Source organism: Tetrao urogallus (assembly GCF_951394365.1).
Source record: "Tetrao urogallus genome assembly, chromosome: 5".
Lineage (NCBI taxonomy): Eukaryota > Metazoa > Chordata > Aves > Galliformes > Phasianidae > Tetrao > Tetrao urogallus.
Genome location: NC_136818.1, coordinates 15,552,884 through 15,697,062, shown reverse-complemented (window position 1 = coordinate 15,697,062; position 144,179 = coordinate 15,552,884). Strand labels below are relative to the sequence as shown.

Here is a 144,179-nt window from a genome sequence, read left to right as displayed (position 1 = left end):
ATGCTTTATGTGATTACTGCATTGAGCTAGCTGGGCTGGGCATGGGCATCTTCAATCTGCAAACCCAAGGTACTTTATTCCCAGCTAGCTGTTTTGTATCACATGTTGACATAGCTTTATAGGAAGTTTATTTAAACCTCTAATAGATTATAAAGAGGAATTAGACTGAGAATATAGTTTTCAACCACACTGAAATACTTAACTGTGGTGAAGGCTGTCTTGTAGAATTAGTTATCTTCAGGCCAGTATTCGTGAACTCATGTTTTATGTCCTACTCTGGGAAGAAATGAACGCTAAGTTGTTCCTTATTTGACTAGCAGAACCAAAACTTACTCCCTCCCTGGATTATAGATACAGTAGCAGCTTGACTTGTTATGTCAGGCAAAAATTAGAACTATCACACTGTTAGATAGTAAGACACAGCCATGATATTCATGCTGTTGGCAGTAGTTGAAAAAATTTTATTTTATTTTATACTAAGCTTTCTAACATAGAATTTATAACTTGCTTTTATGTGTCTCAGAAGCATATTCCTGACTATGTAAAGGAGCTAACACACCTTGACAGACTGAGCATAAGAGAGCTTTTTAGCCGTATAAAATGAAGCAAATGCCATTCAGAAGCATATGACTCTGTGTGTGGAGTACCTGGATGCTGTCATCCATGGTATCATGGCAACAGTCTTATTTTTGTTCAAAAGACATGTCTTATCTAAAAAAAATGCTAGGCAAGAGCACTAGATGACATTTCAATAGAAACAGTTTGTATTTGCTGAGGCACTTGCAGATTGTTAATGTTTGGAAGTACTTCCAAACAGAATCAAGTTTAGTTTTTCAAAATCCAAGTGACTGTAGAGTCCTGTAAACACTGATTCTTGGTGCTAAGCCTTAGAATAAACAATTGCAAGGGCACTAGCAGAGACATTACAATCACGATGTTGACTCCTAGTAGTTACCTGCTCCTGAAGTTTTGCAAGGTACACTGTTCTCTCCTTTTTAAAGTCTTCAGACGATTTTTCTTCTGAAGAGTCATCACTGCTGCTGTCACTGGAATAAGCTTTTGTAATTTCTCTTGCATGCTGTGGCAGAAGAACACTTGTAGCTGGTTCATCAGGAATTTTGGCAAAGTGAGTCTCAAAAACATCCTAAAGGATTTTGTTTAGGAACAGCAAATAAACATCTCAGATTTCTCAAAGCATTGTGAAGCTCCTGTTTGTTTTCTAGAACTACACATCGGAGGAGCTGATCACTGCAGATGGTACATCAGGGCCTAAATGACCAAGAAAATCCTCAAGTCTTTTTCTATTTCAAATCTGACTTCAGTAATAACTCACCTGAAGTTTTTTTGCCATGGCAACCACTTCATGGTCTGGAGAATTACGTTTGTAGCAATTCATGAACATTAATCTAACATCTGTGGCAAATTCTTGTATATCTCTATATTCAAAATTATCCATTTTTTTCTAGGGGGAAAGAAAGTGAATAGAAGTTTAGGCATTAACTTTAAAAGTGGCTCCATAGCCTTGGTATAAATTGACTAACCAACTCAGTCCCAGAGTGATCTGCCTAGTATTTGTAGGCTACTGACCACCAGTATCCACCTGGAGGAGGGCTAATTTTCACAGAAAAAGTGAAAGGTGTCACAAATATCCAGTGCTTGAGGATTCTAGGCACTACAGGGGTTGAAGGGGTTTGGACAGAAGCAGAAGTAGGCAATATAAAACATTTTGTTTTGTATAACACTAGCAACAGCATCACACAGACTGAAAGAGACATAATATGCTTTACTAGCAGCCTGATTAAAAAGGTAATTCTCAGCACTACTGCTATTAGCTTGTTCAAGCTAATTCTCAGCACTACTGCTATTAGCTTGTGGATTAGCCTGTATGTACATAGTCACCACGAGGCTCTGAAGAACTTCAGTAAACAGTTGCTTTTTAGTGAGCAGAGCAGCTGTTCTCTCAAACTATTTCTTTCAAATGAAAAGCAGCTTTCCTGACTTTTTCAGCTAATGCTATTAAAATCCAACACGATTACACAAGTTATTTAAGTGAAGAAGTTGTCCAATCCCCTCTAAAACATACTTACTTTAATGGTTCCCAAATCTGCAGGACATTTGGTGATCCCTTTTTTCTCACCAAGTGAGAAGGATACAACATCTGCAGATTTTAAGAAAGGCCATGCATATGCTGAATGTTTCTTTGAGAACATTTCTTTAAGAATTTCATTACAATATTTTAGTTGTTTTGACAACTGAATCTTTTTAAGAACTCTAGGTGATTGCTGAGAATCTGGTAAGCCTTTCTTCAGAATCTTCTTTGGTATCATACATTCATTTTCATCTCTGCATGTTTTAACAGTTTTTCTTTCATTACATGTTGCAGAAGATTCACTGCTTGTTGTGAGTATTGAAGTAGTAGGAGTTGTAGTGTCGGCCTTCCTTTTCACACCTTTTTTTGTCTAGAAAAATGAAATCTTTAAGTTTAAAAGATGTACATCCAGAACAATGGGAGGTCAGCTTTGAAACCATACCAAAAAAAAAAAAAAAAAAAAAGAAAAAAAAAAGAAAAAAAAAAAGAAAAAAAAAAAGAAAAAAAAAAAAGCGTCAAGAATTCTACAAGTATCAAAACCAAAAGAACATAGTATTTCCCCAAGTTTAGACTGAGAATCTGCAAGACATTATGAGCCAACATCAAGCTTACTCTTAAGTTTAAAGGAAAGAATGGGAAGTAGGTTGTGGGTAGCTTTTAGCCAATTGAGAAGACTCAAAGAAACCAATAGGTTATGAAATACTCAAGTGACTACTATGGAAAGCAAAAAAAGTTACTGCAGTTTATGTTAAACCGGCAGAACGATTTATGTCAATAATTTTTTTAAACCCCAAGTGGTATTTGGTCTAGAGGAGGTGAACTTGCTTTGCTCGTTCGTGTTCAGATCTGTAGTAAATGTAAATATACACTGTAAGAGAACCTAGTACACGTGCCTTGTTGGAAACGGATAAAGAAAGCTAAGCCAATACAAGCCTGTTCATTTGATCAGAAGTGTCAGACATCCACATACAATTCATACAGCAATTAACAAATGCTTTTGTGAGCTATGAACACCTTTCCCAGCTAGTTAGTGTTTCAACTAATATGCTATTTTGGGAACTCAAGCACTTTAATTGAAAACATGAGAAGTTTTTGAATAGAACTTAGGAAAATCTTATTTCAATACTAAAACCTTTATCTGGATCACAAAGAAAGAATTCCTTCATCAAGGCAAAACTTGCAAAAGTGTGGAAATACACTTTGAGAATGAGCTTTTTAGTTTACTTTGAGGAAAAACAATCTTCAATTGATATTTGTAAAAAAATGAACATCTACCAAGCAGTCATTCCAATTTCTGCATGCTTTCTAGAAATAATAGTAGCCCAGTTATTTAACAGAGACCTAAAATATATATTAGATCTCTTGTTATCCTCTGTCACAATAGAAGTTTTGAAGAGATCCTGCAATAAACATGACTTTTTTGGTCTTGCTGTTCATGCCTGGAGCAGTGATTTCAATACCTTTCATTCCAAAAGTTATTTGAGGTAACTTACTTTTGTGATAGGGATGGCAGCTGGCATTAAAGTAGTCAGCTGAGCTGCAGACAAAGGAGGTGGTGTGGCGTTCTGCAGCTCTTGAGTTATTGCTGTAGGCTGCTCACCACTTTCAGGTTGTTTCTGCCTTGTTCTCTGTTTAGATGAAGTCCCACTGTTTGGCTGCTGAGGTTCTGGTTATTTTTAAAAAGTCTTAAGTTATGCCTTAAATAGTGCAGTTGATCATAGTGGACAGTTTTAAATAATACGTCTTCCACACACGAACTATATGAGTAACAAATACAAATAAAAGCTTTGATATATAGAGCAATGTTTTTTATCCTCTACTCAACTCCTCTATCTCAGCTAGAGCACTGTGTCAAGTTATGGATAGTTGGCATCAAGGAAACTGCGGATTAACCTCAGAGAAGTGATTTAATAGACAACATGCTAAGCCCCCTATATTGTAAGAAAAGAGAAGTACTTGCAGAGAAAATACTAAATCATTCTGCATACACGTGAAATTATAGTCTTTAAAACATTTCAAAATTCATACAAGTTGCATGTTTGTGTACGTAAAGGATATAAGTGGTCTTAAACAGCTTCAGTATGAGAAAGACTGACTTATGAGTGTATAATTGTCATAATTTAAGACCTGCTCAGTTTCCAATGCATTTCTCAAAATTTCTGGGAACTGCTTATACCTGTTCAACAAACACTTACTTCCTATTAAGGTACAACATCTTTTCATTAGAGCTAACATAGATCCAGCAACTGACATCAGTTCCAGGCCCACGTGGGAGACTACTTTGAAGGCCTCCAAATTCATCCATTGGGATGCATGTACAATTCAACACACTAAATAGTCCACTTCTATTAATAAATATATTTGTCTGGCAGTGTTGAAAGAAGAATTTTGTTCAAATGAAACATTTTTCAAGGTAATGAAGCAGGTTACAAGAGCAATTAAGACAACACAGGAGGTCAAAGATGAGTAATGAGTTGAAGCTAAACTCCTGGACCATTTTAATTAGGCTTCCCAATGTAATTTGTAGTATCTACTACGTAATTTCCTCATTAGTTTGAGATGTCTTGTCCGCAAGACATATGATTCAGTCAAGAGCACTGTTTCATATATAAAACTATGCTATTGCACTACTGATGGTGTTGTCAGTTCTCATTCTGGTGAGTTTTTTTCCCTCGTCTTAAATACATTTCATCAGTAGAAAGTTCCTTTACAACATTACAGCTGCACTGAATCTGCCAAAGCTTTGCAGTAGTGTTACTGGTCCAGTATATTCTGGGAAAGATAGAGAGCATCCCAACTACTCCTGTGCTGAGTTGTGACAAGTTACAGAAGATTCTCTGTTCCCAGCTTTTATTTAATGTTAACAATTCAGCACAAAGCCATTACCTTCTGTCAGCTTTTCTTTTCTTTTTCTTTTGTTGGGCATCAGTATTTCTTCTGGTGGCATTTGTGCTATTTTCTGCATGAACACTTTTTCTAGTTCTTGGGCCATAAACACAATGTCATCACCTGGCTGCAAAATATAGTTGATAGCATTCAGAGTGCAGGAGAAAAAGCTGCAGTAATAAAGTGCTACTTTTTCAACTAACCGTAGTCTACATTGAACAGATAGCAACACGTTGCCTGTATCAGAGAGACACTAGTCATCCCTGTTCCCTATCTAATAGCCCCTTTCCCCCACCCTGCCCTGTCCTATTTGCTCGTACAATCACATGCTTCCCATAGCAAAGGGAAAAGGGAGCGGGGCTGCAATTCCTTTATTCATTCCTATGATCTGAAGAAAGCTTAAAGATACTTAAGCATTGCCAAAGCTCAAGGAGATAGTCACACTTCAGCTTAAGTTAGTTTGTCTTAAGCTTAATGAAGGAGAGAAGCATGCCTCAGAGTAACTAACCTTGGACTTGTCTGGCTGTTACACTGTGTTGTAAGCTGTGCAAAATAAACCTTGAAGTTTCGCCAGAAGAACCCTCATGTTATGATAACTATGCATTCAGATGTTAGCAGCAAGTTAAGCCTCACCTCTGTCTTCAGTTAAACCTAGCAGCAAAGCTCTCTCCCATTTCAAATGGAACTAGCTTCAAGAAATGTTGAAAACATTGACAAGTTCTATAGGTAGATAGAAGTATCCACTAATTTAGACTTGTTGGCGTTCATTACAATTGATTACCAATAAGAGGTGTTAGTTTCACTTACCTTGTTATATATGTAGCAGTTCAGGAACATAGTTTTGAAGTCGTCAATGCATTCTGCAGCTTTTGTGTAGTAATTATGTTCCAGACGCTTTTTAATTGTGCTCAGGTCCATAGGTTTCTTTATAATACTGTAGTAATCCTGTGTTTTTCAAAGAATCACAGCAAATCTCTTGAATATTAGGACATGATGATTCTGTCACAATTACAAAAATTAGATTGCAAGAGAAAAAAACTGCATTATGTTTCATGGCACATTACGTACAATTAATCTCAGGCATGAGAGAAGTAAAAATACCTAGTTTGGAAAATAAAGAATTGGAGAAACCACGGTGTTAACACCTTTCTACTCATTTGCTAAAAGCAGTACCTTCCAGGTAATTTGAAATACTTGGAATGCTGTGTCAATTATTGATGTTTTCATTTGACTGAAAAAGCTGGGGTGATCCAGTATTTGAGCATAAAGATACCTAAATTAAGACTTCTTGTCACAAGACCTTGTGTTCAGTGCAGGAATGTGCTAGTGATTTTGTACATGGCAAAAATCACAATCATCAAATTGGATCCAGATTTGCCTATTTATTTTAGGATCAGATCTGCTTTTTCATCACAAAGTATTTAGAAAGAGGTTAGCAACTTCCCATTTAAAAAAATAGTCAAAAAGAAAAGAAAAAACACTATACCCAGTATTAAGAAACACAGTTCAATTAGTGGGGAATTAGAAGAAAGACAGCACAGATTACCAAAATCAGGAATCTCTATAAGGCCCATGTAAGCATTTTTATTCCTTGAAGAAATATTGATTTGCAACAGTCTCAGAAAGGAAAGTGAACAAAGATGCAGCACTCAGTATTACTCAGCAAGAGAAACCATAGTTTTCTTGTACTTGGAAATGATTAAAGCAGTTATCATGCTAAAGTAGATTTCTAATATTAATTCACAAATACTGCAATACTTCATGGGATAATACTCTATTTCTGAAACAGTCCTTACAGGAAGATTCAGTGCTGCTGCATCTACAGGTTGATGAAATGGCCAGGAAAAGTTGTGTCGCCACATGGCTTTCATGACCACTCTCTGTAAGTACTGAAGTTGGTTTGTTTGACACCCACTATTTTTGCTGTTTATGTATTCTGGTGGAGGAGGATTAGTAATAAGACAGTGACGCTGGCTTGGAAGAGACATCTTCAGCAAGAACATACATCCACTTGTTCCACGATCTTCATTACACATCTAACCTGAAGGGAGGAAAATTGCTATTCAGTAAAGACATCTAGATCCACTGCCACTTGGTGTGTTCGTATTCTGTTTGTGAGTTGTCAGCGATAGAGTTACAGACACACAGTTATGATTTAACAGAAACATACTTGTTTTACAGCATCCAGTTGGATGTGTTGAATTACCACGTTCAGTTCTTTAAGTTATGAATAGTTACATTTGAAAAGGATTAAAAAAGGCTTGCTGAGTTCTACAAGATTTCCCTGGGAATAAGCTGCCTCAGGGGTTCATCGATCAAAGTCTAGGAAGGCATTCTCTACATCCTCACCTCAACAGATGGAGTCTTACAGAAAAGGTTGACCTAAGAATCAGCTTTACAGAGTACACAAGTCTCATCTAGCACAAAGTAACACTTATGCATTACCTTCTTCATGCATCTCTGCCAAACTCACCTCAGAAAAGTCCTGTCACCACCAATAAAACATTTTATCTTAAAAGTACAGTCTGTAAAGTGTACATCTACACAAGCCTGAAAAGCAACTCTTTTTTTCTTTTTTTTATTCTTTTTTTTTTTGTTTGTTTTTGTTTTTGCCAGTGCGCATTGGCTTTATTGTATACAACAGGATTATGAAAGATTAACTTCCCCACCCTTCCTTTTATGTTATTAAAAAAAAAAAAAAAAAAAAAAAAAAGAGAAAACTGCAATAAGCAGCTATGGTAATTGTTACTATGCTGGAATATGGAGGTGCACAAGAAGGTGCACAAGAAGGACAGAGAGTCCGTGTTTTAGATTGGATAACACCAGTAGCAGGCTAAGCAAGACCTAGACATGATTACATGATTTCCTGTTCCTGTCTGTTCTCGTAGTCCATCACTGTGTTCCAGACACTAAGCTAAGAGTCTGGTTTCCCTCTCTGTATTAAGGCCACTTCTCATATTTTAAGATTAGCACTTGTTTTATCCAGGCAACAGTTGCTTTTTGTTCATTCATTAAATCAAGTGTTACTCTACTCTCTAGCTGTCCCTCTTTCTGCTAAAAAAAAAAAACAAAAAAAAACCAAAAAAAAACAAAAAAAAAAAAAACAAAAAAAACACGGAGTCTGATTTGATCATTGCGTGAAGTATTTCATGGAAGTTTTGAAGAAGTTAAGTAACTAAATAGCTACTGTAATCAGCACACTCCTAGGATATAGTCTTATGTTCCCCCCTTACAATTGTAACACTCTGTGAGACATTACATGTTACATACTTCCATCTTTGCTCTTATTTCTGCATTTAAAAGCAAGCCTTCAACAGCTCTTGAAGCTGAAGATCTGTTCTCATTTCTCCCCTATGTGTTCAGTCTCATCATTTACGGAATGCAGGTATCTTTCAATTAACAGCATTGGTATCAAAGTAAAAGGAAACCAAAGCATCAGGGCTTTGCATACATAATACATATAATGTCTTGGGCCCAGGTGCCTGGCTTTTTTCACCTTAATTTATAGTGCAGAATCTAACTTCTATCCCAACAGAAGAGCCAAGACTGGCTGTCGTCCTGGTGGATGACAGGTTGGCCATGAGCCAGCAGTGTGCCCTTGTAGCCAAGAGGGCCAATGGCATACTGGGGTGCATTAAAAAGAGCGTGTCCGGCAGGTCGAGGGAGGTGATCCTCCCCCTCTACTCTGCCCTGGTAAGACCTCATCTGGAGTACTGCGTCCAGTTCTGGGCTCCCCAGTACAAAAAAGACAGGGATCTCTTGGAAAGAGTCCAGCGGAGGGCCACAAAGATGGTGAAGGGCCTGGAGCATCTCTCCTATGAGGAAAGGCTGAGTGAACTGGGTCTGTTTAGCCTTGAGAAGAGAAGACTGAGAGGGGAACCTGATCCAGGTCTATAAATATCTAAGGTGTGGGGGGCAGAATGGCGAGGCCGGACTCTTTTCAGTGGTGAGTGGAAACAGGACAAGGGGAAACGGCTGGAAACTGCAGCATAGGAAGTTCCGCACAAACATGCACAAGAACTTCTTTACAGTGAGGTGACGGAGCACTGGAACAGGCTGCCCAGGGAGGTGGCGGAGTCTCCTTCTTTGGAGATGTTCAAGACCTGCCTGGATGCCTCCCTGTGCGACCAGGTGTAGGGAACCTGCTTTGGCAGGGGGGTTGGACTCGATGATCTCTGGAGGTCCCTTCCAACCCCTACAATTCTGTGATTCTGTGATTGCATTGTCTAAAGGAGAGACAAGGCTTTATACTTGAATCACCTCTTCCTGTATTCACCCCTCTTCACTTCGGTCACATAACACACTGGTTAAAAGTAAAATTCGAGTTTGTATTTTAAAGCAAGAGTGTGATGAGATTGTAGCCAGCTAGGTAGTTTGATTTCAAACTTCCCTTTCACAACCCTGTGCATTCTTGAGGTGCAAAGGCAGGCCCCAAAGTCAGCAATCTCTGAGAAAGCTTGCATATCTCTTTTAGGACTAATTTGAAGGGTTTTAGCCCTACAATACAGTTTAAGAGTAGAAAGCTTTTATGTATTATATCACTATGGAAATCAGTGTTTTTAGCAAGACACCATATCTTCTAAGAACCACGTTAGAAGTAAGCTAAACTTCAAGCTTCTTCTGAGTTTGTTGTTGTTTTTTTCTAAAGAAAATAATATTTGTTACCTCTGATAGATCTCTGAGAGAGAACATTAGCTAACTTGCTGGAAAAGAAAAAAAAAATGCTTTTCCCTTGCTTTAGTTCAATATTATGTCTATTGAAGTAGAACACATATCATCCTAGTCAGAAGCAGCAGCTCAGATAAGCATTAGCATCCTACCTACTGAATAATAACATTCCTCAAGGCTTTTCTAACAGCTTTTTGGTTAGCTAATAGTCAATTATCTCATCAAAATCACTATAAACAAGTATTGAAGAAAACCTCTTATTTTAACATACTATAGCCACATAGAACTAAGCATAGCCTCCTTACTCTAAGCAACAAAATTTGCCTTCAGGAAGACAACAATCCCCATATATCTATCAATAAAGCACCATTTTATTGGTTTTAGAGTCACAGAAACCACTGACTTATGTCTTCTGTCATAACCAGTCTATCTTATAGACCTCAGATCACTCAAAGCTGAATTGCTACCCTTAGAACAGACGATATCATTTTTACCTCAGTTTTAGGAAAGTCAGAACTTAGTGCCTCCCCATCAAAGGGAAGAAGGAAGAACAGAGCTTTAAAAGAAAGGACAGAAAAGTTTTTATAATCTACTCAGTCCTCTGGTTTAGTCAGCAACACAGCTACACACCTGTAACCCTAGTCTATGATCAATTCTATTTGGGAAGCTATTTGTATAAAACGAGAGCAGCTGTTAAGGCTTAAGACACCAGTTGTTTTTCTTTATACCATACTCACATACTAGATTATCAATAAAATAAGGTGGAGGGATATAAAAATATGGATGATTCTACTTAAGCTAGTTGTGGTTTGCAGACTAAAGCTTAAAAATAAGGTGTTTTATTGGTTATTCTGATTCACATAAGGCTATGGTAGAACAGGGATGCAGAAGTAACATATCTGTTTAAGTGCTCCATAATATTCATACCTTCCTGTGCTTTCCTGATTCTTTACTGACTTTTAAAAGTAAATGCGCTATATAAATGTTGCTATAGCAAACAGTGAGATGGAAAAGGTTCTGGTATACGTTCTAATAGTGGCAAAAGAAAAGAGAAGCTGCTGTTTCTTGAATGTACTTGTTTGTTGTCTTAGATTTTTCTCTTTAGTTTCCAATTTGCAATTGCTTAACTTTCTTTGAATCTGTCTTTGTTCTGTGAAGAACTTCATGAGTGTGGCAACACTGTGTTTGAAAACTATGTTAGTTTGGTTAGTAATCACTGAGAGATTTTCTTTAAAATTCAGTTTTTCTGTCTGGCACGTATCTGATGTTAAAATAAGCTGAGAAGAGAATGCATTGGGATATTTTTGTTTAATTTAAATATAATATTTTGAGAAACAAATAAAAGCAACCAAAAGACCTTGGAAAATATTGTAGTATTCTTCGCTGGTTCTGCAGTTGCAGTGCTTGCTACAAACTCTGGCTCTGTCTGGCTCTGGGTCACAGTGCATTCAGCATTTTCCCAAAGGGACAGAGGAGAAAAGGCCAATAAAAGAGTAGAAAGAAGAGGTTACCTTCATGCTTCTGTCCTCACCCGGTACCTATTTCCAAAACAGTCATAACATCATCCATTCAGGTGAGAAATTATGGTATCTGACCAGTTCCAGACTAACAGTTTTTATAGGGCTGATGGAATGGCTGAGATGGAGTAGCATTTCAGTGGAATGTAGCATGACAGTTTACCTTGTCATATGCACAATGCAGCTTTGCTGCTGAATGTGCAATTAATATGAAACTGGGGGGGTAAGATCCCTGACTGCAGGAGAGAAGAACAGGAAGAAGGTGTCAGGAAATCAGTCCTGTGGAGAAAGGCTAGTGATTATAGTGGTATGTGGATTTTTAATTAAAGAGACAGTCTGATTTAGAAGCATGGAGGCTATCATGCTTTTATCTAGTCCGCGGCAATGTTAAATAGCAATTTAAAACATCAGATCCTTTGTGATAAGGAAGGTAATACATCTGGGCCAGAATTAAGTTCTTAAAAATGGAACCTTATCTTTCCAGTAGCATGAAAGCACCAAGTGGAAAAAGAAAAAAGCTGTATTTTTGTCATTGCCTATGCTAAAAAGAATCCTCCTTTATCCCTGCATATGAAGTGAGATGATAGAGAAGTTAAGAAGCCAGCATCTGCCTATAGTCTTCCTATCTGTCATACATTTTCCTGTGTATGGAAAATTCTTCCCTGGAAGCAGTACACTGGAGGGAGCGCTTAAATAGTCGTTCCGTGGCAGATCTCTGCATTGTGACCACTAAATCTGTTCTGAATAGGGTTTCGTGAGCTACTGTTTTATTACTTCCTAATATTAGTTTGGAAACAACACTGGAGGTGCTGATGCACATATTAATGCATTGCAGGAATATTGTCTCTGGAACAGAACACAAACAAGGGCAAGCATTTGCAGAATTGTATGGGCTGTGGGGATGTATAAGACAAGATCATTTATGAATCAAATTTCCAACTGTTACTTTCTTCCCGTCCCTCTCTCCACATTGATATATACTTTGTGTTTCTGGCTGTTGCTCTGAGGCTGTTCAGTCAGCCTCGTAACATGCCAAATGCAAACAAAATTGAAACCTTGTGAATGAATACATTCATTATAACTGAATGGTATTTCCCTAAAGTGATCACTTACAGCATGTTCATTTTATTCTCCCAGTGAATATTTAAAGTACCCCTTCACAGTATGAATACTGCAACAGCACACATAACCACACAAGTATCAAATACTTCAGAAACACTGGGAAACAGGAAAGGGGACCAAAGCTCCCCACACACAGAAGATGATTATGGAAGTCAGCTCTTGATTACAGCAAGACAGAAAAACTGAAAATGATGACTAGTGTTTTAATTTATAGGTCAATTTCAGCTCTCAGATATCACTATTAATTTGGAATAACTTTACTACCTCAAAAGAGGCAGTATAGAATAGAATAAAATATTTCAATTGGAAGTGACATACAGACATCATAAAATCCAACTACCTAAGCACTTCATGCCTAACTAAAACTTGAAGAATCTTATTGAGAGCATTTGCCATATGCCTTTTGAACACTGACAGGCTTGTGGCAAAACCACCTCTCCAGGAAGCCTGTACCTTTGTTTGACCACCCCTATAGTAAAGCAGTTTTTCCTAATGTCCAGTCTGAGCCTCCCCTGGTGCAGTGTTGTGCCATTCCTTTGCATTCAGGGAGCAGAGCCTGACCTTTCCTGCTCCATTTCCCCTGCTCAGGAAGCCACAGAGTGCCATGAGGTCACCTCTCAGAATTCTCTTCTCGTAATTAGACAACCCAAGTATCCTCAGCTTCTCCCCACAGGATATGCTCTCCAACCCTTTTACCAGCTTTGTTACCATCCCCTGGACCTTAATACCCACTTTATATTACGGAGTCCAGAAATGCACACAACATTCAAAGCGAGGATGCACCAAAGATTATTCCCCTATGCTGTTTGTTTAACTCATTGAATCATTTTCACAGTTATGTGTAAGGCTACATTAGTATGAATTGCTATGCCAGAGTACTCACGTGTTGTGGTTTAACTCTGGCAGGCAGCTAGATATTGCACAGCTGCTTGCTCGCTCTTTCTAGATGGGATAGGGGAGAGAATCAGAAAGGTAAGAGTGTGAGAACTCGTTGGTTGAGGTAAAGACAGTATATGAAGCAAAGCAAAAGCTGCACAGACAAGCAAAGGAAAACAAGGAATTCACTTGCTACTTCCCATCAGCAGGCAGGTGTTCAGATACTTCCAGGAAAGCAGGGCTCATCACATGTAACAGTGTCTCGGGAAGATAAACGCCATCACTCCGAATGTCCTTCTCCTTCTTCTTTCACCTCAGCTTTTATTGCTGAGCACAGCATCATATGGTATCCCTTTGGCCAGTCTGGGGCAGCGATCCTGGTCCTGTCCCCTCCCAGTTACTTGTTCACCCCCAGCTCCTCGCTGGCAGGATAGCGTGAGAAGCTGAAAAGTCCTTGGCTTAATGTAAGCACTGCTCTACAACAGCTAAAAACATTGGTGTGTTATCACCATTATTCTCATCAAAATCCAAAACATGGCATCGTATGAGCCTTTACAAAGAAAATTAACTCCATCCCAGCCAAAAACATGACACTGGGAAAGTTATACACACGAAGGTATGGAAAACTTGTTAAGAAGAATTCGTCCATCCTAGAAATCAGTCTTGTTGCCCTTTATTGTTTCTTTCACCATTTAGAGTGGTGTCACTTGCTACAGACATCTCACACTTTGTTAACTCAGCCTTCAGCAAGTGTCCAACCAAGGCACTACTGCAGAATGATCTTGGTTTGGACCGTATGACATGTTATGAGATGATGGAGCTGGCAAACATATATTTCTCTGAAAATTAATTTCCAAACTCTTTTATTATGTCTGAGTAAATTATTTCTGGCAGTCAACCAGTGAGATATTCCTCTTACTTCTGCTGCTGCTGTCCTGGTCTCTGCTCATCTTGCTAATCTTTTTTGCCTTGAGATGTTTTCTGATACTTCATCTTACCCAAAACAATTGTGTCCAACTGGCTGCCTTGCTTCCTGCCTGGCCTCAGTGTTTGTTGGGCTCGTAAGGGACGTCTGCTTACCCCTTATCTTCCAAGTTCTTCCTTTGCCCTTACTCCCATGCCTGATTACAATTCCTCTTCACAGTCATTTCTGTCTGATCATACATTCATTTCGAATGGCCAGCTTGCTTCTCTTCTTCCAGCAGTGCTGGAAATCTGCACTGAGCCTGCATATGTGCTTGAAAGGGAGGGTATCTTGTGAAAACATTAGTTCCTCTTTAAACTGCTCAGGAAAATAAACCCTCAGGTAGCAGAAGGCTGTTGTGCATTCTTTCCTGAATAAGACTTTAACACATAATTTTGTACAAGTACACAACAGTTTTTTTCCCCATCCCATGGCCCTTAGGTATACTGAGAGAATGGAAAAATAATGCAAACTCTAGAAATTCCACTGACTTTGAAAAGGGAGCTCTTCTAATATGTAAAAATATTAGATCCAACTTTTCAGCATCCTTTTCAGAGCTAGTGATTTAAATGGATTGTCAAGGGAAAAGGATTGGGTTGTTCAGTATAGTCTTGCATTCCCCAAGATAATGATGCTCGATATTAGTGCTAAATATATGTGTGGTTTGGCTACCAGAACCAGCTGGGGTGCAAAGAACAGGAGAAACAAAACAGCATACTGAGTCCGAATTTCATCTTTTTTCCTTTGAATATATCAGAAAGGGACTTGTTTCTTTTCTACTAAGTTTTCTAATATTTGCGTAAAGCAGCAGCACGTGATAAAATTCTGAGTATTTGGTCATAAATTAGGGATCTAATTTGTTATTTAAAATGTTACATGTGGCACTGTTGCCATCATAAGGTTCCCTCCAAAGAATCTGAGTACCACTTTCATGTATATCAAAAGAGTTGGATGTTCCCCACTCTTCCAGTCTCTTTGTTATACTATGGAGAAATTGAGGTTGGAAAAGATGCATCTGCAGCTTCATCTGCATACTGAATTAAGAAGATTTTGTTGAAGGAGTGTTCTTGCACTGGTACAAGTCCCAGAGAGAACAATCTTTTTCTGATTTAGTAGTGGTTTATTTCAGCATGAATTGAATTTTAAACCCACTTCAGTTGTGTCTTTATGCAAACTGGGCTGACTCTGTGTTGCAGCTGGCTAGGAGGATGTGCGTGTTATTAATTACTGTGCCTCAGCTGAGACCTAGGATCTTTTTGAACTGCTCTAACACGATTGCAGGCTATTATGTGTTTATACCCCCTTGTGATCCAAGCTAATCCAAATCTGTTTAAAATGAATTTCAACAGTCTTCACATTAAGAAAATTCTGAGTTAAGCCTGAAATACAAAACTTGAAGAGTTACACTAGCAGCCATTTGCTTTGCCTGATCGGACTATACTTGGAACAAAACTGCATAAAATACATACTTTCTGGATCTCTTATCCTTTTCAACCCCAGAGCTTTTCATCAAGTACCACTTGGAGATCCTTCCTGAAATGGCTTGCTGTGCATTTCCCGATTCCTGCACTGTTGCAACATTCTACCAGTAGATGTCAGCTCACAACTGGAGAAAGGTTTTCCCGTTTGTTTCAAGGTAATTGGTATCAGTGGCTCACTGGCTTGAGCCTTGGCTTTTTGTATCACATTGTTGGTTTGACGTGCAAATAGGGACGTGATGTCCCTACTCAGAAATTCAACATATGATGAGGTGACATTGTGATATTTATAACAAGAGAGAGAATTCAGATAATATGAGATTGAAAAAAGAAGAAAGCCAGTTTTTCTACATGATAATAAACTTCAAGGAGAGATTTCAAAATGGTGTTCAAGTTCCAAGTCAGCACAGATGCAGTTAGGAAGCCACTGTGGTGCAGAAGAACAGGAACAATTTGTAGCAACCTTTCTGATACCAGAAGCAGAATTATTGTAGCATAAGAAGTAGTTTCTGCCCAAGTAAACTGGTCACCTATGTGAGAGAATGTGAAAGGAGGAAATGCTTGTTGTGTACATCTCTATTGTTTATTTTTTTTATCCTTAGAATTATAAAGCTATTTACAGCTTATATATGTTTCATCATCTGAGAGGGAAAAATTTGGCCATCTGTCTTTGGAGTAGTGTGGCACATGCATCTGTAAGTTGGTACAGGGTTAGGGTTAGGGTTATTTCTCTGCATAATGTGCAGACAGGTGCCATAGTGCTGTCTCTGTTTGCTTTATAGCAATGAGAAAACTCATGTAGCACTATGTTTTTAGGAGATCAAGTGCCTATTTGCTGAAAAATTGACACTTTTAAAGAATTCCATTTGAATACCAGCAAAATCAGGATCACCAGGTAGACTGGGGCTTGACAAATTGCTGCGCCTGTAGGCAGAAATATTTTCATACAGGATATTGCAAGGAGTCACGGTTTTTTAAGAGCAGAGATGAGCATTCATTAGTGGGGTGGGTATGAGAAGTAACAGTATGCAGGGTGAGAATTTCTGAGGGAGGCTGTCATGGTTTTAACAACTTTAATCAATTTGTAATTATATTTTCCTATTTGGACATCAGTTAATTTTTCACAGCCTTTATGGGATTATAGGTTTAAGTGAGATTTTTGTATGTTAAGTGACCATATGTCTTACAGGCTTAATATGGCTTTAGGTTTTGTGTGATTGCAATATTTAATGGGTATAATAAACCTTAGTGATCTGTTCGTTGGCTCTTTGCATGTGTGCAACTCTTGTAGCAACATATTTTAAAAACAAGCCGAGTTGTTAACTAACCAATAAAAGCCAAACTCCTTTAAGGTCACTAGCTGCGTGTTCGTATACTTACACAGTAAATTAAAACAATCTGTATGTTCGTGTGCTCAAAATATGTAACATTATTATAATGCTTGGATGAAAGGGCTTGGAGCCAAGTGTCCGGATGCTGGTGCTGATGCTGAAGCTGGAGAAGAAGCTGCCTCTCAAACTGCAAATGCAAGCCCTTGGCACTGGACTGCACAGTGATCTCATGAACATGAACTCCTTTTTCCAGGCCCCCATTCTCCAAGGACTCTGCCCTGCATTTTCAGCCTATGCCATGCCACATTCTGTATCCACTTTGATGCAAAACTTGTGCAAGGATTGCTTCTCCTTCCTCCTCTCTCTGTGCATTCCAACAGGAGCTCTTGCTAGCAGTGTCTGTAGGCACGTTATATTAACAGCAGTTTAAGAGCATTAAAATTTAGCCCGGCAGAGACTGTTAGCAGTGCTGGTTCATAGAGTTGTGGAATCTAACTGGTTCTAACTGTGCTTCTGTTAGAGGAAGTCTGGACAATGTAACCTTTTCTAAAATACCATAATGGAAAAAAGAATGAATAGTTGAGGCCTTCAGGAATATTCCACATCCCTCTGCCAAGGAGCCTGTGAAGTGAGAAGCGTATCAGCAAATGGAGAGGCTTCATAAGTGACCAGTACACTTGTCCTGAGTTGGCACTGTCCAGAAATCTCAGGCTGTTACCACTCTTCCTTTCATAGAGTACTTATTAGAGGAGAAATGATAACACAGTGCTTCCCTGGGATCAAATGCTTGCTGGTAGAACAATTGCTTATTCTCCTTCACTGTCATAGCTCAGCTCAGCAAATAAATGAGGATGGGTAAGCAGTGTAGACATACAGCTGTATGTAGCCCTGCAATCTGTGCTGTTAGGAGCATTCCTCAGCTGATCGGAAATGTGGTGAAATGTGACTTTAGCATTGGGTGAGGTGCTGTGATAACTAAAACTGTTCATACTGAGCAGGTAAGGAACCTTGTGCTTTCAGCAGGAGCCTTGTCACTGCCTCTCATGTGCCCAAATTTCTATGGTCAGCAGTGTCTGGAGCAGAGGCAGCGGCAGCTCTGAAGATGGCAATGGGGATCAGAGTACTTGGGTTGGGGCTGCAGCCTGCACACTGATAGTTCTGATCCAGCTCTAGGAGAGAGAATTCCCGTGGCAAGAAAGGGCAAGGAGTGTGTGGAGGTGTATTTCTAATGGTAAGAGGGGAAGATGTGGCTAGACCCTGGACTTTGGCATTCTTGGATGTTACGAGCAAAGAGAAGGGAGGAGGGCTTTGATACAACTGATGCTAAAGTAAATGTTTGCTCAGTAACATGATATAGCACTTAGAGAAATATGGGCGGACTACTCCAGAGAGCGTGTGCAGTGGCTTTTGTATCATTGTCCAAATCCTGCATGATCCTCCAGCATGGAAGTGCGCTGTGCACGTCTGATTTTCTTCATGGGGTGGTCAAAATGTGTTAATGTAATCTTTTAAAACAAAAAATAAAATGTTGAGGCTTTGTGAGGGAGAAAAAAGCTGGAGGCCAATTGTAGATCAGGAAACTGGCTTTTTTTTTTTTTTTTTTTTTTTTTTTTTTTTTTTTTTTGAGATGGATTTCTGCCTGGAGTCTGTGTTTGGCTTAAAGAAGGGTAATACAGTTTATGCAAGTCTGGGACCACGGAGTATATTTATCTAGCTTTTGTTTATTATTATCAATTTTTCTGAATTTCTAAATCTCTGTTTCAATATATTTAGAATTAAAAATTCACTTTTACAAGACATTACATTTTGTATTATGCCTTTGGATGCACTGCATGCACAGCAATCACAGAAAAGGCACTACATGTGCATTACTGCTGTACCTTTATATTTGTCTACATGCCAGGATTAATCCAAGATGTGGTAATGTTTTGCCTTAGAGCAGTTGTACCAATGAACCTTAACCCTGATCTTAAGAGACTTATTCTCTGTTCCTCTGACAGTTTGTTTATTCTTTACTTCAGGGCCTCTTCTGAGCTAAAACAGCCATTAAGAACAAATTGTTTTGGACAGATTTTCTGCCTCTGAGTAACAAAAACTGTAACTTATTTCCATTTCTTCCTATACCTTTCTCAGGTGATTCCTGCAGACATAAATCCACCTTAGTATCCATCCAGCATAGGAATATTCTAAACATGGAGAAATAATGCAACTTTTCAATGTGACTTTTCAATGTTTTCTAATTGTATGAATTGCTGCATGCAGGGGGACAAATCCTGCTGTATTCTGTGGAGGTGTAATTCTGAATGCAATGTGCACAGTGTCAGTATTGGAGGAAAAGCATACATCCTTGGGTACTTTGGATATTTTCAGTCATTTGCCGAGGTTCTCGTCCAGTGTGACTGATGGATGACATTCAAATTGTTCAGTGATGTAACGTGTTGACAGTTCAGTCTTAAGATATGTCTAAAACTCCATAAGTCAGTGGGGATTCTGAGAACTTACTTTCTTCAAGTGTTTGATTCATTCAGCTAATCAACTATTTAAAAATGATTGAAAAGAAAATCTCAGGCAGTGCCTGAGTGTATGTCCCCATATTGAGCATAATATTATTTTACTCATTTTTTTTAACCTTCATCATACATAATGAATGAAAAAAGGGTAAAAGAAGAGAAAGGAAAAAGGATTATCTGCCTGTAGTACATTGGAGATATCAAGAGAAAAATAAAGCCCCCTTCAGCTGCCCTTCTTAGGATCTGGATCAAACCTAGGATTTCTTGCATTCTTCGTGAGGCTCTTCTCTTTACCAATCAAGAAATAAAACTGAACAATTATTAACTATATGTACTCACTAAAAATGGAATAACTTCTGCGTAGATGCAACATGGTGAAACTTGCATAACTAAACCTTTTTTTAATTAACCAAATACCTTACATTATTTTGGGTTCCTTTATACTATTCCTTCCTGTAGAAATACTGAAATGGTGACAAAGATCTGTTTAGAAATGTAGAACTATTCTAGAATTTTATTTAAAATGATAACAGGCTAATCAGGGATGAATGCACCAGTCTTTATCAGACTATAATGCCAGGCTGTCAATAGGTTTATGGTAGCATAATAAATCATTTTCTGCTCTTTTAAAAATATTTTGTTTGCAACACAACTTAAAAAATTCTGGAAAGGAGATAAGTTACATAAATATATATTTTTTTCTTTCTATGTTTCTAGCATGGAACAGTGACAGAAGTTATTTTCATTGTATGGCAAGTAGCCTTGCTTTTCTTTGCATATTCCTAACATAATTGAGATATAGAACTGTTCAGAATGAAGAAACATATTGTACTGATTAATGTATGTATAATGGTTGCGTAATTACTGATCTTAATAGAAGTATTTGTATTGTAAACTGTAATTTAGGTCTCTATCTTTTCCTCTCTAATACTACTTATCATAAATTATGATCTAGGAAAAAATTGAACAAGTGAAAATCTGATTTGGTTTTTCAAATTGCATCTCATTAATTTTAAAGCATAGTTGTAAACTGTATTAAAATACAGCAGCGGTATTTCTGAACAAATTGTATGCACTTGAAAAAATGGAGGAGTCTAAGTGGAGTCTTACAGGATATTGGAGATATTCTGTGAACACTTGGTGCTACATCCATTAATTCTAAATTTTGGTAAGTGTTAGGTGTTGATGGATGCAGTGAACAGAACTGAGATGGGCTTCACTGCAGTTGCTGCAGCTGTTTGTAAGGATTAGAGTTATGACAGCCTATAGAAGCTGGAACCAAAGGAATTTTGCAGAATAAGCACCTGCTCATCAGCCATGCAACCGAGAAGAATGAAGGACTGAAAGAAGTCTCAGATTGGCTTCCGAGCAAAATCTGCTTCTGTTCAGGTAATGTCCTGTAGTGATGGTCTGAGGACTGAAGCAGATTTTACAGCCTGAATAAATCTTGTTTTGTCTGTGTGACTTTATAGAGGATATGTAAATTTCACAGGTGATGCTCATCTAGCTGTAGTTTTCAGCAAAATTATGTAGGAGCATAAATAATTCTAATATTTCATGAAATATGAATAAAAGTCTATTCAATACTTTATTTTTTGAGGCTCATGGGAAACTTAAATTGAATGGTGTTACTGAATCCCTTTTGAAGAGAGATCCTTTTAAATTTTTAATGTGCCATGTCCCTTTCCATTAGTTTAAAATAGTTTTCAGTACTCTCAGTGTTCCTTTATGATTAAAAATTATGTCAAATGCCATTCCTCTCATGTGTACAGTTTCAACAAGGGCTATTGGACTTGTCCTAAAATTATTAACCCCAGTGCTGGAAACATTTCAGTTCTCTGCATTGCTTCTTCTTGTGATTACAGAAGAATACAGTCCTCTGCAACTGTTTGGCAACTGTTTTGCCCTGAAGTAGAATTATAGAGATATTGCTGCTCGTCTGTTTGACATCTACAAACATAGAAAGCCCAGAGCTGCCTCTTGCCAGACATCCTCAATTCCCTGTGCGTCCACTCATGCAAGTGGCTTTCCTTGCACCACATCTTTGTGTACTGTGAAAATAACTGGAATGGAAAAGACAGACTATCTGTCACATCGGTCAGCAAAACTCCTGCTGTAACATCAACAAAAGCAGGCTACAGAAAGAGAAATTTGGTCAAAAAAGAAGTGGTAAAAACTTAGGAAAGCTTTCAGATTGAGAGAGGTGAAAAACTCTGATTAAGTTAAAGATATATCATAGATAAATGGAGCTGAGCTGTGATGTATCTATTGTTTTAAAAAATAATAGCAAATGTAGAGGAGTCAGTGGGAAGAGCTATTTGATTTTTCTTGCAAAATATGATGAAGATATTCATGAAATGTTTTGCATTCAAAATGAAAAGGAAGATTTTTTTTTTTTTTTTTTTTGATGCAGTGTATATTTTCCTTGGGGAAATCATTATTTCAGGATACTGTTTTATATCTAGAGCTTAGTGGAATCCAGAAAAGGAGTTGACAATGAAAAAAAAGAAACAAGAAAACAAGCTTAGTCAGATTTGACATACTGCTAAGTAAAGAATTAAGAGTTTCAGAAAAGACAGAAATTCATTTGCTTTTGACTCTTGGAGACCAGAAGAATCTTTAACTGAAACTGATGTGACCTAACTGCGGCTCACAAAAGTCCTTGAATTTCTTATGCAACAGCTATGGCCAAGGACAAAGCTCCACACCAGCTGAACCATGGTTCTGATCCAATACTACAGTTGCTCTTCCACTCCCACGGCAATAATTTCCCCATGATATTGAGCACAGTCCTCATGGTGCCTTGTCACCACTATATGGATCTGTAGATGGAGGTTTCCTATGTTGTACCAGGTAATAAATGTTGAGTTCAGCTGTCTATACTGCACTAGCTCATAAATGCATCAAGTGCTAAAAAATCCCTCTGAAGCTGTGAAACTTTAATGTAGCTTGAGTGCATCCAGGCTCTCCCACGTATCTCCCCATGTATAACTCCCACATGTATGGTAAGGAACAGGAGCTTCTATTCTCATATGTGAGAAGGTCTGTACTCATTCACAGTGGTTGAACTAGATGATCTTGCAGGTCGTTTCCAACCTTGCAATTCTATGATTCTATGATTCTGTGATAGTGTAGTGATACACCATGAGTAACTCACTTTTGTGTGTGAAAGAAAGATGTGACCTCCAGTGTGCTCTTGCTTTACATCAAACATACTGCTAGAGTTTTGTCTGGTAATTAAGAACTGGCATAAAGATCAAATGTTACCTTCATATTAAAAAAAATCCATTAAATGGCTGACATGAATAAAACTATCTGAAATTAAAGACTTGAAAGCATTTTCTGGTAAATGGGGTATTAGTATCCTAGTATTTGCTGCTAAAATATAATTAATTACATATTATACTATTTACTGTGAAAGTTGGATGCATTTAAACTCTCCAAGATATATATGAGCTGCTCAACTTGAACACATTTTCATTCTCTTTTTGGAAGTGATTTTACAAATTCTAAATGAAAACTCCCATCTTCTCTTATTACTACTGCATATTTGAACTTCAGTATCTCATAATATTGGGTATGGTTTTATTTGCTTTATCATTGGCATTTCCAGTAGTGCTGTGGTGGTGATTTGGATCCCAAATAATAGAGATAACTCATCTCTGAAGTATAATGGCAAAATTATAAGATTATCTGAGTGCAACACTGTAAAACTGGATACTTTTTAAGCCCTTCATCCCTCTCTTCCTCGAGGGCTGAAGTTGGCTGAAGCACAATTAGTTTAAATGAGAAGTTTGTTTACAGCTATATACATGAGAGTTTTATTCTATATATGTTAGAAACAATAGCTTTGGACTAATAAGAAGATCTTAGAATGTTTGACATCTGCAAGTCATTATTAGAAGTTGCATTCCTGCTCTAGGGATCTCTCCATTTTTCCCCTCCTTTCCTTCTCCAAGATGTCTTCTGGAAAAAAAAAAAAAAAAAAAGTCACCAGAAAACAGACCCTATGTATTTCTGTATCTCTTACAATAGCAGAGAGAATAATCCTCAGATGGTAGTCGAAATCCTGTCTCTCACCCTTCTATCAGCAGAGACTTAACTACATTACAACTGCTGCAATAAGAAGGGGGGAAGTAAAAAACAAAACCCACACCCTAACTTCTGGGAGAGAAAATTATCTGGTGAACATATATCTAAATGCTGAACTTCACAGGCTCTTAAATCTGAAGTGGCCTGGTTTGGCTATTTTCATGCATGTCAAGTAAAGTCCAACTTGTCCCAGTAAATAGAGCTAAAAGGACAGGAGTCCTTTTAGCTGACCCTCGGGGATCAGCTATGTAATGCGATATGCTACAAAGCAATGTGTACTTTTCACCTCTGCTGATTTTGGTTTGATTCTTATCTTTGTTTGAGGGTTGATCTTTGGCTAGTATTTGTTTGCTAGTACCAACAGGAGGTTTGTGGTCACGTAGCCTGAAACAGTGAGGGGCTTCAACTTGTATCTCTCCAGGTAAATGAGCTCATTAGGACTTTAGTCAACACAACTGAAGTCAAGACACACAAGCAACTTCATTAAATTGGAGTGGAACAACTTACTAACTTACTGGTGAACACATCAGTAGTCTATTGAACTGAGGCTTGATGAAGATGTGAGCTGTTGATAAAGTTCCCTGAAAATTTCACTGGCAGAGATGGGGAAGGTGATACCCTTAATCAAAGCATCACAATAATCTGCAGAACAAACACAAGTTAACACTGAAAGCAGCAAAATTAAATCCAAATTGTAACAGTTTGTTTGACATGCATGATGCAAAAAAAGGAGAGAAGAATATCATCAATACATTGCAATGAAAAAAACGTTTCGTGAAAGTTCTCAGATTAGCTGACAATTTTTTATAAACTGTCTTGTCAGACCCATAAGTAAGATGAAAATATTTTTTGCTAATTTTATTAAATTGAAGGGAAAATATTTAAGTTCAATCTGATCAGTTTTAGAGCAAGCAGAAAATGTGTGGTAAATGAATGTGAATGACCTGCCTGCAGACAAATTCTGTGCACAATTGACTGCATTTTTCTTTGTTCTTGCCAACATTAAAACCCAAGTGACAACGCATTTCTGCTTTACATAGCTGGTTAATATATGTATATATATATATTAAATAGCTTTACAAATGTTTGGAAGAATGAGCATTCTTTGGAAGCATTTCAAATGTTAACAGTAGAGCTGTAGGAGAGCAGAAAGAGACAAATAGAACAAAAGCATTGCTCAGATTTACATAACTAAATCTAACAGTGGCTTGTGTATCACTTTCCTTTCTATCTGTGATAAATTGCATGTGCAATATCTGCATTTGTTGGCAGATGAAAGATGGAAGCACAGGGATGTGTTTCTCATTAAATGGAGCTGCCCTTAACTTTTTTCTTCTAATTACCAAAAAACAAGGCATCATCTTACTGTACTTGGCTGTATGTGCTTTGTTATTTAAAATTTCCCTGAGTATATTAATAGTATAGCACAGCGTATTCAACTGATATAATTTGTGGTGGGTGTGGGAGGGAGTGAAGACCTCATACTCGGGTTTGGGAATATCTACCATGGGAAATCTCCTATGAAATAACTGTTACTTCATGCAGTGTGGTCCATGCCAGATGCTAACCATTTACTCTTCAGATATTTTTCATGAGCCTTGCAGATAAGATAGCTCATTGGGAATTGATTTAGCTGTGTTCAGAAAACTAAGACCTCACCAGAGATGGGGAAATCACCCCGCCTTTCTTTAATTTGGTGGTAGAGCATTAATGAAGGGAACGTTAGTCTCTGGAGCTTCCCCACCCTGTAACACATCAGATTCATATTAGCAATATTTACTTTCTGAAAGGGTGACACAATTTCAGCTGTTTTCAATTTTTGCTCATGGTACCCTAGAGAAAAATGTATATACGAGTAACAATTTACATTTTTATTTATATGTTTTATTGCAGTGGAGCTGATCACAATAGCATGGTAACAGTTGCTGGTTTTGACAGCATTTGATTCTTTGCCACAGTGGAGGTAGTTGGTGCTGTTAAGAACTGGTAAGCCTATAATTCTGAATAATTAACTGCTGTTATTTTGTAAGTGGAAGCTAAGCAGAAAACATTTGTCTTTGTTTGAAAAAAAAACCCCCACACAAATATTTACAAAATAAACAAACAAACAAACTAGAAGAAACAGTGTGTTATTTTGCTTTAGAACTTGCTTTATATACGTACGTGCATACTATATTCAAAAACATGTGCAATTGTGTAAAGACAATTTTACAACTTGTACAGCTGTTCACCACATGTGTGGATGCACAGGAAAAACAAATATGAGCTCAGAATGTTCCCCAGTTTATGCCCCTATGAGAAATGTATATGGTTACAGTAAGAAATGTACATATAGGCGTAGTTAATAATATGCTAATAGTTACCAAAGACTGTGTTTTCAGTAGTATTTCAAAAACTAGAATGAGAATTCTACTAAACTGCAGAATATGTTGGTTAGGACTTTTTTTTTCTTTTTTTCCTCTTTCTTTTTTTAGCCACAGAAGCAGAACGAGTACACAAAAACCAACAGAAGCTTTAATCTTACTACTTAGGCTGGAATTTTCTTTAAAACATTAGCTGTCTTTCTTTGATTGCAAGAGTGCTGCTCAGTCACATGTTTTGTCTGTCTTCTGTTAACTTGACCGAACAGATGCTAAGCTGGCCTTTCCATTGTAAGGGTGGTTTAGCATACTGCCTGTAGCAGAAATGCTGAGTCATGGCCTGAAGTAGTGATTGAGCACCTGGTGGGAAGGCAGAGCCAACCTAGGGGAGTTCAGGTGCAAGCAATGCCCTTGAGTGACCAGAAGGGGTGGAGCCAGGATCCCGCCCTTCCCAGACCTCATATAAGGGTTGCCAGTGGAGGTAAGGGTCTATCACTGGAGATCTGTGTGTGCCTGAGGTCTTCTGAGGGTAAGTAGCTGGTTTTTTTTTTTTTTTTTTTTTTTTTTTTTCCCCTTTGGTTCTGTGCCTATGGCTGTTGTGTTTAGCGAATTTTCTCTTGTTGTAGCCTGGGTTTTTGCCACTGTTGTTGTGCCTTCCCTCGCATTATAGTGTTACAAACTGCCATAGCACTTTTTTCAGTTAAAAAAAAAAAAAAAATCACAGAAACAGCTATTTTTCTTTGTTTAAAAAAAAAAAAAAAAAAAAAAAAGTATATTCATAGTTATACTGAATAAATCTATTTTATTATAAGTGGTTGTGGTATTTCTCCTGCAACTGTTAGGAAATTTCTCTTTAATGCAAAAGGGATTACAAAGATATTTGCTGCCTTTTATATTTCTAACTTCGTAGCTTTGGGCACAAAGAATTCTTCTGCTTTCTCTACAGGGATCAGAATTCCATTCCATACAATGAAATGTAACTGCAGTTGCTGTCTTTACTGTGGATAAAGTAAAGCCATTTTAGAAATGCATTGAAGTAGAAGATGTTATCTTCTCTGGCATGCATCCATCGCATCACAGACATGAGCGTGTAAGGTTCTAGGTGTACTGGAATCACCACTTACACCTTGTTGAAGAGAAGAAAAATGACTGGGGAGAAGGGATTCTACCATCTCTGGAAGTTCATGTTTGGTGGAGATCTCCCTAGCAGAAGGCCTGTACAATGCCTAGATAACACGTGGAGTCAAAACAGGAAGAGAGGGAGGCAGAGCAGTACATGAATGTTGCTTAACCCCTATGAAGCAGAGAGTAAAAATATTTTGTGGAGTTGAACTTGCACTGTGTGAGTGTCTTGGAACAGTGTCAGATGACTCTTTTTCAGGCAGAAATTGTTAGTGTTGTCAGTGCCCTGCAGTATCTTGTCTGTAAGCTTTTCTGACCTGTTTGGGTGACTATAGACCAGTTAGACTAAAATTGTGTCCTTTGAGCTGCAGGGGGTATGTCTATTTCAGCGTTTCATTTTGAATCAGGAGCAGGCCTTGGAAGCCAAGTTCCTGGCCATTCACCCCTGTGGCGTTTTGGTTTACATGATGAAACAAGTCTCAGAAGACAAATAGGATTCCTTCTGGGTGAAATTAAACTGTGGCCTGAAAGCGCACCTAACATGCTGCAGCGGATTTGCAGTCCATGCTGGAATTGGTTGGAAGTAATTCGCTCTATTATGAGGTGCTCAAGACGTAGCTTCTGTTCTGTTGACACCTTCCTCTTGTACTGCACTAATTGTTACTGGAGATAGGCATACAGTCTAATCACTTTTTTAAATGCATTTATTCAAATCTGTATATATCTTATCTTCCTTCTGGAATTAATTACTGCTTATTAACAAAGTGATTGGTGAGAAACAGGGTGAGGCAGATGGTGACCAGCCAGTATGCTGTAGCATGATGCCCTTCTCACCCTCAGTGACAGTACTGTGGCTCACTCGTTAGGAGCAATTTTCAGTGTAGTTAACTATTTTGTTTCTGTTGACTCTTGATGTAAAAATATATTGGAACCTAATGCCTGGGGGGGAAAAAAAAAAAAAACTGAGCAAAAATGTGGTAGTGTGACAAGGAGGTCTGTGGCTTGCAGATCTTCCTGTCTGTCTATAAATGGCTAAATCAGCATGTTTTCTAGAGGAGGTAAATTTATCTGTCAATGCCTTTTAAAAAAAAAAAAAGTACATTGCATTTCAATTTTTCTTTTTTTGTCTTTGTGGGTTTTTTGTTTTCTTTTTGGAAAGAGCAAATTTAAAAAAAAAAAAAGTATTGAAAAGAAAATACAAGCACACAGTGTCTCTTAGTAATCTTGGTCTCTTACACTTTGTGCCAGTTCAATACTTTAGATATGTTTTGGCTAGTTCAGGAAAACACAGATAGTTCAGAATGGGCTTAGAAGCCTCTTGCAGGTCCATATTGCAATGGACCCCATCTACCCTATCATTGTGTGAATACATCAGAAAAAGGTGTTGGTGCAGATGAAACTTCTGATTTTCAGGATAAAATATGAATAATAGGATAAAATATGTCCTTAAGACAACATTAAAAAAATGAAAGAGCTGAGTAGCAGTTTTATTGGCTATGTAAATTCGTGATCTCTGCTAAAAGTGTAACTTGCCCTTGATTTCCTTATTCTTTTTTCTTTTTGACTGTGGCTTTCAACAGCACTGAGTGTTTAATTTTATCTGTCTGATAAACTTCAGATGAATCAATAGATACAAACTAGATTGCTTACAGTCAGCTTGTACAGAAGGTTCTCAGTCCTGAGATAAAAGCAGGAACAAACCAGGCCCAGCTCTAAGTGATGTCCATATGTGATAACCTTGGCAAGATTTCTGAGACGATACTGGTTCTGAGATATTTAGTTTGTCCTTCAGCTTGTTGTCATCTTGACAGTAGTTGACACTAGCAGTTATGTGGAACAAATTCTTCAGACATACTTAAGGGTTGTCGACATTAAGTTGTGCGAGGGAGATGTAGGTGGATTACAGGATGCAGCTGTGAGAGTTACCAAAGCTTGCATTTGGCCCCTTAGTGTGGAGTATTCGTGGAACTACAGTTAGCTGGGGATACTTTGGACTACTTGTGAACAGATATTTTGCAAGTCTTTGAGCTCAGATCTGTTCTATGATTGGTATATTGGTCATCTATTTTGTGGTGCTTTCAGCTGCTTTCAACCTATCTATTGAAAGACTGTCTTTCTCCACAAGCCCACTGTCACTAGTACAGTCAAGAGATGTTTGAAGTGATACACATCCCCCTGAAACTGCCCTGGATGGCTGATTTCTCAAGTGAGTTCTCTTCTTTGGAACTCAGGCTTTCTCCCAGGTACAGAACCTGCCCTACTGTCTGCCTGATGTGGCTTTGCAAGCATCTGAATGTTGAGATAAGACCATCCTTTCCTCCAAGAGCTTGGTAAAGGTAGGCTGTAAGGAGATTGGGTTGTTTTTTTCTTCTGTTTTATCAAGATCTCAATCTTTTGTGTATGTGAGAAAGAAAAAGAAGACTGTATTTGGCTTTTTTATAATGTGTGAATGGGAACAAAGAGTGAATTTTGATAGCAGTTCACACACATCTGCTGTAAATAATTGATACTTCTTGAATCAATGCATGACATGAAAGTCTTCCAGCAGCAAATCACGTGTCAAATTTAAGTATAAACCCTTCAGGAATTATGTGTGCACTTGTCTTACATCTCGGACTCCAATGAAGGACAGTTAAGATGGATAGATCACATTCCCTGGCACATTTGTTGTTCTTCTTTCAAGCATGACAAGCTAACACATGGGAGAAAACAAACATATATCCAGCATAAGGCATTAATCAGTAGCAATCTAAGGTGAAGAAATTTGAACGTAATATACTACAGATCACATGGAGAGGAAAAAAGATGAGGCTCAATACTTGCAGAAAAGACTTAAATACTTATATTCTTTTGTCTTTAATATGTCCTCTGAAATAGCGAAAGCAGTACAGTATATGTGAAGGAAATGCTTTTACATTAATTCTGGAAAAGGAGTGTATTTTCTTTAGGTGCAGTTCTAACTCTAACCATAGAGTGGCACTGCAGAATTCCTTCCCTGAAGTTCTGGAGTTCAAATAAATAAGTTGCAGCCTATGCAATTCATTACTCAGATTGGCAAACCCAGAAATTTTGCCATAGGTTGATGTTGAGGCTCCTGCATGCAGTGTGTTTAACTAGGTGACTTTCCGCTGTGGGGGAATGGTTTTAGAAGCAGAGTATATACTTGTCTGATTTTTCCACTTAAAAATGTTGTTGCCTATTTTGGACTCCAAATATCTTACATGAATAACTTCATGATTTCTTCATCCTTAAGGCCCTTTGCAAGCAGAATGCTGACAAAATAAATAATAGCGTTATTTAATAAAACAATGACCTGCAACTTCTTAAAATTCACGTGGAATATTGTCTCATTTCTTTAGGATTTATACTTAGAATCTAAGCATCTACTTAATTTGTTTAAACTATAGTTCTGTCCTGAAACAGGTCTTATCTCAGGCATTTTTGCTGTACTGGATGAAATTTAACTTACCAAAAATGTCAGATAACTTCTTACATTGTTGTGCGTTCCTTTCTTTCACTTGCATTTGCTTATTTAAGTTGTTAACTCTCTAGAAAACAGGTTTGTCTTATTTGTTTTTCAATGAAACCTTTGACACCCTGTGTATATAACAAAGTAAAATATAATAAAGTAATTATGCCATTGTATACATGAGAAGATTTTAGCCTGTGATATTTACATCTTGGCTGTGAAGAATTCCATCCGTAATGTGGTGTTGAACCACAAGCATGTCTTATGCTTTTAAAGCTCAGAACTGAATATAGCAATCTGGGAACTCTGCAGACCACAGCTACAATTTTAGTCATGTGTACTTCTATAGCTTAGATATTTGCAGAGAGTGAATGTGCAGGCTTGAATCTGAAAGTTTGTGTGTATCTTATTTAGGATTTTTGATTTCTGTTAAATTCTAGGTGTTGTGTGATCTAGTCTAAAGAGAATTGTCTGAACTTGAAGAGGTTAAAATCACCTGTTGACTTCTGCCTATTTGATTGCTTTTTGGATGAGGCTCTGAACAGACAACATGCCATATGGGATCCAGCCAAAAAGAAGTAATTGAGCAGTACAGGTATGCTACTCTAACATTTTTCTTGTTTGTTTTTTTTCATACAGTTTCTCTTTCTTCCCTCTTCTGGTCTGTTGTGTTTGCACTTGTTATGCTGGTGGTCTGTAAACATGAGAAAAATGTTGGAAGGAGAATAAGGGGTGTATTAGAGTCAAAGAGGGGTGCTGGGTATGGGGGAGTCAGTGTGAGGTGAGCAGGTAAGAATAGGAGGCACAAAAAGGCTGGTTGGTCACACTGGAGGGTTTCTGTGTGTTTTTTTTTTTTTTCTTAATCTGAAACCTTCAGAAATGTTATTTAAGTTAGATTTGTAACTTCAATGTTGACCTCAAAACCCATGGTACTACCAGGTTTGGGTAGTGGGAGATGTGGTTTTTTTTTTTTTTTCTTTTGTTCTTGGAATTTTTCCAGATTTTCTGCAGCACTTGAAACTTATTCCCTGCCTTAATCCTAAGTAACTTTCAAGTACAGACAGGCCTAACAGTATAACACTAACATTTACTTAACTTTGGCAGAAGTTATAGGTGTTCAAGGAATGCAGGATTGTTTTGTAAGGAATATAGAATTTTAACCTCATTAGTTGATATTAGTGAGTTATTTCCTAAGAAGCTTTAGATGCCTTAATTTTGTTAATTGGACCTTCATGTGAAACATTGTATAGATAAAGTCATAAAATTACCCATAGGAAGAATTAGTTCTTACTAATGTCTGGGAATCATTTCTGTGATCTTGAAATAATTTGACAGGAAAGTATTTTCATACTAAGTTGCTTGTTTATTGAAATATCTGCTTTCAGAATTACAGTCTCCAAATCAATTTGAGAGTGGTTATTTCATAGAGCTGTTAAGCTGTTATAACCTCTTTTGGTGGGTGAAGTTCTCTAAATAGTGCTATAAATAGGCAAGATGCTCACATCCTGAAGTATCTGCTTCAAGTACACTTCTGCTTGTGGCAGTGGATTCATAATAAGAATATATTCATTAGCAGGAGGCACATTCAGTATTGATCATCATATTCAATGATCTAGTCCCTAGCTCAGAGTTTACTCTTAAAGCTCCAGTCCAGCATCGTTGCAGAAGTCAGAGATTATTCTGAGTTCCTAGAATTGTGGGAATTACCCAGACAGTGAAGGTTTTCAGTATGGCAACGTTTTAAGAACAAGCTAACTCCAATTCTATTGTTTAAACTCCATGAATTAAAAAAAAAAAAAAAGTTATCTTGTATGAAATTTGATTTCATAAGAAGTTGAACAATGTGGCTTCAGTTAAATAAGCACTGATTGGTAAGTGTACGCTCTTCAGCAGTGCCTGCCTAAAACTGCTGAAAGTCATTTGCTGAATCAGCGCTAAATGTGATAAGCATCTTGCACAGCTGAGCTCCTTGCTAGGTAGTCAGAGTGTTGGACACTCAGGAACCTGGCTGGTGGCAAGGCTTCTGTAAATGCTAAGTAATGTGGATGTCTCTTAGCAGTGAGATCTTTAGGTTTGAGTGACAAAGGCCAGCATGTACCTATGCAGCTTAGGAGTCTAAAAATCTGAACAAAATAATGTGGAGTTGAATCCACATCAATAAGGCCTGTCCTTAGAGAGGATTAGTTACTTAATAAGCATGTCATTTTAGGGTACTGATGCTGCTTCTGGTTTGTGTGATGTGAACTCATCTGACTCTTCAGAGTGGGTTAGAGTTTCATGACAGTAATGTGAGGTTTTAATTGATGGTGGCTTTATTTATTTATTTTTTTTTTGTGAGTAGCACATGAGTAATTGCTACTCATAGAAGTATATGTTCCTAATGAATTTTTAGTCTACATAGATAAGTCATTTACTAGCAATGACTCAGAATTGATGCTGTCTCAAAAATACAGACATTGAAACTGCAATTGTTAACTTGGGGCAGAGTCCTTAAGATAAGGATTGGCATTTACTTAGGCTGAATTCTGCAGCACTCTGTAAGCTTGCAAAAGTGATTTGCCACAGCTTTCATGTACCTTGCTGAGGATAATCCATTGCATTGTTGGATTTGGCCAGTGGCTGCTAAGTGAAATAATCCTGCCCTGGAAAAGAAGTGAACCACTAGAGCAGCAAATACTTAAAGCGTGGATTACATATACAGTTCTGCACAGCTTAACACTACAGTTAAGATGAGAGGAATTAACTTGATTTTAATAGGAAATTAGGTGTCTTCTCGTTGTTCTTTCATGAAGTATTATAAAAAAATATATTGCCAGAGCCAATCAATCATAATGTTCCTCTGCCAGCCAAACCTTACACCTGACTGTACTTGTATGCAGTAACTTCTTGTATCTTAAGCCACTGAACTTCATGCACATCAACTAATTACAGAAGAGTTTATAACTATAAAACAATGTTGAGCATGGCTTGGAAAGTCTCATCAGACATCAGAGAAGTGGTGTAAAGCCTCAACTTCTTGGATGCTTAGTACCTAACGAAGGTGGCTCTGAGGGCAGGAATCAGTTCTTTCCTAATACCAGTGCAAATGGTGATAACAATTTTTAGCTGCACACAGCAAATTTGGCTTTACCAAGATTTGTACACACTTTGTACACATTAACAGCTTTGGCCACTCATTTGGGTAAATGTTATCAAATTTAATCTGTGCAGGATTGAGACCTAAATGAGTATTTAAAATAAGTCATTGCTCTGCTTAAGTCTCAATCCCATTTTTGATCAGCACACTGGGATTTTGGGCAGCGGAAGTAAAGTAGACATAATATGCACTGAAATACATGTGTTGCTTTTCGTGCTGCAAAATATTAATTTCTTCTTTAGTTAAGGGACTTCCCCCCACCTCCACATCTCTTGTGCAGATTTTGTATCTGACATATAGACTTGGAGTAATAGGGGATTATATCATGCTCCAACACGCGCAACTTTTCAAACACTTAAAAATAAATCAAAAGTTGTGCAAGTGGATTTAGGCTGCCAGAAAGCAGCCTGAACTTGTATTTTGCTTGTTTCTTCAGGTTTTAGAAGGCTGCCTACTGAAGTTCTACAGGCAAACCAAATGCTTATTATAGCAACCTTTGGTTTACTTGCTTAAGGCCTCAGCTAATGCCAACATTTTGAGGTTTTGTCTCCATGAGGTGCTCAGCAGTGCTGCCCAGTGTGGGTGCCCAGGATTAAACTGCTCACAGGCCCCTGGCGTGCATTGTGGGGGCTCTGCAAGGTTCTTCCAAAGGGGAAAACAGCACTAAGTATAGGTGGTAGCAAGTTACTCTGGGCTGCTGGCATTTCAAGAGTGGGTAAGTTGTTTAAACTCTTGCAGCCTCTTAATGAGGCTACAAAGTATGGTAGCAATCATCTGACAGCACACTGGTGAACTAGTGAAATTTTAGTGAAGCGTTCTGAAACTCCTCTTTTATTCGCTGTGTTTCTGCCCGTTCTCGCCGTGACCTCCGTACGGGAGCTGCTCATTCGGATAAGCGGGTGGGGGCTCGGAACCGTCACGGAGCTTTCTGGTGTTGCCCTGCCCGCGCTGGCTGCGGCGCCCAGCGGAACCGGCACCGAGCAGCAGCGGTACCCCAGCCCAGTCAGTTCTAAGGAGCCGTCGGGCTTCAGAAGCCGGTTCTCCGCACCCCTTGCCGAAGGAGAGCGTTATGGTAGAGCTCGGCGATCGCAGTGAAGTGCAAAGTCCTCACCCGTGCTCTCTTCGCTCCAAAACTCAATGTACTGCTGAAACGGGAAATTTGACAAGCCGAAGAGCGGATTCAGTACAGAACCACCTCTGTTATATTCTGACACAAAGGCTCCTCTTGCGCACGCAGACCTCCGCCTGCACGTCACGCGGCTCCTTCCCCTGCCCCGGGTAGAGCCGCGGAGCGCAGGTGCAGCCGAACGGCGCTCAGGTGCGGCGCGGGACCGGCCGGCTCCGCGCGGCGAATGGGCCCCGGGGGCGGGGACGCTGTCGGTGCCGTCACGGCGCAATCCCCGCCCCGCGTCCAATGACGGCGCAGCCCCGCTCGGCTCGGCCCGCCCCGCCGTGTGCGCGGCGCTGCCGCCATGGGGTTACTCGCGGTCTGGGGGCCGGCCGGGCGGCTGCGCGCCTCCTCCTTCTCCTCCTCCTCGCCGCCTCCTCCCGCGAGCCGCGGGCCGGGCAGTAGCGGCCGGCGCTGGGTCGGCCTCGGCGAGGGTCCCGTTCGGTTCGGTTCCGTTCCCGGCCGGCGCTGCGCTGCCCATGGCGTAGCCCCGCAATCGCGCGCCTGCCCCGCGGGACGCGGCGTGGACGGAGCTCCTGCCAGGTATGTGCGGGCGGCCCGGACCGGGAGTGGGCGGCGGTCCGCGTCTCGCTCACGGGGCCGGGAACGGGACCGTGGTTGGGGCGGCCGATCCGTGGGACTGCGGGGGGCGAGGCGTGAGGGTGAGGCCGGGAGGCAGCGACCGGCAGCGGCGGGAGGAGGTGAGCAGCCGCGATCGGGTCTGGCGGTGCGCGTTACAGGTGTCACTTGAGTGGTGTGTGGGGCCGGTAGGGCGGCTCTCTGCGGGGTCGGTGCTGCCCCACCGATGGGCCACTGCCGCAGGAACGAGCTATGGAGCTGGCGCGGGCGTGGTGGTGACACGAGAGGCGTGAAGGCGGTGTGCGGGTTGGCGTGGTGCGGCTTCGCCGTGCTTTCGCTGGGAAGCTGCTGGCCTGTAGGACGTGCGTCCTGCTGCCACCTCTGAGCACCTCTGTGTGCCACACTCCCACCAGGTGTGCCCAGGCCACTTCTTCAGCTCCCCCAGTTTCACGAGCTCTTGCTGGTCCCAAATAATTGCTACTGGCATCATTGAAGATGACGCATTTTGTCCTTTTACCAATTTCACCAATTCCAGGTGTAGCTGCCTTCAGGGCTGCGCCTTCCTTAGGTGCTGGGGGTGCAACCAGATGCCAATGGGTTTCCCTCAGTTGTGTTACACTGTAGCTATTGTGACTTAGTTGCTGTCACAGAGTATTTTCTGCACATCTGACCATGTCCATGTCCCCATAGATGCCCCCCCCCCCCATCCCATAGCACAGATCAGTTTTAGTGGAAACTTAAAATTAGGTTCATAAGGTTTTGCAGTCAGTGTGAGAAGGAAGGCTCGGATGAAGGAACACTGTGATGTGGTTCTCCCACAGGCTCTTACCTGGTCTCCCTGCCTTTACACCAGGCCAAGCACTTCAGGGCTGTTGGGATGAGGTGTGCAGGCCAGTGCTGGTCTTGCAGGGAGGCTCCTGCAGCAGCGCAGCCCCTGTCCCAGAGCAGCGCGGGGACCGGCTGGGCACAGTGCTGTGACCCTGTGCTGCTGCTGGAGCCTTGCACAGGATAGACCTTGAGGCTGCTGTAAATACAACAAATTCCAAAGCGTAGATCTATTTGTTTACTGCTTCTTGCCAGGAATACTTTATTTCCCGTGCAGTCCACACTTTTTCCGTGGATCTTATGGGACAACATGAATTGGTAGCTGGGTTTTATTTAGCGCAGGTGTCCTGCCAAAGCATTTCTAACAACAGTGTTAGTGACAGATGCATGTTTGTGCGAAGAGCCCTGGTCATCCTATGGAAGCTGCTGGGGCTGCCGGCTGAGGAAGAGTGCGTCCTGCCAGGATTTGGCGCTGCGGTTGTGCGGGCAGCCATGGCTGCAGAGTCAGGGAGGGCCAGCTGCTTTGGGGCAGGCTGCTGGCTTCCTTCAGTGAAGAGCCCTTTGCTCTGCAGCTTGCTTCCCCCATTTGTTTGCTGAGTCCAACCTTGTTGAGCTTAAAGTGGCACTTCAAAATTTTTCCTCTTCTGCCCTCCTTTCTCCCTCTGGGGAGATCTTGTTTGGTTCTTGTGCACATTTCAGCTTTGGGTGTGTGTGCAGAGCTTTGTCTAGGCCATGTGTGAGTGATGCCTCCCAAAAGATGGGATTTCTTTCATGAAGTAAGTTCTGATTTTTATTTCTCCAGCATGCAGAATATCTCGTGGTACTGTAGCATCTTGGTGGCTACCTCTAGGAACAGTGCTCTGAAGTTAATTGCTAACCAGCAGGGGGAACACACAACACTGTCTCTGAAGTCAGTTTTCATACCACAGCTGCAGTTTGTTAAAACCTTGGGCCTATGCCTTTGATAGTATTTCTTTAAAAGATGAATATTGAGTTACTTGGAAAAAAGTAAACGTTAGAATAAATGCATGATTTTTGTATGCATGCCTATTAGTTTGCTCTGATAGACATCTCTCTCACTCTTCTGAGTGGAATTTTACTGTATTATTGAGAACTGAACTTGGTAAATTCTTTAAGTGGAACTTTTCTTTCAAGATGTTTGAAATGAGTTAAGTGAAAATGAGAAATGATATTGAGTAGTCCCCCAAAGCTTTGGACAGTGAGGTAGCTAGGATGTTTTGACAGCAGAACTGAAGTTGAGTGGCCAAAAAACTGTATTCTTACAGGAAACTATTCACAGTATTTATGGTTTCCATAAGAGAAAGTATTGTAGGTGATCTCCTAGGTTTTAGGAAGCCATGACTAGTTTGTTTTTGCAGAGGTCAACTGTTGCTCCCTGTATGAATCAGTAATGATTTTTCTTTTTCTTTGCTAAGGATGGGAACTTGGAGCAAGTTGCTGTTTCTTGATGGAAGCCAAAGAGCAGCCCTTACCCTGCAGTAAATGTGAGCTGCCTCGCTGCTTGCACTATGGGGTTAAACTGTCTTTGACTGATGGTAGGGTAAGAACATGCCTGGAAGCATCTGCCATGGAATAGCAGGTTTGCTCCAACACCACAGTGACTGGCAACAATTGCATATTCTCATAGCTTTAAGTCTTAAAGCAAATGGAGACAAAATGCAGACTCATTAGAGCGAATGGTCCCAAGTCACCTTTACAGAAAAACTTGAGTTCCTCTGGGGATGTGCTTACCTGGTTCTGGAATGACACTGACTGAACATGAGGCATCGTTGTTTTCTTTCTCAGTGTTTTAGCCACCAGGTATATAGGTTTTCCAGTGGCCTTGTTTTCTTCTCTGAGAGCAGTATCCTGTACTGCCGGATACTGAAGTTCTGTGTTAAGCTCCATTGGTGATCTGCATCTTTCATTATTTTTGCTTTGATTATAATTAATAGTGAATCACAAAACTTTCTCCCCTGTGCAGTTCTATGAGATGCTGAAATATGTAAAGTCACTGTGAGATTTATGCTTTTGTGTTATTTAAAGATAGCACTAAAGCTTTGCCAAATTTAAATTACAGTGCTTTTGTCTGATAGCTACAATAATATTCTGTTAGCATTTAAGGTAGGTGTTACTGAGTCAGAGGTGATTGATATCAGCAAATACTCTGTGGGACACAAATTGCAAATATCTTTGCAGTCACGTTACTTGCAGTCTAATTCCACAGAATATTTGTGTATTATAAATAAGCGTTACTTGTAGAGCAGCAATATTTGTGGTGGTGAACAGTGGTATGTGAGTTTCTAGCCATTTCATGAATAGAAGCATGTTTTGCCATAAAAATGTACTAGCAGAGAAGTAATGCAATTGGAACTGCTCTGTCCATAACTGCAGATTCTCATTTTCATGAGCTGGCAGTCATCCAGTAGAGCAGCTTTTCTTGTGCTAGGACAGCAACAATTAACTCTATGATAGCCAAAATGAAACAGATTTACACAGTTTGGGAAATCATTGAAAAAGGGACTTCAAAACTGCTGCTTAATCAGTGTATATCCCATGTCTTTCTATTTTCTTCCTGTCAAAGTAGATTTTTGGAAACGCATCCTTTGAGCTTAAATATCCAAGTGGTCGCTTTATCAAGTTCAGCAGAGGAAATTTGATATTTAGTTAGATTGTTGAATGTGTACAGCTTGCAAGAAACTGTCTGGCAAAATACACTAGTTTATGATGCGTTTGTGGTGAAATAATGAATTTATTGAGGAAGAACATGAAAGCTGTTCATTCATATTCATTCTTGAATTAGTTCCTCAACTTGAGTTATTGATGTTGGTTGTTAACAAATTGAATTGTGCTATATTTAACACTACTTTTCAGTAGTTTCTCTAATTTTAATAGTGACCAATTTCAGATTTATTTATTACGCTGTTGCAGACTATTGCAAAATTGTGAGAGGTCAGCTGGAAAGGTTCACTGTTTCAAATAAGCTTAGTTATAACCCTGCAAGAGACCTGTTTAGGTTCTGGGAGAATAGCTTATCTGTAGGTCACAGGTTTGAAACAAGTTAATTATATACCTGAATGTACGAGTCCCTCTGCATGGAAGGGACTGTAGTATAGAAGGTGATTGGAGGGGGGGGGAATTCACTTATACTCTGATTTTCTTAATAAGCATAGGCATTTCTGTTGGGAATTGCTGTAGTTTTGTTGTTTGAGTCAGGATGGTGAAAGTAAATAATAACAAAAAAATCTCAGACTATCAAGGGAACCAACTGCACAGTGTAGATCTGCTGGAAACATGCTTCTTTGTCAAGAAGCAGGAGGTGGATTGAAGAACTGCCTGTCTTGTCTTAGATTCATGGAAGTAATTCATTAGGCCATACCTGCATGTGACACAGTGTGAATGAGTAGTCTCATATCAGTGAGGCTGTACTTGTTTTCTTTTTCTTTCTGAGAGCCATTTGAGTGAAGCAAAATAGCATTCTGATCGACAAAACAGCTGCTGCAGGATTTGAAAAGCATGACTTTTTCTCATATTAAGGCTACTGAATTAGTGGACCAAGTCACTCCTCTTGTATGTGCAGCTTGTGCTACGCAGTGGGTGAGCTTCCCCTCCTCTCTTTAAAATGACCAGTTTTTCTGAGTTCTTTTGGGTCAGGGATTTGGTTCACTCTGGAGATGAGGTACCGTGATTTTCTTCTTGCACACACGGTGTGCAAATGATTTATTTATATGAATTTAGGAATGTGTTGTGGCCTTCCACATCTCAAACCTTCTGCTCAGAGCTTTTTGCAGTCCCTATGTGTAAATGTAATAAATAATGAAAGGCAGGAAATTCTGCATGGTAAAATTATGTAGGAGTATGTGTGCATTCTCAGTGGAATATGCCAGTGATACGGATCCTTGTTGAGACAAATCCTCCTCGCAGCACTCATAAATGATAGTTTTTATGGAAAAAGATTTTGCCTTAGCCTGAACGTGTTTCTCTGCCAAACAAATTAAATTACACATCTTTGGCAGACAATTAGTGAGAGGTTAGGTTACTCCTACATAAAGGGAAGCTCCTTTTGACTCATTCTTTTAACTGTGTAGAACTTTGTGGTCTTCCCTGTTTGTGTGGGAGAACTTTCCTATCTTACAGACTTGCATCTGCAAATCTAATGGCTGATGGTTAGCTTCTGACAAATGTGTTTAGCTTCTGTTGTTGTATAGCAGCCTGAAGAAATGCACTATTAATTTACCTGCTTTCTAATGTGCAGCTTGTTTTAGAGAGCAAATTTCAGAACACGCTTCTCTTGATTTATTGTTTTCCCTTCAAAAGGTGGTTTTGATGATGAATGTGGTTAGTTTCAACATACCCAGTAGTTAATAATTTAAGCTGCTCATTTACATCTTGTCACATCTTATGACCATGGTAGAGGGGAAGGCTGATTTGTGTCACCTCATCCCATTGCTCTGCATTGTTTTTCAGCATTTTTCAGTTTGCTGGTTACCGTTCTTTCCCCTAAGAACGACCTGCATTCTTATATAGAAAACTCATGCTTAGTGCCATATTCACGTTGTTTGCTGTCATCCCTTGTGATCTTCTCACAATTAGCCCAGATAATTTCTTCTATATTAATGTATTTAATGTAATTTAATGTAGGCCACCATTTGAAAACCACTTCTCTAAATGTACAGAGGCAATTTCAAGATTTGAAATCAATCAAAGATTGATTTAGCTTTGTTGCTGGTAGGGAGGCTGCATCTAGCACTAGTTCTAGATACAGTTCTAAAGTTTTGCAGATTAGGCTTGAAAAAATAACTGCATCAGGCATTTTCTTGAGAAACTCAGTGGCTGAAATCTCTTACCCTGAGCAGAAGCCCTGCTATGTTGAAAACTTTCAGTGTTTCCTTGCAGTGTTTTCTTTCCTTTCTGTGGCATAGCTGCAGGGAGATGATTCCCTAGCGGCATGTTGGCCTGGATAGGTGCATTAGAGCTGTTAACTTTTTAGTTTAGGTGTGCAATTAGAAACTGAGCCAAATAAAACTTAAGATTAATGAAATTTGTGTGAGGTTGTTGGCTGCTGCTGCATTGGTGAAGAGTAAGATAGTCCAGTGCCAGGAAACCCATTCTGTTTCAAATTAGAAATCATTAAAAAAAAAAAGTAGGCCAAAAAAATTTAACCATGAGAAGGGAAAATTGCAGAGAATTGCTGCATGCTGTTCATGATCTTCTTCATCCTGAAGACTCCTGTGCAGCAGCAGCAGCAATGTTTTTGCTTCAGAGTAAAATTTCCAGAAGCAACAAACTCCATTGGAAAAACAGAAGTCCGGTTGCTGTTAGCAGCAGTGAGATGTTGATGGTTTTGTTCCTAGGAACTTGTACTTTATTTCAGGTGCACACCTTCAGATTTCTTGGGCTGCCTTGGCAACTTGAATCCCATCTTATGTATATACAGTTTTGAGAAGCTTTTTCGCTGCTTCTGCTGCCTGAATGCTCATCAGGAAGACATAATATAATTTTACCTCTGCTGCTCCCTGGTAAGGACAGTGAGATCTTTTCCAGAAGACAGAAGCAGAACACCCTGAAATGGTGTTATCTTTCCAGGTAGATAATGGAGGGGTGCTGTGGCCATGCAGAGGTGCTGTTATGACTCATTTGCTTGTGAAAGATGAGGCTTTCTGTGAGTTGCATGGAAAATATGTGGCTGAAGCTGGTACTAGATTCCAGGTTGCTTGAGCCACTGTAGCCTAACAACTGCTCAGCCTCCAGATCTCTTGTTTTCTGTGCTCCTTTTAGAGACCCTCTGATGTAGGCTGTCCCTGAAGAGTGTGTGAAAGTAGAAAAGTTCTGATTCGCCGCTTGAGTTACGCATAGGATGTTTGCCTTGCTGTTAAGCTCTGTTCTCCTGTGCCATGTGTATTCCCTTCCTAGACTTTCAGTAATCTCTAGGAATTTCTGCTTTTGTTAAAAGGGAATCTGCACTGTAGTCTCTCCTTGAGGAAGAATCTTGTGTACTCCTTCCACTAAAAAAGACGCCTGAGTGCACTTCCTTCCCTTCCACCTATTGAAACCCTCCTACATCCTGATCCTGCAAGAGGCTATTCTCTTGTTTACACTTTAAGTACAGCCTTGCCCCTGAGCTCATAAAGACTCAGTTGCATACCTCACTGGGTCTGGGGGAAGGGAAGTCCTGGGAACATACAAACGATTGATTTTTACCCTGTTTCTGTAAACTGTCTCTTGCTTTTGTGCTATGCTATGCAGTGATTATGTAGCTCAAGCTTCCGTGATGTTTGGTTTCATGACTTTACTTTTCTGATCTAAACTCACAGCAATTAAAATCAGCTGGTTAAGAACGTGTTGGGAAGCTGAAGGGAAAATTAGTTATGAAATTATACTGAGAATAGCCACCATTATCTGAACTGGAGCCTCCTGGCAGCAGTGGGCAATATGTGTACCAGGTAGCAAAGTCAACTTAAGTAACGTGTTGCTAAAAGGTGAAATAAATTTCACATGTTGTATGGACTGATTTGTGTATATTTTGTGACAAGATACATTGTAATACGTTAATATGAAGATAAATAAATGAAATGTTAGAACAGAAGTCACTCAGAGTAGAGGGGCACAATTGCTAAATGGCATAAAATATCTTCCCTTGGCACTTGTCCAGTTCCCATAGCCTTTAACAGTGACTTGTTGAAATGTCCCATTACAAGCACAGCAGCATGTGAACTGCAGGACATCAGTTACTTTTTCCCTGGGCTTCTGATATGTCAGGATTTTTGGTTTTATTACTATTCATATATTCCCTGAAACTGAAACCGCTTTGATCTTTCTAAATCAGAATCTATCCCCTTAATAGTTTATGAGTGAGTTACTGTTTTCAGTTCTCAATGGTGGAACTTTGTATGCTTTGGACAGAGGCATTAAAAATACATAGAAACTTTCAATCCCACGTTAATACTTGCTAACCCTATTAGTCAGCTTTCCAACCTGTGCATGTACAAATTACACAGAATTGACAGAGGATAAATGTCATCTAATAAAAAAGGAATCTGCTAAAATGCATATTTAATAGGAATGGAGTTATAAATAAACTCTTCCAAAACTGCTCAGTGGCTAAGTTTGTAGAGCTGCTCGTGTAGTTACCTATCTGTGAAATTTTTGTTGAGGCATACTTGATTACAAATGATTGCCTTTTGTTACTTATGCATGGAGTGTACATATTTCTTGCACTCATGTGGTGAGCCAGCATGGGCAAGTGGGAGAAAAACTGGTTAAATAAATGAAATGGTTGCCATGCGTAAAACAAACAAACAAAAAGTGAAAAAACTTTGGCTGTGAAGGCCTTCTTGGATAGCCTAGAGACTTGGGTTTGTGTTGCTATAGCAAAACAACACAAAGGGACAGATCCTGCTGGCTTCACTCAAGCATCCCCATTCACTTCATTGGGACTTCTGACGTGGTTTAGAGAAAGATTTCTGGTTTGCTTTGCCGCAGAAGCATTTGTAGAGAGCTGTGTCACCTCTGGCATTGTGCACATAAAGAAGACAGAAATAGAAGAGTCCATGTGGATAAGGAGGAGAGGAAGTGGAAGTTATTCTTCAAGCAGTAAGGGAAAAGATTAGACAAGGAGGATGATAGAGTTAAGGCAAGGGAAGAACTATGGGGATGGTAGGCAGTGATTGGAGAAATGGTGACTATTAGGGAAAAGGCTTAAATGAGCAGAAATGAAAGGGGAAAAGCAAAGCAATAAGAACCCCATTTAGCAATGGCTATGGGGAACTCCTGCTTCACAAAGCCTTAGATTCTGTTATTTCCTGCCAGTGCTGGCTGGGAAATCCTTAGTAGAATGATGTTTTTAAGAGGATACAGTATGCTTTCAACTTCTGAATTCTTTGGTTATGCAGTAGCATTAAAGGTAAAGTTTCTAGTTCCAAGGATATCTTTAAAAAGTCCACAGAAGATTGGAATTCTGAGCAAAGCTGTATGCATCAAAATTCTGGTGGACAAACTAGAATGCTTCATATTTCCTTCTCTTCTTGTCCTTCCCTTCATGTGCTTCATCATATGTTTCACCCCCTCAATTTCCCCAGTCATCTTTAAAACCAAACAAAATCTTCCCTTAAGGTTTTTCCTGATGTTCTCAATAGCACTCATTCCTGATTGCCACTGCAAAATACTTTGCAGTGAAGCAGCTCATTCGTAGTGTTCAGGCCCTCATTTATATTAGGACTAGTGGCCTCTACCCCTGCAAAAAAGGTTCCTACCAGGCTATGCTTCTTTGACCGTGAGTCTTCGGTGACTCCAGATTCAGATGCCCTCTTTTGTCCACCTTTCTTATGGCCTGTAGTAGTTTAGAACATAGGGATGAAAATAGTATGTTTAGTAATCCAGAAGCCCTCATGTCATCTTCTTCCACTTCCTCATCAGGACTTTTTAATTATACTTTTAATATTCCCTTTCAGTGACCTCAGTTGCAAAAATAGCTACCCAGATATACCCCAAAGGAAAAGATGGTTCTCTTGGAAATTTCTTTTGAATCTCAAATTAACTAAGAGTTCTGTTTATTTCTTGGGTAAATAGTTTAGGCTCCCAATCCTTTTGCACATCTTTCTTCTCTTGTTTCAAAGAAAATATCCCACCATTCACTGGACTTCATCAACTTTTCCTCATTTTCAGGTTTTGTGTATTCTGTAACTACAGAAGTTTTCACACTGATGCAAAATGCGACATGTTTTGCAGTAGAGCACACTTTTTCTTTTTTTGTTTCTCTTTGGTACTGTCAGATGATACAGGTAAAACTTCATAGCTGACTTGTGAAAGATGGATATTGATCAAAACACCAGCATTGTATTGAGTATATGTTGCCAAATGGAGTCAGAGTGGATTGTGATAGTAGGAACCTAAGGGCCATCTGGTTCCATCACCTTGCCATGAGTGGAGACATCTTCCCAGGCTAGCCAGGGCCCCAACCAACCTGACCTTGAATGCTTCCAGTAATGGGGCCCTCACAGCTTCTCTGGGCAACCTGTGCCAGTGCCTCAACAAATTCATGGGAATTTCTTCAGAATATTTAATTTAAATCCACCCTCTTCTAGTTTGAAGGCATTATGCCTTGTCCTGTCACTATATGCCTTTGTAAGAAAGCCTTCTCCAGCTTTCCTGTAGGTCCCTTTTAGGTACTGAATGATGGCTTGCTGTAGGTTCTTTGTGGAGCCTTCTCCAGGCTCTCCCGGTTTGGCTTCACAAGGCAGGTGCTCCAGTCCTCTGAACATCTTTGTGACCCTTCTCTGGACCTGCTCCAGCAGCTTCATGACCTTCTTGTTCTGGGGATCCCAGAGCTGAACGCAGTCCTCCAGTTGTGTTGGAGTAGAGGACAAGGATCTCTTCTCTTGGCCTGCTGCTCAGGCTGCTTTTGATGTGGCACAGAATATGGTTGGCTTTGTGTGCTCACAGCCCTCATTCTTTCCAGTAAGAAACGACATAAAATGTGCAAGCCAAACCAGTGCCCCTTTTTCTTTTTCTTTTTCTTTTTTTCTTTTTTTTTTGCCTTTGGGTACCCTCTCTGAAACTGCTGAGCTAGCTGTTCAGGACCTGTGACTTAAAGTTGACAGATGATCAAGTTTTCCAAAATACTGACAAGTTGCGTGTTTGGTAAGTTTATTCTTAAGTTAATTATTAGTCAGATACTTGTCTGTGCTTGACTTAACTTGCTTTATTCCAGACATCTGTGTAGCTGGGAGTTCCTAAATTCATGAAAATTGCTGTCAGTTTGTCGCCTTTTCACATCGTCTCTCCAGGGGTGAAATTTTCCCTCCTTTTTAATTCTGTGAATGCTTATTTTCAAGAAAATGAACTCATTCTTCAGGAAGATCTTTATGAATTTCATTTAATTTTTATTATTTCAGCCTTTGACCTGGCAGAATTGAAGAGAAGGTTAGGGCTTTTGGTTTGTACGCTGTCAGCTCTGAGTTACAAATGTTTTGGTTGGTGGGTGGCAGGGATAAAATATCATTCTTTTCTTTTTCTCTTGAAAATGGATGTAGGTATGTATCCTCTCCCCGTTTTAAATAATCTGCCCCAAATCAATGCTGAATCTGAACTTGTCATTTTAGCGTACGTAGGTAGATGGTCACTGTAGAATGGGATGCTCAGCTGTTAGCAGCAAAGCTTGATCTCTACTTCTTTCTCTATACTCCTCATTTCTGCATAACTGTGTGAGTTATAAAAGTGTCACGGAAGAATGAGAGGTTTGTTCTGATGGCAGTTATCTGAGTAATATTGTATGCATTCCTACTTGGTGTGTTATTGAGTGAATGTGCTCAAGTTGTCTTTTTGTTTTCCCTTTTGTTCAGTGTTGAACTACTGATGTGTAACCACTTCATCAAGTTTCTGAATGCTCATTCATTGCCTATTTGCTCTTTCAGTGTGTTGTGGTGATCTTTTATAGAGTCACAGACTTTCCTGAGTTGGAGGAGACCTGCAAGTATCAGAGTTTACAAAAGGCAACGTGGCTAGAAGGCTTTCGATATGCTGTATTTATCGTTTGTTTTTATGGCAACATTTAAAAGTTGAATTAACAACCAAATACTCTGAGTATGTTAAGGTTTCTCTTCATCTAGAGAAGTAGCAACAAATGATTCCAGCTCATATTTAACTTCCCAAATGATGTTCAGTATCTGCCACAAATTCCTTTTGGCTTGCAATTTTGGCATTAAACTTGTTTGAGTTGGATCTTCATGTTCAAAGCTTCTGTGTTTAAAGGATTGTCCAACACTCCTGTCGACAATTCATTTCCCTTTAATGAAGGTTGGCCTTAATTTACCGCAAAGTTCAGTTTCCCTTTTGGTTTGATGAGTTTAGCTGTGTAACCTTACATTCTTGGTGTACGTGTTTGTGTGTAACAAGAGGTATCTGGGAACTCGCATATTGCTTCCAGTAGGCTCAGGATGAATTAGTTTTACAAGCCCCGCAAATTGTCCAGGGAAGCTGTGATTTTCTGAGGTTTTCCTGTTTTGAGCTGTTTTCAGTCTCTACTGTTGCTTGTGTCTGTTCATCCTTCTCCAGATTTTTTTTTTCCTTGAAGATACAGAGATCTTTTCATTGCGGAAGGGAATGAATGTCCCTCTTTAGAGTCTGCCCTAAACTTGTTTTCCCTAGAATGAGCTCAATTGTTAGAATTACAGGAGTTACCATTTCTTTAGGGGGCTTCCTTCCTTCGTTGCTATTATGCACTGGAAAGTATCAGTTCTAGAATTTCAACCAGAAATTCTGTGTGCTAAAAACTGTTAGGAAATGCAAGTCAGACTGCTTCTATGAGGGAACGCAGAGCTTGAGAGCCGGCCACGTGGAGCCCGTGTTGTAATGGATACCTGGCTCCTTCCTTGTCCTGTGTTTCCATCCTGCAAGAAGCATGTTACCCAGGGCACCTGTTAAAGATGCAAAGCATATGAGATTTTATTTGATTGGATGTGATATCAATGTTCTCATTCCCTACCTACTTGGCCCCTGGTCTCATTCTACACATTTAGATTGCTGGAGATAGATTTAAAAAATAAATAAATAAATAAATAAATAAATAAAAAATATATATATATTTATATATATATATATATATATATATATGTGGAATATGATGTTGTATGTATTACACTTATTTCCCCATAAAAATATGTGGTGTGCATTTGATCAGAAGTTTTTACAGTTTTCCAGTGTTTGCAAGTATCCACTGTGTTGTCACTTATTTGTCCAGAACATCCAAGATTTTTGTTTATTTTTAATGGCCTGGTACATCAAGTAATGAAATCTCTTTAAATATTAGGAAATGTTGTAGTCAAACGGTCTTGAGAAGATTTCAGAATATATTATGCTGAGAAATGAATCACATTTATCATGTTACCCATAAACCAGCTAATGCACACGTGAAACACGTGTTTCTTTTTGGTATAATAAAGGTAGCAACAGATAAATAAACGAATATTTAAGTGTCCTAGGGAGTTTGAATAGTTAACTTGCCTGAGACTGAATGCTGTTTCCAGGCTTCAGCAGTACAATTATTAATTGACAAAAGGAACTCTGGGTTTTCACTTCCAAGAAGATCACCACTTGCACAATGTGTGATACTGAAGAGCAGCGACTGCCAAGAAGTGCTCAAGTGCAGAGGGGAAAGAGTGCTAGGCTACCACTGCCCAGACTGTCTGGCAATATGAACTGCACTTCTCCAATACTCTCTTGAGGAAGGGAGTTCTATTTCTTTTGTTACAAGAGAGAGAATTTTCAATAGCTAGTAACATTTCTGTAAGTTGTATTTATATTGTGTTGTTCTTTTTTTTTACTTCTTACTGTAGGCGATTAGAAGTCTGGAAAATCTGATTTCAAAGCACACCACAATTTTCAAAGAAAGTAAATCTACATGAAGAGCTACGGAAAGAGCTGATTTAAGAAGATGATGTTTGCAACAATGTCTTCAAGTTGTGTGACTCCAGTGTTTGCTTTGATGATTTTGTGTTTTGCAGATGCAGGTAGGTGGTGTTATGTAAATCATTCATTCAGTGTAACTTATTGTATATACCTGGAATTAGTGATCAAAATTAGGGCTTCACACTGGAGATACATAGGCCAGCTAGTGTGACGGTGTGTGAAATGCTGTTTCTATAAGAGTTTTCATGCAGCTATCTTCCCAATTAAAACCATTCAAGAACTGCAGTAGTAACATACATACCAGTGTAGTGCTTCCTTCAAGGTCTCCAATCGATAATTACACTGTGACTGTTTAGTTTATAGAAAGGAATTAGACAAAAATTCCAGACCAGTAAGCCTGAAGGATATTGTAATAGAGCACTGAAAGTATCTATCTTCTCCTAGGGACAAGCTTCACCTATGTCATTTCTGACAGTTGTCTGGTCTGTTTCAAAATTAACTGTCAATGGTGACAATGAAGTCTTTTTTATTAAAAGTTGGTGTTATTGCAGGTCTCATGGGCTAGGAAGATGCATTGCCATTTATGGGGATTGTGCCTGCTGCGCATCTTGTCTTCAGCAGGGGTTTTTATAACTCTATGTTGCAATAACTTGTGACAAATAAATGAGAAAGATCCATAGACTTCAAGTACCAAGATTATATTCAAGTTTCTTCAAGTGCTGAAGTGATTCTTCTGAGTATGTTTGTTTGTCAAAGTTCTTCCTGTGGTTACAAGGGGAAGCCTCTTATGTGTCCAGTTTGATTACAGCATGGTTCGCTGGAGAAGCAGCCAAGTGAATATATAGTCAGTCAAAATGAGGTAGTGGGAAAAGTGGACAGTGGACAGAAGGCTTTCTTAAATCTGAGATGTCCTCATTGTGGAAAAGATGACCAGCTTTGGAAGAGATGTGGCTGAGCAATTAAATATGTTACAATTTGGCTTCCTTTCACCATCAGCATGGAAATTTATGTTGTTTCAAGCCCTCAAACCTTGTGGGACTTTCTCTGGGGCTGACCTCCTGAAGGCATCCATCCAGCATTAGTAACTTCGATTATTTAATAGTACAAGATGTTAACATTTTGCAATAGCTTCATTACAGATGAACTTTTAGCAATGCAGGGTGTGTCAGAGTGTCTGTGGCCTGAGCTGAGGGTATGGCTGATCTTGGCTCAGGAGGGATTACTTTATGTGACTCAGAGTCATTGTCAATTCATGAAAAATCTACTTTAAGGGAAAGTACTAGTGTAGAAAATAAAAACTACATTCTAGTTCATAGCAACCACGGTTACATTTTATTGTTGAGATTGCTTGATGCCAGCTTTAATTAAAAACACTACTTTAAAGGTGCTATCAAATACAGTGCTACTGTGAGAAAGTTATCCAGTGTACCTTAGCATCTCTCTCTTTTGCCATCTCTTCTGTTTCTTTTTGGTTTTACTTCCAAGTTCTGTGTTTTATTCCACTGACAGCTATTTCAAAATCAAAATTGCCATGGATCTGATTAAATGCTTATTCATGAAATGTTCATGGAATGCTCCTGGTTGTAAAGGATCTCTGCAAGCACAGTCCAGCCCCCTGCCCTGAGCAGGGCTAGCTTCCAAGTTGGTTCACTTCTGGAGATCCTTCCCGCTATCTGCGTGGGAATAAGAGAAGACAAGGAAGGAGTAGTGGGGTCAGTTGGTTCGGGAGAAGATAGAAGGGAGTCCTACTGTCACGGTTTCTGGCTGTGCCTGCTCAGTGGGTTTTGGTTTTGTTCTTTTTCATTTTGCAGTAAATTCTTAATGAGAAAGATGAGTTCATTTAAAATGTACCATGATTACAGTAATATACAAGCAGTAAGGAACTGATAGATTGTGCTGAAGGAGGGGTAGAGATTGAGATGAAGCAAATACTGTTACAACTGAGGAAGGACACCTCTGTGAAGGTTATTTAAAGAGAGCTTTTGCAATGTTTTTCTGGTAGTAGTCATGAAGTCCTGTTAATGTAAACAATTAAACTTTACAGTCACAGAAGTAAATGAGAGAGTTTATGGTTGTAAGTGAAACAGGGATGGGAGCAAGCAGTGTGTTTTCAGTGTGGAAAAAGCAGTGGCAAGTGACTGAGCTATTGTCAATGTGGTGGCCAGGGTACCACAGTCTTGGCTGTTAAACACCAGAGCACAGAACTCTCCCTTATCAAGCCTGAATAATTAACAAACTAGTACTTCCCATACTACAAATAAAACTAAGAAATATAAATAAAACTGAGAAGTATAAATAAAATCCCTGCATGCCTGTGGTGAGGCCTGGGGGAGGCAGGGGGCAGCATGCCACCTCCCTGGGGTGTTGATTTTTATATATTGAGCCTTTTTCCAGCCTCCTCTTTGTTTCTTAAGTAGCGAGGCTGATACTGGAGAGCAAACCTTTATTTTGTTAGCCTCCCACTGATATTGAAGATCTTGTTTCTCGTTTTCTTATATTTTCAGCTTTGTTATCTTTTCAGATACAGTGAATCTTCTAGGCAGAATCTCCGTTGCTTTTCATTTTGCTTTTTCAAGTAGTTGTGTGTTAAATGTATACATTAAAAAACAACAGCAACAACAAAAACTGAGTTAGATGTCATGATGCACAAAGACGCATATGCAAACCTGAGCTTAAAGGCTGCTATTCTTCATGCTAATCAACTAAGGAATACACTTCACTGATTTTTGCTTTGGAAATGGTTTTATATAAATATTCAAATAATGTTTTTTCTCTATTTCCTCTTATTTCTGAGATGTATGTATCTAACTGCTTACATGGATCTGTTCTGCTTCCACCCTGTGCACTGATTTCTTGTCCTCTCATATTTCTGCTGCTTCAGTTGTATAGAAAAATACTGCAAGGAAAACCTGGATTTCTCTGCGATTTTTCTTCTGAATGGAAGAGAATTGCTGGCAAGCTATCTGCTTGTCTGAAGGAGTCAGAGTTTTGAAGTGTGCTTGAACAAAGATCAGGCAACCTGCAGTAGGAACTTCACGTAGACTGTAAGAACTGCACATGCTGCAGCCATGCGTAACTTCATAAGCAAGTCTGGCTTTGTAGTCTCGAGGGTAAAAATATGTGGTCCTAATGTAGCTTAGATCAAAGACTGAAGCATTTACTTAATAGCAAATTTGTGCTGTTGGGTGCATGATGTCTTGATAAAAAGCCTTAGAGAAATTGAAATGTGTACCTATCCTAGAGCCTGAGGGCCTGATGTTCAACGATGCAGGTTTTACTGAGAGAGTGGGAAGCATTTTTTAAAATTTGGATCTCTTTTCTTTTTTCCATCTTGTTGCCTAGCTGTTTACAATGAAACAGAAGAGTGATGCAGACCGTGGGTGAGGTACATCTTTGGGTAGTACAAATTGTCCCTGCTATGGTCAAAGCAGTGCAACCATGGTGTCTGATATGACTAAAAGTTGCCCATGTGGCTGTGTTCTCATTCCTCTGACCCACCTAATATTTTGTGTTCCCTTGCTTACCTTGTAGATGTGTCTCATTGCGATGCTGTTGTGGTCAGGCCAGTGGAGACTGTAGTAGTTGAATTATAAGTGGATATATGTTGAGCAATTTATCCATCCTCTATTATATAAACTTATAAATTTTCCTTCTTTTGTTACATCTGCCTTTGTGATTTTCTTTCAACAGCCCCATTCCCTCCTTTTCTACTATATTGTTGCCCTCACTTTTTTTTTTTTTTCTGTCTCCGTATTTGTTCTTATGAGCAACCTTGTGTTCAGAGCATGTGCTTCGTTGTCGAAAATTTCAACATGCGATTTGCTTGTATGCTGAGCTCCTGAGTCTGGAGTGCCCCTAGGTATGGTGATGATGGGTGTCCTATTAGCAAGCATAACAGTAGGAAGAAACAGGCCCTGTCACGGCATCTTTTCTTTGTTTACTTTAAGAGGAATTTCCCTCAACCTTGAGCTGTGAAAGCAATATAGGAGTCTTCAAAGTGCAATAGAAAGTCCTTCCACTCTAAGGTGAAGGACGTGATTGAAACAAAATAGGAGTCACACAAATTTCCTTCCCTTTTGGACAATGTTTGTTGCATATTTCCCAGATGTAATGTACTGGCTTTATTTTCCCTAAAAATATTTGTTGTCAGAGGTGTGGGGTTTTTTGTTTAAACTGTGGTTGGAGGATGAGAACAGAGGTTTAATCTCAAATTACTAGAATTAGAGCAAAGCGCAGACTAGTTTTGACATCAAATGCATAAGGATTTTACTCTCTATCTTTCTCTTCCTTTAGTTCATTATTGCTATAACCAAACTCTACCTTGAAACACCGCCCAGTGATTTCTGCCTCTCAAGCATCTGGATGAGCGAGTCTGCTAGGGAAGTTGGACTCAAGAGTGTTTAAAGGCATGCATGCTCACAGAGGAGCTGAAGGAGCAGCAGGTGGTTTGTGTGCCACCTGGCTTGTGCTGTGCTGGTGCCACTGCCATGCTGTGCACCAGCAGGGCTGGAAGGGAGCAGCTGTGCTCCTTTAAGAAGGGCTCATCGCTCAGTTCTGAGAAATGCTAATTAGGAACCACTGACAGCTCTGCTGTTTGGTGATCTACTCCTGTGTACATTAGTTTCTTAATGTAATCGGTCTGTCTCTCAAGTGAATCAGATCTGGTGTCATTTCTCTGTGGCTTAGGCTTAAATAGTATTTTTATCTTCAGAAAAACACAAATTTCTGGAAAACTTGAAGTGCCTGGGTACAAAGAAAGGCTATATATTTCAGAAGAGAGTTGTATTGCAGCCTCAGAACTGCTGAAACTCAGCAGGCTGCATTTTTCCTTTATCAGCAAGACTCTGAAGCTATAAACAGTTGAATTTCTGAACACTGCACCCACATGGAGGGGTGGTAGGTCCCGATTCAGCAAAACAACTGAGCGTATGTCTAAGTGCTCTGCTGAAGCAGAACATTTATAAGTGAATTTGAAAGTCTCATTCTTTGGTTAAAACTGACTCTGGATGATGTCAAAGGAATTCTAAGAAATATGAAGCCCTTAGTGCAGTACTTGAATTGTATGGATGCAGGCAAATGGTAGCATTACTGAGCATCTCTGGGGGATAGCATTCAACTGATGAAAAACAGTTATACAGAAAATTTTAAGGTGTGGTATGTTGAATGACATTAATCCTTGTCTTTCCAAGCAGATTTATTATGTCTTATTTAACAGAAACTAGTCTTTAAGAAGTTACAAGCATCACATAATAATTTTATAAATACTACGCTAAAAATAGTTCTTCTGTTTTCTGAAGGGAATTGGGATTTAGGATTTTGCTTGTAGAGCTTTAAATATCCTTTCCTCTATTATAGGCCCTTGTTAATGCTGTTTTAGCTTCTCCATTTGCCATTTGTCTTAAAAATAACACAACCCCTTAATCTCGATGATAAAGTGAAAAGGGCTTATTAGTTAACTAAAAACATGAATACCAAAGAGAGATACAGAAGTTCCCTGATCCCGTCATATCTTTGATGAAGTAATAGGTACTCTGGAACATACCTCATTCCTTACCTTCTAACTAGTTTGTATTTATCCTTAAAACATTTTTATTTTCTTTCATATCTGTTTTAAAATTCTTCTCCCCTCAAAAGACCTCAGCTGGTCTTAACATTATTCACCCCAGAGTTCTCTTGAATCTGCTTACCTTCACTTTTTTTTGTGCTTGGTTTTTTCTTTTGCTGTGGAATAACATAACTTCTGTAATTTGGACTAAGCAGGGCATGTACAAACATCAAACAACAGACTTCTATCTGTTGACACAAGACAGGAAAAATCAGGCTTCAAGGACTGTAGTGCCTCCAAACCCAGCATTCCCCAGTGTGATCCTAGATGTCTCAACAAGAAAGGGAGGATATGCTGTTAGAAACACAGTTGTTGCTTTCACATGGAAAATTTGAGTTTCTAGAACACATTTTCTTTGATAAGCTTTTCCACTTAAATATATTTGCATGTGTCAACACAGTTGTTTCTATGCTGGTTTCCTATTGTATGAAGAGAATGTAAGGACCAGGTATGGTCCTTTTCACAGAAGAGAAATACATTTATTCTCTGGTGCTAATGATAATAAAAGGAACTGAAATTCCTCAGGCTATAAGTCAGAGGAGAGATGAATTTGGAGTAGAAAAAAAAAAATCAGCACAAAGGCTGTGCAGTGTTTCATTACCTGGAGGCATTGGGTTGGATTCCTCTTTTGTGTAAGCTTGTTCTCTGTCAATGGAATTTCACCAAGGATAAATTTTGACCCCAGGTGACAAAAGCAAGGGTTTTTAATAATTTTGTGAAGTGTAACTGTTTTAAGCACAGTGTGCTTTTCTTTATGTTTTCAAGTGTACTTTGTAAAAGATGGAGCTATTGTTCCCTTATTTGGCAACTGCAACACTGTGGGACTCACTAATAGGCATTTAATAAAAAAGGGATTTTAACTGTCAGAGATGGAACCTGAGAATATATTTATTCCTTCATTATTGGAAATAGCGCATAGAGGAGCACACAGAGCCATTCAGCAGTAAGCTGTGGAAACATCTTTGAGGTTTGTTGCTGTTTACGTTTTCAGCAAGTTTTACTTTACTCTGAAACACTCCTTGTTTGTTGTTCTGTTCCCCTCTTTTTCTCCCTGTGCATTTATTATTACTGTTTATTAATTTTTGTTTAACATGTGCTGCCACAAGCAGGTGAATAATTGATTTTTGTGCTTATCTTCACTTCTTCATGCCTGCTAGCATCTTGACTTGCACAAGCTGAGATGTTGCGTCCAGCTCCCCCAAAAGTTTGAAGTTAATTACAGGAGCTCTGCTTTGCTTTTAGTTACACTGACATGATTTTGAAACAGCTTTACTGTCTCCAAAGAAGCTGTGATTAAAGCAGCACAGTGCAGACAACTGCTCACTGAATATCTGGCTTCTGGGCAGCAGGCAGATGTGACTGAGGCTGTATGTGAGAAGATGCATGTGCCTTGCAGTGAGTTTTGGTAGGATCTCTTTATCTACTTCTCTGCTACAATACCCTGCAGTCTCAGCTGCCTTTCCATGCCCTTGTTGTGGCCCTGCTGTACGATGTCAGGTACTTTTGATGTGCAGGCTGCCTGCTTGCCCTCAGAGCTCAAATGAGTGAGGCTTGATGCAGTTTCTCATAGGATAGATAGCAAAAGACATCATGGTGTGGATGCTTTATGGCTCACTCCAGGCTTCTGTGGTGAAGCTCTTGGAACATGACCAGCCAGCAGAGATGTACCGGCACTTTTTGGGCTGCTTGGTGCCTTGGTTAGCGGCCCTACCTGGAATGGCTCAGGGCAGTGCCTGCCCAGGCCCTGGCTGAGGGCTGAGGTGGAGACTTCTGCCCTAGGGCTGACGTGTGCTTTTCATGTAGCCAACATGCAGCTGCCCTGTGTGATTTGGTGTACACGTGTTCCTCCTTCGTGGTGACTAAATGCAAATCCCTGTGTCTGCAGGACCCTTGAGAGAGGGCGGGGTGTGTACTGTAGGCGGTCAGTGCAATTCCCTCTGGCTGCAGGCTGTCCTTGGCCATGGGCAGGGTCTGAGTTTGATGGGCTGCTGGCTTATTACGTTTTTTGTGCAGCCCCTAGTTCTGGTGGCCACAGGTGGATTGAAGGCATAGGAGTCATCCACAAGCCCTGGCTCTTGACTGAAGATGAAAGGCTTATATTTGGATTAGTGACTTTCTCTGTGATCTTGCCATGAGTTATTTCATCTCCTGGTCTTAGTCTCTTGGTACTTAAAACAGATGTGTTCTGTCCTGTCTTCTTCCATGCAGGACTGTTTAAAGGACTAACATCATAGCTTTCAAGTGCTTGGATCACATTGGTCCCAACTGCAGTTATCTTATTAATTCTTCAAAACCTCCCCATGCCCTTTTTTGGAGCATGAAAATCACAAAGCCTTTATTTAAAGTTATGTCAAAATTTTTGCCTTTCTTGCTTGTGTTTAGACTAATGGATGCTGAACTGCAGAAGTTCTCTCTGATCTCAGATAAGGAGCAGGCTGGTTGAAGTTTTGGCAAGCCATAAATTAGTTATAATATTCTGAGGAGTGTCTTAACTGATTGAGCTGCTGCTTTTTTCTTTCTTCTTCTTCTGCCATTCCAACTCTTATTTAAAAAGACAATCAATCATTTTTATGGGAAGGAGAACAAGTCACACTTAAATCAAGAGGATGGGGGAAATGTGAGACCACTCTTACTTTGCTGAAGGGAAAAAGGTTTTCAGGTGAAATATGAGTCTTGCATCATTAGAGGAAAGATTGCAACAGCAGGTGGGACATCCATGTGTAGTTTGAGTTACGTGTTAGAAATTCAATATGTGGCTTCAGTTTCTTGTGTTAAGGCACTCTACCTCTTTGGAGGTGATTTGTTAGTTACATATTCTTTAAGAGGTTGCTAGTTTTCCACACTTCCTGCTTTGGAATGCTAGATCAGTAGCAAAATTTCCTTTCATAATACTAAGAATTCAAAGCTGCAATTATTTTTCTATGGGATATTTTCACCTTTAAGCTGAAAAAGTAACAAGTGTTTGATAAAAAAGGCAAGAAAGCTCTTTAGAGATTACTGTGGGTATTACTTGTCTCGGCTGCTTTCTGGAACTAGGCTAGTAGTAGCTGTTTTTCTTATTGAAGTAGTACTTTTCCTTCCCTCAGTGCTAATATTTGATCTTTCTGATAACATGTATCATCATGGGTGGAAGTAAGAGAGCTAAAATATGCATCACGAGAAGGACTCTCTGAAGAATTTTTTTTTTTTAAGAGAAGATTACAATTGCCTGAGCGATAATACCTGAGTAAATGCTTCACAAGTGACTCTTGTTAGAAGGCTAGCTAGATGACTTTAGTAATACTTTCTGTAACAGGCAAAAACACAACTGAAATAGCAAACAACAAAAAACTCAACCATATTACTGAATTACTCAGACTAAGGAATGTTTCATATCAGTAGCAGGAAAAAAAAAAACTGTTCAGAAAAATACCCTATTCTGTTGCTGGTAAATTTTCTAGAGGCTTTTTTTTTTTTTTTTTTTTAAATAAATTGACATTTAAGGCAGTCTGGGATGATGGATTTCAAGTAAAATCGTTCTAAAAATGAAAGTTACTGACATTTTGGTCTTCATTACATTTACAGCATATTAAAGCTACATTTGCAGCAAGAAGCTTGTAAGTCAGCACTATGACTACCAGGCTGAACTTTAATTTTATTAGTATGTTTCAGGAGAAAAGAATTCTAATGAAACTGTTCTGAGCATTGAGCTGCTTAATGGTGTTATTAAAATCTTCCTATATGCAGGGAAAAAACTTCTGAACAGCTAATTTTTCTGTTTGTTTCAACACCATAGAATAACTATATAAAAGTATTCAGCCAAAAGCTGTTTGAGATTTCAGATAAAGAGACGGCTAAGAAATCTTTTTTTTTTTTTTTTTTTTTTTTTTCCTGGCCTCAAGGAGTCCTAGAATGTAGTTTCCTTCTCTCTAGGGAAATAATAATGCACCTAAGATGTCTGTTTTAGGTCAAGTGCTTATGTATGTCTATGATTTGATGAGATTGCTCAGTGAAAAGGTAGAATGAAATCTGGGTTCATAAGGGAACATTTTTTTGAACAATGAATCAATGCTTTTTGGCCTAGCGGACTGGATTTGTCAGTGCAATAGATAAAACACTTTGTTTTGATGTAGTTGACTGAATTAACTCAGTCACTCAGCGTAGGTACAGTTCTGGTACCTACCTTCTCTCCATGTTCCAATTGCTTTCAATTATTTTTTGAAATTGGAGACATTCCAATCCACTAGAAGGGGTGCAATTGTTTTTCATCTTTTATTATTCTTCTATGCCAGCCTGTTACGTTGACATGCCTGTGCTCATTGGTGGGGTTCCTTGCTGGAATACTTCTCTGGGGATTCAGATTACTCCCTTATGGTCTATGAGCTACTGTGACAGGAAAGATTGCTTTCACATCATAGTTGCCTGCACAGTTGCTATATCTTCTGCCCTTTAATCTTGCTCTAAACCAGGCAGTAAGTTTCTGCTACAAATATGGTCATATGACATTATGACTCTAGGATAATGTTATATGCATAAATGGCATAAAATTTAGAGCAGTGTAGCACAGGTCATCTTTCTTCTTAATTCTAGAGTTTGTTTCCTGAGGCAGTATGAACACAGCTGTCCTAGTCAGAAGTCCTTTGATATTCTTCCTCTATTTGCAGTGCATAGGTCTGCTGGATTTTTCTCCTTATCGACTTCTAGTTACACTTTCTGTGCTGTACATCACTAGAAGAATTAGAGATTTAGTAGAAACCTGCAAGGGCTGCAAGTGCAAGGGCTGTTGTGCAAGTGAGGAGACGCGCGTAATTACTTCCTTTCAATGGGACTCTATGACTGCAATGGGTGCTATGCTTTGTTTCTCTCTTCCCTGGAGTATGTTCTTCCTCTTGTGTCTAATACCTGACTGTATCTGTCTGTATCTAAGACATCTGTTTTCTTATTTAGTGTGATCCCAACACTAATTAGTATTTGATGCCTTTGTAAAGCCCCTAATACATACATACAGCAACTGGTACAGGCTTCTTAAACAACAGTTTAGTTATGTGTTTGTGGATTATGTGTGGTCTCTCTTTGCATTTAAGGGTGCATGAAAACTGCAGTCAACTGTTTTAGGTGGTTAACTAAACTGTTACTGACTGTACAAGGGCTGCTCTGAAAGTAGTGCCTACCATTTTATGGTGTTAGCTCCCAGGGCCAGAGATGAACATTGGTGAGTAGTGGTTCAACCTTCCCACCGATATTTCATTACATTTTGTTGCCGTGTGACAGAGGGGCACTTTGTCAAATTGGTATCTGACATAGAAGTGTAGATGGAGTAAAGATGTGTCACTGGATTCCTCCCTCCATAAAATATGGCACCCACTGACATTCATTGCTGCTTGCTGAATGAGCCTGTTTATGAGTGCAGCCTGCAGACATTTGTTAATTGCTGGTGACGATGCATAACTAGTGGTAGTGGCTGTGTTGGGAAAGTGTTTTGTAGCTGAGAATTTGCTCTATCAAATATTGTTATTATGCTCTTTGTATTTGTTGTAGTTTCCGTGGGTACAAATAGGAGGCATTACTTTTGGAACTAAATGCAGTAAAATTACTGGTAAATGAGAATACAAGTCCATGCTTTATTTCTGAGTTTGTTTTGTTGCTGTAGCCTTATTATCCAAAAAGGTAATTTGTGCACGAGAAGAGCTTTGTTCTTTTCCAGCCAATCTTACGAGGCTGGTAGTAGGGCTGAGAGCACTGGGGCTATGGAACTGGACTGCCTTGTTTAACTCTTACTACGAGTTTGGTCTGTGTTGACCTTACTGAAATCACATACTGTGATGATTATTTCTTTGGTTGTTTGTATTTGAAGTCATTGGTGTCCCATTAGAAAATGTTGATACCACTCCTCAGTTGATTTGCAGGGATATATATTTTTTTCCAAGCAGTTATGCAGTCAAGCTTACACTTGACCAAGTAATTTCTCTTCCAGTGATATAATGTTAGGATTGCCTGTGGACTGTATGAGCAGAAAATCACTATGAATCTTACAAAATTTTCATAAAATAATGGGTCTTAACTTCATGGAAGTGGATATAAGTTTTACCACTGGACCTCTGATAGGAAGGACAAGTTTCAGCCTGGCTCCCATTGCTCGTGTGAGAGCTTTTGAAGCCCCAGAAGCGTTGTTTGTTTTCCCTGCACCATCATGATTGCCAGTGCAAACACAGGAGCACCCTTGACAGTGGGTGGCCAGAGCAGGGGGGGCCTCCCTGGGGCCTCCCTTTTCTTTAGCAGCCTATGTTTGTTCTAGATCAAAACTGAATTTCCTCTTACAGAAGTGTGGTATCAAAGTTTTGTCAAAGTCTTTTGAGTATCTGTTGATCTGTGGTTCACCTGGTGGCAGTTAGTCATCAACTCTTAAGTAAAGCATTCCCTGCCAAAAATGAAGCATGTGGCAAAAAAGAATGTAGCTGGCATAGCTACACCATTTACCCTAAAAGTACAAGTAGAAATGACAGATGCTTTTTAAAAATTCAATGACCAATGTAACTATGTCTGCAAGAAGGATTTGCCATCGTAATATAGTTTTCAACAGTGAAATTTGATGTATTATGGAAAGGAAATGTACCATTGTACCACCAATAGCATTGACATTTGCATGCTTTTCCTTTTGAAACTGAACCGTATGAGAAGACTTACAGTAACTTTACCAGATCCTGTGTAGGATCATTTATTTGCTTTTCTTTGTATTAAATTACCTTTTATATGATTTCCAACTTCTGTCAGGTTAGACAGATGGTCATGAGCTCTTGTTTGTTCGTCAAAATAAAAACTAATACTGCTTATGGATCCATTTAAATGGGTCATTTAAATGCTACTTTCTTCTACAAAAGTAATTGTAATAATTTAAAAATAATAATCTGGGTACATGAGATGCATAGCAAGGATCACCTTCAGACTCTGACCAATTCCAGCAAAACAAATTTCAAATTTCATGGTAGAAACTGCCACTACCACGCACTGACTCGGTGACAGTTTTTAAGTGTGTCTTGTCTGACGGGAAGATATATTAGTCATCTTGTTTAATAACCTTTCTTGGGGACTGTTTCAAAGCATACAAAGCATGCGTGAGGCCCCACAGCCTGCTGACTCCACTGCAAAGTTATTTTACATCTAGTAAGCTCCAGGATAGTGACTGTTTTCCAAATAATGCTGTACTTTACTGATTGTACTTGAAAACATGAGTTAGTGTCATGATGCCAAGTCACTTTGAAAGTTTCACTGTAAGATTTTTCTTTACTCGCACCATATGTAGGTCTGTTGTATGCCTTGTTGAAATGGAAAAGACTCACTGAGGTATCTAGTTCCAGGGAATTAATGTGGCAAGAAAGTTTCTCCTTTAGAGCTCACTGTTATCCTGTGGCCAGTGTGACAAAATGTAGTCTACCTGTGTTTTTGTCTTGTTTGGTTGTTCTGGAAGCATCTGGAGGTATTCCTGCTGGAGAAGATGACTGAGTTCACAACCCCCACCATGCCTGGGATCCCCTCTGTGCCCCCCCGCCACTGGCAGTGCCGAGGGAGCTCTGGGACTTCTTAAGGCAATGAAGGTGAGGCATGAAGTGAGGCATGTTGAACTCTTACCTTAGAGTGAGTTGGATTGTAGCATTCATGGGGTCAGAGGAAGGGAACCTGCTTTAGCAGGGGGTTGGACTAAGTGATCTCCAGAGGTCCTTTCCAACCTCTACTGATGTTTGACACAATTCTGTAACTGTTACTGAAACTTGAGCCTGCTCTGAGGTTCTGAGATTCTTTTTTCAGGCAGCAGTGACATTCCAACACGTGCCCTGTACAGGCTTTTAATGTTGGGCATCCTTTCTTCAATTTCTTTTTTCAAAGACAAACAAAGTAAAAGCCAGTAAGAGTTGGTGAGGTGAAGAGCCATTGTGATTTCATTCAGAGGCGGGCTCAGTTCTCCTTTTGTATCTGATGCTGGCCTGGCAGTATTTACTGTACTCGTGTCTTGGACTCGAATTATTTTCAACTTATTAATAGTTTCGCAAATGCATTTAACAGTGAACTGCGATGTGCATGCTCTTTTTGGTTACAGTTAACAAGCAGATGGTTGGTGCATTAACAAAATGTGAATGCCATTAACTCTTGCAGAACCACATCTCTGTGTTTCTCTAAATGTCCTTGTCAGAACTCTACAGAGCACAGAGCAGTGGACACGTGCTTAATAAAGGAAGGAATTATGAGAATGAAATAAAATCTTTTTGTATTTTGGAAGGAAAGAAAGAGGCTCTAAAAGCAAGACTTGACTTTTTCCTGGGTAGAAGACACTTGAGCGGGGGCATTTGGTACAAAACTCTTTAAACAGAACTTTACCACAAGGGAAAAAGAAAGAGACATTAGAGATTTGTTTGAGATATCTGACTCTCTTGTGAGAGATTTCTCAATTGAAGAAAATTTCCTGCTCATTGAGAACGACTTTGTTTTGCTGTAGGATTTATTTAATTCCTAGTGAAGGGCAGAGAAGATCAGGCAGGCCGATCAGTGTTTTGTTTTACAGTTGAACTTTTTTATGATTATTTTCATGGTTTTTGAAAATCTCAGCACTGGGAAAGTTCACTCACCCCATCAAAATTTACGTTTTAGATGATGAAAACCATGCTCATCCAGTGATGTTGCTTTTTCTCATCAACGAATGAGAGACGCAAATGTAGGATATATACAGCCAAACCTTTTGCATGTGGCTGCAATCTGCGTGAGCCAGATCACTCCCTATGAATCAGTTGTACAATATGTGTGCTCTCTGTTTTGTATAAAGGTCTGCTCCCAAGCTGTTTAGAGTCATCCTTTCTCACTCTCCATTTAATCTTTTCTCTGGCAAATCTCCCATAGACCTCATCTGGGTTCTTGCCTGATTAAGGACTAAAAGTTTGACCCTGTGAGATAATAAAAACCCCAGCATCCCCACAAGGACCTACAGATTTCAATGGGAGTTGAAGGCAGTATGTGCTGCTAAAGTGTTCAGCGTATATGCTGGGTTTAAGGTAATGATTTCAGCACTTGGCTAGGTTACAGTACACATACTTACTGGCCCTAACTTGATTAAACTGCAGGTATATTGCCATTATTTTAATCCTCTGTGGAAAGGAAAACATGTGGTCTTTCTGTGGATTTTGTGGCTTATTTAGAATGAATTTTCATTTTCTGATTGTGTATGTTGAGATGTTCCTCAGCAGAAAATTCCAGTTTATTGGTATAGTTCTCTTGGAGCTGTTTTCCTAAAAGCAGGATCCAAGAGAGCAGATTTCCTTTGTGAAGTTGAGGCCATTAAATTCTAAGATCTAGGAAGGGTTGTAACTTCAACTCTTACTGCACACAGCCTTCCAAAATGATTCACTGTTTCCTTAAAAGATTCCGGTATCTCCACGTTTTTGTGGAAAAACAAAGGAGCACAAAGCTAATTATCACATCCCGGAAGCAAACACATTACAGCAGTTAGGCTATATAATAAGATAATGAGCACAACTGGGTACTGACCTTCAGCTGTTTGTTCAACTTGATTTTGATAGTGTGTACTACCCCAAAAAAGGACTTCTCATTTAAAAAAGGAAAAAAAAAAAAATGAAAAAGAAAAACAAAAAGAAAAACAAAACCCCCAAGGAAAACAAAACCCCACAGTTCAGAACAGGGAAAGAAAATTTGAAATTTTCACACAATCTTAATTAGTGTTTAATTTTAAAAAAGTGTATGATGCAATTAACGTCACAGATAACTTGATGTAAGAAAAAATAGTTTTTAATATGGTAATACTGCTCGTAGCTTTCTGGGTTCTACTGGACTAGGCCTAACAAGAGGCCTGAAACTCAGTAGTAAGGTATTAAATCCTTAAAACAGAAGTTTCTTGAGTTGAGTACTACAGTAAAGCTTCAGGATGCTTTCTAAGCATTTTTTTTTTTTTTTTTTGTGTGTGCATATAATCACTTTTATTCTTTAAATCCTATAATTGGTTTCATATGATGTTCATACTGTTGGCTTATACTTTGGTTGGAAGCACTGTAGTCTCTGGTTGAACGAGATAACACTTGTCTGTTAAAACGCATCACACTTGTCTTCCTGCAGCATGGGCTTCTGTTGTGATGACCTGGTGATACATGATGTTTATGTAGATAGGAATAGCTGTGCTTGGATGCTCGCAGATCAAGAGGCAGAATGCCTATCTTTTTGCTGAGGTCCAAGTGATACTTGCCCCAAAGAGGTTATCATGAAAAAAGTAGAAAGCAAAGATTTCTAAAGGTGCTCTTGATTATGTAGCAGGGTGTAGCTGATGATATGAGCCAATAAATTTGCTTTTATCAAATTTTATTGTAGTAGCACAAGGAAGTAGATAGAGGATTTGAGTGGAAAGAAAAGAAGGGAGAAGCTTGGTGGAAGAGGAATGGCGAGCCTCTTTGTCCTTCTCTTGGTAAATGTTAAGGAATAACTTCCCAGTTCAGATTTTCCTTAAATCATACTGAGATTTTGATTTCAGTAGAGTCAATGAGTCTGTTGCTTCCCATTTGTTGGGGTTTTGTACTTTGTGGCTGCACTGCAATGTTCAAAGGAGTAGAAGACCAGGCAGGGTCTGTGACTTGCAAACTATTGCAGAACTCTGGCTGGGGATTGTATGGTTACATACTCCCATCTTCAGTTTCTCTTCCATGATGCCTGTTTTTTGGATGTGTGTGGGTTTTTTTGTTTTTTTTTTTTTTAAGTTTTGTTTCCTTTTGTTATGTGTGTGTGTGTGTGTTTTTGTTTTGTTTTGTTTTTTTTAGTAAGATGTGATTAACTCTTATGTGGTGTTTTTAACATAAAGCATTCAAAGAGAACATGCTGTGTTAGGTAAGTAGAGTTAGTTTGAGATTTCATTTAAAAGCCACTGAGTAATTTGCCTAAGGACAAACTCAATCTTTGAACTGCTAAATTTCTTTTGCCTTATAAATGAATGGTAGTAATGCTAACAGATTATAAAAGGGGAAAATATGGCCACTATGTCAAGCTAGTACATACTGTTTGTCTTACATGTGAAGCTGCTCTTCAAATGATAGTTATGTATTTAGAAAACCTGCATTTGTTTTGCCGGGATGAAACATTTCGAAAGTTTCAGATCCCTGAATCGCTGAAAGAAACCATTCTGAAAAAAAAAAAAAGCTTTTTGCGGTGTTATAGATTGACCTGGAATTTTTGGTTCAGAGCATCTTGTTTTATGGTAATTATGGCAATGCTGAATTCTGGTGAAATGGCTTGTGTGGACTAGAGGAGGGTTGGTTGTTTTTCACATTTGAGTATTAGGTTGGGAACTGTGTTTAATATGTAACATCACATTTTACACAGAGCCTGTTGTCAGAGTGTGGTGCAAACACTGAGCTTGTTAATGTTCAGGTATTACTGCTGTGGCTTCTGCCAACCCCTTCGTGTGGAGGATCAGAGGAGGGATTTCTAAGGCCACTTGACCTCTGTGCTTGTATTCCACTCATCCTGTTGAATCAGCCTTATTAGAGGACAAGGTTCAGCTTTTTCCTGTTCTGGAAGGAAAAAACAAAGACAGTTTCTACTTTACTTAGCTGTGATCCAAAAACAGTTGGCTTTAAGAGCAGAACTATTTATTTAATTATCTGAATATTGACAGTTTTATAGAGGCAGCAGAAGAATATCAGAAAAAAACCCATGCATTTAGATATTATACCAAGCAAACTGTATCAAATAATCTTGCACTGTAAAAATGAAGAGTGGAAATGGATGTGACTTCTGTCATTCTAATTCTGTGCTGATGATTGAGACTTTCTGGCCTGCGTATGCTGGCTCTGACTGACTGCCTCTGTGTGCTGCAGGCTGACTCACTTTAGCATGAGCCTACAGGCAGTCAGGCAGAAGGTGTGCAGACATTGAGATACAGGTGATGTGCTGATACAGAGACGTGCAGTAGTTTTAAAAATCTGTCATCTCAAAATCATGCATTTTGTCATATTAAAAACTGCTGTAACAATAGTGTGGTAATTATTAAAATGTGTGAACCAAACAGAGTTAACTTGCGTTCTGTGTAATCAGAACAGTGATTATAATGGTCTGATCCTCATTTTTAGCTTATTTTTAATAGCACCCACCCCCTTCCCGCCTCCCTGAAAGCTGCAGGTAGAATTAGCTTTGACTAGAGGCTGATGAGAAGGAGAGCTCTGACAGTGCCTTCAGTCTCCTCAAAAAATTATTGTCTGAATACAGTGTGTTAGGTTACTCCTACAAGAGTAAGTAATTTTATGGTATCAGAAGGGCTGTGCCATGGGATCCAAAATATCTGAGTGACTGAAGTTACAAAATATTCACTTACTAGAAGACTAAAACTTCAGTCTTCTCCCACATCTGATCTATTACTGCTACATCTACAATGATGTTCGCAGTGTAGTTTCAAGCTACTTTCAGGAGCTTAAAGCAGGAAATGAAGAGGAGAGGGACATGCTGAAAGGTGGTGTAGTTACCCCTGGACGGAGGCGGCAGCCCCAGCCTCACTGTCTGTCTGAGATGCTAACAGTGGGCTTGCAGGAAGGCTGGGGAGGGAAGCAGTAGCAGCCTTGGCTCATGACTACAGTGTCCTGCCATTGTAAGGGTGAGCTTAGTAATGGTGAAGAAAGTGCACAACATCGCTTCAGGAAAAGCTTTCATGCTCAAAACCAGAAGTCTCCTGTGTGTTTTTTAAAAGTGGAACAACATCAAATGACTTAAGTTTGACTGCTCTCATTTCCACTGTATTTTTATTCAAAATATATATTCTCCAAAGCTATCACACTGACATCATAAACCTTTGCAATCCTTTGCATGAATCCCGTTTAGTAATCAAGGCATGTGCTAAACTGTGGTTAATTGTATTCTCCATTGAAATGATTTAGTCAAAACTGCAAAGTGCAAACACATGGGGGCTTTTGACAGTAGTGTTGTGTGCTGATCGGGGACTGGAAGGAAAACGTATTTGCCCAGTCAGCAGGTCTTATAAACTCCTCTTCTTCTTTCTAGGAAGGTCTTTTTTGCATTCAGTCTGTGGTTTTGCATGTGCTTTCAAATGTACTGGCTTGGCTGCCTGCTGCCCAGGGAGAACAGGCCTTGCTACTTGTGACCCAGCGTTGTACACCAGCCTCCTGCCCTCAGAGGGAACTAGCCTATGTGCTCCTTGAGCCTTCCTCCCTGTCCTTCTGTGCACCAGAACCTAATGGAAGCCTGCTTAGTCCTTTCATTGCTAGGTTAGTTTCCTTTAATATTAGTGCATTGAATCAGCTCCTGTAGAAAGTGGGTCTGAGCATCAAAATGGGCTTAAGGTGCTGGAAGTGTTGGTGGGAAGAAGAGATGGAGGGAGTGAGACATGCTGGTTTTGGCTATGGTGAGATGTTGGATGATTCATCAGGTCTTGTAAACCTGTAGCTTTAAGTTTCAGTGGTTTTGTGTTCCTCTACCGGTAGCTATATATGTACAGATCTGTCAGATCTGCCATCATGAGTGACTTGCTCATTAGAGTCTGTCCCTCTCATCCCATGCAAATGGAGGAGCATCCTGTGTAGGTGAGGCACAGAGCCTTCCTCATTTATCTGCACCTGGATGCCAAGCCCAGCATTTGCCATCCACCAACCAGCTGTCCTGCATCAGGGCCTGGCATGGCTCAGCTCATACCTTTGCTCCAGCTCATGGTTCCCAGCTGCTGCATCCGCCTCTGACTTCACCCTGTTGTGCAGCCAAGCTGCTGTGCTTCTTCCCTCACCCGCCCATGGGATGTGTGGTGCAAGGGCTTCCATGTCCAGGGCACAAGCACACAAAGAAATATTGTGATTTCTGGATTTCTGCAGACAGTTGCTTTTTTTTTTTTTTTTTTTTTTTTCTCCTTAGTGTCTGTCTTCTGACTTTTCACCTCAAGGAGAAATAGATTAGATTTTCGAATATCAAGCACAAGTTAAGAGTAGTTATAAAAGATGACAATAACCGTACAGCACATGAAAGCACAGGCCCTATTTTTCGTTACTAAAACTGTGTGAGGGTCATCCTTTTAAGTGGATGTCTGGAGTTTGCTGTTTTATGTGCTTTTGAATATACTAAGCCAAATCCCTGCTGTTTGCTGTCTTGAAGAGTTTTCATGGTTTTGCTGATCTGTGTGGGCCATCATGGCTGCAACCAGCCAACAGTTTGTGCTCACCTAGTTAAAAAATGATGACTATAGGGATTAGGGCGCAATGGTAAGCAGCATGGATAAGAGCTATTGCCATGGTAACTTTAAGGTAGTTTGTGTCTCTGCTTTAATGGTGCTTCTGGTTTAAACAGAAAATGCAGCTGCAAGTTTCAGTAGACCTTCCTTTTTTGTTTTTGCAATGGTTTGCTTGTCTTGTTGAGGGTTAAAATCTTTCTGTATCTGACCTTGTCTCACAGCAGGAAATTGAATTTTGCTTTTGGTAGTAAGTATTGAAGTCCTATTTTAAAGATTCTAGCATGTGGACTTTGGAGAACAAGAGGAAAAAGAGCTTTCAAAGATGTTACCTGATACTGTTCTTTATAAGCATTGTCAGGTGCCCACAGAATTGTTTTAACATAGAACCTTCCTGTTTAGCTTAAGATAATTAGGTGTATGTGTGATTTATGGTATTATGTATGCATTTACAAAGAAGCTTGAAAGCTAAGGTAATGAGGGGTTTTTAATTATTTTAAACAAAAATGTCACTGTGGGAGAGATTTTTGAGGAAAAACTGACATGTGTGGAAACAGAAGATAAATGCTTCCAGTCACCCGAGTTAGATCTGTTGTTCACCATACTCTAGAGTGTGTCTGCATATATTTTTCTTTGCTCTAAGTTTTTCTTGTATTTTTGGAATTTCTAGTGATTCTTTTGAGCTGCTGGGGGGGAAAAAGAAAAAAAGAGGGTGAGGCATGTCAGGTATTCAACTCATAGAAAGACGACTTCATTGTCTGTATTTGGGCTATCTGTGGCCTGCTGCGCACTGTGCTATTTTGTGTCACATTCCTCAACACCGAATTTACCTAAAGGTCTCAAAATATCTGTGTATATATATCTATAAAACTTTGTTTTTTTTTATTGTTGATGCTGACTGAAAGCTGTTCTGATTGACTTCTGTTCATAAGTCTTCATGTTCTGCTTGTGAGTGTGAGGGGGGTTGTCTCTTGCAATAGTATCTGGGTGTATATCCCAGTTATATGATTTCCAAGATTTTTAGAGTGTGGAGAAGCCAACCCTCAGAATTTTGCATTACTTACCTTAGCTGTCAAATTTAATTAGAACTGGGATAAAGAAAATGTAGCTATCCAGACCACTTAGGAGCGTCTGAGCCATCAGAGACCTGTGGACCATGGCTGTAGGAGCGCTGCTCTGTTACATTTGTTGCCTTTGCTGGAGATTCAGCTGTGGTGTGAACCACCTCAACCAGCTTGAAACCTGGTCCAGCCACCTTGTCTGAGCGGTCTTGTGGAACTCACAGAAATGTTTGCCAGTATTTAGCTTTCTGGCATTTGTGTGGATGCTGTGTTCCCCTGCCAAGACGGTCCTGTCCTCAAGTTCAGGATAAAGCAAGGACGTTCCTTTATGGACATTCCTCAACGCTGTTGTATGCTCTCCTTTAGGCACTGACCCTTGAACAATTTTAAGTACAAAGCCCTTCCTAATTAAAAACAAGCTGGAAAATGAAATAAACTGCCTGAATCTGAAAAGTGTAGCAGGGCATATTCCATGACTGATTTATTTGCTGATCCTAACACAGAGGTTGAGCTGAGGAAGAGTACAGTTGCCTCTTGTGCTTTTTTTAGTCTTTCACCTCCAATAGGAGAAAGAAACTTTAACTATTTTGAGGAGGAGAGGATTTGTTTTCCTTGAGCTCATGACATGGATCAGTTTTCAAGGTTTGTGCAGTGAGACGTTTAGTGATACTGAACACATCCTTTAAGGGTCAGCTGTAGGAATTCAGCCTTCCACTGAACTCACAATCTTGTTATTTTTAATTAGAAAAGGGCTGGTGTTCTTAAAGCTATGGAGCAGTCTTCCCCCAAGCCTGTGTGGTTTTGGTTTTTTTCTTCCCTCTGGCTTTTGCTGTTTCTGAGGCCCTCCTTTAATCTTTCCTGATATTCTTGAGGTGGCTCTTGTCAGCCATTAGATAAAGCTTTGGACATAATAAACTCCTTTCACTGCATGGTATTGTCTCTTAGACAACCGATATAGGGCCACATATTTTTGAGCAAAAGAAGAGCTGTGTATGTAGTTCCAAATTGAAGCTGATAGGCATGAAGAGCGTGACTACTTGCGTTTAGGAAAAAGTGTCACAAGGTTTTTGAAGACATTCTGATCTGAATTTAAAGAAGAGAACAAAACAAAACAAAATCCTTCCTCACCTTCCCAGCAAGTGAATACATTCTATGATCTTACTATTGTTGTGTATTCTGATACCTTTGTCTTCGTACTTTGTGATACTCTCGATGCTACCTGCGATCAGATACCAAATTATATAGATGACTGGTTCATCACAGAAAGGTAATTCCTCTGCTCCTCCCATGGTGTAGTATCAAAGCAAGATCACACCCAGTGGTAATGACATGAATTTTATTGTCAGTTTCTTGCATAATTCAGCATTTGTCTTGCTTTGAAAGTCATTAGAACTTGTATCAGTGTTTTTTAAAAGCATACAGAGAACGGAAATATATATTTGCAATTTAAATATTGTATAAATATTGCCAAATTTGCAATTTGGCTGAGAAAGGGAGACTCAGAAGACTTGTTTTCTTGGATAAACAGAGAACACTAGGTCTGATCTAGGATTTCATGTGTGTTCGTGAATGGTATCTGATGATGCATGAATTCCTGTGTGGCTGATCATAAAAGTAAGATTCTTTTTCTTGAAACTGACTTTATAAAGTCTGGAATTCCCATCTCTGTTATGTTTAATTTACTCATTTTCAGGATTACGATAACAATAGCAATGTGAGTAGGATGGTTTGAGGAGTTTCTATACCGATTCATTAAAAATATAATGGTTTTGAAACTTGTTTTTGCTCTAAGCAGGCATTTAGTTTTATAGGTGTTTTCCTTTTGGCCCCAGTATGGAGCTCTAATGTAAACCAAGCCAAATGCTTCCTGTCGTTGTCTGATTTAAAAAAATAATAAAAAAAAAAAGCGTACTTCCATTCATTGTTTCCATGCAACTTCCTATCCTTTATACAGTAAGAAGGGATAAGTCTGTGACAATTTATGGGCTATCTCTGGGGAAAGAGACTTTCACAACAACAAAACCTTACATGTTGTTTGAAATAAAGAGCAAGGAATGCTAGAAATGGTTTTGTTTACTCATTTCTTCTTCATCTTTTTTTAATAATGATTCTGGAGACAACTTGATTATTTGATTAATTAAAATTGATGAAACTGAATGCTACATTTGATTTTTCCATTCAGCCTGTTGAGATGTAATATTTTCTTGCAGTTTAGGCTTTGTATCTTGATACAAGTATTGATGGAATTCATGCTTTTCTGAAATACAGATGTGTCTGGAGGGAAACCACACTTGATTAATTTTTGCAGCTTTTGGGAAAAGGACAGGGGCTCCATGGGACCTGAGGTTTGTGTAAAAGTATCACCTATATTTGTATTTTTCATTTGTATTTGTTTGCTGAAAACTTGTCTCTTTTCTGCTGCTCGAGGATAACTACAGGAAAAAGTCAGCAACCTTATCTGAAACAGTGGTGAACTATTTGGCACAGAAAACAGAAAATGTATTTCCAAGGTTTATTTAAACAAATATCGACACATCCATGCTGTTCTATTTATACAGATTAAAAGATGGTCTTATATTAGTGGTGTGTTTTCCAAATATTTGGGTGAAGGGATGAAAGAGAGGGAGAGCGTGTGTACAAGACTGCGTGTGCATTAAGTGTGGAAAAATACTTGAGAATGGATCCTATAAGCAGTGTTTTGTTGCAGATCTCAAGAGAAGTTAGGGCTCTGACAGTACTTTGGTCAGGAATAAGTGCAGTAGAAGTTACAGAAAATGCAGCTCATTGATTACAGTGATACTTTACGTGCTGCAGTACATCTGCTTTGAAAGACTTCTTTGTTTTTTAGGTACAGATGTTTGTTTTCGAAGATTATGTCTCATGCACTGGAATGTCTTAAAATTCTGCTCGGCAGATGTTAAACCAAATAGACTTTTCAATCTTTGCATTTTCTATTTAATTAGCTTAATATGTGTCTTATTTAGACACTTAGAGTTTTATTTAGTAAACAAGATACTGATGTATTGACATCAGCTACCCTCGCCTTGCTTGTGCAATTATCAAAATGAGTTTTGCTTTATAAATTTGAATGTCATTTACATTTTTCATAAAATGGATACTTTAATTATTTAGGTACAATTCTGCTTTCTTAAGTAGCAGCAGTACATTGCTACAGAAGTTGAGTTTGATTAAATAGTTAACTTCTCCAATTTAATGTGCATTAATTTTACATCCTTATAAGGACAAAATGTTGTTAGGTGCTTATGTTTGCAAGTAGAAGGAAGTATTTATTGCTTGCAAGATGCAATTTGAAATTTTACATCATGGGAAAAACATGAGATCCACGCATGTAACAAGTGAGGCTTGGTCACCCCTGCTGCGACAGGGAGATGAGCCTCATGCTTTTACCAGTACCTAGCAGCAACAAGAAAGGAGATTTTTTCATTACATTCTCTAGAGAGATGTAAAAGTAAAAAACAAACAAACAAACAAAAAAAAACAGCTGCTGGAGTGTATACCAAGCATAACTGCAACCCCAAAATGGTATGGGATCTGTCATCTGTAGATCTGAGTGACTCAGAATGGGCAAACAGAAGATGCTAGATAGACTTTGTTATGCATAACAGAAATGTCTAGAAAAACTGCAGGAAAATAAAGGATCAAAATACGTTGCAGGTGGAGAAATTCAGTATGTTGTTATATTGAAATGTTGGGCCCAAATGCAGAATGTGTCTGGAACAGAATTGCTGATAATGAAATGGCAATTAATTCTGGAGTAATAATTGTGAGTTAAGAACACATAGAGCAAAGTTCTGATTTCAATAGCTTTTGCATTAGAAGTCAGTGTTAAGTTGGAATGTTATCTTCCAGGAGATAGTTTTCTTTTCCTTTGGAGGAAGAGGGAAAGAGCAAGAGTGCATGAAATGGAGTTTCTGAAGATTAGCAGGCTTTGAGCTTTGGAACGGGGAACCTCTGTTTCTGCACATGTTTTTAATATTGTTTGTACATTTTTAACTCCATCTACAACGAAATGTTGCCATCTGTATTGAATATTTCTTAAGGATATACTTTTCTTCTCAGTTCAAGTTTTATAGCTCCCTAATTTAAGTAGATACATGTGGAGCCTGAGGTTTTTGAGACCCTTTACAAACCCATTTGCAGTTCTTTTTTCTTTTGATTTTTTTCTTTCAGAAATGGCCACAATTTGTCCATGAACCTTTCCATTGTAATTTTAAACCTTTTCCATTTGTCCTTGTAGTAATTCAATCAAAACTAGTTCCACCATCAAAAATGCCTTTTCTTTTTTTTTCTGACAAGAAGCCAATACTAGATATAGCAGTAAAACAAAACAAAACAAAAAAACTCCCTGAAAGCTAAGGATGTGAAAGGAGGCTTATCAAGCCTTATGTACTACAGCTATACTGTCTTTGTGTTTTCAGTACAATGCCTCTATCTTTATTTATTTATTATTTATTAACTCTTTGGGCAACTGAATGTCAAGGCTTTGTTGGCTATCTAGCAAATGAGATGGTGGCAACTGGGGCCACTTCCATGACCAGTAATTCTGTAGATCCTCAGAGAGATCTCATTTGTTGAGATGGGACTCTTATGGATATTTGTGTTGTGATTCTATTAAACTTGCCAGCAATTAATTGTTTTTCAGTGTTTTCGCCTAGCTCTAGTGGAAAGTTTTGGGATGAATGACAAGTCTTTCTAGTAGTTCCTCAGCCCTTAGCATGTATCTAATGGTGTCGAAACACAATGATGTTGGACTGAGTGGTAAAGATTTTAGGAAGAAATTATTACTAAGCGTGCTTAGGTGCTCTGCAATGAATTTTATGCTTTTCAGTTCTGGAGAAAATGACTTTTAGTCCTCTTGTTTTTCAGAACTTTGCTGTCTCTCAAAACTAGGTTTGAGGATCCTGTCTCTTCTTTCCTTCTTGTCCCAGTTGTCACTGTGACTAGTTAATATAAGAAAAGCTCTTAAATTAACCTTCTCCAAAAGAGCTTCTGCAGAAGTCTGGCATTTGGGCATACTGAAATCACTGCTCTGATAGCTAGCCTCCTCTAGGGCTTGCTTTTCAATGTTAAAGTGATGAATTCTAGCAAGATCTGCAGTCATTTATATTGCTTTGTACCTGACAGCACAGAAATCCCTGATGTTTCTCAAGTCTTGATTTGGATTTTTTGTCTTTATTTATAATGACTAGATGTGTGTCATTGCCACATTCAAAAATTAATTAGGTTAAATCTGTTGTTCTACTGAGGAGTGTTATATACCATTGGTGTGTCTTGTGTCCTCTTGTATGACATATGGGAGCCATGCTAATGTGCTTTTGAACCCACAGCAGAGATTCATGTAATTTTCAGGAGCTAATCACACTTTTCAGCAATATAGAAATCTCCATGGAAATACAACAGAAAGTACATTAGCATTTATTATTCGAATAAAATCCATCATAGCTCTTAGCTAGTCTTAGGTTGTATCATCCTACTTTGCTACTTACTGTGTACTCCCCTATGTCGTGTTTACTCCCTTTTCTGCTACTTTCTTAGAACACGTGTTACTCATTAATAACATGGATGATATGGGAAACAAGATTCTGAAATTGTATTGAATACATTCCAGATGTTCATACCAAATAAGGTTGGATCTGTGTTAAGATTTTCTTAAAGGTTTTCTTATTAATTGGAAGTGGAAGATAATTAAGCACTGAACAGTTCTTTAAAATTCTAAATTCACTAACGTTTGCCATCGTAAAGCACTTTCGCAGTAAAGTTGTTATAAAACTACCTAACCTGCTTTCCTTCTTCAAAAGACTTTGCAGGCATTACACAATTAAGATATAATTGTTATAAGAGTCAGGATTTGCTAACTGTAACTAAATTCAATGTATTCACTGAACGAATACATAGTCCAAATCAGTAATAGTGAAACAAAAGCCAAACAATGATCGTACGTTACACATTTATATTCTCAGTAGGATAAGGAGTGAATCCTAAAGGCTTGCAGCTACACAAACTGGAGAAATGTGGTTTTGTATTGGCTTTCAGAGACAAGCAGATATTGCAGAGGTGATAAACGAATGGATTAGTGGTGTCATAGAAAGGGCTTTCTGTTGGTGTTTGTTTGTTTTTCTCCTCAGACTTGTAAATACACACTAGTATTTAAACTACCTAGAAGTAAGTAGATTTTTAGCCACAGGAAGTGGTGTGGCAGGAGGATGGAAGAAATATCAGTGGGAGGAGTCTGAGAGGAGCCAGGAAGAGAGATAGCAGTTAATTTGGAGAAAAGAGAGCTCCTGCCAGTGCCTTGGAGTGGCATGAGACAAGACCTGCAGGTGCAGTAGGTAATGCTGGAAAGAGAAGTTGATATTGAGTGGTGAGCGGGTAGCTCAGGCTGGGGCTTGTCTAATGTAAAGAGACTGAAAGAAAGCATAAATAGAGGGCATGTGGCGGAAAGAACTGTCTCATAGCTGTACAGACTGGGTGCCGGTGGACGTCGTGATACAGAGGAATTGCCAGCACATTTAAGAGAATATTCCTGAGTCTTGAGCTCTTTGGAAGCTCCTAGGAAGAGTGTGGACCAGGGACATTTCTACACAAACACCTATGCAAAACTTGGCAGAAATGCAACGTCTAGTGTAAGCCTCTGTTACTTACCCCATCATACATTTCTGTATTTGGGTAATCTGACAGTGTATGCAGTTGGAATACAGTGGAGCTAGCCTTCAGTAGCCATTCTGATCTCCAGAGACTTTCAGAGGCTGCATTTTAGTCACTAACAATGGACTGAAAGCAACTCTGTCAGAAGAAATAACTCCCGTTTGCCTTCTCCATCTCCTTCCCAAAAATGTTGGTTTCTTACACTGAGCTTCTCAGAAGAGCTGTGATTTAAGGGAATGGTGTACAGAGCTGACAGAAATCGCAGTGAATCAAAGAGAAAACGTTGATGTGTGCACTTAGTGGTGGCACTGGGAGCGTAGTTGCTCAAGGATGCAAAGGGGAAGGAAGGAGAATGTACAAGAAAGGTAGAAGATTGTTTTGGGGCCTGGAGATAGGGTGGCCGCTTTGTTGCAGTGGTGGTGGGTAGTTCACAGTGCTGGACACGCAGCTTGTCTGCTGTGCATCGAGGCCAGCCCTGTGCTGGCAGGCCCAGAGCCAACTCGTGTGCAGGAGTCAAGGGGCCACACTCGTGTGGCCTGGGACCCATGGCAGCCAGCCCTGTGCGTCCTGGTATGCCGCTCGGGTGTGCTGCCAGAGGGGTTACATGCGTTCTGCAGGATTTCTGGCCCGCCTCCAGTTTGGATGGATAGCAGGCAGTGTGGGCATGCCTCCGTCTGCCTGTCATTGTGTAGATAAGCCCTGCTGCACATCGTTATCCAGAATGTGAACTGCTACTCCCTTCTGTGAGTGTTTCCATTTTGCAAAGCCTGCCATGCGGAGCTCTGTCTAGCGCGCCTGGGGGTGCCAGTGAGGAGAGGACATTATAGAAAGCTCAGGGCTGTGGTAAATTAACACCTCTATTGGTCACCGTCACCTTCCTGTAGATGAGCCTTACAGAGATGGGGAAAAACACACAACTTCCTCTAGTGTGGCAAACGTGTATCAAATAAAGACTGGCTGAAGGGGAGGGCTGGTATGTGTACTGCATGGAAACAGGTAGTCAGGAGGGGATCAAGTGCCAGGAGGGAGGTATTAGCGCTTTCTCCTGAACTTTTGCTAAAAGTATGTTTTTTGTCAGCAGCTCCATTTCCATCCTGTTCTAAGTCTTACAGCTTTTTATTCCCGTGCCAGACTTTCTTTTCTCTCTGTCCTTTATATACAGGCTATCTTGCCCCATACTTTTCTGGGACCTCTCCCCCATGCTGCTATTTCTTTTTGGCGTGTGCTTATATTTGTATGAATTTTCTCTTTCCCTGATTTTTTTTTTTTTTTTTTTTTTCTTCTCTGTTATGGTAAAGGCTTCTTTACACATGTCAACTCCACTCTAGTTTGCAAGAAAAGCAGTTCAACACATGGCTGCTCCTTGGCTCTCAGTTTGTTCCCTAGCCCAAGAAACGCACATATTTAGAAATTCTTTTTATGTGCAGATTGTGTAATAACTTGTTCTGCTGCAGGACTTGCACGTCAGTGGTTGGGCTAATTGATCTGCACTTGTACATCAAGAAAATGAGCCCTTGCTGCTGGCGATACTTCTATTGCAAATTCTGAATGTTTCAACTGTTACAAAGGGCAATAGTCTCAGTTTATTTTTATTGTTTATTTATTTTTTAAACTGAGTGTCATTGCTTGGACTGCTTTCATCTTACATGCATATTCTTAAAAAGTAGTAAAAAGACAAACCTGCAATCCCCCATGCAGCCAGTCAGTGCTAATACCAAGCTCCTCATACAGAGAACAGGAAGTTTGTTTATCTTCTGCATCCCAAGCACAGGCATGTGTAATTTATGCCTGCAGCACTGCCTTTAATAACTGCTCCCATTCTTTGGGAGCTGGCAGGATACGTAGCATGCACCAGTGGGTCTCAGGAGCAGCCCCTTCTGCAGGACAAGACATGCACAACCCAAGGCACTGTGGAAGTATCACCATTCTCAGTGGCCTTGTTTTTTCCGTAAAACATCTATTCTAAGATGGTCTTTGGCTTTAAATGGCCAGTTGCTAACTGTATCTTGAGTGAGCTATCTTTTTAACCAGCAAAGTGTAAGTCAGTCCTAATATAACTAAACATGTACACCCAGGTCAAATGATCTCTAGTGCTAGCTAGATTGCTGGATGTAGATTTCACAAAAACAGAAAGAGCTCTGCTATTTGATCATTTATGCATTTTCTTTCACTGTGAACTTTATATTACTATTATTAATAATATATATACTTTTAAAGAAACATTTTCCTTTAATTGTAGTTGCATGCCAGCCAGAGAAATCAGAATTCTGCTTTGTGGTTCTCCTTTATACAGTGTAGCTTTTGAACTGACTAGTTTGTCTAATTCTTATCTAGCTGACTCTGGTGCAAATTAGGGGTTAAGTCAATTGGCGTTCTCCTGTGACCTCCTGAATCCAAAACATACTGTATCTGTTACTGTCAGGGGTGGGTTTGAGCCATTTTGGAAAAGCAAGGCTGCTTTTCATAAATATTTGTCTTGCTTTAGTTTCCTGAGATATAGTTCAAATGTAAACTTTTCCGTATGTTTCAGCTTCTGCTGTATCTTGTTGTATCACATCACGCTGTCTCACTCTCACGTACTATATGAGAGTGCAGCACTGCATCATGCTCTGGTGATTATTTAAAAGGGCGTACACTCTGTTTTGGACTAGATATCCGTTATCAGTGTAGATAATTGCTGTCAGACGCAAAATAGACTCAGTAAACAAACATTTCATTTTATCATGTGATAAACTTCTGTTTTGTCCAGTGTATTTGAATAGTGTTCACCATAAATCAGTAGTGCTTCAAAAGCAACATATGCAACTTGCCCAAATCCTTCCTGCTGGAATTACATTATACTAGACATTAACTTTTTCATTGTTGTATATACATAGTTGCATTTTTCAGTGTTTGGAGATAACAGTGTCTGACATAAGCAAATAATTCATATCTAAGACTAACCAATTCCTCCTAACCACCCTAACTGTTCTTTTTCTCCGTCAGGGTATTTTTGTCATCCTTTTTTTTTTTTTTTTTTTCCTTCCTTAATTTCCTTTCTGATAATGACAACACTATCTTCAATTTTAAATAATGTATTTTAAATTCAGACTTTCAGAGAGAGAAATACTTTAAGAGTTTAACATATTCAGGAGAATATGCTAAATTAAAATTTATTCGTAATGTGGGTAATAAACATGACATCTCTGTTAGTATTCCCATTGGTTTTGTGACCAGAAGGGACATTATTATTTGACAGATGGAATCTGTGAATTGCTCTTTTTCTCTAAATGATATGCATCTGTCTCTTCCCCTGCAGGTCCTGTGCCAAGGAGTGAGTGTGTGCTATCTCCTGTTAACAGTTCACACCCAGTCCATGCTCTATTGGAGAGTTTCACAGTCTTATCTGGCTGTGCAAGCCGAGGCACAACAGGCCTACCACAAGAGGTGCATGTCCTCAATCTCAGAAATCCTGAGGAAGGTCTCGACCATCATGAACGAGAGGTAAAGGAGTAATTGCTTTTCTTCCAGATCCATGACTAAAAGTGTGTCTGCAAATGGGATTATTCTAAGTTTATTTTCTGAATTGTGAACATCCAGACTATGCAAAGAAGCATGTGCAGCTTGCATTGGTATCGTCCACATATGCTTTGCATGTCATAGGAGTAAACTACTTCCATACCCAGTCGTTCTCTCTGTCACCTTTCACAACCACGAAGTATAGTTTAAAAAGTTGGTGGGGTGGGCAAAGGAAATAAGAAACAGATTGGGATCTACAAGAGGCCTTTACAGAATTGGCTGTCTTCAAAGCCAGATCATTTACCTAAATGTGTTGTAAATTAACATGAATACCTTTGGATTCTTGCCACGACCACTATAAACAAATACTAAAGTTCAGATTCTTATAGCCCTGTAATTCATCTTTAGTGCTTCACTGAGTGGGGAATGTTGAGCAGATAGCAAGTGTTGCTGATTATGATAGTTCTTAAGTACAATCCAATTACTTATTTATATACATTGCACTTGGAGAGACTGGCAAGAACTTAAGCTGCTCTGGAAGCAGCAGCAGAAGAAAATTTTTGATGTTAACTTCTGCAGTACTGTTGTTTACTATCAAAACCAAGTGCTGAAGTGAAAAGAAAACATTGCATGCCACAACAGCTGAGTTTCTTAGTTCATGTTCCTACAGTTATTACACACACAAATCCTGAGCACTGTTTCCCGTGAGAGCAGTGTGTGTGTGCACAGTTAGTAGAATTAGTGATGAAAGAACAAAGATGATGTTCTATCATATGGAAGCTTAGGAAAAGAGAGTCTAAATCTGTGCTGGAAGAACTTGTAAGTGGAATCTTTTATAGTGTGTTCAATTCAGGCAGATGCTCTTGGCCATAATCAGTTTTTCCTCTGACTTCAATAGCAGCCTTGTTGTGTTTGTACTGTATTTAACTCAGGGTTTAGTGTATGCATCTGTAGAACTTCAGCTGCTGTATGTTTTCAGTATTTACACTGCCTGAAAGGTCTAGTGTATGATTAAAGAGAAGATACTGTTTTATTTGGAAGGCATCTCATTGATGGCCTTTAATCAAAAATGTCTGATCAACTTCAGTTCAACTGTCATAGAATGAATAGAAAAATATTTTCTTCTGAGAATGAGGAGCAGAGATTCTATTGTTGTTATCTTAAAACTTGTAAGGCATTGGGTTGTTATGAATGACTATAACTACCCTTTTTACAGCCAGCTTTTTAGGCATGAAAAACTGTTTGAAGTTGAAACCTGTGCAGTGTAGTTTCTTATGGAAACCAAAAGCCTTATGTAGTTCTGCTATGCCTTTATTAGTGCCTCTCTTGTCACCCAGGAACTTTTAAATCTGTTGGAAAGTTTCAGACAGATTTACTCTGACAGGTAGGCCTCACAAGGTAATCACAAGTTCTGTTAAAAATATATAGAAGAACATCCTCACTGTAGGGACCTGATGTAGTGTTAATTGTAAATTAATAGTGGCCAAAGGGTGCCTGAATGTGAGGTGAAGTAGGTGAACTCCAGCTTTAGCATCTCCCAAGGGGCCAGAACGAATCAACTGCAAGGCTTACATTTGCATGAAACTAAATGTTATCGTGCCAAAATATGCTCTTACCATGAATTGTGTAGCAGTGCAGTTTTTACGGTTATGCACACACAGCATGAACTAGAGTCACATACACACGAGGCTGTAGACTATGCTAGTACTAATTGTCTTGACAACATGATAGAAAATTTAAATTAAAATTTAAACTAAAATTTAAATGCATAAAGATTAGTTATTGTCTAGTAGAAGGATACTGCATGTGCCTGTTCTAATGTGTTCTGAAAGCAATTGGCCCAGTCTTTTCTGTATACTTCTGTGGTATACTAATACTAATACGATGGACATAGAACATACTCCACAATTTGCAGCCCATAGCCACCTGCTCCCAACTATTTTCTAGTTGCAGCCTTCAGAAATCGCTGCTCTGAAAATGAATGGGAAGCTACAGCAAGGCTTGCTGGTGACAATGTAGAGCAAGAGAGTGTACACAACTTGGAAAGATCAGGTTTTACTTGTAGGACCGGAGTCTGAAAACAAAAAGCGAATATCTTTTCCATTATTGTACAGATCAACTCTGAGTGCCCTTTTGTCTTGAACTAGAATTTCTCATCACTTCAAGTTAAATTAATTTGATTTACCAGCTGAGGTTTTTCCTGTTGCCTGCAAATACTGATAGCAAAGGTAGAGATATGTCACACAATATAGATAATACTCCAGTATAAAAATATTTTTTGACAGTACACTAGTAGAATCTGCAGCCTCAAAATACTACTAGTACTAGATGCTGCGAAATTACACATCTCTTACATCCTGGAAGAAGTGTAAATTTCCTATAGCAAATTCTTTGGAGAACATACTCACAAAGTTATCCTGGTTCTCTTCAGTGTGCAACATACATGTTTAATTAATTTAACTTGCTTGGCACTTGTGTACAATAGACAGACAACAAACATTCACAGACTTTAACTTAGAAAGGGTGGCTGATGTAGGGGAAGGACATGGCAGAGCAATGTGTTCCTCTGTAACATGTGCAGACTTCTTTATTTAATGATTAGTAAGGTTTGGCTGACCAGAAATGTGTGGGATTATGTATTCTGAAGTTTGCACATCTAAATTGATAACTTAGCACTTTCAGGTTAAGACTGACATCTCATAGATAGAAGGTCATGCCATGAAATGCTGCAATCGTGTCTCTGTTCTCCAAGGAATTTATTTGTATTTTACATTGTTTATCTTAGTTGATAGGACATCTTGTTTGTTGAGACTGTCAAGACATTTTCTCCAAGAAAGAACCCCAAAAGTTTCAGTGTTTTTGAAATATTCCTTAGAACTGTCTTTTATGGCACTTCATATTGGCTGTGCTTTATCATAGGAAATAGAATACGGGTGCGTGTAATAGCCACAAGTGTTTTTATTGAGCTTGGCATGAAAAATGCAAGCCTTCTTTGTTTATTTTATTTGATCAAATATTCCTGGGGAAGTGAGAGCATGTGTGCATTTCTGTACTGATCTGGGGCTCAGCTGAAAGCCAGAACTGCCAAACACTTACAGGAACTTTCTCTGTGGCTTTTGGTGTCTTTACTGCTCAAGTTTCCTAGTTTTCAGAAGAGCTTGCTTTCTTGTGAGGCTATTCATTCTGGGAAAGAATTGTTATGTTTCGAGCAATTTGCACCAGAAAAAAGCGTATAGAAAAGCTTTTTATATTAAGATTAAAGTCACTTCTTAAACAAATATGTTATAGAGTCTTCAAATGATGTGAGATTCTTTTAAGAATATCAACTTACATTATTTTGTTCAATGCCTGTTGCGTTTCCCTGATCTGCTTCAGGCATGCAGTCACAACTGAAATAGTTAAAGGTGGAGCAGGGGAATGTAAAATTATTCTCATGTGGGTACTTGGGATTTGAATACATGTGACTACACGGAATCAGAATTCCTGGCAACAGATTCACTATTGTTTTCTTGACATCCTCATCCTCAATAGCTTTAAGATGTTATGCCTGATACAGATGTTTAACATGTGTTATGCGAAATGAAGGCAGGAAAAGCGAGGAATCGTCTTTTTTTTTATAATCATGATTAACGCTTCTGAGGCTGTAATAATTCCAGTCTTTCTTCTCAGTATTGTGTGACAACAAATTCATAAGAGTTTATTATTTTCCTTTGTGAGCAGACCTGATACTAAAATGCATGTTAGTTCCTATTGAGTGGGCTAAGTATTATAGTTGGGCACTTACTAGGGAAGTACCTTCAGGTTCCTGAGCTGGCCTGCTTAAAGCCATAAAATAATGTGCAAAATTGTTGAAGTCCAACATTGTAGTATTTTCTGAGAATTTGGAGAGTTGTAAAAATGGGACAGGAAGAGACAATGAAATTGTCACCTGATAACATTTTTCTACATCCTGACTTTTGCTGTGCATCCTGAATTCAGGGTAGTTCTGTGTTGGAATGATTCAAATTTTAGGACTTTGAAGATCCTGGATCATTTTGCTTAGATTTCTATGTATTGGTTAGATTTCCCCATGCGTTTATTTAAAGTACTTTCTGAAGTTTATTTCAAAAGTTTGTCTCAACATACCTCTAGGAATGCAGCTATATTTTTGAGCTGTGCATTTTCATATGCCAGTTGCTGCATTAGCATTTGTCCATAAAGTGTATGTACCTAAAATTAATGAACTGGGTGGCCAAGCTTTAAATGGTTTTAAATACTTTCAGATATTCTAGTAGCTTACAGCAGTGCTTATGTTACTTGATACGGTGCATGTGGAGTCTGAATAAATGTGCCTTTGGTGTCTTGTCACCTTTACAGCAAGATTTATTTGTTTGTTTTTTCATCTGTTCTGTGAGGTGGTGGTCTTGCAGAAAGGTGTGTATGTTATAACCTGGTGGAAATCCATTGCCAACAGTATGACACTGTCGGAAGTCTCTGCAGAAACAGCATGGCAGATACCATTTGGTATTATAACTTCCATGCCAATTTTCTTAATTTCAAATGCTTGGATAATCACCATGTTTCCTTTTTCACGCTTCCTCTTGATTGTATTCGTTAACTTTCATTTCTCTCCCTGCATAATTTATAGATTGTTATTATTTCTGTCCTTTGGGTTTTAGGCTTTATTTTTATGATTTTCAGAGCAAGGTTCCTTAGATTACTCAAATTACACAACAGCGTGCCATGGCCATGTTGGTGGAAATATTTGTTTCATGCTCAGGCACACAAAGATCTGAGGGAAGCCTTGAGAAAGAGCTCTAATAAAGGGGGTTCGCTTTGAGTGTGGTTAGACGTGCCATCCTGCTGCCCCTAGGCTTTGAAATCTTGGCAACCACATAGGAAGGGAATTCAAAGTTTGTTACTTGACAGTGTAGTTAGTGAAGTTTTTGTTACTCAGTCATTTCAGTTTATGCTTATTTCTTCCTCTAAGAATGCATTTTTTTAAAAACGGGTTTTGATTTAGTGACAATCAAATGTCAATTTGAGGTGTTTTAGTCTTAGTGTCTGAGGCGCAGTAAAAATAAAATGAGCTTCTTTTTCTCCTGAGCTTTTTAGTGCCGAGCTCTCAGTGTCAACATGACCAAATAGTCTGAAATTGACAGAAAAGATGGGCTGGTTTTATTTGAATATTTGAAGCACCTGGCAGAGTGGACTTAAAACCTTTCTGGCAACCTCTTCTTCCTAACTTGATTCTCCTCTGTCCTCTTCCAAATTGAAAGAATTGGATTATAATCCTATGCACTACTGAAATTCATAATGAATCAAAAGGCACAGATATAAAAAGGTTGTTTTATTTCTGTGAGATTAAACTAGACTGCAGTTTTCACTGTCACCATCAATGCTGTCTGTGCACTGCTGTATCACTTGGCTACACAAAGTGATGATTCTAGTAAGCTGATCACAGTATGTGGTACAAAATTCAGGCTGGGAAATACAGGGGATGTTGCTTGGTTTGCCATACTGCTTCCATCTGCCCTATACTCATTAGCTGTGGTACAGTGGGAAGCTTATGCTGCTGCATTTGGGCATGTTTGGTGGCTCTGGTAGGCCAAAGGGATCTGTTTTGAAGAAAAATACTTGCTGTTCTAGAAGAAACTTTCATAGATAAAAGCAAAGTACTGTGCCTTTGTTTCTGCAAAAGACGTCAGCATTGCAAAGGTATATTGCTGAGTTTACTTCTCTGTTTTCTGAACACCTTTGCTTGGCTGCAGTAATGAATGTCTAACTATGACAGCAAACTTGCAAGAAGCCATGCAAAGGTACACAGGGTTTCTGAAGCAGGCATGGCATGGATTACCTGCAGTGAGATGGCCTGAGAGAGGAGTGGTGCTGCCCAGAATATCTGGGGATGAGGAGGAGGTGGAAAATGTTCAGCTTCTCTGGGGATGGAGAAGTCAGAGCTGATACTTCAGATGAGAGGAACAGTTACTTGGAAGTAAAGCGTTTTGTTCCAAATGCGAGAGGGTAAACCCTAAAGAGAAGACTACAGCATGGGATACCTTAATTGCTTTGATGAGTGAGCTTGACATTGCCACATCTTTAAAAACAAAAAACACCTCAGCCTTCATTCAAGGAAGGCTTACAACCCTCTTTTCCCGCCCCCAACCCCCCATACCCCACCGTTTTTTTTCTTAGCACTTTAAAGCATCTGTGCTTGTATAAAATTCAGCCTTTTTTAATGTGGGTTTTTTTGTTTGCCCTGGCCTGCAGTTGCTGTGGGTTGTTTTCAGTCAGCTCAGGAATTGCTGGTCACTGAGTTTGGCAATCATTTCACACTCTGCCCACCAAAACTGCCAAAGGAAGTCCTGTGTCTGCCAGAAGAGGCTGTTTGTGCAGAGCTGCTGTCCTGCAGGAGCGCTGCCTGGTGCCTGACTACTCTTAAAGAGACAACAGTAACTTCACACTACTTGAAAAGTGCAGGGCAAATCCTTGGTGTTTTTTTATTCAAGAAATGGAATTATTTTCCGTGCATGGAAAATGAGACCTATTCTGTTTCACAGAGCTTCTTGGAACGGAGTGTGAAGTAATGCCAAGGCCCACTTCAAGAGGCCAAGGGGTTCAAAGGAAAAATATCAGAATGACTTTTCTGATTGCTTGGAGTTTTCGGTTTTGCTGACTGTCTTTAAAATATCCTGTTAGGAGCTGAAAGTTGGACTGTCTTACTGATGTTTGTTTTCCTCTGCTGTGTGTGCCCACAGATGCTACTTTGCAATTACAAGATTGTAGAGAGAACTAGGCAGCTGTTCCAGCCTTCACTGCTGGCTTTACCAGTCTTCCTCCTTCTCTGCTTCTCATATGTGTACAAGTACATTGTGCACATGTACATGTTCTTTCAGGCAAATGCATGTGTTGTGATTTTGATCATAAACTGTGATCCAAATTCTTGATCTCTAATTCCCTCCTTAAAACCCCTTTCTATCTGATGTGGCTTGGAATATTTATTAATTACTTCTTTGTCTATAGTTACTTTACCAATAAAAGATAGTTAGAGAAATGATAGCATTTCCAGAAGTCCTTTTATATCATAAACTTGATGGGCAGGCTCCAGTCTGGTTTTGGGCTTACGTGTGTGTATGAGGGAGATGTTGAAGCAGCACTTGCCATGAGTGGCTGGGTTTATGTTGTTCTCTGGAGTGTCTGTTTGACACTAAAGTTGGAATTGATAGAGTTGTTCTCCAGTTGTTCTTCGCAGCAGGGAAAATTTCCAACATAAATTGAGTGCAGCTTGCAGTGCTTCATGTTTACTTTCCTGGATCAGCTGAGAAAGTAAAATCTGTGGTGGAAAGGTGTGAGAAGAGGAAAAAACATTTTAATAGACTTTGTTTTGTTTGTTTGTTTTTAATGTACATAGACTGTGCTTTTGCTAGCACTTCTCATTCACTCAAGTTTTTGTTTCTCTACACAAGATTCTCATTTTCCATGTGAAACATAAACAGAGTACTTCCACAGTGGTAAAACTTATTTCAGGGTGAAGATGCGAAAATAGCACCACCAAGAGGTATAAATAGATGAAATTTAGGTTGCTTTAAAAAGTATGAAGGAATTATAGGTAATTTATAGTTGACAGTGTCCCTTAAGCAGTTGTTTAGGCAGTTTAAAAGATGGAAGCATTTTTATGGTTGTGCTTGTGTAATACAAGTAAAGCATGGCAGTGGTGGCATTCTATGAAGCATGCAAGTGCTCAAGTGAAATTTTAAGGCCCTTTGGGAAGTTTTGGGAAGTGTTATACTGTGTCGTTGTTTAGTAGAGAAGCACAGGGGCACTTACTACTTTTTTTTTTTTTTTTTTTTTCTCAGAATAGACCATTAGAACATGCATTGTTGCCTCCACTGCTTATTTGGCTTTCAAGAGATACGTAGAATGGGACAAAATTAGGCTCTGAGAATTCACTGGAGCTATGTGGAGAACCTTTGCAAGCAGGAAGCTGCAATCCATTTTTGCACTGCTAGATGGAAAGCACAACAGTGTTTTCTTTAGTGAATTTCTTTTCAAGCAAGAATCAGCAAGACAGTATAGATAAGAAATGCTCAGAATGGTACTACTGTGTGTGAAATGTCTTGTGTGACCGCCTCACCAATTCTTTGGAGGTTTTGTCAGGTGTTCACGGCTTTGATTCTGCAAGTGTATACAGATTTGAGCAGTCTTACATGTACAGAGAGAACTGATTAAACTGAGAAAATTTGGTTCCTGGGGCTTTTTTTCCAAGTGCTTGGTGCAATTTCATTCTCTAAAGTATTCCCCAAATATTATCTTGCGTGTACATACTAAAAGTTATAATTTTCTTTTTGAAGTTTGAAAACAGGAAAAAACTGGAAAGAATGAACACCTGCCTGAAGGTAGGGGAAAAGAAAAGAAAATGTATTGGCTGCAGTTGTTGAATCTTCTGAAGGCAGTTTTCTTTGTGCTTTTACTCACAAATTAGGTACTACAGACACACTTGCAGCATGTTTTACTCAGACTAATAGGTTAGTGACAATAATGTAAACAAAGCCATTTCCTAAATCTGGTGCTGCTGCTTACATTTTCTGTTTTTGACTCATGCGTGTGCCCGCTGTTCTCTTCCCAGGCTTGGAAAGGAAGAATTTGGTTTTATATGTCCAGTAAAAATATGAACTCCATATATTACGCTTCTCTATTTGACTGCCATTCTGAAAGACACCTGCAGAATGGCGTCTCTGTTTTCCACTCATCTAGATCGATGTGTGGTCTGGCAAAACTTTGAGGAGCAAAGCCTCTGACATGCAGAAGTTAGTTTGAACTGATCTATGATTGAAACCCATGGACAAGTGAGGTGCATCAGTGCTGCAGTGGTACATTAATGCAGCCATGTAGTTTCTGGTTGTGTGGCTAGTGCATATCTAAGTTGCTAAAAATGCAGGCAGCAGGAACTTCTGTTTATCTGAAAAGTCTGTGTAGATTTACTCAGAGTACCTCAAACACCTTTAAGGAAAATTGTTCTATCTGAACATAGTGATCTTATATTTTTCATTGTAAGAAGCATTTCTTTTGGAACAGGAACTGCTTTTACATTTTGTGCTCATAACAACTCAAACATGTTAGTCCCTCTACCCCTTCTGCTTTTTTTTCAGGACATTAGGCAGTGTTAATGCAAAAACACAAGTATAGCTTAGGGATGGGAGAGAGGAGTAAGACATCCGACTTACCTTGCAGCTCAGGTGATTCACCAAAGAAGAGGTTAGGTAAACCATGCATGTACACGTAAGTACAGAGCAGAATATTGTCTGGAGAAATGTTTCCTTTTCTCATGAGTCTTCTATCTTAACTGTTAAAAATAAAACTTGCAAGTCTGATGTGATACCATTTTGTGACTAGGACAACAGTAAGGCAGACACTGTACTCAAGACTTGCAGGAATGGATCTTCTGCCCTTAACCATATGTAAAGACAAAAATAAATTCTCCCACGAGATGTATAAAAGAAGGAATTTCCCTTTGGGATTCATTATACAGCATGTGAACAGTATTGACATCTACTGATTTATGCAAAGCTGAGTGGGTTGTCATGTTTTTAGGTCTCAAGTGCTGGGAAGCCTGATGGTTTGTGGAAGGGCAGATGGCACAAATGGTTTCACTTAATGTTTGGGAGTTGGAGCATCTAGTTTGTGTCGAAGGAAGAATGGGTGCTGTGTCCCAGCTTTGCAAGGCTGAGCGTGGGCTTTCCATTGCACGGCAGGGCTGATTGCTAGAGGCAGGCCATGCTCTGCAGGTGCTGAAGATGGGGATCACATCTGGAGATGAAGTTTAGCTGACAGAGCGGAGATGTTCGCACAGAGACTGCTCCAGTGATGCAGCCTGAAGTTTTTGAAACGTTAATTTTTCAGGAGATCTCTGGTTCTCTAAACCAAACAATACCAGAGATATCAAAGACATAAAAACTGCTTTGAAATATATGCCCATGGGGAAAGCTGGATTTTGCGTAGTACAGATAAAGGAAGCTCAGGTACTGTTAACACGTATGTACAATCCCTACCAAAAGCCCATTAGTACACTGTAATTAGTAATTTTGAAATTGTTGCAAAAGTAGTGGTGTAAGTATGACTTATTACCCTTTGTGTTCTGAAATAGCTGTCCTTATATAAGCTAACTTTTCTTTTTTCTGTTTTGTTATTCCTGCGCTGTTCAAACAATACCATTTTCTAACGTGAATAGAACTTCAGTAACTGTCCTGCACGTTTGCCAAATTTTTTGTTCCTGGGACAGCTTTGCTCCTAATTTTTGGATTAGTTATGTATTTGCATAAATGATTAACATCTAATATAATGTGATTACAGTTGGCAGCTCCTGCTTAAAATAACAGTTTTAGAACATTAGAAATTAACTAGCTACTTTTTTGTCTAAAGATAAATTATGTGAGCGAGCTGTGGTTAGAAATGATCCAATGTTTTTTAAAAGCGTTATTTGTAATGTTCCTGTATCAGAACTTTGTGATGCTGTATGACCTTTGGTGCTTTCTGGATGGGCTTTTCAGAGTCTTTGTTCCTGAAGTTACCAGAACAGTTACCTTGTACTAGTGAGGAGAAGTTGTTACTGGTGTGATACAAGATACAGATGATGCTGAGCAGTATGTTGATGCCATACGGCATGCTACTGTGCTCTAATGTATTCTTCTTACTGTGATGCTCTTTCGAACACCTTGCATTCAAAGGATTCTGATGGTAATTCCTAACAAAGAGTGTGCAGTGAGCCCTAAATCACTGGGGTTGTCCTTGTCAAACCTTCTGTTCTCTTACCCCTTCTCTTTGGTGGAGTCCAGTATTCTCATGTGAGTGGTAGATCATAAGGGTCAGCAGATTGCACAATAGTATGCTTTTTTTACTAGGTAATGTGTGGGACCACATCATCTCTGGCTTAATGCCATGAGCTTCAGTGGAATTGTGCCAGGGTGAATCTTTCCCATGATTTTCACAACTGAACTAAAACTGCTGTTCAGTTGATCTGATTATTTCTGTAGGATGTGGACAAGAAGATTCAGGCAATGCCAATCCATTTACAACCATGCATTTAGGATAAAATAAACAACCCTGCTCTCTCCTGGCATTGCTGTGTTACTCACCATGTGGTTGCATGGGGTTGCTGTGTGCTTGCTTTGTGGTAGTGCTGCTTGAGCAGCAGAATCGCTTTACTTCTGGCCTGACAGAGAAGGCATCTTAGTGTCTCCCTGGCAAAAGCTGTGGCGATGGCAAAATTTCTTTCGGCAATAATTCCATATGAACAGTTTGTCTTTCCTGGAAAAATCTGCAAACTCTCTCTCTCAGAAACTGCTGGCTTGTGAAGGCTGTTCATTGCAATCTACTATAGCTGGCTTGATATCAAATTTGTAACAGCATGGGAGCATAGCAGAAATACCAAGAAATTGATAATATATGTATTCCAATTGGAACTCTTAGTCCCTGTGTAAAGAGTACAGCTGTTCTTTACTTTCGTCTTGAAAATGAAAAAATAAAATGGCCTAGAGGTCCTTCCCAAAGCAATTGATAAACAGTGTTTAGAAATGCAGAGTACCAGCTCTCGCCGTTTGAGGTGGGTTCGTGGGTTAATCCTTTACTGCACTCTTTTATAGCAAATGTATTAGCGCTAAAATTTTTCGAGTGAATTTCAGTTATTTATATTATATATAATATATATATATTTACTAATATATAGTAGATACTATACACTGTGTTACTAATGAACTGTAAAGATAAGCTTCTTCATATTAACTTTTCTCTCAATTTAGAATAATTTGTCCTATAAGTATTATATTAGACAGATTGAGAGCACTTATAATGGCAGTGATACGTTTAAAAAAAAAAAATCCCTTTTCTCTTCTTGTCTGCTTAGTACCAATTAACTTCATCTCTGCAGCTGTGCATTAAGTTGTCATAAATCCATCTTCAATGCATCACTAGCAAGTCAGAAAACCTGTTTCCGTGGCCATGATTTGCGAGTTAAAATTCGTTTTCCTCTTCTGTTGTATGAAACAGCTGTCCTAGCCTAGGCAGCGTAATTCAGTCCAACACAGCATATTTTTCCTGGTTTATTAGCACAAATTCACGATGGCTGTTTTGGAAAAAGAGCTATGGATTTATCTTAAGGACTTCACGCTAGAATAGTTAATTCAGCCTCGCAAATCCTTGGCACTTGACTTTCATCTTTTAGAACAAAACACAGACTGTGATTTGATACCTTGAAGTCAGCAAAACAAAATGGTACTTTTTAGCAGCAGTGTTTACTTTGATCAGTTTTCAACTTTTGTGCCCTTGCCTTTCACGTAGTACAAATTGCTTTAGCAGAGCAATGGGGCAGGAGCCCATGGACTGTTTTTGTAGTTGGTTGCTGTGGTAATACTCAGCCATCCATGAAACTGTGATCTCCAGGGAAACAGAGCTGCCACAGCCGCCCTAACCTTGCCGCTATCACATGCATCTGCGGAGACCTTAAAGGAACTTTGCGAACTCTGTCGACAGACGGTAGTGATGAGCTTGAGCCCATGCAAAAGGAGCTGGCTAAATAATGCCAGCTTCTGTCCAATAGACATGGTGTCTGTGAAATGTGTCTTTTTGAAGGTTTTGTTTTTTTTTTTTAAACAGTTTTCATAAAATATAGTGAAAGATTCATTCTGGAAGAAAGGCAAAGCTGCTCTGAGGCTCATTTCCTAGTCGTGTTGCATCCTTTCTTTGTTTGTATACACATTTTAATGAATTGGTAGGTTTTGTGGTATGCATTTTTAGAATAGCCTTAATTTTTTTTTTTTTTTTTTTTTTTTCCCAACTTGTCGTATTTTTCACAAATTAGTCACGTATTTGAAGCAGTGACTTGCATGCAAGAGGAAACTGGGAAGAATAGACTTATGCCGGGAAGAGCAGCTTTGCTCTGCAAACAGCAAACAGCTCCTGCACCTGAGCCTTGCTGAAACGTGCAGGGGACCATGCTGCTACACACCAGCTCAGTACTTAAATGAGCCTTTCCAAGCAGCAAAGGATTGTGTTGGACCACAGTGGCTTATTTCCCTGTACTGATATTATGCTGCTGTCTGCTTGGTTAATGTGCTGTTCCTTCACATGTTTTAAAAATAATATGGACAGAGCAGTCAGCTGGTTGTTAAATGGACTGGGTGTTTTAATATACTTAATGGTGCTGGTTTAGTTTTCTCTCGGTGTTTTTTGACCAAAGTGCTCTTGTAGAGCTGTCTGACACGCTGAGGTAGTATGTTGCTGAGAAGCACAAAATGTGTGTATTTTGTAAGTTTATGTCAGCTTACAAGAGTGCATGGAGACTATCTCTATAGATCCATCATTTTGAATAATAATAAGCCTCTGTAGGAGGTTCAGAAAAGTAATGGATTTTACCATTGTGCTTATTAATGGGTTCAGCATTTTGCATGTCTTCATATGTAGCTGTATGGAGCTGAACACACTAATTTCCAATGGAGTTTCTGGGCAGTGCCTCACATAAATATTTAACAGTATGAGTTCTGCCAGAGAAAATGATAAAAAGGAAGGGAAAACTTCTAGTTAGCTCTTCTGCTATTAATTAGAAACATTTTGTTGGTGGTTTGGAAATATCCAGTACCTTTCTGTTAATGTATGCAGTGTTTAGAAGGTGCTATGAACTGTCTAGACGTTTGAAAAAGAATGTGCCCTGAAGAGCTCACAAACTAAGATGAGAAAGGAGGAAAATGTGACTGGAAGAAGGGGAGCATCATGTCTAACACAGCTGATATACGGGTTCGTAGGTGGACAGTGAAGGCACTCTAGCAGAAATGACTTGGTTTTTTTTTTTTCACAAGAGCACTTGATTTGCTTATAAAAAATTAAATTTTGGATTAACATCTTGTAGCTTTTCTTATGGATCAGCCTGTACTTTTCATGCAGAAATGTAGGAAAAATTCATTGTGGGACACAAGTTATGCAACAATTCCAGCCAAAGGCATTCATAGATACACCACCAGTTCTGAACAACTTTATTTTCACAGATACTGTATTTTCATAGGTGGACGTAATCATATATGTATGTGTTGTATACATACTTGTAATAACAACTGGGAAATCAAATAGCAGATCCAGTTGCAAAGAGTCTGATTTTCTTTCTAAAGTGGAATGTTTTCTCTTTGTGCTCCCTCATGTGACCAAACTACAGGCAGAAATCTTCTGTTTAAGTTTAAGACATCTGTCTTGTCTGGTAGATGTTGGCTTCAGATAAACCTGTCTGACATCAGTTGAAACAGAGATACTTCTCCATTTTCTGATTACCCAAAGGATTTGGCCTAACTATCTCTGAGATGAAGTGTTCAGTGTGTTATGTTTTTTGTAATAGTTTGTTTTTAATAAAGAGATTTTAAATTGCAAGAATTTTGAAAATGTCTATAGGAACATCTTCTTTTAATTAAATCAACATTCTAATAAAAACACAAGCACTATGCAAACCTAAACTGTGTGTCCCAACTAGCCCATGTCAGGAGATTGTTAATAGTTTTCTATTCTTGGTTATTTAAGTACAGAAACCTAGATTATAGCTCATTTCATTAATATTTACATTAGCCTGAGCTAAATTTGGAATCAGAGGAAACCAGTTATCATTTGACTGTGAAAACGTGGCTATGGATGCATACCGTAAGATTGGAGAAAGGCAATGTTCACCACATTGAGTGTAGGAGACTTTTTTGTTGGCAGGTTGGAGTTTGTAGACTTTGTGGTCAGATGTCCTTTATGCTGTTTGGAACTGAAAAAAAATATCAGACTAAAATTTGAACTTGTTTGCCAGATAAGGACTGCGAAAGATAACACTTGGCTGCTTTGGTAAATTTAGATTACAATATTTGTATTGCTGTGTAAGAAAACTGTATTACATAAGCCCAGAACAAGGTAATTATGTTTAATTGTTTAAATGGCTTATTGCTAATTAGTCATGATTACAGCTGAAGAAACAATGGAATTAACGAAAGCTTTTTCCTAGTAGTGAATTTAATAGCAGTTCTAAACTTTTTCCACTTTCAGCTCTTTCCATTTCTAGATCGACCAACCAAGTGGGAGACTTTTAAAAGCAAGGAGTTTTATTTTTTTCAGCTAACAGAATTATTTTCACTTTATAGCCTGATACTTCAAAGCAGTTTTCATATCTAAGATTATGACTGCTTGATATCTGAAGTCTGTGTCATCCTCTGTTAACATTCAGAGTGCTAATGTCCTTCAGTTTCCTAAAAGGAGCTATTTTATTCTTTTGAAGCTGAAAATGGAAAGAAATGCTGTCCTTGGAACACAAAAGTAAACTGTGGTACTTCATGCTTTCTTCTGGAAATGCATAGATACAAATAGGACACCTGTAGAGAGAAATCAATTGCTTAGAGATATGGCTGCATTTACTTGGGGAACAGGGTTGCTTAGCCTTTCTGCAGTCAGTTGGCGTTGCCCAGTGTGCATGTTGGTCCTGGAAAGAACAAATTATTTTTTCAGAACAAATGTGTAGATTCAACCATTTGATTGTAAAATCTCAGTTCTTTTTTCCTTTTTTGAAAACGTTTTAAGCAATGATGGACATCTGTACTCAGTTTGGTTCCCAGCTTCTGTCTAGTTACATGAGTCTGCATTTATTTTAATAATAAACGGGTATTTACCACTGTGTAAGAGTAATGCAGTAAACAATGCATTTAGTTTCTCTAGCAGGAGACAAAACTCATTCTGAATTACCTGTATGCTCTGTATTCTGAGCCACTCAGAGTTTTGTGGTTGTTTGCATGTTCAGGGAGCTGTGGTTCTTTGTCAAGGAGTCCTGCTCCTTCAGTCCACAGCTGAGATGTAACCTTGCCTTCTTGGTGTGTGTGCTATGTGGTCTCCCACTGCTTTTTTTTTCAATAAAACAGAATGTATAAATATGCCAAATGCTGACTGTTTAGTAAACTTACTAGTGACTGTAACAATACTGTGATGTCACTTACGAGTTGTCATATACTAAAAACTGATAGAATGTTCTCTTTCATGCACTGAATTTTGCCCAGCATTGGCAGCAGCACTGACAGTGAGTCAAGAGTCAAGAACAAACTGAATGTTTAAAAAGTCAGCTCTTAGTTTTCCTCACATTTTTGATGCTCGCTTTCCTGGGCTTTCATTCACCATGTGTTGTTTTTTGTCCATGATGATAAGCATTTTCTTCTGTTTTGTGTTTGTTTAGTTTATTTTGCACGTTAGAATTATGCCCTATGAGCATAATTAGACGAGGTTTTGTACTCTAAGCCAGCTTTGTAGGCTACCATCAGAAAATGGAGTTTTCTTTGCTGTTCTTTTTATCTCCTTGTTCTCCAGCTCTCAGCTTAGTGGTTTGACCTTTTGCATAAGCTATTTTTCATCAGCATTTGCCAAGGTTTTCTTAAACACTTTAGCAGTGCTTTGCAAGCACAAAACAGAAATGTTAACTATTTCATTCTTTATTTTATCTGTATTCTGTTGACTGACTTTTTTTGGGAAGTAAAGGAGTCCATAATCTTGGTCTGAGAAGGCCTGAATGTTAGGAGCTGTAATGCATATAGAAGTGACTTCTGATTCATTGTTTCAAATTCCCCTTTTGTTTCGAAACTTGTAATGCAGTACTTGTGCATTTCTTTATTTCTTTGTAGGTCACATTACACTTGACTCCAATTTCATCAGTGCATATTCACCAGAAGCCTCTGGTGTTTCTTCTCAACTCACCTTTGCCTCTGGTCTGGAAGCTAAAAACAGAAAGACTGGCACCTGGAATCCGCAGAGTTTTCTTTGTAAGTATGCATGGTCCTCTGGCCCGCTCTGTATCACAGCTATTTGTCACACAAAGCACAAAGTTAATGGCATTCATTTGGAAAATTTTTAAACATATGTTAAGAAAGGCAAGTTAACAGGAGGTCAAGTTTCAGTGTCAGGCTCTGGGGAGCAGTTAGGTGGTAGGGCAAAGCAGTTTGGAAAAAGTACCCAATTACCTGTTATATGAATTCAAGTAAAAGGAACCAAAATTGCTTTTTTTTATAATCTGCATATTGGGTAGTTATTAACAGCAGCAGCAATTCCAGTTCACGAAGTTGTGAGGTTATAACAGATTGCCTGTTCTGATTAGAAAGTTTGATAAACAATGCAAAAACCCTTCAAAGCAATGGGAAATGTTACGGTGAATGCCTATTGTGCAGTCTGTGAACAAACAAAAATTTGTATGTATTGAGTTCAAGATATGTTTGTTTCTAGTGAAGCTTGATCTATTGAAATGACCTAACTAAGCCTAGAATGAAGTCATTTTTATTTCTCAGAAGGACTGGAGTGCTGCTTAAAATGTTATGATCCAAATATTACCTAGTATTTGTAAATCATGTCCATACAATTTGCCAGGACATTCAAGTTTGCTATTTGTAGTGAAACAGACAAGTTGTTTGGATTAAATTTTTAATGTGTGACATCATGTCTAATCATGAGTTGTCGTTATTAAAGTTGCAGCTTTTACTATGTTCAACTCTAATTGCAGAACTAAACTTGATTATTTTTAGCTATGTCCTTATAGGGTTCAGTTTTGCTCTTCCAGCATAGCTGACTGTGGTAGGCATTGACTGCTTCTGCACTACCTGATGGGAGGGAACTCAGTGGTGTCACTGTGCACTGGCAGGAGGAGAAGGTGCTTTGTGCTGCTGCAGTTAGCACACTGGGAAGGGACACTTGTCTCTGTTGACTTGGTGTAATGGTGACTCCATAAAGTTCTCTAAGAGTCCCGTTGTTCACAGGATATCAAAAGTTTTTCTGGGATTGATTTCTTTTTCATAGAATCATAGAATCACAAGGTTGGAAATAACCTGTAAGATCATCTAGTCCACTGCCAGGGACGGTGACTCCACCACCTCCCTGGGCAGCTATTCCAGTGCCTGACCACTCTCTGAGAGAAAAAGTTCTTCCTTATGTCTAATCTAAACCTCCTCTGATACAACTTGTGGCCATTTCCCCGTGTCCTGCTCGTTGCCTGGGAGAAAAGGCCAAATCGCTCTTCACCACAACCTCCCTTCAGGAAGTTGTAGAGTGCAATGAGGTCTCCCCTGAGCCTCCTCTTCTCCAGACTGAACAATCCCAGCTCCCTCAGCCGCTCCTCATAAGACTTGTGCTCCAGACCCCTCACCAGTTTCGTTGCCCTTCTCTGGACACGCTCCAGGACCTCAACGTCTTTCCTGTAGTGAGGAGCCCAAAACTGAACACAATACTCGAGGTGCGGCCTCACCAGTGCTGAGTAGAGGGGGATGATCACCTCCCTGCTCCTGCTGGCCACGCTATTTCTAATGCAGGCCAGGATGCCATTGGCCCTGTTGGCCACCTGGGCACACTGTCGGCTCATGTTCAGCTGAGTATCAACCAACACCCCCAGGTCCCTCTCTTCTTCAGTCATCCAGCTACTCATCCCCAAACCTGTAACGCTGCATGGGGTTGTTGTGCCAAAAGTGCAGGACCCGACACTTGGCCTTGTTGAACCTCATCCCATTCATCTCAGCCCAGCGGTTCAACCTGTCTAAATCCCTCTGAAGGGCCGCCCTACCCTCAGGCAGATCAACACCACCTCCTAGCTTGGTGTCATCTGTAAACTTACTGAGGGTGCACTCAATCCCCTCATCTAGGTCATCAATAAAGATATTAAACAAGATGAGCCCCAGTACTGACCCCTGGGGGACACCACTTGAAACGGGTCACCAGCTTTCCTTCCATCAAGGTACAAGAGTAGAAAGACCTTTAGTATTTTGACTTGTGAAGGACTCTGTCCTGTTCCCAGTGCAGTTTGTTTTAAATAAAAAAATGATATTGTATTTTAAAGGTGTTTTAAAGGTAAAATCTCAATTTTTCTCACTAACATTTTAGAGACTCTTAACTGTTATCTTCTTGTTGACCGTTCATGGTATGTGCCCTTAACATAGCCAGCACAGTTCAGATGTGCTCAGAAATTGACTGAAGATGATGATGAACAGCAGTATGATGAGAGTCCTCGATCTTCTTGTGGCCAAAAGAAACAACACCTTTCACCAGTTAATTAAGATTTAGTCATATTTTCAGTTTAGTTTTGATCTCCTCTTGCAGTTGCTATACCATCACTCCCATTTCAATTCAGCTAATTTGTTTTCAGCCCTCTCTTCTCCTCTCTTCAGCATTTTCCTTCTTCCTTTGCCTTGACTTTGGAATTGAAGAGACTCTGCTGAGAGCTATCGATTTCTGCTTAGCAGACCATGCCAGTGTTCAGACTGTGGCTGTGCTGGACTTGCTTAGCTTGGCTCAGTGGCCTGCAGTAAGGCACGGAAACAATAGGAATGTGTCTAAGGCCTTAGCTGCCAAAACTGTACGATTAGCCAAGTGTTTGCTTCAGAAAAGTGCTTCAATCTCTTCTGACTTAAAACAGACTTGAAAGCAAAAACAGTCTTGAAAACTTGAGCAGCAGCAGTCATGATTTGTGCCAAAAAAGGCATTATAAGTTTATTTCAATCTCTTATCAAGGACTCATCAACCTTCCTATACCTCATATACCGGTTTCTCAGTAGTTATGACTTGTGTTAGTTGGCTGAATAACTTAACCTGTGGTAATAGATTATTACCCTTCCACAGTTCCACTCTGCTCAAAAAGATACATATGTTGTTTTGTCTATATGTTTCTTTCAAAAAAATAAAACAACGCAGAATCATATGGCACAGAAAATTATGGGAAATGGAGAAAAAATCTTGACTTGTGCACAGGTACCCCTCAAAGAAATAGATCAGCTCTAGTTTGGCAGCAGAGCTGCTTGTCTGTGTTAGGCCATGCCACACTGCAGTCACTAGTGCAGCCTCCAACCTGAAGAAGCAATCTGCCTCTTTGCAGAATCAGGGGTTTTACTTCCAGGTACTTTCAGGTGAGTCATGGAGCAGACAGACATACTTCTACTCTCCCTTCTTCCTTACCAAAGCCGTCAATAAGTTCCAGAGAATTAAGCTTCAATGTGTAAATCACAACCTTAAGAAGCATGGGATGCAAAATTGGCTTCATTGGCTCATCTTGTTTGAAAATACTTGGCTTATACATGTACTTCTGCAGTTACATCTTGTTCATTCTCCTTACGCTTACAAGCCAGAAACAGGGTATTTTGAATCATAAAGGATTTCAAATATAAAAATATGTTTTGATGTCTGTGAATTCTATGCTCCAAACAGGAATGTGTGTCATGCATACCATAGGAGTGTCATAACTATTGTGTCTGTCTCTATGGAAGCCTGAGGCATGATAATCATTGTCTTTCCAGCCTCTCCTTCTGACATTTCATACAATATGTTCATTCACAATTTTATTAATATGCTGTATGTAAATTGTGAATTGCAATGTTTATTGATTGAGCCTAGTTAGTAAGTAAAAATGTTTAAATGGCAACTTCTGGGACTTGTTAGTGGTAAAGAAAACACTCCTGGAGCCAAGTCCTGACTGTTTATTTCTTACAATTACTAACTGTTAAATTTGCCCCTGCATAGCACCATAATATTTAAGTCATTACAGCGAAGTTATTTGAATAAATAAATATACAAATTATATTAAAAGATCAAAAGCTATTTCTAAAAAGGGGGGTAACTCTAGGATATGAGCAGATAATAAAACAATCTGTGAGATGCTGTTAGTACCCTTGTACAGGTGGAGAAAATAATGTTAGCTGAGGTTAAACAATATTTCTGTTGCAGCAAACAGTAGAACTATGGCTGTGTATTCTTGGTATCCTTGTTAGAAAGATACTTTGCTCCCCTCAGTCTGAATTCATTGTTTGAGTTTCCACTGCAAAGGTTGATTGAAGAGAACAAAGGTAAGGGGTCTCAGATTGCTTGCTGATTTTTTTTTTTAATTTATTTTATCTTTCAATCTGTATATATGGAAAAGAATGAAAAGATTTAAAGCTTGTGTCAGCATATACTCAGAAGACCAGGAAAGCATACAGCAGTAGTTCTGAGTCAGTCTGGAGTTCACCTTCTTTCCATATAGCTAAAAGCTGGCATTGTTGACTTGGGCCAGGTCCTGCATTATACAGAAGTTTAAAATGAATGGCGGAGAAAATCTGTCCTCCAGGCACATGGTTAAACTGTAGAAGAAAGTACAAAGTACTTTGTAAATTATTATTTTCTTCCCCAAACAGTGCAATGGATGGAAGCACAGTGACGCTTACAATACTTTGGAGGAAGGCGTCTGGGATGGTTCTTAAGGGATTTCTTTACTTATTCATTGCCTTTTTGCTGTTATTGCACTGATTTCTGCATCTGTAAATCAGACAAAACATTAGTGAATAGTCCTAAGAAAAAATGTTGGTATCTTGATCAAAACTAACTTAAGATATCTAAATAATAATTATTTTCCTGGTAGGTTCATTTGTCAATTATATAAATGCAATTCATGAATTCACTCTGAACTGCCTGAATTGCATTCAGCTGAGTTACTCACATAGTAATTATCTAGATGGAGAGTCCAAAGGAACTACATAATATGGAGAAGGAAAAGCCAGTAAATAGAAGTAAAACAGACACGTTCTGTATTCTCAAGTCAAAAGTGATGCAGTAATGATTATAGAATTGTAATGCTTTGTTTGGTATACATAATATTCCAGTGCTGTGCAAGACAAGGAAGTCAGGTGTGTTTCAATAGCCATATTTTAGTGCACAGGTGTTCTTGGAAACTACAGACACTCTTGTGCTTTGTGTACTCTTTTTTTTTTTTTTTTTTTTTTTTTTTTTTTTTTTAAATGTGAAAGTACTCACATAGAAAATAAATTAGAAAACAGATGCTTTTCCTGAGCTTTGACTCCTGTTGTAGCTGAGTTCTCTCAGGTTACCTGGGAGAAGGCAGAAGGGTGGAGAGTGATTATTGAAGCTGTGGAAGTGCCAAAAAAGGCAAATTTCTGCACGAGGGTTACAGAAAGTAAGTACATGGTGACTGTCTGGTACGGTGTTAATGTTGTATCTGGCTTAGATAAGATTATTTTCAAAGAGCCTACGTGAGTTATGTATATCTTAATGGGTTAAGTTGGTGGTGCCAGCAAGTCCTGAGTTTGTTGTCATGATGCTGAAAATCAACAGACCTAATTATCGTACTATTTTAATTTGAAAACACCTGAAATATGTGAGTGCATGAAGTCTGCCTGACCTAAGTCGCTGAAAATCACCACTTTGACTACTGATGTATCTAGACATATTAGTCTGATTGGATATTCTTACATTCTCACAAAAATACAATAGCTTGGGGACTGGGCCCTTTCTGTTGGAGAGTTCCTAGGCTGAACCATCAGCCCCCTCTAGGAAGAGCGGCACGCAGATGGGAAAGTCTGCTTAGTTCAGCAAGGGGAATATTTAGCACCTGTGCTAAATACTGCTTTTTCTTCAGTAGGAAGAAATTGTAGGCCAGAATTGTACCGGAAGGAGGCAGAGGGAGAGAGAGTACATCTTCACTGGGGATTAGCCTGGTTAGATTACAACAGATCTCAATTTCATGTAAGCTAGACAACACCTGCAGAAAATACTTCTACCTTTGATCCTTTTACAGGCCAATTTTGCAGAAAAACCTGACCAGACTTTTCCCACCACCACACTTTTAAATTTCTGTATAACAAAATAATTTCCTCCCTTCCCCCGAAGTCATTATTTCACTCCTTCCCTAAAAGCAGTTTATTAAGAACATGTCTTGGCAGAAAACCAGAAGGTTTATGAAGCTGCCCAGAAAGAGGGTTTTGCAGATGCTGCTCGCTAGTGATTTCTCTCTTCAGATTTGTTAGCTTTCTCAATTGCTTTTATAGCCTAGGAACGTCTTTATTGGGCAAGTGAAACTAATCAGAATTAAATGAAAAAATGGACCCCAATCCTTTTTGCTTTCCTGAGAGAAATCACTGTTAGAGTAGATGCCCCACCTCCTCCTCCCCCCAGAAGTCTGAATATCTACTTCATAGTACTGCTTATAGTATTTGGTTAAGGATGTGGTGCTTCAGCTCTGAGTTAGTTATTCAGGTAATTGGCTGAATAAGAGTTATGGATGCGAAAGCACTTAAGAAGTGAATAACCTGACAGGAGATTGGTAAAACGGAGGAAGCAACAGTAATAAAAATAAATGCAAAACCAGATCGTGTGCTGTTGTTTTGAGATTTGAGGAGAAAAAAAAAAAAGAAAAAGCTGTAAAGAAAAATGAGTGATAGAGTGATTGAGTTTAATTATTAGTCATCTGTTTATTTCTAAGAAAAAAAAAAAAGGGATGGTCTTATTTCTTCAGCCAATAGCTAGTGTATTCCTTTTACTTCATATGGCTGACATATTTTGGGTCTCTGCCACCAAACCACAAGCTGCTCTATGGTTTGCACTAGATTTTGGATGACTGACAAAACTCACTGAAAAACAAGTGCTATTTGTTTTCCTGTGCCTAGAATTTAACGGGAAATCAGGAGACTAAGTTTCCAATCACTTGCTAAACAGACCCAGATGCGAACAGAGCACTCTGCTAGAAGAGTGAGAAAGGATAGGAAGTGCATGACTAGTGATATAGTATAAATAGTGACCTTTCACTGTTCAAAGTAAAATGCTGTAGGTTTTCAGCGTTGTGTAACAGTGTGAAGAGGAATTTAAAGGGACGACTGCATTTCCACAGAATCCTGGGTTTGTTTTTTGTTTAAATCTTCATAGTTCTTCTACTTAGTAGCAGGAAATAATCCCATGGTTGCCCTTTTCCACTTGGCAGAGTTCATGTTTCCTCTTCCCCTTCCCATACCATTTCCATGCTTTTTGGAAGGAATGTGAAAATACCATTAAGTGTCTAATTAAAAGCAGCGTTTAGTAAACAGTAATGTTTATTATGCTTGTCACAACTGTAAAATTCCTCAGACAATGTCTAATTTAGCCTGATTTACCTCCTGACAAAGTCATGCTTTTCTAGTCTGTAGAACTGTTTTCCTCCCAGAAATTTCAGAGACTATATATGAGAGCTGTTCTTGGCAATCAGCTGGAAGGATTTTGTCAGAAGTAGAGATGGTAGAAAATGAGAGTGCTTAATACATGTGTAACAGTGTTGCATTGTCTGCATTCAATAAGGTGGAATGTGAAAGAGCACAATAGTCCTAGTAAAGCAGCTTTAAATACTTGCATTTTTTTGATTCAAAAGTTCCTTCAGGAAATGTTAGAGGGGAGAATTTATATTTTTGACTTATGAAGCTATGTTCATAGCAAAGAATTCTGTTTGTGGTAGCATGATGTCCCAAAACAGGGGACTTTTTTTACAGCACAGAAGTATCTTTTGCTTTCAGTGTAAAGCACTTTAATCTGGAAAGAAATATTTCAAAATTCCCAAGTTGCTGGTAAATACCAGAGGAATCTATGCAAGTCTGTGTGCCTTAGTTTCTCCTTTCATGGAGTGGTCAGGCCCTCTTCTTTTTTGGAGCTTGGTATGCTAATGCTATCACAGTTCATATTAGATTCTCTCATGTCCTAAGTGATTTAAGCCATTTTTCAAAACTCATGCTTAATGCTTGGTGTTTCATTAAGCTTCGAGGGTGGGCTGTATTCATGGGTCATGGCTCCAACAAAAGCTTTGTCTGCATCCTGGGCTTTATGTTAAATCGAGTTGAAAGAGCAAGGAAAGAAACAACATTCTGGCAATTGGAGATTGGAGTGGACCCATTCTGCAATAGGCTGAAGTGTTTGGAGACAGATTCCTGTGCTGATTTTTGTCTTTTCTATACTGTCATAGTTCCTTCCTGTCCTCACTTGCTTCAGTTGATGGGGGTTTTGAAAGTGGAAGTTCACAGAAGCAAGCAGCACATTTTGGCAGACTACTGGTGTTAGTGACGCAGAGATAATAAATCACAACAGGTTGTTATTTAGTCACTGATTCCAGTGGAAAGTATAGCTACACTTGCCTAGATATGCTTTAATTCACTCCTTCTCTAGCTAGGTGGAATCTAGCTTGAAACTAAATCCCTGAAAAAGCGTCTGCTAACTTATTTTGTTCAGATCAACTTAATGTGTTGAACCTATTAAGATGGTATTAGATTACCGTGAGGTGAGTGAACAGTTGCCTGTGTATGTTAAACTCCTGCTGAGCCCTGAACTTTGGGGACAGATTTATCCTTCATGTCATTTTTTTTTTCTTTTTCCTTTTTATCATGATTCTTTCTATGGTGGTTCTGAAAATTGCACTTGCTTTGATGTGGTTTCAACTTAGATGGAAAATTTCTGGATTTTCTTTCCAGATGCGCAATTGTGGTCCCACGGGGTTCTAATTCCTATCAGGTTCTTTGATAGTTGGTGAACTCAACATCTCTTCAGAAGCAGAATTAAAATCTGCAGATAAGATAATGCTATTTCTTTCACATTTGTTCTAAAAACAGTGAGAAAAGGAAGTGGAAGTTTGTCATGATTTTAAGTGGTCTTGAGAACACCAAACTGAAAATGAAAAAAAATATACTGCTATCTGAAAGCATCTTATCTCTGTGGTTTGTAGGGAATAATGCAAAGCTGATAGATGCTGCACAAATGTGCAGCATGTTTTATGTTGCACCTGATTTCAAAAGCAGCCACTTACCAAGAATTGCTCTGTTTGTGATTATTGTATGCTGCTTTTTTTTTTAAGCAATAAAGGAAATATTTTTTGAGTTTCAGGGTACTTGATCTTTCTCCATTTCTGGCTTCGCTTTTTCTCTGTAAGAGGTCTGAAGTCTGTCAAAGTACATTATCAAAAAAGCTACTGAGTCCTGACTCTGTGTAGGCTGCTATGAAAGTTGGTGCAAGATTTTTACTTCTACTCTGTGTGGATTTACTCCTGACGTGTTCTGTCACGGGTCTGATACTATCTAGAAACATTAAAGGGTGCTGCTTTTCTTCTGCTGATTTGTTTGTTCCGTTATGGATGGCTTTGTTGGTCACTTGTGCTGGAGGGACCTTGGTGAGTGGCTGTTGCTGTGAGGAGAGGGAACGATTCATGCTGTGGATACTTAACTTTGTGTTTTGAGTCAACGTCCAAAGGTATCTGACTCTCTCTCAAGGCTAATTTATGAGCTTGCTTCCTACTTGGGTGTTCTGAGTTACAGCTACATTAAATTCTTAAAATGTCATAAGGCAAACAAAAAATAATATCCCCAATATATCAGGTTCAAAGAAAAGAAGAAAAAAAAAAAAAGACAGAGAACTTTAAAGAGAGAAGGAAATAGGTAAAATAAGAAACAGAAGTTGCTGTTTTGAGTGGCTGTAGTGACATGCTTACCAGTGAGATGACTTACGGTTGGTTCTGAGGTGTTCCTTCCGGCGAGCAGTAATTGGCGCAGTTTGGCACTTAACGCCAGGTAGCTGATGTCCCAAGGTGCCTTGGCAGCACTGCAAGAACAATTTTTGTGAGACTGGAAAGTTTTTTTTAGAGACACATAAAGGTTTGGTTGTTTTTTTTTTTTTCAGGATGAGAGTTTCCTTGAAGTTTCCTTGCCTCTGTACAGTGCAAAGAAAATTTCTGTTTCTCCCAAGGACCACTAAGTTACATCTAAGTAGTAGTATGTGTAATTAAAGTAGATTCCTAAATATGTTTTACTACTTGATAGAAAGCTCAGAGTTTTGTAGCAAATGCAAGATGCTGCACTTGATCCTCATTCCCCTTGACAGCAGAGCCTTTTGAACTGCATTCCTTGCTGTGGAATACCGCTGTCTGTGGACGGTGTATTTTGGGCCTGCAAACTGATTTTCCACATCAGACTTGGAAGTTCCTCATTTAGCCTCAGAAATGTGGCAAAGCATGTAGATGACCTCAGCAACAGGGGATGTTTCTGGTGCAGTCATCTTTAATGCCCGCACAACAACAGGAAGAAATAGAGCTGGAGCGCTTTTTCCACTCTGCAACCTCTAGAAGTAACCACTGCAGGAGATGAAGTTGGGAGATGAGAGTGAACGTGGTGGCAGTTTCTTAATCAACCATTGGGCTGGGTAATGTGCGCTCACGTTAAAATTGTTGACATATTTCTAAGCATGTAAAGCATTCTTTTGTTTGAATGCTCTGGCTGCCATGCCTGAAGTACTTCCAAGAGGGCTGCTTTTGTTTTTTTCTGAAGAGTAAGTAGTTAATGTTTGAAGCAGGTGTTGAAACAGTGATGGTCGCCTTTTTTGGAAGAGTTTGTTGAATTCTTTCCAGAAAAAATAACGTGCTTGGCCCACTTAACCTTACCTTAGGTCCATGTAGTAAAAATCCTAACATTGGCAGGAACAGCAGAACTCTGCTTCTTTTAAAAATGTAATAGTGAAACCATTAATTTCTAATTGTCTTCCGTCTGTGATTAAAAAATGAATGATGATAAGCTTCATGTCTATATAAAGATGTTTACTATATGATCATTAGTTGAGGATGTTAGTGAGAGACTTGGTGATTCTGCTTTTTGTCTCCCAGTTTCTCTCTAGTAAGACTCAGAAATTTCAGTGTGGTGTTCATTGATAGGATCTGTCCTGCAGGGAAACATTTGTCTTGCCCCAGAATTATGCTGAATATTTGCAAGTTTTAATTAGTAATAAATGGAAAGCCAAGACCTTTGAGGAAGAAACCTATTGTTAATAGACACTTAAATATTTCATATCCTAAATAGAAAATACAGTGAAAATGCATTATTGCAAGCAAATGCATTTCTTTAGACAATATTTTAGAAGTGTTAATATTTTCCTCTCCAATTTTCCTTAAATGTCTTAAAAGGTTACACTGAATTCTTTTCTCTGACACTGACCATGGAAAATACCAGGCCTATTATAAATTGTGTAAATGAACATCAATTGCTGTCACTCTTAGATGCACTGTAGGAATTTTTTGAGGCAGTTACGGAATCTTGGTTCCTGGCAGTGGAATGCCAGTATCTATCCAATGTACCTGTAAAATAGTAACTGATGAAATCCTTAAATCCAGCAATTTTTACTCACAGGAGAATTTTCTTTTTTAGGCCAGGGCTCTACAAAGATGTCCCATGTGTTTGGATAGAAAAGACAGCATAGTTAAGAGGTGCTGCATAGGCTGTCTCCGCATGACCTGTCTTGTACTGACAGTGTAGTCTTTGTCCTGTAAGACTGGGCACTATGATCCAATGTTATTATGGAGATGCTCCATGAAAACCCATTCATGGTGTAACTGCTTCTAAGTAATGGAATTACAAAGTGAATACTATTTGCTAAGTGCCGTCATATGTTGCCATCTGTTCCTAGTATTGTAGGAGAATCCTAGATTTTCTCTTACGTTGGAGTCCACTTTCTTATTTGGTAAGGATGGTATTTTCTGCGTTACAGAAGATAAGGATTAATTTAAAGGAAATGTGTTCTGATGGTCATATGAAAAACAATTAAGGAAGATCATTTGGAACTGAAACAAATGTTAGTTTAAACTTTGAATGCTATTCTGGTGGGGGGAAAAAAGTCTTCTCTTGAGCAGAGTGTGATACATAGATAATAAATGCCAACATAATAGCTGGAAGCATGGAGAAGAACTTTCGAAATTCCTTCCATGTGCCAAAGGACATAATTTATGCGTTTACTTAGACAAATACCTGTATGTGCTAAACTGCTCAACAAGCTGATATAGAACATCACAAAATAGTGCTGTGAAGTGAACTGTAGATACAGGGAAGATAATGGCTGGTTGTTATTAGTTAATATTAACTAATTGGAGCCTGACTTCATGTAATTTGTTTAAATAATTGCTATTGATTGTTTAAAAGACTAGAGGGGTACTTATCACCATTATCCTGTGATAGTGTGTAAATAATACTCAGAAGGGGTTGGAAATCGTTGCACTGTGCTTTTTACTCTTTTGCTGTTAGTTTTGAATTCAAGGAAGTAAGGAAGTAATACTTTTTTTTTTTTTTTTTTTTTTTAACAAAGAAATCAAGTTTACTAGAAAGCCTTGATGTTGCAGCAGTATATATTAATATTGGGATACTTTCTGCCTCCAGGCTTCTGTCTGATTTGTGCTCAGGTGCAAGAAGTGATACACTCTATATTTTGACAATTTTAAGCACTGTTTTAGTTTTTCTGGTCAAGACATAAGTTAATACAACCTATTTATAATGATTTTTCTAAAGATGCGAGTCATCTGCTTTATGTGCTAGATCAAAGCATTTCTTTTCTTACTCTAAGTAAAGCAGTAGTGTGTATAGCCTGTTTCATTTCTAACAGTGTCTCTCCATTGGTCTTTTCACTGTGCCTGAACTCATGTTCTTTTGGATTTGGAAGACCTTCGGATTCGGATTACCTCAGTAGTTCCCAGGTGTATTGAGCTTCACATACTTCTCTCCCTTCACTTACCTGGACTCTGTTGTTTTAACCCCCTCCCATTTCCCTGCTGTCTTCCTGCTCTCCCCTTCTTCTCCTGTTCTGCCCACGTGCAGCATTATTATACTCTTGTCAGCAGCTGACATCTGAAACTGGTTTAGAGACCCTTTGATTCAGCTGCCGTATACACTCCAGCCGAACTGATAGGTTGGGAACACTTGCTGTTTAAAACAACTACATTAAAGTAAATAATCTCTGCAAATGAATCATTATGCAGATGTTAAAATGCATGAAATTTAGACATGAAGTTGGAAGTAAGCTGTAAACGTGCAGCTGATTTGGGTGTGCCAGATGATGTTGCTTAAACAGGCTGCATGTCTGTGTGGATAAATGTACCGCATTAAAATTGCGTTTTTATTTTCATCAGGTGTCTTCAGGTTCCATTGTTTGGTTCGAGAAGGGAAATTTCTCTTTGTCAGCCGAAATGGAAGAAAAGAATTTTCCTGAGAGAAACGAACATCTGTTACAGTGGGCCCAGAAGGAATATGGGGCAGTGACATCTTTCACCGAACTCAAAGTATCAAGAAACATCTATATTAAAGTAGGAGAAGGTAAACAAAAAGAAAACAGGCAAACAAAACTCAACAGAAATGTTGGAACTTCTCAATCTTGAGAATAAATTTCATTGTAGTATTTCATTGTTTTTTGATTTTGATTGTTAAACAAACCTCTCATTTTCCAAAGAGATATGTTATGAAGAAGATGAGGCAGAGAAAATCAGGTGTAAAGACCAGACGTTAGGTTTAGTCAGTTTTTTAATGAATTTTAGTGCCATAATTTTATGCTTACAAATTCAGGTACAGGATCACTGGCTATAATCTTACAAGAAAAAAAAAATTGCATTTTTAAAGAAATATACTACTTGTGGTGATTGTTTGGAGTGTAGAACCTGAGGAAAGTTTCTATAAACTTTCTGAGGGCTATTTCTAGAAATACCTGAGTTGTCTTTTGTTTTTCTTATTCCCTTGCATAAGGATACAGACTACTCTGAGCAAAGAATTATTGTCTTTCTCATGAAGATAGGTCATCTCGGGCTGATCTGATGTCTTTGTGTATTTTTACCCTGAGGATTAAGATTTCCTGTCCCTATGAGCTGGGCTAAAGGGAGCTGGGAAAGTACTGCAGTGCCTGAGGGATTTCATGGCCCATGTTAGGGTGGGGCTTTGGCTGTGTCTGTGCAGCTGAACAATATCAGAAAAATATAAAAATATGATTCTATGCAGTAGCTTCTGGATCATGCTTATATTATCATGCTACAGATATCTTCTGCAAGAGATTTGTATCTGAGCTGTTCTTAAGTTATAGTGATACAACAGGCACAGCTTTTCGCTATGATCTTGGAATAAGGCTGTTGGTTCAGGAGAGTTTTATAAACTACTTATCTTTATTCAAATTTATTTTCTGGAACACATATAGAGAGCAGAAGAAATTTATCAGCAAAAGCAGCTTTCCGTTATAGTACAAGATGATGGGGGGTGAAATTTGCTTTATTTGCAGGCGTGGGATGTGATAAGATTTCAGTGTTCATTACTTAATGGCTTGTTTCAGTGTTCCTTTAGTTCTTTGAAGATGCCATTCAAGTCTAGGCTAAACCAAATGCAATGAGAATAAAGGCTGGTAAAAGTGAGTTGGAGCTGTTCTTTGCATTGCAGCTAGAGATCCAGCTGTTTTGAAATATTAGAAATCAGTAGAAGAACACTTTTAACAAAAGTACTGGGGGACTGAGCATTGACTAGCACCAGCAGACTCTGTGACTTAGTATCACTTCAGCAGTATTTCTAGAGAAGCTGCTGCAGAGTGGAACTAGTTGGCTACCAAAAAAAAAAAAAAAAAGCGAAAACCAAACCCAAAGTCTTCTGTGGCAAAAACACCTAATCCTCACCACCTGTATACCATCATTAGATTTCCTGAAGCATAAGGCTTGTCTCCCCAAATCAGAGCATGGCTGTGTTGGTTTTATCCAAAACATGCCAAATTTGTACAGGATTCCCCTGCATGATTTTTGTTCTGCTTGGCACCAGTCTTGTATTTTAATGCCAGAAGATCATTCAGAAATACATTTATTAGGTTATTAAAGTGCTCTTGGAACATATGTATGGGAGTATGGTCTCCATGTTACAGAGATAAGCATTCAATTAGATATGTCAAAAAACATATAAAATTGTTTGTTGATTTGCTCATCTCCAGTTAAACAAAACAGCTAAATATGAGAGCTTTGCATCGTGTTTAGAGTATATTTAAACACAATTTAATTAGGAGTTAAGTACACAAAATGGAACTTGGCAAGCAACCAACATCAGTTTCTGAGAAGGCTCCTACAAACTAGCTCAACTGTAACCATATTTGATTTAGACTTGAATTTTTGGCAGAAGAAATAAACGGGCGGGGGGAAGTGGAGAGATCATGCACATGTATTCCTGCATAGGAGAGGGTCAGATCTTGAACTGTAGCAGTCATGCAAGAAGTTCTATGAAAAACACGTGGGACAGGGACCTGATCTGCTTCTCTGCAGAGTGAACAATGGAATCAGTGAGTTCCACAAATCACAGTGTATGCTGATAGGCAGCTCAGGCTTTTCCTACAAAAATCACACTACGCAGTCAGGTACCCTCAGTTGCCAGTCTCTGAATTCATGGCTAGAGGTACTCATAAAAGAAGAGGCTGCATGAAGTCATTCATTCTACACAGCTGATACAGAATTTAATGTGGGTAGTTAAATGAATACTGCCATTTTATCTTTATTCATGTTAAAAATATCTGAAATTGGAAGACATAACATTTTAGAAGTTGGTGCTCTAGCTGAATACAAGGAAAAGAGAATTCAAGCCAGAGGAAAAAAAAATCTGAAAAAGGATGATCTGTCATGGAATAAAACTGCTTCTGATGCCATGAGTCTCTGAAATCAGTTTTAAGGCTGTGAGTGAAAGGCAGCTGAGTATGGAAGCCTGCCAAAACTGGGTCAGGGCCAGGCACACCTGAATCTTATTGATTCCATCCATCAAGAGCCTGAGTGTGGCTGATCCAGCTCTGCAGGGGTGGTGAGCACAGTGGAAACTTAACCAGGCTAGACTGAGAATTTTGAGCTGGGAGGCCCACGGAGTAGGGGTGTTGTGGTCAGCTGGACTTCTGTGATAAAAGAGGTGACAAAGTGATAGCCATGATAATTGCTATCAGATCCTAGAAGGCTGGACTGCTCACAGAAAAAGTGATGTTAGAGCATATTTTTCTATAGAAAAGAAGCTGATTTAGTTCCTTGTGGCTTAGTAAGATATGACATACAGGTCAGGGAGACTTATGAGTTAGCTAAATGTTACCTCATGCAGCCGGTACCACCAATCTAAATCCAGCACAGGTGCGCTAGCCTGGAGGGCAGCCTATTTTCAACACATTTAAAGCAGAGAAGGAGTCAACCGTAACAATAACAGGTCTGAAAAAGACTCCATGTACAATCTGTTTACAAACTAACACTGTGCTCCTGTCCTGGCAGAAGCTGGAGCTTCACTCCTGTTGCTGAGTTGGTGCCCTGTACTTACCCACACTTGCAGACTTGCTGGGTTTAATACTGTAGGTTTGTGCTCTGTGCTATGGTTTGTCCTGCCATTGCTTCAGCTCACTGCTTCACAGTGAGTGCTGCTAAGAGCTTCCTCCCTCCCTGCAAAGACCGCAGCTGCTTTCTATTTTTTAACGTGGTGCCACTTTAAAGTTGATGTTCTGATCTCTGTAGTGCTAAGGGCTAGTGAACTGTAAAGTGCTTCCTGCATTTTTTTTGCATGTAGAGGAGTGGGAGAGGAAAATCCCAGATACCTTGCTCATCCTCAGCTTAGAGTTTTGGAAGGTGAGCTCTGCTTGGATAGGATTTTTTTTGCTGAATTAAGCTGCTGCTGCTAAGACTGCATGTCTTGGAGAGTGATGCCTGATTAACAGCTCTCATTTGCACAAAAATTGCATGAGTTAAAGCTGGGTGTTTAAGTTTTATCCAGTTTAGCCAAGAACCTGTGGGTGATACCTAATGTATATAGAAGAGAGCAGCTGTTGTCTGTCCTCTTTAAAATGGAGGTGTTGCCCACAGGAACTCCTGGGAGCAGCCAGCAGCTGGGAACAGTCAGGGCTGCATGCTTGTGGCAAGCAGGGCTCACCAGCTGTGGGCCTACAGCTCACCTGGTGCTGTTGCAGAGGAGCCTCACCTTGGTGCCTGGGGAGATTAGGGAGGCCTGGGGCTTCTAGATGGGCTCGTGGGCTCTGTTTGATCAGTTGAATTGCAGACACCCGCAGCAACCTTTTAAAGTAACTAAAAAGCACTGAGAGGGAGAAAAAGAAGGAAAAAAAGTATGGTGACCAAAGAAAGAAGAAATGAATCTCCTTTTCTCTTCCAGCCCAAATCTTGGTAACTGACTGACAAGAGTAAATGCATTTTGGTTAAGACGGGGCAAGTAAATGTGTATATCAAGCATCTACTGACAGAGTTAAAATGAGCGCAGAAGAAAGGCGTGTGAGGAGCAGGGGCCCGGGCTGGGGAGCATCAGCGCTGGTGGCAGCGAGCAGCGGTTCCCTGAGCTGTGCTGACGCGGCAGGGAAGGGCCAGGAGCAGGAGGCGAGTGCTTTGCCATGGCCTGTGATAGCACGTGTGGTGATTACCCACACACTGCTTAGAGGCTGGTGTTTTATGGGTTTAACTGTGTTGTAGCACAGCAACTGAGAAGCAAATACATAATATCTGTGTGTAAGTATGAGCATATATATATATATAAAACTTCAGGCTCAGTATAGATCATTTGGGATCACTTTCCATTCTGTGCTGTAGTGGGAGGAGTTGGCAGGAGTGCAGCTGCATTCAAGGCTAATCTGGCAGGGCACGCACCAGATGTTGGAGGAGTGCTTTGCTTGCACAGTATGAAGAGTTACTGCCTCATGCAGCTTTGACAGGTTCTGTACAAAAGGCAATAAGGTTAAAATTCAAAGACTGCTTTGTGTAAGATCAGGAGAAGAAATTCTCCTAATTGTTTCCACTGTAGCTTGGGTCACAGGAGTCTCTGAGCTTTCTGAGAAATTGTGTACCACATGCAAATACACTTCAGGGATGATATGTCAGCTCTGATTTACGAAGCAAATGCAAACAGTGATCTCCACTGAGTTTCTAGGAATTTGTCCGCAGCTTTACATGCGTAATGCATTATATTCTTTCAGATGTTTTTCTGTTGTGCTACTGATCTTAAAAGGAAAGCCTTCTTTGTAATGCAAAGGTCAATGTGGCAATGGTTTGGAATTCTGTTCTTGTAAGACTTTGTCTTGAGCATGACACTTAGTCTTTCTGTGTATTATGGTAGTTCGTACGTAAAGCTCTCTCAGAAATGAAGTATTTATGTATGCTGCTGCTTGAAGTGCAGCAATCTAGGCTGTGCATGAGCACTTCATACCAAGACTATTTTTTTGTTTAATTTTGTACAGTAATTAATGTGCATGATCAGCTAGACAGTTAAAACCAAAAGAAAGATTATCTACTCTAGGATTTCTTCACTTCAGCAATGAGTATTATATCAACCATTTATTTCATCCTTTTCTTGCTATATTCAATTTTCCATGCGTAAGAGAACTGTGATATTTCTAGACAAAGCTGATTCTGACTACACAAAATATAGGAAAATATACTGAATATGGAAATGGAATATATTTTCTGTGATCTTTTAAATATATTAAGTTTTTAATAACAAGAAAAAAATTCTAAAGGGAGGAGTTAACACAGAAGCTTTGAGTTAATTTCAAAAGAAATATGAGAGAAGCAAATTAAATATGTTATTAATTTTGAAAAACGTTCACGTATTTTCCTTCAGTATTGTTTTCAGGTTTCTTTTGGGGAAGGGAGGGAGTTCATTAAATATTTGAATCTGTAGTTCAAAAGTATGTATTTTAGAATCACAAAATTGTTCAGGTCGGAAAAGACCTTCAAGATCATCAGGTCCAACCGCAACCTAACCATGCTACTCCAACTCTAACAACCCTCTGCTAAATCATCTCCCTGAGCAGAGGAGTGCTTTTTTTTTTTTTTTTTTTTTTTTTTTTTTTTTTTTTTTTTTTTTTTTTTTTTTTTTTTTTTTTTTTTAACAGTTACCTGCTTTTCAACATTATGGTGATTTCTCCTAAGTACTTAAGGTGGGTAACAGATTAACCTCTTGTGCTTGATATCTGCATCGTAAAATACAGTGCTGCATTGAAGTAGATGCTGTACGTACCTGAATGTAAGTGGATGTTTATGTATAAAGCTACTTATGCTTTCTTTTCTTTTCTTTTTTTTTTTTTCTTTTCAGATCAAGTTTTTCCTCCCACATGCAACATAGAAAAGAATTTTCTGTCTTTAAATTACCTTGCGGGATACCTACAACCAAAAAGAGCAGAGGGGTGCCTAATGTCTAACTTGGTCCAAGAAAGGGAGGTTCACATAATTGAACTAATCACTCCAAATTCCAATCCATACAGGTAAGGTATCATGAAAGATATAAAATCTGAAATCACAGCTAGATCTTTCCCTTTTGTATTGGAATTTAAATGAAGATAGCCTTTTTAGTCATTTCATCATTACAGGAAGAGCTTGGAACTTAACATTTTAACTTAAGTAGAAACTAGTTCTTCATCATGTAAAGACTCTGGATTCTGCTTCATGATTCCAGGATTTTTCTGGACAAGACCATAATGCACAGTTTTTATGGATTTTACTCTTCTGTCTAGAGAAGGACAGCAGTCTTGCTCAATCAATTGATGTTTTCTAGTGAAATGAATAAGGAGGTATGAATAAGGACAAAATCTGACAGGGATTAAAATAAGCCCACTGAACGGGGAGGTGAGAGAGGAATTAAAAGTAATTTTGACCTGTCATAGGTATTGATGACTTACAGTAACCCAAGGGCACTGATTCCCAACCAGGGGTCTAGAGGTCATGAGTGATCTGTGATCCATGGTAAGAGTGGCACAGTTCTGCAGAATCATAGCCGTATTTTCTGTAATGTTTCTGGTTGAGCATAAGGTATAGTTTGATAATCTATGAGAAAAAGGGTTAACAACAGTCCGTTCATTTTTAGAAGGTTTATAAATAGTTGTTAGGAAGATTAGGTAGCTCTCTGTACATGTTATTAGAATTATCTAAATTGTCAAAAGTACTGTAAACTGGGAAACTAAGATGGTCAAAGCATTCATCCTTTGCCTGTCTTTCTTGGATCTTAGTGGAAACGTATGAATCGTGTTTGCTACAGATAATCATACCTGGAAAAGCTCTTCATAAGTGCTGAGTAATGTTGCTAGAACAGAAATTTGCCATGGAACTTATTTTTGCAAGAAGAAAAGCACAATTTCAGCAGAGATGAGGTAGAATTAAAATGTCGTCTGTTTTCTGCAGACTGGCTTTCCAGCATTGTCCACTTCTGCTCCTTATGCATTATATTTCCCATCTCTAGCCAGGAAATCACACAGGGAGACAGAGGTGGAAGATTAATTATCTCATTGCACGATGCTGAATCCAGGGTCTGAAAATACTCTCTTTCCTAGCAATCTTGGCAGAGCAAGAAAGTGCTGAGGTGATGGAAGGCAAGTAGTTAAGTCCTGCCTGTCTGTGGCAGTGGATAGTAAGCCCATTTTGAATCATGGTATTAGTTTGTAGCAACATCACCATGAGTCTCTTACAGCGTTATGTGATGATTAAGGCCCTGTTTCTATTCCTCTGGGCGTTTAGCGTTGGCTGACAGTGCACGGTAGGAGTTTGTTTTTTAGATGATAACACTGCAAAATATTTAAGTGTTACAATACTAAGAAAGACAGTGAGTATGTTAAATTTCTGCTTGCTTCATAAATAGTTCCACAGCTATCTTTACAAACTTTATTTGCACAGAAGCTGAAGTGAATATGTGTAAAGCTACATGAGATAAAACAGAAAATGCCAAGATATGAAGTCTCAATGTAGAAAATTAGTTGAAACTTGATATTTGGAGATGAGCATGTTCTTAGACGTATGTTCCCATAAGATGATTTGGAAGTAAAGGTTTTTATGTTGAATTAATATTTTGCATGATGAAATGTTATTGCTCTACTTACTGTACTGAAGTCTTGAAAATCTGGATAGTGTTCGTCTATTTTCCAGTGATCAGTAGGCTGTACATCTGTTTTCTTGTCTTTTTAAAGTATATATCCAGAAGTATTGGAAACTAAATAGGACAGATTAATTCCTCAACACATACATGATCCTAAGCAAAGTAATTTCAACAATTTAACTGCATAGACAGAGACATTGCCTGATACAGCATTTTTGTGTTTTTTGGTATTAACTTGCTTGTCTTTTTGCTTTTTTAAAATACCATTTTGAACTTTAATTTTGTTATACCCAGAGGAAACTGAAACAGCTATATTTAGCCACAGCTGGAATGAAATAAGCAAAGAGTGTAAAGCAAATGGCTTGCCATATAGCTAACCTGCCCCAAATAATAGCTGAAATGAGTAGCACGCTTCTTGTAAACAAAGAAGCAAACAAAAAAAAATTGTCTAAAAAATACTTGTATCTGTTGCAATGTAAAATCATTCAAGAGTAAATGGAATAACAATCTGTTTTGCACATGTTGTGTTGTCTGGGATAACCTCCAGCATTTTAATCAGCTGGCCAGACAGTGGAAACATGATGGATTGGAAGAAGGTTGATAGCTGGAAATTTCTGGCACTCTGGTCTTACTTTCCCTCTATTTTCCACACACAGTGCTTTCCAGGTGGATATAATCGTTGACATCAAACCATCTCAACCTGGCGCCAAACTTGACAGAAATGTCGTACTTATCCTCAAGTGTAAGAAATCGGTCAACTGGGTTATCAAGTCACATGATGTCCAAGGAAAGCTGGAAGTCGTTGTAAGTTATGGCACCCTGATTTTTTTGAGAGGTACCATGTATGAACAGTATGGAATCCATTTGAATGTGATATGCTACTAGTCCATATTGATTTTTTAGTGTATTCTAAACTGCTGGTGCTGATGCAAACCAACATTGCAAGGAGTAAATACAGAAACTGTACATATTTCTTTTCTCCTTTACATACCGACCAACGTGTCCCAAAAGCCAGGTAGTTACTGCAAGGATTTAGTCTATGTTTTCTTGATTTCTGTTGAAGTACACTCACTGTTCAGTTGAATCTTCATCTCTTTTCTTGCTGTTAATTTGGTGAATGAATCTACAGGTTCATCTAAGAAGTTGGAAAGATGCCTATGAAATCAGAATAGATAATTCTAGATATAAGTCGTGCACCCACATTGTTTTATAAGTGAAAACTGCTTTTTGCCTTCCACTTGTGATTCTAGTGGTCTCCAGCCTTCTTCCTTGCCAGTATTTCTGTCCCCAGCAAGTGTTTGGTCAAATTGACCTCACCTCTGCTCAGACCGCAAATAGTAGGTTTTATAAAATTTAAAACCAGGGTCTGTAAAGCTGAGCATTTGAAACCATACTTAAACATAATTGGAAGCTCCAATTCAGAATGGTTTTTGGCACAGGCTCTGTGACTCAGCATTGTTTCTACTAAGAAAATAAACCTTTCCTTTTTTGGAGAGAAAGAAAACCTAAATAAAAATTACATTAGGCTTATTTCTCTCTTAAGTAGTGAGCTGAGTGCATTATAAAGTTGAGCTTAATGTTGGCTCGAGACCAGCCAGCGGCCTATTGGTTAACAGTTTTGCAATAACCAAGATGCACCGTCGAATTCATACAAACATAAATGGCTAGAGTTTATTTGCTAGCTTTCTCTGTAGAATGCGTGCAGGTCAATACTGAAAGGACCCAAAGGATCTACATAGGTCTCTTTGAAAGTAACTCCTCCTAGTTATTTCCATATACAACAGATACAAACAACGCAATACCACTATTAGGTAGAGTAAATTCTCAGCTACAAAGCACTTCTTTTCAGCATATCACCACCATTAACTATGTGTTTTCACCAGCAATGAATGGCCTGCATGCCATGCTCATACACATCACCAGCGGAGATGACCTACTGTTGCTATCACTGCTGCTGAAATGTGCCACCCAACTGCCTCACTGTTCTCACTGACATCCACTGTTTGGTCTCCTTAAACTTTAGCAAGTGGCAGTGAATTTCAATGGGGGTGATTTTTTTCTGCATGGAGGAGTTCAGTGACACACCTTTGCTTCATATACACTTCCATGTCAGATGCGATTCTGTCAGGCTGCCCCTCTGCTGCCATCTGTTGCATAATAACAGACTGTAATAGAATATTGGTGGGAAGGTTCAGCCTCTACTGCTGTTCCACCAACATCTGTCTCTGACATTGTATCATAGGAGGCATTACTTTCAGAGCAACCCTCATAATCTGCCTACCACTCATTTCTTCTAGGATTTGATCTTTGGTTTTAAGAGAAACCAATTTTAAGGAAAATATGGTGGTGTTGCTCAGGAAATTGTCTGAAAAGACTTTCTAGTGTTGATAATGAAATTCTCTTCTGATCCTTGGCACGTCTTGATCATATGGACAGGTAGGGCTGATCTAGATCAGTAGGTCCGAAAAGAGTGAGATGAAGGTCAATTGTTCATGATTAGCGCATTTAAACAAAAGATCAAAAAACAACATTACACTTGAAACTTTCATTTTGGGTTATTTAATAAAGTTCACTGTTGTATATTTAGACTGTTCTTCTTCCACATGATAGAGAATTGTGCACTAGTTCACTTCAGTGACATGTTTCAAAGCCATGAAGCTACCTCTTTGTAGATGTGAATTTTCAGAGTGAGCGTTTTTAGGAGATTTTAAAATGTCTTAAAATGCTGCAATTTTATTCAGAACAAAGAAGAAATATTATTATGTTTTGTTCAAGTTCAAGTTAGTAATCATTAAAAGTGTGAGTAAAAAGTATAAGTGAAACTTTTCTCTAATGGGTGGCAAAAAATAATATTTTATTTAGGTCAGCAAAAAGAGAAAGTAATGCAGTATATGAAAATGTCAGTGTTTTAAAGACTGTATGTTTATGTTAGGATTCGTGACTGTTTACTGGCTCATTCATATGGATGCCTAATTTTCCAAATGTGTGTTTGTTCTACTTTATATGGGGGAGGGAATTAAACAACCACTTATTTAAAAGTATGTACTGTGAGAATTTAGGATCTGTTAATATTTCTATTAAGCTAACAGCTTTTCCAAGCTCAAATTTAGACAATACATAGAAACATTACTAAACAATTAGGTAATGTTTCACAATGTGCTTTTTTATTAGTTGAGTAGGTTCCATGCACTTCGATTTTCCTGATATCTTGCCCTCAGTTCTAGTCTTGAGGGGATTGACAAACTGAGAGTGAAAGGTTAATGCTGTGCTGCCTCAACCCGGAAAGCTTGAGTGAAGGTCCAGATGCAGAGATGATAAATGATCATTTATCATTTCCCACCTTGCCATGCTCCTTGAAAATTGATGGGTACAAAATTGAGTAAAGAGAAAACAGTTTAGGTAAAAGAATTGCACACGATATATGTGTAATGTGTTTTTCATGGGCTGTGTTCAGATCCTGTTTGCAGCTTTATGTCCTTACATCAGCTTGAGTTTCTGTGCTTGTTGAACTATCTGCACTTCACATTGCTCCCTTCAGGGTAGGTGTCTTCTTACACAGCTGTGTACAGATTGTGCAGTGGAGAAAAAAAGTGAAATTGCAGAAAGATTTGACTGATTCCACTGTATTGAGGGGGGTAAAGAGTGAAAGAGGTAAAAAGCACAGAACAACAAATCTCTGATGATTCCAGAAGCTTGGAGGAGTTGTTCTTTAATGAGGAAAACTGCCTGCCAGTTTCTGAAAGGATCTCTCTATTTGGAATAGCTTTCTAGGCGGCTCCATGTTGATTGCCTGCACTGTGCAAGGGTGTTGGCAGGGCAGGCATATGAAGGAAGGTATGCCTATTCCTGGAAGCCCTTGTGATTGGTTTTGTTTCATTAAGTTGATGCAAGACTGAACTTTTACAGGCGCACTGTGGCATGGAGAGGTATAAACAAGCTCTGAAAATGTTCAAGAGCCAGCTAGAACTGAAAAGTTCTGGGATAATATTTGTTCAGCTGTCTCATTTTAACAAAGAAAAAGAAGAGGAAATTAGAGAGGGAAATCCAGCAAAATTGGGATGGCATAGAAATTCTAGCTGGTCGAAGCGGTATGGTAATATGAAAATGTGTGATAAATCATATCCAGATTTGTATCTATTGGAAAAGTAAAATATTATTTGACCCAAAACAGTAATAAGGCACTGAAATTAAGATACTCATGGCTTCCTTTTTGTTTCTTCTGTTTGGTGGTATTTACTGGTCTTTGAAAACTAGTAACAGTATCCTCAAACCAGACGCTGTCACCTAAAATTCCCTTTAAGTTCTGAGTGTTTGAAGTATGCACAATTGGGTCATTAGAAAGAAATGAGGGAGGGAGCTGAAGATAAATAATATACAGCCTCTATGATGGAGAATATAATCAGGCATGGAAATTAAGTGTGTGCTGTAAATTGAAAGATGTAATCTGCATATAGAAAAAGCAATTCAGTCACTTTGGAGGAATTGTTGAGTGGGTCATCATGCCCTTTCCTGCTGTGTGAGTATTTTCAGCTTGTTATGTAGTTCGTAATGGAATTGTTACAGTGATAATAGTGAAACTGTAAATGTAAAAATAAATTCATGTATCTTTAGCTTTGTGGGAATACATATTTACACATAAGATGCCAAGCACTTAAAAGAAAGTTGAAATGTAATATCAGTGCATATTTTCTGTCTGCCCCTTTGACAGCTAGGGATGCTTGTTAGATATCCTTTCGACTTGCTTATTTGGACAAGAAAACTTTCTCCATGTGTGCAGCACTTCTGTTTTTAAGGTGGCAGAGTTTATTTTATTTTATTTTATTTCCCAGGTGATCTCAGTTTGCTGTTATTAACAGAGTAAAAGTTATCAACAAAATATCACTGTCCCTAGTCCACATTAAGTATCTTTAAATGGTAAGTAATGAACCATGTTTTTCTTTGTTTGCAGACATCGAATAGTATTGGTTTTGGAAAGGAAACAGAACGATCCATGGCTATGAGTAAATCAGTAATACCTGATATTCCTTCCTCACATGAGAGTTTGATCAAGTGGGCATATGAGCATAAATACAGTCCAGTTACTTCCTATACAAAAGCCCCTGTAGCTAACAGATTTCATCTGCAACTTGAACATACAGGTGAGCTTTAAGATGGACTTTTATCATATGGTAGAAATAAATACTGTCTTCCCAGGAGTATGATCTTCTAAAGGTCCTTTCTCAATTTTGGAATATTGTTGTTGGGGATTGTGCTATTTTCACTGCTCCTTGTAAAGTATGCTGATTGTATGTGTAAATGCTCATTTAAAATTAAAAAACAAAAAACTGTGGCTTCTTGGTTAGAAAATCCCTGACAAATTGTGTTACATCCTGAAGTGGAATTAAATGGTTATATTCTGTCCAATTCAGAAGCTTGACCACGCTCAATATTCATTGGAATGAGACTTCACCAACTGCATATTTTGTTAGTCAATAAATGCAGTTTTGGTTTTTATAAAAAATATGAACATGTTTCTTTGGACAATTAAATGAAAATTTAAATTTTTGACTGAAAAATCTTGGTTACCAGAAAAGTCCGAGTAACTGGAATAAATACAGCCATTTAAAAAAAAATTATTTGGTCAAAGTCACGGCTGACTTAAATATACCCTAGTCCAAAGAAGCTAATAGAATTACATCTCCTTTGGTGATAGTTCTGAATTTAAGGCCCTAAAAATACCATTTTCTTTTTTGATAAAGTTTATATTCACATAAATTTTATCATTTGCACTCTTATGGTTTCCAGATAACTTTCTACTTGGGTGAGTTGCTAAAACTTCAATCCTGAGCAGTACAGCCTGCAATCCAGGAGATAGTGTTCTCATTTCCTCATCTTAAAGTTAATTCTAATTTAACTTCACTCTGGTTATATAAAGTAGTTCCTCAACAGTAGAATTTGTATTTTCAAGTAATAGAAGAATTTTGTAGGTTCATATGACTGACTGATACTTTAGCAGCACTAAACTAGTGTATTTCTTGGGTATGATGTTTTCTTTATGTTCGTGGTGGCCTTTTGCATACAGTGAGGCCCATTCAAAGTCTGTTTTTAACTATTAGGGAAGCATATTTCTAGAAGAAAATAAACCTACCGACATTAAGTGCCTCAGTATCAACTATACTGTTGGTAGAGGAATTGTGGCTAATAAAGTACAAAGATGATGCTTTATGGATGCCTTTCAGAAATTCCTTTCTGGATAATGGTTTTTTACATGAAAGTTCTTCAGCTCTGAATACTTTTAGGAAAAATACCTAATAAGCCAAAAAACTTTTTTTCTATCTTTAGAAGAGATGAATGATGAAGAAGACCATTCTCTTCCTCCAGAGCTTACAGAATTGCTGCATGGTGCAAAGAATCCTGCATTAAGTGATGGCCTGACTTTCCCTTTTCACATTAATAGAGGAGGACATGACACAGGGGGAGAAGGAATTTTCCCATCCAGGGATTCAGTGGATACTTTAATTAATCATGACTTTGAGCATTCCCTCTCAAAACACAAAGAACCTGAAGAAGTTCAAGGCAGTGCTGATGTAGCCTTGTCAATAAAGTGTGATGACAAAGTCATGACAGTGGCTGTAGAAAAAGATTCTCTGCAGGTAAGTGTGGTCTCTTATCCTCAAATTTGGCCAGGCTTTTTTGATCAGATTATTTTATTTGTATTTTGATGGAAAACAAGTAGTCTAAGATTCAAAGCAATTTTCACCCTCCTCACCTTCCCCTGCTTCCCTCCCCCCCGGGAGTTTGATGGGGAAACTGTACTGTACCTATTCTTTGCCATAAATCTTGTTTCCTCTTCTCAGTAATGCAGTAATTTGTAGAGAGCTTTCTGATTAAAGCTTTGCAGGATTGATTCTGTAGAAAACTACTGTGTTCAACCATTGGTCGGTTTTTAATTTCTGTCGTACGATGAAACTGCTTTTGGTAGCTTTGTAAGGCCTGAATATTTCAATGAAGAGGCAGCTAAGGGAATGGAAAGCTGGAGGGTGAAACTATGTAGTCTGCTGTTACCCATTATGTGCTATTTTATTCTGTCTTCACCATCTACCAGCTGACAAGTCGCTTGAACCCATTTGCATTGTGGAAAATAGCTTGATACAGACTAAAACATTTTTAATTCAAGACCATAGAGTTTCTGTCAGTGGATTAATAATGAACCTGTTGTTTCCTTTGTTCCATGTTACACTTATTCCCTGTCTGTCAAGTATAACAACATTTTGAGACTGACCTTCCCTAGATGTCAGTACAATGAACTTCATTTCCTCTTATCAGTAGTCATGAACAGTATTCTGAGCTACACTTTAAGAAAGGGTCTAACACAATTTCAGTGGAGGTTGCAGCCATTTACAAAGCATCTTTGTTTTAGGCAAGCGGCTACACAAGAACTGAACTCTCATTGCTGGATCACTCTTGCAAAGCCAGGATGAATGGTACCCATTTCATTCTGGAGTCTTTGCCGAACAAATGTGGGACTCGGACATCGTATATCTTGGACAAGATTGTTTATTTTAACTCTGTGAGTATTTTACAAAGTGGAGCCTTCTTCTCTGCTGCACAGCATAGTGATACAAGGAAGCCACTGTAGTTAGCTTTAGCCTTCGCAGGAAAGAGGCATCCTGACCTCTTCCTGTTGAGCTCAAACCTAGTTCTAGCTACAGTCCCTGTATTCAAGAACGTATGAAGGCTATACATTCCATCTGACCTTGTGGTCAGCTAGTATCCTATAGGAAAAAGGAGTTGAAGTTGCATGCTTTTACAAAATTACATGGCTGAACCCTCTGTACCAGTTTCAGAGAAGTTGCATCTACTTTCCTTGTGCAGTTTAGATGTGCCCACACTTAAGAAGTAGGTATGTTGCTCTAAGAAGGGATAAGAATGAAGTTCTGTGATTGCAGAGAGCAATACCATTTAACTCACATACTGGATTGCTTAAGATGTATTCTTTCTTTTAGAATGGTGGGTGAAAAGGCTTTCATAAGTGAGGAAAATAGATTGTGCATGCTTCTCTCTTGTATTTTGGATTTGTATTTATTTGCTATCAGTTGATGCATGTGATGAAGAGGCTCTGAGTGTTTTTATGTGAGTGATGATGTCGAGGAGCCTACTTAGGTTCTACCACTTTCATGCTGGCTCAGTTTATGACCTTAAAAATGTTGCGACTAATCTGGGTTAGGAAGTAATGACACATTTCTCTGAGCTTTCCAGTGCTTATCTTTGGCAAATAATGGAAAGCCACTGGTCCAACCCAAACATTGCTAAAGCAGTCTGATCTGACCTTGCCTTACTAAAACTGGCAAATCTGTAGAGCCTGACTTTAGAAGAAGTCCTAAACCGAGGCTGTAGATAGAAACATCTCCAAACTGTAGAATAGCATGTGTGTGGAGCTAAGTATTGTCTTTGTTCCTGTATTATATTCTGTTGTGGTCCAAACCAAAATGGATATTTAATGCTTTTCTCCTTTCTCCATCATGTCTTAAGAGCCTTGGTTACTTGCTTAAATTCAGAATTGTGCATGGTATCAGTGGAGTCCCAAAGAGGGATATGCCACTTCGTAGTGGTTGCTCTGTGTCCAGGAAAACAAATATGAAGTCTTAGAAGGATGGGGATGAGCTGTGCAGTTGCAGGGCATAGGTTACTAACAGAGTGAAGAAGGCTGCTAAAAGAAAACTGGAATTGTCAAGTGAGGAAATGGAAAAGTGTGCTAAGGAGGAGTGGAAGAGCCGAGTAGAAATTCAAATTGAAAAACAAAGAAAAAGACATAATTTCTTTGGATATGTATCTCAAAAAATAAAAATGCAAATGACAGAAGAGAAAAGCCTTTAATGACCCTAATACTTGCAGTGATTTTTTTCATGTGTGAATCAAGGAAAACTGTAAGTTGTGAAAAATCACTTCAGAAAGCCATCTTTTCTAATTAATGTTGGCTATAGAAGTGCCAGAAATAGAATGGAAATACTGAAATACTGTTTTAGATACCAGCACCCAGACCAGCATTTTTTATGTCTTTGCTTTCTGAATTCTGGAAACAAACTAAAGGACTTTCGCTAAACATAACCTATGTATTTTCAACAGCTTTGTGTCAAGCATATGAGATGTTCTTTTACCATCTTTTTAGCTGGTGCACTTCTTTTGGCTTTCACGTTGTTGTGAAGAGAGAAGAAAATAGTAACTGTAAAGAGAGAGTGCTCAATTATCATCTAATTTTATGCAATTTGCAATATGCTATGTGCAGATTGTCATTCAGCTATCATCACCAGCAGAAGGCAGCAGCTTTGATGATGATGACATGGAATCAGGTGATAATGGATTTCCAGGGGATGCTGACGAGGGAGATGTTACTTTCTCAAGCTGGCCTGAAATAGCGGTATGTTACTCTTGGTTTTGCACCTGACAACTGAGAAAAACCTCTTGTAATTGGCAGTTCACAGAAATTACATTAATAATATAGCAATTAACTTGTCTTTATCACTTTTCCTTCCACTTCAATTTCTTGTGACCCTGCTGAAGGGTTGCACTAAGTAAAAGGAATGTGGGGGGGGGCATTACTATATACTCCAATTTGTCCTTTCTTTGCTACTACTTCTAACTCAGGATGCATTTGTACTTTTATCTTTTTTGTAATTTCAGTTTAATTGCACGCTGCACCAGCCAGAGAAAGACTTTTTTAATCCTGCCATGTTCTGGCCTCCTGAGCCACACATCGCTAATGTGACCTTCAACATGGAGCTCTACAAAACAGATCTATTCCTTGCTCCCTCCCAAGGACTCTTCTCTGTTGCTGAAAATGGGCCAATATATGTAGAGGTAACAAACTGAAAAAGGCTCTCATACTAGCAAAAGCATTTTGCAGGGCTGTACAACTCATTGTGCAGCTGCCTTAAGTAGATAGTTATGTGCTTTTGGGGTGGTAGAGAACAGAAATTGTGGGTTTGATTTTGACTACAAGCAGGACAGTGCTTTTGGTTGACATCAAAAGGTCCTTGCAGAATGCATGAATTTAAGTACAGGGTCATTCTTTTCATATCTGCTTTACTGTTCAGAACCTAACAGTGGTCTCTAAGTTTTTGCTCTGACCTGGCATTTTTTGGTGAAGACTTCAGGGCTTATTTTTATTGGGTAATGTGGTTGAACCTCAGGTGATAATGAAGGCATGGTAAAAAATGGTTGCAAGTGTCTGTCTTTTACATACTGGTGTTCTCAGGTTACAAAGTTAATACAGGTTCTGATCTGTCTCTGAAGTACTTTCAAACATTTTGTTTGAAACACAAAAGTGTTTCAAACACTTTCTTATGCTAACGCATGGCATCTAAGGGTATAAAATAAATGAACCCAACAAAGTCAGCAGCCATAAGCATAGTGGCTCATTTAACACTAGTAGTTGTCATCACTTTTTCAGTGTATTGTGAATCTTTCTCATTCTCCACCCAGTGAAAAGGTTTCTACTTCTTTCGAGAAAGGTCATAAGGATTCATCCCAAAGTAGTTATTTTAAATGACTTTCTGCGTCTTTGTAGTATGATACGGCACTGCATGGTGGAAACAGAAATGTGAAAGTGGTATTGGAGCTCCAGATTCCTGTTTCCTCTCATTCGTAGTATCCTGCTTGTTGTATTTTCAGTTACTAGAGCAGTTTTCTGCTTCCTTTCTTTAAAGCTGCTGTCCATTTAAGGGCGTCTAGATAGCAGATGGTCTGTGAAGGTCTTTTTTTGTTTTCTTTTGTTTTTCTATTTTCTCATACTTTGCCTGAGAATAAAATACCAGCTAAACAGCGAAAAGAGTAAGAAGCTTTGGCTTTACCATATCCTCAGTGCTAAAATGAAGCCCATCACATCAGTGAAGCCTTCTCTAAAGGGATCTACTAGTCTCTAACACCCTCATTAGAGATACTTAGCAAGCAGACTTGGGAACGATATTTGTGACCTTTAGTTGGTGGTAGTTTTTGTCTGTTCTGAAGATCCTTAGTTGTTTTCTGCCTAAAAGACTTTAAACAATGTGATAGTGAAAAGTTCTTAAGACAGCTGAAACAAAAAGAAGGTATGTCCTCATCATTGAAGAATATTCATTTATCATAATATTCAGATCATCATAATATTTATCATAATATTCATATCATCATACCAATGTTCATAAAAGACACATGATTTTTTTTTTTTTTTTCATTTGGATAAAATCTTCTGCTTCCTTCAGCAATCTGGGGTGAGTCCCCTTGGCTTCTAGCTCTTGGAACTGATCTGGTTCTGGAGCTGTTTTTTCAGACAAATGTGCTGATTTCTTCACCACTTGTCCTGGCAAACCCCCCCCTTTTTTTTTTTTTCTGTTTCTCCTTCTTGCACAGTGGAAAATGTATATCAGTTTTGGACTTTTGTGATTTCATTTCTAACTGACAGACATTTTTATGTTGTTGTTGTTGTTATTAAAAAGATAATTGAAATAATTTAAAAAGCAAACAAACCCCCCACTGCTTATGATCTGTAAATTACGTAAGCCTTAATCTGTAAGAACTTTTTCTGCTAAAAAAATTTTGTTGGTGTCTGAACATTTTGGCTTTTTTTCCCCAGATTTCATTTTCTTACCTTATTTTGGTCTCACCTTCCTACTAGAGTTCTTTTTGTTTCCTCGAGATATTGTGCATCTTTTTATTAGCACAGTGTTGTTTCATAACACTGTAATATATTTGTCCTTCATGTCATGTCTTTTTTCAAACTAGTTTACAGCACCAGCTTCTTTCCCTCTCGTTATCAGTGCCTTGATTTTCATTCACCCCTCTTGTTTCTTGTTCTTTTTATGAAATAATCTCTCCTGGTTAGATGCTTCAGCTCATCCTTTCATCTTTGATTAATGCTCACATGGTGAAAAAAGGGAAATGCCGTTCTTCACTGCACAGCTTAACATCCAAAAATGTCTGTATAGACCACAGGAAAATTTGGAAGGCTCTTAAATATACATGTAGCACGTAAGAACTAAGTACACATTTAAGGCACATTTTCTTATTTCTGAGAAAATTAATTTCTTGTGAGACTGTTTTCATCACATCATGTCAAATGGTCCTGTTGTTTGTTAAGACTAGCATGCTTCATTTGTTACAAATTCCATTTTTTTTTCCTAATTATTCTGTAACATTTGCTGTCTCTATCCAGTTCAGCTGTAGCATATCAGTGCCCTCCAAGTTGGCACTTTTAATTATTTTTCATTAAAGAATATCAATTTCAGACTCATACTTGACAATAAATTAGGGCTTTTTAGTAGACTGCCCACACCCCCCAGTCCTGGAATGCCACCCGCATGTCAGACCTTGACCTCCACTCTGCCTCTGCATTCCACTCTTGGCTGGGGCTGGGTTTTTTGTTGTGTGGCTTTCTTTCTCATTCTTTTTCCCTCTTTTTTTCCTTTTTATTTTTCTTTCCTTTTTCTTTCATTTTTTCTTTTTTTCTTCTTTTTTTTTCCTTATTTTTCTTTTTTTCATTTTCTTTTTTCTTTTTTCTTTTTCTTTTTTTTTTTTTTTTTTTTTGGTCAGTAAAGCTTTCAATAAAGGCAAAGGATTAGTAATTGCCTTTCACAGAGTTCTCATGATCTGTCTTGCTGTGAGGGAAGAAGCATCATCTCCAGTTGTAGTTGTAGTTGTAGTCAGTTGTAGTCAATGTGGGTTCATCCTTCCAACTCCTGTGATTCTGTGATCTGACTGGATTTTATTTATTTATTTAAGATAAGGAATTGGAGTTGTTTTGCATGGTAATGCTATTAAACAGTTGCTAGTTTTGAAACGATAGATTTTCCTCTCTGTGTGTGACAGCCTACCCTTAACATTCAGCTTTCAAAACAGTTCAACTGGAATGTGGAACTGGATCACTATTTTAAACAGATGTCAAAAATACAAATGAAACGTGCACTAAAAATGTCATTTTGGAGATCTTAGTATGTCTTTCTTTTTATTGCAGGTGTCTGTGACTAAAGCTGACAGATCCTTAGGCTTTGCCATTCAAACGTGCTTTGTTTCCCCATTTTCAAATCCAGATAGAATGTCTGATTACACCATTATAGAAAATATTTGTCCAAAGGATGAATCTGTTAAATTCTACAGCACTGAGAAGTTGAACTTCCCAATAGCACATGCACAGAAGGACAAAAAAAGATTCAGCTTTGTGTTTAAACCAATATTCAACATCTCACTGCTCTTTCTTCACTGTGAGTTAACTTTGTGTACAAATAAAGACAAAGATACACAAAGACTGCCTAAGGTGAGTACTTTTCTTTTTTTTTCTTTTTTTTTTTTTTAAAGTCTAAATTGATTTAAGTAATAATAAGTTGTGGGGTTTTTTTAATCTGAACTTTAATCTGAAGAGACTACATGGTTTTCTGTTGGATTGATATAATGAGCATATTTCTAGGTTCAAGATTTTATGGGTTATGATGCTATATGTTTTGACAACAAAAATTACAGTTTCTATTTAAATCTCATTGTGAGGGATAAATAGAAATTGCTTTTCATTATGCAAAAGGTTCAGATTTATCTTTGCTATCAATCTCACATAACACCGTGACAAACGATGTTATGTGTAACAGTAGGTAATCTTGCAAGTGTGTTTGACCTTCCTTTGATGAATATTGAGATCAGCTTATCTCAGTACAACTTGGGTAGAAAGTAACTAAGTACTGCCATGTCTGCTACATTTTGGTTCTATATCATCTTGGGTGTTTTTACAGCAAACGGTCTTGTGCTGCTCTACTAATTCTAAATAAAATTCATATTCTATCTGATATTTACAAAATCACCAAATTTTGTGTTATGATTAATGAATATGGCTTAAGTTCATTACCAGAGAACGTATTTTAAGAACAACTGAAGTTCAAGAGTAACACTCCTATAAATCTTAGAGGATTCTTAATGAATGTAAAGGTTGCATTCTGAAGCACTGTTTGGGATTACTTTTGCCTGTATGTTATACAGATATTGTTTGGAAGTTCTCCTATATTTTTTGGTAAACAACGTTTGATAAAACTTATAATGAGATAGCTGTGCAGCTGGCAGAGCTGGACTGACAGACACTGCTGGTGTTTGAGTGACTCTGACCTCACCGTTCTTTCCATCTGCAGTGTGTTCCTCCTGATGAAGCTTGCACCTCTCTGAATGTGGATATGATCTTGGCCATGATGCACAACAAAAAAACCTTCACCAAGCCTCTTGTAATAACCCATGAAGGAAAACTAGAAGGTATGAAAATGGGCTTGACTTGTTTAATAAATCTAATATATTATATTATGTACTTACAGCCACTTGAAATGGGCTTTTAAAGAAAAGAGTACTCTAAGTATGAAGAATCTTGTAATCTTGTGGTAATACTGTGTTTATAAGTTGTTATTTGTTTAGACTTTTCCCTGGCAGAAGTTATCATGGCAGTTGTTGCCATCTATTAATGGTCTTTATTGATCCCTAGAATGTGATTTTGCCCAGCATTGACAAAGGAATACCGTACTAAGCAACAAAATTGGTTTCAGAAGTATGAATACATCACTAGTGTTTCCAGCACTACTTGTTGCCCAGAGATCAATAGCAGTAGTCTGTTCCTTGCTGCATCACTTCTTTATTTTGTCTGTAAATATATATCTAGGAATAATAGCAGTAGAATTACAAGATCTTGAGAATTCTAAAGCCCCAAAAGTTTGTAAAGCAAAAGAGTGGCCACTGGAAGGAATGTGTTTGTTGGTTTTTGTTGTGTGTGTGTTTTTTTTGTTTGTTTGTTTTGTTTTTTTTTTTTTTTAAGCAACAGGAACTGAGAACTGTTTCCTGTTTCATTTAGTTTGAAAGTTTTTGGTGAATCCCTCTGGCAACAGCATTAGTCATATTTTGTTGCATTCATAGAAGGAGAAGGTATACATTATCTTTTCGTTTTTGTATTAGCATGGCAGTTTAATTAGTAAGCTCCAGTGGCTTTATGTGCATATCATAATCTTACAATTGCGTACAAAAGCTGCTTAAAATTTCAGAATGCTTTTCAGGTAATGTCAAAGGATGGGGATAAGAAATTCTTTAACCTCCATTGTACAGTGTGAGATTTTTAGTTTTCAAACAATTTATAGTACTATAGAGCATTGCTATAGGACTTTAGAGAAAAGTGTTTCTATTTAATTCTACAAGGCAGCTTATGATTTATTTTACAAGTTTCTTGATAATACAGATCAATTCACAATGAATTAAAAGCTGGTAATTGATCTGTTGATGTGATACAGCTGACTCTCTACTTTGGCCTGATTCTGCGCTCTTTCTTTTTACAAAGCTCCCACTTTTTCATTTGCTTTTCTATTGGAGATGAGTAAATCCTCCAACTGAAGTTCATCTTTCAATAAATGGACTTATACTCTGAGCTCTCTTGCCCTTCTGATGTGTGGAGCATTGTGTGCAGCTCCCGTCTAGGACTGCACTCAGAATGTTGCCTTTGTGAGAGACACAAGGTCTTAGTGTGCAAAGACGAGCTAAATTTATAAAGATTAGTTGCAAGACAACGATGTGATAGAGTATTTTGTTGTATCGTGGGTGATTTGGTCTAATTGTGGGACGTTCCATGGAAATCTCCTCCAGCATATCACAGCTTTCAGATGTAATACAAAGTGGCACATTAACAACGTAGCTTTGTTGGTATGCAGTTGTTCTGCAGTGAATCAAATGACCCTTTCTGAAAGTAAAGAGCAATACATCTAAGATTTGGAGAATAAGTCACATTGCATCACTGAACTGGAGAATTTACATCTCAGAGGTGTTGTTCACAATTTTCTTTCACGTGAACAGGCCAGCTTTCATTGTTGCAGACCATATTATGAGTTACTGCTATTGCAGCTGCTCTGTAAGCCAAGTGAAGGATTATATGCTTGAAATTTCAAAAGCCTTAGCAAACTAAACATTGTAAAGGTTTTTTTTCTTCAGCCAAGATCTCATGATTGTCACTGACTCTAGTAGAAATCACAACTGTCTTATCTGTATGAGACTGATTACTTCTCCCTTACTAATGTTATTACAGTTTTATACAGACTCACTTACATACACTTTTGTGTTTGTGCTGTGGATTGCTCCCTGGTTTCAGTCCAACTTTCCTCAAAAATGTTACATTCAGTTATGCATGAACAAGCTCCCCCAAACCCTCTTTTCTCACCTGTTTCCTACTACTGTTCCACCTGTTTCCTGCTATCCTGCCAAGAGTGATTTGGAGGAGATAACTATGCGTTAGAACAACTGAACGTAATGCAGTTTAAGAATAACATGCTATTTGGATATTGTAGGCACATGTGTCTGAGGGTGTAATGCCCTTATAGGATATTGCTGTCAGTTTAGTGATGCCACTTGAGTTTAAGAAGCTAGAAAAACTGGCTTGGTTTAAGAACACTTTAAATAAATAACATTTATTTTCAGGGTTTTTTTGCACCATTTTGTTTATGTTGCGCTTGGTTTGTTTTCTGGTCCCTGAAGATATAAAAATAAGTATTGGGGCACTGTCTTAACAAATCCTTTTACAGCTATTGCACTGAACACCCTCAAATATTCCCAGAATTTAAACAAGATCCCTAGGTTACTGGGCAGGACAGAAGCAAATTCTGCAGCTAACCAAACAAAGACTTGGATCTGAAGCCAGGATCTCTGGCTCTTCTGCTTGAGGTGGCATTCTTGGAGAAAGATAAGAGGAGCCAGTTAAGCAAAAAAAAAAAAAAAAAAAGAGAAAATTCTTCATTTCTTAACATGTATTTACGTAATCACTTTCTGCTACATGCTGATAATGATGATGATAATGCCAAGAATAATAACTTTGGTTTAATAGCTACGATCTTTGATTCTCTGTGTGTGTTTAAACCAAACCAAACAACCCACCATCACTAAAAAAGCCCAACAAAACAACATTCAAAACAGAATACTAAGTAGGAATTAAGCTAACGTGTGAATCAACACATATTCATGCAATTTGGATGAACAAATTTATATTATGCCATAATAGTGACTTTTCTTCAGAGAAGATAGCCACTTATTGTTTTGGTTTTCGTGATTTAGCATGCTGATATCTCATGTTTGTGACTGGTCAGTAGCCAGATCAATGTAATCACTTTAGGACTGACATTGTAATCTGTGCTCATTTAAGAGCTCCTTATACGAATTAACCAGACTTAATTGCAGGTTAGAACTGATGTTATCTGGGTGGGAAGCTGAAATGTACCTCCCAGCAAGTCACACTTTGCATGAACGTAGTTCATTCTATAATGTTTTTCTGAGGAAAGATCAATATATGAATGGAATTTTTCTAGGCTGAGCAAGATTTGGACTGGTTTTCCTGAAGTTTTTGGTTTCAAAGATTACCATTAATGCATTTCTGCTTGATCAGATCCTGAAGTTTACTTTCAGAGTTTGGAGGCTCTTTGCAAAACCTTCTAATTTTTTTAATTTGTTTTAAAACAGATTCTTCTCTTCCGAAATCAAATGTGAGACAACCGTGTAAGTAACTCTTCAACCTATCTCTTTTAAGCTTTAAACCTTTGTCTAGTTTTAGATTAATGAGGAAAATTATATTTAAGCTTTCTGAATTATGTGTGTGTGGGTGAGTTTGTTAAATTGAGACAGAAGAGAATTCTGATTAGTGCTGCCGTAGGCATTCCTAATGATCTTTAGAGAGAAGAACTGTAATCATATCTATATGTGAAAATTGAATTTGGGAAAACACCACTTAGAATTTCAGTCTTAATGACTTCACTTGCCAGTTGTGTTTTTTCCCCAGCTCTGTCAAGGCTACCACTTCCCAATACAAGAGCTTCAGCAGCAATGCCATCTTAAGGATTTCCTGTATCCCATGGCAAGCCTCTCTTCTACGCTGCACTGCAATTGCTCACATTCCTCAATTACTTTGGCACCAGTACTCATAGGCCATGCTCTAGATGAGATCACTGAATTGATGTAGGATTCATTTATTTGTTTTTGTCCTGTTGTCTTGATATAGTGAATTTCATTTTTCAGCATGTTCAGTGACTAATCCTGGAGAGGTAGAAAGAGGGGAGAAGTGGCTCTAGGAGAATAAAATAGGAAGTTGACGGTGATTTGCAGCTAAAATCAGCGATGAATGAAGAAGAGGGAAAATTAGAAGGGGAAGTGCAAAGAAGGTTTTTTTTCCCTCTATTTCTGTCCCCATAGCTTTGAGACTGAATTTACTCTAAATAGCAAAGGCGATGAAAAATTATGCTTCTACTGCATGAGCCTCTAGATAACTTTCTCCTCTTCACTAAGTACTCTCAGAGGAGAGTATACAGGGCTGGTGCCTCATGGAAAAAGAACATTTGAGTTTAGGAAGTCCTTTTCTGTTTCGCATTTAAAAGTGACCAAGTGCCAACAAAGGAATGAGAAATAGTCCCATATTAGTAATGGGAGAAAGGCCTTCTAAGCCACTGTCCATCTAGTTTTGCACATGCGAACTTGGTCACAGGCACTCAGGCCCTTGCCAACAGGAACTGCTGGAAATGACATTTGTCAGAATGGGGATGGCACGGAGAATCCCAGGAGCTGGTGGGTGAGGGATATCTATGGGGATATCTGTTGAATGCAGGAACATACGTAGTTATTTTTAAAGTGAGGGTGTTGGTTGTGTTTTTAGAACTGGAATTCTCCTGAAGGATACTACTGAGAAGATCTAGTCATTTTATTTCCCAGCCAGCTTAGTCAGTAAAATGTTATTTGCTGGCCTAAGCCATTCTGCATACTGGGAGACATTAAAAATACTGAAACTAGAAATCCATTTTGTAAGAAAAGATTACCCCCAAATGGTTGATGAAGGAGTGTTTTTGAAGCATTTCTAATCACCAAGAAAAAAAAGACAAAAGCTGGAATTTTTTTTGATGTTCAGCTCTGGGGCATCGTGTCAAGGAACCAGATGCTGTTACCCTTGAAATGGTGCTGCAAAATTGCCTCTCCCCTAGAAAGTGATCTTGGGGGGGGGGGGAAGTGTTCTATTTCTGTGTTCTGGAATTAATTTTAGTTATTGTTTTTCACATTTGGCAATCTTTTCAATTGTTTCTATTTATGTTTTTGCTGACTTTTTTGTTGGCATCTCTTTCCTCTTAACAGCAGTTCCGTTCTCCACCTAGAATTCAGACTGAACTTGTTGGAGATGTAGGGAAAAGTTTGCTTCAATATTAGGGCATTTAAATTAAAATAATCTTTTGCCAAAAATCCCTGCCTTTGTGAAACACATTTTTAAGATAAATGGATATTTAATTGAAAGCAACTTATTAAGGGCCAACTGAAAATGCTCAGTTTTTGCAATGTGTTCCACATTTGGGTGTGCAGAGCTGAAGCTTTATTTTGTGATGTGGAACAGTTGGTTGGACAGAAGCCAGTCTCCAAAAGCATCGTTTTTATTTCCTTGATGCTAATCTGCTACACTGTTCCTTAAAATGGTGCTTAATTTACTATGAACTTCAACTAAAAAAAAAGCTAAACAACTTTTTCCATGGAAGTTTAAGGGTAATTGTTCTTAAACACAACTTGTCACTGACAAAATTAAAAGCCCTTATTCTGTGTGTTTGCCTTTTTAGCTGTGTTCTATGGCTTGGACACTCTGACTGTTGTGGGCATTGCCTTTGCAGCATTTGTAATTGGAGCCCTGCTAACAGGAGCGCTGTGGTTTATCTACTCTCACACAGGTAAGCATAAGAACTCTTAGTGATCTCAGTGTAGATCATAGTGCAGGAAATGCAGTGTGGTGTAAGTCCTTGCAATGAGAGTGGGGAGGGGAGTTAGCAATAGCCATCCTGCCCTTGTTTCTCACTCGCTATTCTCTGTGAGCAACTCCTTGCAGGAGCCTGTTGGTATTTATGAGTAGATTGATACCTGCCCTTCCTTAAAAGGAGATGTTGTGTGTTATGAAAATATATATATATTTTTTTAATCTTAAATGTAAGTCTTGAAAACTCACCTGGGGTCTTGAAATTAAAACTGAGATTTCCTGTGTTGTGCAGTATCATTAGTAGCATCTCTGTTTCAAATTAATTAGCATATCCATTAATGTATCCCTTTTGGTTCACATACTACTTTTTCTAATTTATTTGTGTTGGTTTTTTTTAAGTTACTAAATTAGATTTATGTTGCTCAAGATGTGATGTGATCACTGAGCCAAATGACTGAGAGAATGCCTTACTTGCTTTGACATTTCCTGAATATAACTAGACTTGAAAATGTTTCTCTTGATTACGTAGAAATTTTGTCCCTGCCATTTATTTTTCTGTTCATCAACTGTTGCACAAGATGGTGGAAGTCACAGGTAATCTGATTTAATTTAACTCAAGCAAATAACCAAAAAAGTGCCTGAAATTGATGTACTTCTTATGCGTAGCTAATTTTTCAGTGTCTCCTTCTCACATCTCTTTCCATACTATGATGAGTTATCAGAAATGCAACACCATAAGAAGCAGAGTTTGTTTAGGGAGGTCTCTGTTTTGTGGCTTGATGTGAACAAAGACTGAACAGTGATAAGGCCTTGCTTTGGGTCATGTGATCTTGGCTACCAGTGGATTATTGAGTATCTCAGGATCCCTGCAGCATGCTGGACTGCCAACTACTTCCATTTTTAACACTGCAAGACCCTGCCAAGATCTTTAGGAGGTGGGGATAATGTGAGGTCATCTACTCCAAACCTGTGCAGCTCTGGAGCCCTAGGATTGTCCCATAGCACATTACAGGCTACTGTGGGTTTTCCTCTGCATTTAAGACCTTATGGAAGCTACATAAGTGTAAGGACCAGTAAGAATCTGGTCCTGTCAGGTCAGAGCTCCTGTAAATATTATGACCTAGGAGCTTATGTTAATTCGGAAAAAATCTGTTTTATTTCCAGTTGACAGTACAGCAACTTAGTATAAGCATTTTAATACTCCCCAATGCATCAGCTGTGTATGAAGCTTGTTTGGAATTCAGAGGCAAATGTGGAAACTGTAAATGTTGGGATCATAAGTATAAACAGTATTATCCTACCCCATGTACTAACGAAACATTATGCAAGAAACGTAAGTGTGACTTTGATGGCTAAATAGGAAATAATTTCCAAATAGGCAACACTTACTAACAAAAATAGTAAAACAGTTGTTAAATTAATATTGTTGGTTCTGTGTTTGGGGAAAGTTGAGATTCTGTTCATATGCAGAATCAACTGTGGGCACATGTTATATATCAGTAATAATGGAACACTCAGAAGCAACATGATAAATCCTTCACTAACAGCAAGGCTTGGACCAATCCCATTAAAACTATTACATTAACAGAGTAGATCAGTCATAGTTACCCTGTAAAAGTAGTGAAGAAGACAGCTGCCCCGACTTTGTGTTTAAGAGATGAAAATAAGTGGAGAAAAAGGCCTGACAAAGAGAAGTGACTTAGAAGAGGGAAAAAAAAGGAAAGTAAGGAGATGCTGTAACTCATCAGGTCAGAGAATCGCAGCAGTGAGATGAGAAAATTATCTAGGAAGTTATCTGGGTTGGATTTTGAAAGTGAGCCTACATTCCTGCGCATGTAATTTTTCCATGCATAGCAACTTGTATCTACAAAGCAGAACTTCAGCAGAGTACAGTGAAAGTTCTGGCAGGGACAGTCTCTTAGAGGACAACTGCTGTGATGGACAAGATAATCCAGCTGCAGTGGAAACATTTGGGAGTTCACTGCAGACTTATTAAAATAAGGAGGAAAAAAAAGTTATCTAAATATCATCTACAGAGTGGCTGTCTTTTGCTGTTACAGAATTCACCCTCTGTTGTATTGCTCTTTAAAATCTCATCTTTTGTTGCAAATAATGCTGAGTTTCTATTCTAACCTGTTATTTAGACCAAAAATTGGAAAATGAGTTAACTCTGAAGTTATATATTATAATGATACTCAAAGAATGGGAACAAGCTATGCTGATGGAGAATGCCAGCTGAGAATGTGTGAAGTACAATACAGCAAAAAGCCACCTTTTTGCCAATAGTGAGGTTTGCTGATATGATTTTACCAGAATGGCTCTGTTGGCAGGCTCGTTCTAGCATGGGGAAAGCTTTACATTTATGAGCTCCTTTATTCATCTGTATTGGCTGTTACCATCAAAATCTCAGTTGATAGCAAAAAAAAGAACTAAAAATAAGTAGAATTTAATCTCAAAATATTAAGCAGGAGTTGTGTTTTGTTTTTGTCTCTCACATAGGACTTTCACTGTTCTCAGTGATTAAAATATAAGAGATTTCTATCAAAAGCATCAAAATTGTGCTTTAAAATTGTGCATGGCTCTCTGAAACAATTCAGTATGGAGTTGTCCGAAGGTACATAGGTAGTAAGGGAGGAGAAAAGAGAAGCTGTGCTTGCAACCATGGAGGAGGAATTTTAGCCCACCTTTCTGCAAAACAATTCCCTACTTTTGATCCTTTGCCCAGTCGATTAAAGGCCTTTAAAAGTGACTGGCAGCAGCATTATTTTTGACTGAGAGGCCTTGAGAACAATGGGAAAGCAGCAGAGATTTGCTACAATTAGATGAAGAAACAAAAATTCTTGCAGATTGTGCAGTTTCAGAAACCCTTCAAAATTAGACACATAAATATCTATCAAGTGTCTGTCTTAATAGAAGTAAGTGGTTTTGTTTAGGAAAGGACATGCACAAATCTGTAAGCTAGTGAGGCTGCCAAACCTATATCCAAAGGTGTAAAAAGAAAGCTGTTACATCGAATGTCAATCACTTCATACTGTAAGGTAGTGCTTTTTTCTGCTTCAGGCAGTGCTGCAAGTTAACAGGATAGAATGTTCCAAAATCTGAGAAGTTAAATGCATTTCTCCTCCCCCACTTTTTTTTTTTTTTTTTAATGGGATCTGATTTAAAATAAACTGACATAGCAACCAATTATATTTGGCAGATGGAGATAGAAAAGCAAACATTCAGACTTCCTGGACAGGGAGTACAACTGGCAGCTTTCCTAAGTGTGAATAATAAAGTGCATGTTGTCGCGCTCGGATGAGTAAAAGCTTGTTTACTGTCAATAGACATGTCCATTTTGAGTAGTCCTGGTTCAGTAACGTTGGATACTCTAAGCTGTTTACAAGAAGACAGATGGGGAATGCCTCTTTAGCAATAATTTACATTTCTTTAAGTCCATTTCTTGAATATTCTTTAAAAATGCTGTGCTGCATCTTTGCTGGGTGTTTAGGAAATAAGATGCAGGAGAAATCAGCCCGTCCAAGTACAGTTGTTGGTCTGTGTTTGTAATATCGCAGTGACAAAGTTTCTTTTCTTCTGGTCTTTGAAAATTTATTCCACAGCTGATTGGGGTGTATGGGAGCTGCCAATAATGCTCTAGAGATGAAGTACTGAAGAGGAAATTGAATTCCAGCGGGGGATGCCAGTGAGGGAGGGGGCTGCCATCCCAAACTAAAGGGAAGTGCCTGTAGGGCGCTTCCAAGAGAAACTGAAAGGAGCAGGTAGCGTCATAGGGATTGCACAGAGGCCGACATGCCTGTCACTTTTCTGTAAAAAAAAATAATAATAATAATAATAATAAATAAATAATAAAAATACACACTTAGCTTGTAAATGAATTTCTGGTTAAATACATCCAGATTGCTCTGACACGCTGATGCAGAGCTGTGTAACTGTGGTTTGTAAATGGGAGACAGCGGGGGGAGGCTGAGGCCCCACTAGGGGAGCCCAGCCAGAGCTGCCTCCTCCAACGCTGCCAGCTGGGGTTAGCCCTTCGCTGCCTTCTGATGATTTTCCTTCTCTTTAGTGAAAGGGAGTTTGTTTATTCCTGCCTCTGTAAATATATCCTTTTGTACAAAGGAAGGAGGGCTTATGCACAAACAACTGGAGACGGGAGCAGCTAGGAAGGAGAAGCTATCCAAACAAGGCTTATGAAAGTCTTTACAGTACGGTAACGCAAAACGCTGATTTGGTGCAGCTTATTCTGATGAGTTACAAAGCTGTTTCTAGTGCAGGTTAGGGGTGAAACTCATTTTATGTGTGGATGGCTGGGGGTGGATTCTGACTTGTTGCCTGTAAGCAGAAATCTGCATTTTGCTGATGAGCTATGTGGATATTTCTTACCCTGTAGAGAACAGAATCAAATCTGCTCACAAAAGCCAAGGCTGTACTTCATGTCTGTGAGGGTGAGACTGATCCTCCCACACAACATTTCATTGGCCTCCTGGGCAATGAATTTTAGCGGTTTACTTGTTTTTTTTTCTTTCCCTTCTGCCTTCCCCGTCCCAAGAGCAGCAGGGTGCAGGGCAGGTCTGTGTGCTCCAGGGCTGTGCCTGGGCTTACAGCTGTGGCTGCAGCACAAGCTTGCAGTGACCCCAGCAATTCCTGTTACAAAGAACGCTTGCAGCCTCTGCTGTGAGAAATCCTCAGACCTCCCTTGTTCAGAGTAGACTCTGAGGGCTCTGCAGCCAGCAGAAGTATGTTTTCTTCATCCGGTGGAAATCTGTTGGCTTTGGCCTGAGATGCAAGACATTAAGAACATGCAGCCCCGAGGGTCCCTTCTTGAGGAGCACAGGATGCTAGAAGCAAGGGCATGAAGTATGCCATGAGGCACCTATAGGAGAACCTGTCCTTGTTCTGTGACCCTGTTATTGATGTGCTTGCTCTGAGTAGGAAAGAAGAATTGGACTCCACCTTTCTTCAGCTACTGGCAGACCTTGCCCATGGGATCAGATAACCTCGGGCAACACACATGGTGGGAGTCTGCAGCCTTCCTAAGCTCATGAGGCTGGAGATCCACCAGTCTTCGGCTTTCCTGATTATTCCTGCCTGTGATCCAGCAAAATATTTCCTTCTTGCAACTTCACTGGCAGAGTGACTGTGTGCTGCTGGCTGCTGTGGGTTGTTTCATGGCTTTGCATGGCAGTTATTTCTCTGTTACTGTGCTGAGATCTCTGACTTAACCTCCAGACAATGATTATAGAATCATAGAACAGTTTGGGTTGGAAGGGAACATAAAGATCATCTAGTTCCAACCCCCTGCCTTTGCAGGGGGGCAGTGGCAGTGTAAATCACACAAACCTCATTTTCACATCTGTTCTAAAGAGGCTATTTTGTAATATTGCTACAAAAGAGGTTACAAAAGTGAGCACTGAAACTTTAAAATAAATAACTGGGGCTTTTTTGTATATATATTATTTATGATTTCCTATGTGGCCTCAATGTGATATTTTGGGCATTTACTTTGTGACACAATGCAGTAAGAGCTGGATTTCTTCCAGAGGATCCCTGCCACATATGCAGAAGGGACATGAAGAGAGCAGACGAAATCTAGGTTTTACCAGGAGGCATAAATCTGTCTTTAACTCCTGAGTGCTTGATTTGGCAATCCAGATAACAAAGAGCTTTTAATTTATTGTCAATAAACAATTTACAAGAAGTGGTGAGGCTTGTTCTCACTGAGTTGTAAGTGCTGCACATACTGTGGCAGCTGTAAGGGAACTTCCTACATGTTACGTTCAGAGTACATCAAGTCAAGATTGCAGCATAGCCCGTTGTTTTTCTACACTAGGAAATGGATCATGTCTCAGGATATGTGGTACCCTGCTGACTGATGAACTTTGTCTTTAGCTCCAGCTTCTCGATTACAGCAAATGCACTCTTCTGTGAATTGGCGTTGGAACAAAAGTCTGCATTTCACTGGCCTTTCTCCATATAACAGAGAAAGCTGTGATGTTCTCAATCACGTAGCAAGACACACCTGAGTGATGGCTGACAGCAGAAGGTGGACAGTGTCCATCTCGGTCATTTCTATCTGCTGCTTTTACAGTGATTAAGAAAAAAACAATACTGTTTTCCCCACGTGCATAGCGATGCTGAGGTAACAAAGTATGGTAGCATCTTCAGCAGTACTCTGAGATCTGTGTCACCCAAAGCAATAGTTGTATGGAAATAAAAACCACCAGAAGAGAGAGACTGGGAAGGAATGGAATATTTTCTGTCACAACTAACACTTTCCACTTCTCTCCCTCCATCTCCTTTTTTCTCTCCCTTTTCCCTCAGGGGAAGCAGCTGGAAGACGGCAGGTCCCTACATCCCCACCAGCCTCTGAGAACAGCAGCGCAGCGCACAGCATTGGCAGCACGCAGAGCACTCCTTGTTCCAGCAGCAGTGCAACCTAACTGGGGAGAGCAACACTAAGGAACAGCATAGGAGTGCAGAGGTTCAAAGGACTGTGTGTTGCTGACATCAGCGTTTTAATGCTCAAAGTTTGGTTCCTTTATGAAAACGTGAGGATAGATTGTTCTACAGAAAAAAAGACTGATTTTCTTTTGGGGAAGCCACTATGTGCATGTGTGTGTACACGTGCACACAATGCATGGGTAAGCACAGCCTTTTGGATCTATAGCGTGTTATGCTACATGTGACAAAGCTACTAATGTTACAGTACTGCAACCTGTTCTAGGGGTCTCTTGACCCTCAATGTGAAATCTTTGCCAGTTTGGAAAAATGCTGCTTTGTCTATATGACTCTTTTTCCCTAAACTGTCTCATTGACACAAGGTATTCATTAAGGGAATTCAAAAAGATAAGCAGAACAAAAATTATCTTAGGTCAAAAGATTTCTATTTGTCTAAACGAGAAAGCCTGAAGGTGAAATCTCTTTGATTAATAACATGTTATTACTTCAGCTATGTTAGCAACTTATGAGTAACCTTTGTTTTGTTAAGCTTACAGCTACAGCATCTCATTTGCTTTTCTGTTGTGTTTGCAGCCTCAGGTTTGTTCCAGTTATTTCTGTTTTAATGCACGTTGATTTGGTAATGGGAGAAGAGTATGCTCTAACATTCCCTTCCCTCTTTTCCAGGCCAAAGCTCTATAATGAGAGATTTTTTTTTAATCTGCTATACCAAATATAAACACACACAAACAGTGAGATAAATAATGTTCTTGTGCACTAGTATAAACGTGTGTGTACATTTAATGGCAGTGTCCTTATACAAATAGATGTATATCTCAACATTTAGATCCAAACTTGTTATTTCAACAACTGCAAAATTAGTTGAGCGTTCCTTCCATATGTAAAACATAAAATGCATATGTATGAAACAGCAGGCACATTGGTTCACAATGGGTAGATAGAGGAGATTAAGAAAAAAAAGGTGATGGTGGTTCTACTCCTT

At 38.9% G+C, this 144,179-nt stretch overlaps 2 protein-coding genes across 2 annotated transcripts in view; one reads left to right on the top strand and one right to left on the bottom strand.

Moving 5' to 3' along the window:
* Window positions 1–6,963, bottom strand: part of BRDT (bromodomain testis associated) — a gene marked incomplete at both ends in the record, with an annotated part of 10,199 nt that extends 3,236 nt beyond the window's left edge. The window contains 7 exons of the mRNA XM_079536317.1: window positions 956–1,144; window positions 1,334–1,462; window positions 2,088–2,459; window positions 3,583–3,755; window positions 4,976–5,102; window positions 5,783–5,920; window positions 6,772–6,963. Coding sequence (XP_079392443.1) covers window positions 956–1,144; window positions 1,334–1,462; window positions 2,088–2,459; window positions 3,583–3,755; window positions 4,976–5,102; window positions 5,783–5,920; window positions 6,772–6,963 — 1,320 coding nt within the window. The remainder of the gene's footprint in view (window positions 1–955; window positions 1,145–1,333; window positions 1,463–2,087; window positions 2,460–3,582; window positions 3,756–4,975; window positions 5,103–5,782; window positions 5,921–6,771) is intronic.
* Window positions 6,964–48,637: 41,674 nt separating this feature from the next.
* TGFBR3 (transforming growth factor beta receptor 3) lies at window positions 48,638–143,178 on the top strand (the record flags this gene model as incomplete). Its single annotated transcript, XM_079535507.1, has 16 exons — window positions 48,638–48,698; window positions 79,413–79,597; window positions 96,259–96,396; window positions 109,317–109,500; window positions 115,252–115,420; window positions 117,678–117,825; window positions 121,970–122,159; window positions 123,343–123,653; window positions 124,421–124,570; window positions 126,287–126,418; window positions 126,682–126,858; window positions 129,989–130,288; window positions 131,145–131,262; window positions 134,485–134,520; window positions 136,608–136,715; window positions 143,060–143,178. 16 exons carry the CDS (start codon window positions 48,638–48,640, stop codon window positions 143,176–143,178), a joined length of 2,526 nt encoding a protein of 841 aa, XP_079391633.1.
* Between the last annotated feature and the right edge of the window lie 1,001 nt (window positions 143,179–144,179).